Here is a 112,567-nt window from a genome sequence, read left to right on the forward strand (position 1 = left end):
ACTTTACTTGTTCACATTTAGTAGCTTGTCCTCTCTGAAGTAAACACTAACATCATACAGGGCACTTGGTAATGAAAGACAACACCTGTCATCTCTTTGGGCTTTACACAATGGAGCCAAGTACAACAGAGTCGGGGAGAGAGATTTTCACCATAAAAGGTGTGAGTTTTCCAAGTGCCATGTAGGGAATATAACTGTGCTTCTCCCATTCACATGAAGAGAGCTTGCCTCTACTTCAGCTTTCTGCATTCTTTCTTAAACCATATGCCTTTGGTGCATTGCAGGCCACCCATGTCCTATGCCAAGGAGACTCTCATAGCTCATTGCCCTTCTTCAGCTTCCTCCTGCTCAGAGCCAAATTTAAGGCTTTTAGGAAAATGGTCTTGTTGTTCAGAACATTGTAACGGGTCACTTCCACCAGCCTGTCAAAGTCATAGGGCTCATATGTGAAGTTCAGTGTGCGGTAAGGAGAGTCTTTTCGCTGAATGACAAAGTCACCAAATGATTTTTCATCTTCTGACTTACGTTCTACTCCTACAAGCAAAGAAAAATAAATCTTGAAAGTCATACTAGAACCCTTTTATTCAATCACCAATGAAGGTCACAGACCAACTAAGCAGATGTTAACTTTTGGTCACTCTCCAGGTCAGAAAACATAAGAGATTTCCACATATTCAGATCAAAATGTATTAATTTTTTAAGTTTGAGCCAAATTATCATCACTGCTGCATACTTACCACAACCTCCAAAAACAAAAATTAAAGACACAAAATGTGTTTTATTGGAACAGATAACAGCATGGCACACTAGAGGATTAAGCTACAATTATGAGGGGAAAAATAATAGACTGACTTCAACTGTAACAAAGTTAATTTGTCCTGGATGTGACTGCCCATATTTGGGGAAAAGGTATGTTTTTAACACTCTAATGTAGATAGGGCCATTTGAGCTTCAACACGTTAGCTGGTCGTGGTGATTCAGAAGAAGGTCCTCACACCTTCTATTGTAACTAAACTTGATTTTAAAATGAGCAATGGGGTGCTATGAAAAAAAAAAGATGTTTCATGTTCTCAGGATGAAAAACAGTTGGGAGTTCTTAAATTATAAGGCTTGAGGCAAAGCTAAATGACTGCATTTCAGACCTCTTTATAATGCCAATACAGTGACCATCAGGTCAGCAGAGAAAGGACAAACACCAGAAATATTAGTTTACATCTACATCACGCCGTTATATGTGGCAGTACTTGTTGGAAAGAAAGAGGCCGGTTCATAAAGGTGTAAGTGATTGTCTGTTTAGAGTCCCCCATACCAATAGCTTATGGGAGAACACCATTACTCCCTTCACCAAAAGGAAACACTTCTGTTGCTCTTTCTGTAAGAAAGTAACAGAGCCCAAAAGCTTACAGCAACTAAGGAAGGGAAAATTGATATTTTGTGCTGAGAGAGATGAGATGAGCAAGATGGTGTCTCTTTTTCATAACATTTTTTTATATTTTATTATTCACATCAGCCAAGTTGGTTTAATAAAAAAAATATTAACTCACCCACCTTGTTTCTCTGCTATCCTGAGATGAACACAGCTACAACTGCATACATTTTATGGTTAGGAAAGTTCAGTCAGTCCTGCATTCTGTCTAGCTAATCACACCTAAATACTTTAATCACAGGAATTTGATGCAATCTCCCCTACCTGGTGCCTTGTATTTCTGGAACGTGTCATTCACCAATGGGAAGTGAAGCACTATGGGAACCTTTGGGTTCTTATCATCCATAAACATATAACACTCTTTTGGTTTCTTCACATCTTCTTCACTCAAGATGATTTGTGGAAAGGGAATGTGCCGTTCGTCACAGTATTTCTGAGTCAACCGTAAAACCTGCAGTCGCAAAACAAGCGCCAAAAGTTAGGTCCTGTTTTACTTAGTGAAAACAAAAACTAGAGCCAATTTTCCTTCTAATTATATTTCTGGCACAGCTTCCAACTATTCAACATTCAGTAATGTCTGTTATGTTGCAAATATTTTTATTAATCAGAGGCAGCTTGCTCTAAATCACAAGTTTGGGAACTTTTCCACTGACTTCCTTTGTCACCCGAAGCAAGTCATTTAATCTCTCTGCCTCAGTTTCCTCTTCTGTAAAATGGGGATAAAAAACTTACCTCATGGGGCATTGTGAAAAATCAGTCAATACTAGAAAAGTGATATGAATGAGTAGACATCCTAAGTATTACAATATTTAATATGTTTTGTAGAAAAAATCTTTGCTAATATATTTCAAAAATTAATCAGCCACTATCATTTTAAATAGACAAACCTGTAGTTAACCTTGGAAGAATTGGACTCAGATTTCTCACTTCACTAAAAACAAGTAAAATGCTTCCATAATTAAAATTCAAAAATTACAAACAAGAAAAGTTAACACTATAACCTATGGGCAGGCTTTTTAGATAAGTAATACACTATGTTGCTAACACTTTTTTCTGACAACATAATAAGGAGATATTAGGGAACAACAAAGTTTATGTAATATTAGCACTTTATTGCTGAATATTATGGCTCTCAGTTTCTGTAGATTTATTTTGAACAATAACTAGACTTTATGGAGCAAAAATATTAAAATCAGTAGAAACAAGAATGCTTGGAAATAAATTATTTCTCTCAAAACACACAAATGAAAATTTAATCCTTTCAAAAATATACATTGATTTTGACTAGATGCACATGATATTTTGAGAACACATCTATGTATGCAGTCTAAATAGTGTATTCTTAGCACAAACAAATCACCACCATCTTCCTCTCCCCACCTAGCAATGCCTTCTACTCTGTGGAATAAGAATGCACAATTGTGTGCCACAAGTCTTACACAGCTAAAGGAGATTAACATTTAGATAAAACAATAGGCACCTATGTTCCTTGAGCAGAAAGACTGACATTCTGTGAAGTTCCACATATGAACTTCATGTTGTGACCTGAAGTTCACAGTGAATTGTATGATGTTAACAAACGAAGTCTTGAGTAGTTTAGATTTATTACAGTATGTCCTTCGATATGACACACTATTCAAACATAATCAAAACAAAAAGCAGTCAAGTAGGACTATTCAAACATCTTCGACTGATCCACGTTATGCAAATATTATATTTCCATGCTTTTGCCCCATCTGATGTTGCTCAGTTGTATCTCACCTCAAATGGAGAACCCCAAGAGTAGTCAAAAGATAGGATGACATCTACATCTCTCTCTGGCTGCAGCACCAGGGGAAAGGGAGAGTTGATACAAAAACCACCATCTACCAAGGACAGGCTGTCTTCCATGGGCGTCAGCTGGTTTGGAAAGGCATCCAGATGTGTACCTAACAGACAAACATGACACCAACCCCACAAACCATATTAGTTATGAAAAAGATGGGGGAACATTTGGACACTGGGAAATGAAGCAGCAACTGAAAGCTTAAGGAGAGGCTTCTAATACATGTTCTATCCTCCCATATCAGAACCAGGCCTGCACCCCAGATATTCAGGAAAAAGCAGAAAAAACAGATCTGTATCACTAGCTGATGACGATATTTCATCACCAACAAGTTTCCCAGTTGTATTGAACTCTGCTACTGTTGGAAATTGGCAGCACTCCACTAACTTCAGTCAAGCTGTTCAAATCTACACTGGCAAAGAATCTGGTCACAAATGCCAAAGTTATCAATGGTTTTAAAATATTAACAGAATATCCCAGTCTCATTTCTTTCAAAAAATTTACCTTTCCAGGCCAGGAAATTCCAGTTCTTGACATAATCCTTATGAAGGTACAAGCCTTTCATGAAGTTGAAGGTTCCCCAAGAGGTGATACGGGACTTGAAGAAATCATGGAAAATGTGTAGCACAGGTCCCTCTGGTATAATCTGACGAGTCTTCAATTGAGCTTTGTCTTGAGAACGGAATTGTTGGCCATCATCTATAACACAAGTCATGATATGTATGTAAAAACATGCTCATTCCAGTCGAGCATTTCAAGATAATAATCCTTCCATAAAGAAAAGTTCAATATTTCATCATAAAGCTGTTTTTTTCCTACATATGTGGACACCATAAAACTGCACTAGGCCGAGGTCCAAATTAGATGAATCTACGTTGAAGTTTCATCATTTCAGGCAGTCTTTCAAATCTCACCCATTAGTTATGTAATCATTCCAAAATGATACCAATGAAAACTGTCACTATATGCCATCAAAGATATGCTCTCTAATGGGGACAACAGTCATAAGAACATCAAAATGGTCATACTGGGTCAGATCAAAGGCCCATCTAACTCAATATCCCATCTTCCGACAATCACCAATGCCAAATGTTCCAGAGGGAATGAACAGAACAGGTTATCATCAAGTGATCCATTCCCTGTCATCCATTCTCATACATATATAATATACATTATACTCTAAATATGGAACATTCACTACAGCTTCAGAGCGACTGTGTAAATTATCCAACTCAGCCTTGTCTGCCCTTGGAAATTCCACATGACTTCTTAAAGTTTGAATTTATGTTTGTGTGGCCTAAAAAGAGATCTCTAGAAAACCCAGTTTTTAACTAAAACTATTTTACAAGGTACCGTATGCCCTTACCTATGACTTTGATTACATCTTTTAGAGATTCTAGAAAGCCCAGTTCTGAACCAACCATCTGCAGATAGATATCATCCAGACTTCCAGCAAAGGCACTGCCCCACATTCCTATAGGCAGAGGAAGAGATAATGAAGTTAGCAGTGAAACAGGATTTAACACCCTAGTACGCTTTTCAAGTTCAGTGCAGTCACTAAAGATTCTACAATTGGGTCACTGCCTGCCACTGAGTGAGCTGGGCCTGTTAGAAAACTTGAGCCCTGTGCCCAAGTATGTCTTTCCCAAATGATGGATTTGGGCTTTAACTGGTGAGCCCAAGTTAGGTGACCAGGCACAACTACTGGTAGCCCAAGGCTACGGCATTCTGTATGGGGAAGCCTTCTCTTTCAGAGACAGGGAAACTAAAAAACACCTAAAGATGTAGTTTCTACAGATGGATGTAGGCTAGGGTACTCTCAGAAGAGAGGTCTGGGAGATGCAGTGTTTATTTTGATGGAATATATTGGCCCAAAGAGATAGAGGTGTTAACATGACCCTGGAAGGAATCAACAATAAAAAGAGTTTTAAACAAGGTTTGGAGTTTGGTAAAGACAAAGACTACAGCCTGCTTTGCACCATGGAATATATATCATTAATAAGAGGTTAAAAGGCTGTATAAAGATATAGAAAAGAAGGTAAAGAAACAGTATTGACTAAGGCTTTTATTTTAACCATAACACTCATGCCCTTTTCCTTTAGCTTTAGAGAGATTTTTTTTTTAAGGCGAATTCTTAGACGGTCTTTTAAATGATACTTAAGATGGTAAAACCTTTTGGGAAAAAGATGATCTTAACAGATATGCTGGACCTGTTATTGCAGCTGTTGCTGAAATTCAAGCCTGTTTGCTAAAGGCAAACCAAGACAAACACCTACAAAAACAAAGAGAAAAGCATTGTAGAGATGCAAAATGCAAATTCTCTCTGATACTGCATCCATTTGCAACTGCATCATTGTTTAGGTCACAACTGCAATTTTTGTCAAAGGCTCACTAGAGCATTGCAAAATGTAGTCTTGGCCAGCCAAGCTGGACTGGCTTTAGGGAAAAAATGGGTAGGAAAAAGAAGGAGAAAGAAAAAGACAACAGATGTGGGTGAGGAGAAACTCCCCTATTTCAACGAGTATTTGGGATTCAGCCACAGCCAGTAGAGGTGTCAATTTCATTGGGGTCCCTGTCTCGTCCAGGTCAGATATAATCTCTCTCTGGATCAGGACAAGAAGGCCGAATAGTGCCATTGGGGATCCTGGGGCCCCTCAAGACAGTTGGAGTGGCAGCCATGATAGTGAACTCACCCCTCCTTCCTCTCCTCTCAGTTAGCAACTGCTCATGCTCAATTCCTCCACCTATCAAAGTCTTTTCTTTTAAGGACCCCAAAAGGAAGAGATGGATAAGATAGCCCATCCATTCAATTATTGTCCATGAATTAGGCCTGAGTCTAAGTGCAGTGGGGAGAACACTCTGAGTGCAGTGGGGAGGACACTACCTGTGAGCCAGAGGGACAGACCTAGCTACAGCAACCTGAAGATAGGAGCAGGAGTACTAGGGACCCATGGAAGCATAAAGGACTGTTCAGTGTTGAGAAAAAGGCTGAGAGAATCTACTTTTGAGTTAAAATATCATTTTCCATTAATAAGTCAGACCCTGAAAAGGGATGAGTATCTTCAAGAGCACTAGCTGTGTTTAACTAACCAAGGTGAAATAGGGGAGAAGGAATGAGGCAGGAGCAGGTTCTGATGCTTGATGAAGCAATTCCCAGTTACACTGGCCAACTCAAGAAAAAGGATAAGGTCACTTGGGCAAAACAATCCACGTGGAGAGTGACAGCAACTGTTCCAGATTCCGAATACTCATGTGCGCTTTCTAGAAGGGTATTTCCAAGTCACAAAAGCGCCTGAGTAAAGTGCCTGTGAGTCAGCTGATCTCAGAATGACCCTCTGTAACTAGCACACATCCAGCTAAAGCATGCTAAAGAACCTGACCTAAAACTCTGAGACAAAATCACCACCACAAGCAGCAATCTCAGGCAAACCATCAGCTTCAATTTAGTTTAGATATCACAGCTTGAATGCACTTCCATGCTAACAGGCAGTATTGTGCTTATATTTGTTTATTTACTTCAGAACACATGGAATGTCAGCACTGACATTGTGAATATTCTAGCACTGCAACATTTAGTATAATACATGCCTATCTTAAAGTAAGGTTAGAAAGACAGTATAGCCATCAAAATAGATTTTAAGGGCGATCCTTGCCTGGACTGTATTAAGAAGAATAGTGTACTTCAAACAGTCTACAGCTGTGGGACACATTCTTCAGAAAAGCTTCATTTGGGCCTTGAAGAAAGAGATGCTTTCCCCCTAACCTTTGGCTTTACTCTGAGCATCAGTCTACTGCAATTTACTTCCAGAGGAAGAATGGTTTCTGAATTGAAGGACAGAATTTTGAATTGTTAGGTTCCCGGAAACATGATTCCACACTTAACACTATGCAAGCCCCAAAAAAGTAGTCATGCCCAGGTATCATAAGCAGCAGCCTTTCTTTGATCCCAGCTTCAAGTTCAGAGGGAAGGCAAGGTTAGCCAATTTCTGTGCATCCAAGCAAAGACACTCTCCTAAACAGGGATCTCCGCTGAGAGGCAGCCTCAGACACTGACTGCCCAGAAAAAGAAGGTTCACAACACAGCTGGAGTAGTGCACTTTTTTCAAATAGATAGAGATGGTGTCCTTTGCAGTCACCCATTCCTACTAGCTTCTGCCTCTGATAACCAGCACTACCCTCAGAAGCAATGGAAAGCCAGTTAGCTGGATGCTGCAGTTAAAGGCTACGTGTACACTAGGCAGTTTTGTAGACAAAACTGGGGCTTTAGTCAAAAAACTTGGAGCACCCAGACACGAAATGTGTTTTGTCAATAAAGACTGTCGGCAAAAAAGCCATGTAGATGCTCCAGAGGGCCCTTTCATCAATAGAGTGGGTCAAAAGATCGATCTGCTTTTATGCTTAGCCATGATCTGTCGACAGAACTTTTGTTGGAACATCTCCTCCAACAGTAGCTTCTGTAGACAGATGCTTCTAGTGTGGACATAGCCAAAATAATCAGCAGTGAAACAATTAACGTTGATACTGAAATGGTAAATATTCGGTTTCATTGTCTTTAGAGGCAGCGTCCACCTCTCAGGGCTTTTATTTTATGTTGTCTGATTGCAATCTCAGGAAAACACTCTACCTGGTATCATTCAGATAGGATTTTGTAGTCTTTTTAAAAAGGTTTGGCATCTCTTAGCTTTCAAATTCTCCAGAAAAAGATGGAATAACATTTACAGGGCCTTTGATCCCTGAAATTCCAGAACAGAACTAGTTCTTTTCCATTTCCCCTTCTAAACCAGCAGAATTAGAACATACCCATCAGATAGCATATCCTGGGCTCTGGATGTTTCCGGACTAGATGTCCCATGAAGAACTCACTGTCAAAATCTTCTGTTCGGACGAAAGCTCCATACTTACAGAAACCAACCTCATAGGGAGTGAACTCACACCACTCTGAGGGTAAGACAGCAAATCAACACTTACCTCCAGAATACTCTTAAGTGAATTTTCCTATTCTTATACAAGGGCTAAAGAAAACTCTCTGCCTTTTCAAGCATCACCCACCTGCAATTCCTTCCCCAAGGAGTCTCATACCTGGTGTGATGGTCTTGTGGGAAGAGATGGCTGGTTCTTCCAGAAAGGTTCTGTAGGAGCTCCCTGTGCACTGAAGTTTGGGGACTAAGTATCAATCAGCCATTGCCCCTTGCAGAGTAGGGGCACAAACACAGAGGACCTATTGCTGTATCAGGGCTGCAGCAGCCACCAAAGAGCACCTCCACAGTTGTTCTATGGCCTGTGTGGGTTAATTCTTCAGCTAGTCCTCTAAATAGCCTGTGCATCAAGCTCACTTATTCAGGGTTAGCACACATTTGGGTATGGAGAGGAAGAGAAACAGGATTTAACACTTAGAATGGGGAGTGGCGACCTTCTCAGACGAGAACTCCTTAGTTACACCACACTTCAGGATGTCTCATATCACAATTAGAGCAATGAGAGCAACATGAGTGTCTAGATCAAGGGTCTGCAACCTGTGGCTCTGGAGCTGCGTGCATCTCTTTAAGGACTTCTTTGTGGCTCCAAAAGGTATAATTGCAAACCAAAAAATCCTTTCTGATTATTTTTGATCAACAGTGAATGTCTATAAGCCCAACAGGGAACAACTCATATCTAAATATCAAATGATATGTGATCTTGAAGCACTGGATAACTCCCCCTTCAATATGTGCAGTTCATTTTGCGAAACAATACTGTGTGCTTTGATTATGTTGCTAATAAAGTCTTCACTTTGAAAAGGAAGCTTGCAGTATCCCTGCTGTGAAGGGCAACATGCATTTTAAGAAAGAAAACTATAATTAAATGTGAAATAAAACTATTATAATTAAAATAGGTTCAGGAATGAAAATCTGGAAGATAGTGGCACTAACACACATGTAAAGTGTGAGGAAATAGAATATGTAAGAAGTTTGTGAACATCCTCCAGTAAACAAGTATCGTTTTACGTATAATTGTGCGCACTCTGTTCTTAAAATTGGGGTTACAAAAATGTATGGTTTGGCATTATTTATTAAGGACCATCTCATGGTCACATGCATTGCTGCTCTTGAATTACTGAGCTTCTTAACAAATTCAGAAAAAAAAAGGGCTCTTCTTGCTATTTTGGTTGCTAATCTCTGCTCTATATGCTTGTCACCGAATGGGCTCCCTCACCCTCGATTTCTCTTTGGAAGCAGCCCTCACAAACACACCTCAGTACACTTTATTGACAATGTCGTATGAAGCTGCATATTCCATCATCATATGAGACAGCTTCAAAGCACTGCCTGACACAGGAAAAGGCAGCAGGGTAGGGAGCGGTCTCACCTCCCTTACCTCTTCAGCTTTTCTGTCCCATCCTTCCAGCCTCTCTCTTCTGCCCCCCACCCCCATTTAACAGTTCACTGCTAGCAAGCTGAACCCCCTTGTTCACCAGTTAACCCCCAGTCCTAATTCATTATCTCCGCATTTGGCCCAAGACAGAACCCTTACAATGTGATGAGCCACCGCGAGCTTGCTCCCACTCTGTCACACTGTTCAAAGATGAAACATTAGGTGAAACTCCTCAGCAATGCCCCAATTTTTAGATTCATTTTTCCCAAGCAGCAATTTTTAAATATTTCTTTTTGGTGTCACTAAGATGTGAAACAACACACAGCTATTTAAAAGCAATAGTTCAGTGTTATGAAGCCATGCCACAACTAACAATGGCATCAGCCTAAAATTGTATTGAAGATGACCATATGGCAGAGATCAAACCATAAGTACATATTTATATTTCCATATCCTACCTATTTTGACAGCTATATGAGCCAGATACCAAAACCTCATTGCCATTTCATCACTAAAATCCTTCACTTTACTCATTATTAACATTAACAAATATACCTGGCTCTTCTTTCTCACCTTTCATCTGTAGATCTTGTTATGCCTGTTTTATAGCTGGGGAAACAGAAGCATGAAGGACCTGCACTAAGTCACCCAATAACCTAGTGGCAGAGATGGGACTAGAGCCCAGGCTTCCCAGTCAAGAGAGCCACTGGGCCATATTATTTCCCTAGTAAAACAATGAAATTTACAAGAGTACTCCTTCAAGGTAACTCAGAACAGTGCACTGGGTATTACTAGTGGCAGAAATATTGCTCTCTCTAGGTTCCCACATATCGACTGTTTGAACTCTTGCCAATTCTTTCTGAATAACTTCTCTACAACAAAGCATTTCCTAACTACCATCATCCTTTCTCTGGCCTTTACAAGTCCCATTATGCCAACTCATGTCAGTTCAGAATGCTGCTGCAAAGAGCATATCACTCCTCTCTTTGCATCTCCCAGGGCTGTTCTCATAAGTGATTCATCTCCACATTCGAGGCCATTCCTAGCATATCTCCCTGCTATTTGTCATCACTCATGCAGCATCAAGACCAATCAGCCAATACCAGCCTTCATAGCCTACTTGTTGCATTTTTAAGGGGCAACTTGGTACTTTCTCCCCATGCTGCCCCACTTCATTGGGAGGAGCACTCCATAAATATCCAGGAATATCCACAAAGCTACTTTATTGCAAATCCCTCCTTTAAGTGCCACATTGCTGTAATGCCTTCAAACAACTCGACAGCTTGTTAGGTTGCTGCTGCACTGAGGCTACTACCCATTTTTCTGACCAATATCAGCCTATTGTTTTCTTGCACTTTGTCTTTCCTTATCGACACATTATCTTATACTGAGGCCAGGTCTACACTAGACCGTAAAGTCAATTGTAGATACTCAATTCCAGCCACAGCAATTGCATAGCTTATCTATAGTAGACTTACCCGGCCCTCCTCACTGAGGAAGGTCAACAGTAGAAACTCTCATGCTCATCATCCAAGCTTCAGTGTATGGTGATAGGTGAAGCTGCAAAGGGGATTATTTGCAGATTTTCAAACAGACAACAAAATCTGGGATATTTATACCTGCAAATTCGTAACTTCCAAAATTGTGCTTCACACCAAGTCCTGCATAGATGGGATAGGGGTTCTGTGCCCTGCTCACTGCTTTCTGTTGGTCAGATAGCTTGGACAGATCTTCCTGTTACAAAAGGGAAAGAAAAAAAGCTGAAGATTTTTGGTGCTCTGCTGCAGCCATCTAACACGCTCACTCTCTCTCTCTCTCTCTCCCCGGTATCGTGGAGCTCGTTCTCTTCCAATCCTCAGCTATTACCATATCACAGACTCTGTATGCCTTTCTCCACAGTGTAGGGCTCACTGTAGTTTGCAACAATATTTATATGGCCTAGACAATTTAAATTTTACAGGCGTTCTTCATGAGGTTAGCTGGTATTTTAATCAGATTTCAATTTGTAATTTAAATTGTTTTTGAAAAACCATATTGTTAGACATATGTCACCATACTTTCTGACACTTTGCATTCCACATGGTGGTCAAATTACAGGCTTGCAAAGTCATCTCAAATACATAGCAAGCTCTTACCTAGCACTTTCATCTATAGAGCTCCAAATACTTTACATATCATTATCCCCCAAACCTCCCATGTTTGCTCCAAGACTCCCCTGACCCCCAGAAGAATTCTAAACAATCTAAACATACTCAACGGGAAACCATTTTTCAGAGACACAAAATGGATATATGTTAAGTTCTTAATCCGAAGGCAAAGAGAAATATACTTCAGAGTCTAAAATTCTTTACCTTCTGGAATAGAAAATACTCTACAATAAGGCCCCACAAGTCTGTAAAAGAGACTTTCCGCCCTTCATTTTTAATTGAACCCAGTTCATGGAAGTAATATTTCAGTTGGTTTGAAGAAAATGCCCCTTCTTTGCTGCCAGACACTTTATCCCGAGCATCACTGATTGCACCTTGGAGATCCTTAGAAGACCAGTCTGTGTCTTTATATAGTCTAGACATACACCTGAAAAATATTTACATCAAGATTATCAGTGCATGATATTAAACATCACCTTCCAGCTAAGTGTTGTTATGAGTAAACTGAGAACTGCAGAACTCTGACAACCTGGAAAATGGGGCTCCAAAAAAGCCAGCATAACTGTCTTCCTCCTCTCCCCAGCAGAGAATCTGGTTTTGCAAACTTCCCTACACAACTCTATAAGCTAGAGTTTTAGATGAACGTTTCACATTCATTTACATTAAATTATTGTCCTATAAATTTTCCATAAAGAGGGTGAATTCTGACAGCACAAATAGCAGTTAAGCCTTGAACTCACAAAACCTCAATAGGAGCCAGGCATCTACCACCCCTTGGTGCTTTTGAAAATCTCCCCTACAGTGTTTTTTTCTGTAATGCATTTAAATAGCTTGCACTAGACCCACTGTTGTAGATATTAAGAATTGTGATGAAAAGTCTCTTTTTAAACATTCAGGCTGTGGCCACACTTGGTCCAAACTTTGAAATGGCCATGCAGATGACTAATCATAGAATCATAGAAGAGTAGGACTGGAAGGGACCTCGAGAGGCCATCGAGTCCAGCCCCCTCATGGCAGGATCAAGCACTTTCTAGACCATCCCTGAAAGCCATCTATCTAACCTCTTCTTAAATATCTCCAGTGATGGAGATTCTACCACCTCCCTTGGCAATTCGTTCCAGTGTTTGATCACCCTGACAGTTAGGAACTTTTTCCTAATGTCCAACCTGAACCTCCCCTGCTGCAATTTAAGTCCATTGCCTCTTGTTCTAGCCTCAGAGGCAAGAAAAGAACAAGTTCTCTCCCTCTGCCTTATGACACCCTTTTAGATACCTGAAGACTGCTGTCATGTCCCCCCTCAATCTCCTCTTTTCCAAACTAAACAAGCCCAATTCTTTCAGCCTCTCTTCATAGGTCATGTTCTCTAGACCTTTGATCATTCTCGTTGCTCTCCTCTGGACCTTCTCCAATTTCTCCACATCCTTCCTGAACTGCAGTGCCCTGAACTGGACAATACTCCAGCTGAGGCCTACACAGCGCAGAGTAGAGCGGGAGAATGACTTCTCATGTCTTGTTCACAACACACCTGTTAATGCATCCCAGAATCATGTTTGCTTTTTTTGGCAACAGCATCACACTGTTGACTCATGTTTAGCTTGTGGTCCACTATAACCCCTAGATCCCTTTCTGCTGTACTCATTCCTAGGCAGTCCTTTCCCATTCTGTATGCGTGAGACTGATTGTTCCTTCCTAAGTGGAGCACTTTGCATTTGTCCTTATTAAACTTCATCCTGTTTGCCTCAGCCCATTTCTCCAGCTTATCCAGATCCTTTTGAATTATGACCTTATCTTCCAAAGAAGTTGCAACCCCTCCCAGCTTGGTATCATCTGCAAACTTAAAAAGTGTACTTTCTATGTCAATATCTAAATCGTTAATGAAGATATTGAACAGAACCGGTCCTAAAACAGACCCCTGTGGAACCCCACTAGTTATACTTTTCCAGCAGGATTGGAAACCATTAATAACTACTCTCTGGGTACGGTTATCCAGCCAATTGTTCACCCACCTTATAGTAGCCCCCATCTAAGTTGTATTTGCGTAGTTTATTGATAAGTATATTATGTGAGACTGTGTCAAATGCCTTACTGAAGTCTAGGTATACCACATCCACCGCTTCTCCTTTATCCACAAGGCTCGTTATTCTATCAAAGAAAGCTATTAGATTGGTTTGACATGATCTGTTTTTAACAAAACCATGCTGGCTGTTCCCTATCACCTTACCACCTTCCAAATGCTTACAGATTATTTCTTTAATTACCTACTCCATTATCTTTCCTGGCACAGAAGTTAAGCTGACTGGCCTGTAGTTTCCTGGGTTATTCTTGTTCCCCTTTTTATAAATGGGTACTATATTTGCCCTTTTCCAGTCTTCTGGAATCTCTCCCGTCTCCCACGATTTTCCAAAAATGATTGCTAAGGTCTCAGATACCTCTTCTATCAGCTCCTTGAGGATTCTAGGATGCATTTCATCAGGCCCTAGTGATTTGCAGACATCTAATTTTTCTAAGTAAATTTTAATTTGTTCTTTTCTTATTTCAACTTCTAAACCTACCCCTTTTTCACTAGCATTCTCTATGTCAGGCATTCTTTCAGATTTCTCAGTGAAGACCGAAACAAAGAAATCATTAAACATCTCTGCCATTTCCAAATTCCCTGTTAGTGTTTCTCTCTCCTCACTGACCAGTGGCCCTACCCTCTCCTTGGTCTTCCTCGTTACCAATGTATTTGTAAAAAGCCTTCTTATTTCCCTTTATGCTTGTAGCTAGTTTGAGCTCATTTTGTGCCTTAGCCTTTCTAATCTTGCTCCTGCATGCTCGTGTTGTTTGCCTATATTCGTCCTTTGTAATTTGTCCTAGTTTCCATTTCTTATATGATTCCTTTTTTTATTTTGAGATCATGCAAGATCTCCTGGTTAAGCCAAGGCAGTCTTTTGCCATGTTTTCTTTCAGCCGCTGCGCTTCAAAAGCACCACTTTCGAACACCCGTGGCTCGGCGCAGCTACACGGGGGTCCTTTTCGAAAGGACCCCGCACATTTTGAAATCCCCTTATTCCCCTCCGTTGTATTTCAGCACCTCATTAGTAATCTTCAAAATAGCCATTTGCATGGCCATTTCTAAGATTTGGGCTAGTGTAGGCGTAGCCTATGTGCATGAAATCAAGATTCTTCCTTAGAGTTACACATAACTATCCCGCTAGATGTTTCAGGGACCATCTCTGCATCTTACGTACCAAGTAGAACCTGAAAGTCCACACAGATACATTGTGCTGTCCAGAAGGCTGAGCTGCTGAAGCCCTGACAAGCTGCCATACAATGATGTTAGTGCTCTAATACCACCACCAGATCCCAAAACTGCTACTACGGGGACCTGCAAACAGATGAGAAACCAGGGAATGAAACAAAGTTAATTTTTGATCTGCTGTTTAATTTTATATAGAGTTATTCTTTGCTTATCTAAGGTAAAACCCCAAAAACACAAGAACAGTTATATGCCTGTTAATTTGTTAATTAAATTCAAGCATAAAGTTTAGCATGACTGAAATTTTAATGACATATATCATGTACTATAAACATCATAGAATTATCTACAGTCACCCTCTAGCTGAAAAGAGCTGTGATGTATATTATGTTCCCCAAATGCTAGTTATCTAATCACAATGCCTTGCAATAGTCCAGGAAATCCACACAGTTATAAGAAAAAAATTGTTTTTGTGACACTATTATCTAAGATTGCAAACAGAGATCATGACTATTGGACCAAGTACTGTAAACACGAACATTCCTTCTGCCCTTCCCTACAGTTGTAATGCCCTCAAACTTGGGGACAGGTTACAACATGAGCTTTGCTGAGTCCAAAGTTTTACTTTGTTTTAACATCTCAGAACTATCCTAAGGACACATGATGCAGTAGCTCAAGATCAGAGAATCCACAGTAGATCTGGAACCTCAAACCGCAGAAAGAACCCTACATATTTAAATGATTAGTAATCATAATAGCCCTGCAGCCATCTCTAAACGTTGTGCTTTATACCTCATCTTTCCCAGGGGCTTCTTTTAACTTAAGTGTCTTCATCAGTGCCTGAGAAACCATTTTCTTCCTCTTGTCCACAAATTTTCTCTCTTCTTCACAGAGGTCAAAACTAAGGCGCACGTCAAGATCCCAAGTGCTCGTTACACAAACAGGTGTTAAAAGAAAGGAGGAGTTTTCAATCCATTTACATTGAAAAAAGGTGTGTGGTAATTTGTTGTAAGCAAGCTTTCTAGGTTTACGGTCACATCACTCTATCAAACACAAAAACCTGGTGCCCATTATCCAGTTTAAGTATGGAATTTTTTAGTAAAAAGTGAACTTTATTTATCCTCAATTTTAGTTTCTAGTAAATTCAATCCTGCACAGTCCAAACACCAAGACTTAACAGTTCCATACCAATACAGTTAAAGTTATAATTGGTTTAAAGAAGCAGATAAACTGGAAAGGGGTTGGGATACCTTCAGCAGAGGGAAGATTCTCAAAGGCAAGTGGGAGGAGGATACAGTTTGAAAGGCTGGGTTCACTGAGAAGTACACAGAAGAGGGATGTCAGGGATAAGATGATAGAGTAAAAAAGGATTCAAGTCATTTTAACAAAAGAAAACACCTTACTATGGGTTTGTAGATGAGGGTTGGATCAGAAACTAACAATGGCTATGTAAAGAGGTAATTAGGTATAGAATATTATTTTAAAAAATCATGGAACTAACAAAACATCAATATATCAACTCTTTACCTTACCTGTTTTGCATCTGTGCACTAAACCTTTTCTTAATTTTTTTTTTTTATTTTATTTTAGATTATGAAGCTCCATGTGTCGGGCTGAGTCTCCCTTGGTCTGGGCAGTTCCCAACCCACTTTGGGCACTTTAATAGCAATACAAAACTTCTACTCTGTGTTTCGCATTTAGGTGCCCATTTCTAAGGCCTAATCTCTAGTAATTTTTAAAAAAATGTGTGGCTTTCAGGCCCTTACCTGATACCAGAGCAATAAAAATAATATCACAGTGAAAATTAAAATAGCATTTGGTTAGTAGGAGAATTAAATCCAACAAGATTTTATTTTTATATTCAAACCCATGAAAATCTAATAAGATGAATGTGCTTCAGGAGCAGTTAATGAAAGCGCTCAGATCTTTCCCTATGAGAGTTTACCTCATGAAGTGGATTTTATCCATGAATGCTTATGGCCTAATTTAAGGCGTAAGCTTAATAAACCCATTAGCCTCTAAGGGGCTACAGGAGTCCCTGTAATTTTAATTGAAGTGGAGTACTTCCTCACCATAGGCTCTGCAAGGACATAAGAGACTCTGACTCACCTCTCGTCAGCCTTCACACACACATCCAAATTTTGACCCTGTAAAAATATGATAAATTCTTGAATCAAAGGTAGTTTCACAAGGTGAACCTACTAACAGGGCACAAAAAACACCCTCACCATTATCATCAAATACAATACAAATAAGCACTTTCACCAGTAAAGGCAAATATGGAGCACACCTCATTTACTGTACAGGCCAAAATATCAGTGGGTTACCTCGCCTAGAGGAACGGTAATGTCTACTTCCTGTCCAACAGGGAGTGATTTAACTGGGACAATCCCCTGTCCCAGAAGCACACTCTGCTTTTCTTGGTCAAAGGTTATTTCGTCCTAATAACAAAAAAAAATAATCCAACAGTCACAGAAAAGTAGTTTTCATTAAAATAATTATTTTGCCAATGAAAATACAAAAGCAGAATGGTCACAGTGGAGTGGAGTTGTTCACATACCACAACACACAACAAAAACTCTACAGAAGAAAGTCTTAGGATATCACGTACTTTTGACCACCTTACGTATTCTGTCCCCACAGCCATCTTTGTTGGGATTATTTCCATCATTCTGTCTAAATAACTTCAAAAAAATCTAACCATTCCCTTTTCAAAATGAACCTGGCACAAAATGTTTCTCTCTCACCCAAATGAGCCAGTGATAGGTAATACAATTTGCTACATTCCGACCAAGTCTAAAGTCCAATATATTGTGACCTTTATTAAAGAACACTTCATTCTAGCCCTGGAATGCCTGTTGATATCAGATTCTACAGTCACAGCATTTAGTCTAGAAAAGCTATTTTAGTTCTTTTTAGGAGGTACATTTTTACAAAGCTAGTAAAGCAACTTTTGATTCCTTACAGAGTTTAAATTTATGAAATCTGAGACACCTTTTTTTTTTAAACACAAGAGAGAGATAAGAAAATCCAATAGAAAAATATTTGTCTTTAAAAATTGTAAAATCATTTCCCTGTATCATGTAGCACATGCACAACACAATGGCATAGCATAAAGATTTGATCTGCATTACATGGATAACTAAACTCATGCTGGTAAAGCCTTACAGCTACAGCAACAAAAGAGGCTTTTCCTTCCAAAAGCAACAAAAGAGGTTTTTCCTTCCAAAATTGGGCTTTTGTTGACAGTTTGTCAACAAAACTCAGCACATCCGCCAGCAGCATTATACATCTCCCTTTTCAGGTGTAATGTCTCTCTCGACAGTGTTCTGTCCAAAAAAAAAAAAAAAAAAAAAAAGCCATGTAGATGCTCTGGGGGCCTGTTGTCTAGACAGGGTTTCCGGTTCACTGAGCAGCCCCATTTGCAGGGTTTCTGGCTGGCTGTTCCATCAAGAGAGGGGGCCAAGCAGTCTGGGTGCTCTCTGTTGACAGAGCAAATTGCTCTTTTGGTCTGCTTTTACGTGGAGACACAATATGTAAATGGAACTTCTTCCAGGACATCCCCTCCAACAGTGACTTCTTGTGTAGGCATAGCTTTATCAAATACCACACTAATGTATGTGGGGGAGTGGGGTGTATGCTCACCCATCACCCACTACAAAGTTACAAGGACTTTATTAATGTTAGCAATTCAAGTTTTTAGAAGTTAAGCAATGACAGTATTCAGATGGTCCATGCAACTTCAAATCCCTCCCCTATTGCATGTGGCAATTTTTAATAACTACACAATCATATGCTTTTTTTTTCCATCGCACCTGTATCTCATTCAGTCCTTCTCTTTTCTTAACCCACTACAGGTCCAGTCTCACCAGACTCTGTTTTAGACTACTGCTTTCCCAGTTACTCCTCACACCAACTTTTGTCCTCACTGCCTTCAAATCAGATGGCCTCCTTTCTCCTCCACACTGATGGACTACCATCAGGGAAGGAGTCACTGAAAGCATAAGAGAGAAAGGCTTCCTTGCTCTCAGGTTCAAGCTCCATACGCAGACTGCAGGCATTACACACAGGGTAAGTACACTCTTGCCCATGTAGTCCTAGGCTGGAAGAAGCATGTTCAGTCACACAGCAACTCATCAGCACTACAGGCTGAACCTCTCTAGTCTGGCACAGTCAGGACCTGATCCATACTGGACCAGAGAATTTGCCAGACCATAGGAGGTCAATATTATCTAGCACAATACCAACACTTCCACCACTTACTGGACTCGCATTAGGTATTTAGGGATAAATTAGAGCTAAACAATAGCACAAAACACTGAGAACCAGGACTGGGGTGACTGTAAACAAACTTTATAGGACCACAGAAAACTTGGCCACACCCCTTATAAGTGGATATCCAACTAACTAAAATATTTCCAGACTAGGGTGACCACATTGCTCTGTGGCAAATACGAGACACTGGCCTCTGGGATGGGGGACTTCTGTCCCATATCAGGGCTTCTCAGCAATGGCAGCTGCTGCCCCATTGTGAAACACTGGTGATGGAGGGTGCCACAGCCTCCCGATGACAGGGGAGCAGAGAATAGGGGTTTCGCAGCCTTCCAGCAGGAGGGAACAAAGAATGTGGCGGTTGCCCTGTACAGGAGCTGCTTCCCCAAGGCAGAGATGCTGGGGAACAAGGCATTAGCTTCATTGAGGGGATCCCTGGAAGCAGGAGCTGCCTTCCCTATGTATGGGACACCAGGGAATGAGGCAGCCACCCTCTTGCAGAGCTCACTGGCAGTGAGGGTTGCCACAGTAGAATGCCAGAGAGTGGGGTAGCTGTCCCACGGAGAAGCTCCCCTGTACCAGGAGCTGCTGCCCCAAGGCACTGGGCAACAGGGCAGCTGCCTTGTGGAAGAGCTCTTTGGCAGTGGGGGCTGCAGCCCTGAGACACCAAGTCACCAAGGAACATGAGCCATGCAAAATACGGGACAATTTGACCACTTTCTTAAAGTCGAGATGCCTGTAAGACAGCTTAAATAAGGGACAACTGTCCAGGGAAAAACAGGACGGATAGCCACCTCATGCCAGATGATGGATGCTGCTGGACCAGAAAGGCTAGACTACAGAGGTTCAACCTGTAGTAGCTGTGAAAGGATCAAGAACATTCAATGAGGGAGGAATCCCTGGAGATTTTAACTTTTTAATATAAAATGAGTTTTGGAGCATATGTAAACTGTGATTATTCAAAAACTCACAACTTTGCAAAGTTTAAGTGGATTTTAAACAGGGATGGCAAAAAGCACATAGCGAGACAAAGACAACCCACTGCCACATTTAATGTCCTTTGTGAAAAATAGAGGAGCACTACAGTTGTTCAGAGAAAATGAATACCACATGCAAAAGAACATTTTCCCTTACCTTGTTCTCAGCAAGAGCTGAGCAGTTTTGTCTGAAATTTTCTAAAAGAATCCAGCTTAAGATGGATACCAAACATGGAAAATTTCAGACTGCAGACAAACTCTGACACAGTTATAAGCCATCAAAAAAAAAAAGAGGATCTTTTAACAGGAATTGCCAGGGAACCTGCATACTAGGGAGTACAACCATCCCCAGCTGTAATTTTCAGTACTCCATGAGCAGGAGCAACTGGTGAAAAAGAATGTTGGGAGAAGGGTTTCCTGGCCATGTGACCTCCCTCTAATCTCTGAAGAAATGCTTGGCCAGATGAACATAAGCATAAGTTAGTGCAAATTACTCCTCAGTCAAAATGTGAAAAGTTTTGCTTTGCGATGGATTTATTCCAAAAGTGGGCTATATGTAGAAGTTAAAATAGATGCTCACCTGTAAGACATTAATTGTTTGTTCCAGCTCCACCTGCAGCTCTGGACACATTTCTTTGTCTACATGAAAAACAAAAGGGGTCCTAAAATCTTGATCACTCTCCAGTCTGCAGGGAGCATACAACTGTTTCTCACAGGACCCCGGCACTGATAGCTTCACCTGACAGCTCCCTGAGAATAGGAATAGGAGGTTTTAGGTCACATCAGTCACTGAAATACACGCTGAAAACTAAGGAATGATATTACAAGTGACAGCCAGACCACAGACACTAAAACTAAATCCCCCTAGTTTTCTTTTAGGTGGCACTTTATAGAAAAATGCAGTATCATTTCATTTATAATATTTTAGTAACAGAGTAGTAAAAAAGCAACTCCTTTAAAGAAATTAGTAGACAACGTGTTTTACACAGCCACTGATGCAAACCTCCTTAGAATTGGATGCCAAGAAACAAAATTCAGGTGAGGATGCATACTCCTCCTCCCCCCCGCCCCTCAAGCGCATGGATGTGCTAAAGAGCAAGCTATACAGAATGACTCTTCTATGAAAGTCACAAGCAGCCCTACCCTTTTCACTCAGCTTCGACTTTTTATCTTTATGGACTACACCTTGGAGACGGAGGCAAGGATGAGCCTATTTGAAAAACAAATGACATCTCTGGTTATGAGGTTTCCTTCATCACCCTATTGAAGCATATTACAAAAGCACAAAGCAGCACAGAAAAGGGGCAGGGCAAGTAAGTGCCAGGTGCTTGGCTTTGATGTCATTTTCTCTACTGGAAAGTATAACCCCTATCATGGGTTGGTGCCCTAATTTCCAGAAATTCATATTAAATATTTTTATATCAGCAAATGCAAGAAGGGACACGTGTAAAGGTGAGGAAATGGGATGCACGGATTTTGGAAAGCCTCTCATTATGAAGTGCTCGTTCCCTGTTTAACCACTGAAAAGCTGCATTAAGTAACAGTTCTCTAATACATAACCAATTGACTCCTCTCACTCACCACCAGGACACCATTGGTGAGGACCTCAGTCGGGGGATCTGAGCTGTGAAGGTAAAGGATAAATAAGGATGAGTTTGGATTTTAATTTGCCATTGGTGCCTCATTTTGATGCCCATCACCTCCCTTTCCAAACTGAGTGGCAGCTCAGTGAATGGGTCCCTTCAGTGAACAATGGAAACATTTTCATTATTCCACCAAAAAAGGCCTCCTGGCTTTGAGTGTGCACGTGACAGCTGCACAAAGTCACCTCAGTATCCAGAAGGGAGACTGGTCTTAAACAGAAGTCGGCCAGACATAAAACAATTGTTCTGGATGAGCAGGTACACCAGCATTGTATAACAGACATTATAGCAGTAATCTTCCACTGCAGGCTAAGACTTGATCAACATGAACTTCATTACAGCAATAGCAGATAGATTCCAATACTATAATTCTTCTTATTTTGATACCAAGACCACAAGATCCCAAAGGAATATCACAGAACACTGTGCCAGTGCCCTAAAATTGAGGAGCCCATAGCCTTGAAGACATTTATAACTAAGCTCAGAAGTAGCGCAAAGAATTGTTACAGGTGGGAGACCATCACTGTGTTCTAAAACAATGTACAAACAATGCACATTTACACTAAGCAGTGTATTTAGAGAGTCAGACTCACCTTTTTTCTAAGTAGAACTCTACATCCAGCCCCTCCTGAGCCTTTAAAAAAATATCAGACACAGAAGGAGATCTCTGATCATTAGAAAGAATATGAAGCAGGACTGGGTTAACCCAGCAGCTGCCTATAAGACAGTCTTCACATTAGGATATATACTCTAGAGATTTGTGTTGCTTTCACTAAAAATGTGAAATTATATTCCCAAATGTAACCAAAAAAATTAGAAAGTTGGGGGGTTGAGGTTATATCTTTTATTGGACCAACCTCTGCAGGTGGAAGGGATGCACTTTTGAGCTACATAAACCACTTCTTCAGTTCCAAAGTTTGACTGTCACCAACAGAAGCTGGTCCAATAAAAGATATTACCTCTCACGCCTTTTTCAGAGAATAAGCTTTCATGTGCAAAGACCCACTTCATCACATGCCCACAAAAGCTTATGGTCCAAAAAATCTGTTAGTCTATAAGGTGCTACAGGAACTTCTCATTGTTTTTGTGTATACAGACTAATACAGCAACCCCTCTGATACCTCTCACACTCGTATTTCTGCTATCCTGGGATGACAACACCACTTCAAGAACAGGCATATGATTAAGCTAATCTGCAACCTTTGGGCAGAGTCACTTCTGCTTTCTTCTCTGGTGAGCCATTCTTGTTTTACACTAGCATTTTCAGCTAAAACAACTCAGAGTTTAACTGACCAGTGAGAGCGTTACAGTTCCCACTCTGAACTCAATCTGCAGAGGATGAGAGCTGTTTTATTTACACACACACACACACACACACTTAGGTCAAGCTGTAGAAATTTATGCTTTTAGCTCTGGAAGCTAGCAGTTCAAACCTCTGTGCATCAGTCAAAATGTTAACCATCAGAAAGGCGTGTAGGATTTTATTCTGGATCAACAGAATTACCAGGCAAGATTAAATGAAAAATATTACTTTCTCAGCACAAAATTGCTCAAATTAAAACCTCAGAGCCAAACACTCTGGTTCAGATACTCAGAAATATTAAATTCTTCCTTTTGCAAACAAATCCCATCTTAATTGTGGGGTATGTGACCATCTCGGTGTATTGGGGTGATGATGCAAGAGCAGAAAGTTTACTGTGATTTTTAGATTGCAAATTCCAGTTGAAGCAATGACAACTAGGCCTGGCCTACACTAGTAGGTTGGGTCAAATTTAGCTGACTTTTGCTGAGAAAATCAACCATCAGGCCACACTGAGGATCAATTCTGCCAATGTTAAGGGCTCCTAGGGTTGACTTTTCTACTCGTGCCTTTCACAAGGAGTAACACCAAAACTGACCTTGTTTGGTCAAGTTTAGGGTGGGGAAAATGGAGCATCCTGGAGTGAAAATTGAATGTTCTTGGCATCCTGCTGGTGTCCCACATTGCCCCAGTTTGACCACTCTGGCCACCACTTTCAACTCCACTGCTCTCCAAGTGTTTGTGAAATAGGGCATATATATCCTGTTTTTGCATTCTTGCTCCAGAATCTGATGAAGTGCATCTTACCCATGAAAGGTCAGTTCTTAATAAAATTGTTAGTATTTAAGGTGCTACAGGACTGTTCTTTTCTTGTTAAGCAACATCCTAATCTGGCTACCCCTCTGAAAGATTTTTTACAGTCACTTTTTCAAATATAACCAAATCGACATGCCAACAACTATATTAAAACGTTATTATTGAGATTTCTTCTAAAATAAACAACTCCAGTTCTCTTCATTAGAGGCAGGAGTTTGTATGTGAAAATAACTTTCTGTAGCAATGTTGGATTGAAAAACTGCTGTACTATGCTATATTCCATAACCAAGTAGTAAAGTGAACTTAAATGCTATTCAAAACACTTCTACTGAGAAGCTGGAAAAATTCAATTCTGAAGCAAACTTGCTCACCTTCCACCAGTTCCAAAAAACATGACTAGTCCCACTGGAATCAATTCATATGACTAAAGCTCCTTAACTGCTTAAGTGTTACCAACACCAAGGCTTTCCATTTTCAACCTTTGACTATTGCAGCCATAAACGCCTTACCAATAGTGGCATTTAAAAACATGCATAATTTAATCCATTATAAATTTTCATCTAAAGTTAAAATAACACAAATTGTAAAGCCTCAACCCCATCTAAATCAAATTACTGAAAACTGCAGTCCCTCCATGGCCTTGTCTACACTAGCCCCAAACTTCAAAATGGCCATGCAAATGGCCATTTCGAAGTTTACTAATGAAGCGCTGACATACATATTCAGCGCCTCATTAGCATGCGGGCAGCTGTGGCACTTCGAAATTGACGCGGCTCATTCAGACGGGCTCCTTTTCAAAAGGACCTCGCCTACTTCAAAGTCCCCTTATTCCTATCTGCTCATAGGAATAAGGGGACTTCGAAATTGACACGGCTCGCTGCCGCATGGCTCGTTCAGACGGGACTCCTTTTCAAAAGGACCCCGCCTACTTCGAAGTCCCCTTATTCCTATGAGCAGATAGGAATAAGGGGACTTTGAAGTAGCAGGGGTCCTTTTGAAAAGGAGTCCCATCCGAACGAGCCACGCGGCAGTGAGCCATGTCAATTTCGAAGTGCTGCGGCCACCCGCATGCTAATGAGGCGCTGAATATGTATGTCAGCTCTTCATTAGTAAACTTCGAAATGGCCATTTGCATGGCCATTTTGAAGTTTGGGGCTACTGTAGACATAGCCCATTAGTGTCATTTAGGCCATTGGCTTAAGATAGTCAAAAGGTTCTACTGGGAAAAGGCAGGAAAAAAAGACAACAGGCAGGAGCACAAAGGAGTGGGGAAGACAGAAGAGAGATTCAAAGCGGTACAGAACTGTAAAATGATTTCAATTAGAAGTTTTGCTTTCTTTGTAGCTCTGCATAACATTGCTTTCCCCAGCCTCTCAGACCCACCAACACAGACAAACTGTAAAAAGTCCAGAAAAGAGCAACAAATTATTATAGCTCTAGAGACCTGATCTATGAGGGACAGTTGAAAGAAATGGTCATCTTTAGTCTGGAAAAGACAACAGAGAGACCCTAATAGCTTTCAAGTGCCTAAAAGGAGGAGGGAGAAAAATTATTCTCCTCAACCTCAGAGTAGAACAAGAAGCAACGAGCTTAACTGCAGCAAGAGAGGTTTAGATTAGGCATTACCAAAAACTTTGTAACTGTCGCAGTGCTTATGCACAGGGATCAATTGCCTAGGGAGGTTGTAGAATCTCCATCATTGGAGATTTTTAGGATTAAAGTAGAAAAACACCTGTCAGGGATGGTCTAGATGCTGCTTGGCCCTGTCACAAGTGTAGGGTGTTGTACTTGATGACCTCTTGAGGTTGCTTCCAGTTCTATGATTCTTTGAGTCTGCTCAAATATGTCCAACTGTGTTACCCTCTAGAGTTGGTGGACCACAGAAGATGTAAAACCTCAAGAATAATGTGATTATGTTTATGATACTAGCAAAGAGGAGGAGGCCCTTTGTTTAATATGTAGTGTTCTAAATAATGACAGGTGTTCCCAAAATGGCTGAAAAGAGAAATCTCAGACGCCCTCAGCTCTGGTTTAAACAAAGACTGCGAATGGCTGGCTAAATACAGAAGCAGCTTCCCCTCCCTTGGTGTTCACACCTCCAGATCAACTGCTGGTAGTAAGCCTCACCCTTGCTGACTGAGCTAACCTTGTTATCCCCACCCTTGCTCTGGCTTATTTATACCTGGCCCTGCAGATTTCCAAGACCAGCATCTGATGAAGTGAGTCTGTGCTCACGGAAGCTCATGCTCAAAACTTTTCTGTTAGTCTATAAGGTGCCACAGGACCCTTCGTTGCTGTTAAGAGAAATCTTGTAACCCTAACAGTATTACCAAAAGCACTGCGCAATTTCTGCAATGTGGAGAGGTTTCTCTATGCGTCTGTCTCTGCATGGCTGCATTGAACAGGTTTGAAAAGGTACTTGGCAACAGACTGAATGGTACAAACCTCTGGGTTTAACTGGAAAGTGTTCTTCATAGTTTGGCCTGGCTTCATACCCTCAACATCAAAGACAATATCAGTAAGGTCCTCGTTTACATAAACGTCTTCATCAAAGAGAGTCAAATGTAGAACGTTCTAAAACAAAACACAACAAAACTGTTCAGTGAACAGGTTGGAGGAAGGTGGAAGTACACACAGTCTCTCTCTCTCTCTCTCTCTCCCCCGCACACCCCACGGCTGATAAAAAGGACCATATTCATGTTAACAAAAGCAGGTTGATGGATGAAAGTGATATGATTTACTTAGTACTACTATTGGTTTTAATCTCTATTGTTTATAAGACACCCGTTAAAGGTCTAAAATAGTAAGAGTCCTTTTGCGACAATTTCATCTTTCCCCATTTGTAGAATTCACCCTATTCCAAAGACCTCACGACACCAAGGAGGACATGAACTTGTTAGCTTGCAATTTGAATGATTTCTCTGGAAGAGATTTCCTGATTTTTTTTCCAGTTAAAAGGAACACACCAGCCATAATTTGTTTGGAATTTCCCCATTACTCAGTACTGGTTTACTTGAGGGAAGGAGAGCAGTTTCTGCCTTTTCAGTGTGATTAGGAAGCACCCAACAACTTCCTAACCACTGAGCAGAGACAAGCCATACCAAGATTATTGGAAAGGCGTGCTACTAACCAACCAGGCGAGAGAGAGCACAGTTGCCTAATAAATGGCCCATGTCATAGCTAATCTACAGACATACTCAGTCTTAGCCTCAGGAGTAGCAGCCTGAACTAAGTGTCCTTATGAATTAGAGAGAATATAAAGTTCTTTGTTGCATTATTGCTTTTGCTTTGGTAAATCTAACTCTTACCTGTTTGTAACTTTCAGGCAACTTGTTAGAATCATTTATCAACCCAACTCACATCCTCATCAAACAACCCTGGCACAGGTCAAGTTAGGCTGGGAATCAGTATCCATTAACTAAACTCTGCAGACAGTGGGATTTTTTTTTTCGGGTGCGGGAGTGGAGGTATTAAGAGATGCTATGATTTTTTAAAAAAAAATTAATGCCCTTATTTATCTTTCACTAATCTCAAAACAGAGCACTGGTACGAATGAAATGTTTTCAAATTCTGTCACTCATGCTACTCTACTGTCCAGCTGTGTCAATATGTGACAAATTTACTCTTTCCTCTCATCACTTAATTCTGTCTTCCTGTAATATTAAAGTTACTGTAGCCAGTAAAACAAACTCACAGTTAACAAGAATAACACAAACTGATTTAAATTTAGCTGATCCCAGCATTCTTGCCCAATCAGTGATGTTAGCAAAAATATATCCATAACAACACAATAGACCCAGGATGGGATAATGAATATTTCAGGAAAGTTCACCTACATTGTCAAGGAATTTCCTGAAACTTTATGAGGCCACTATCAGATTGCTTGATCATATTTAATGATGGTTACCAACATAGTTTCATGGTTTCCTTATATTCCCTGATGGGTCTATATCCATCTATTGTCTCTTGCTTTATGCTTTGACTGTAAGCTCTTTGGTGCAGGAACTCTGTTCTGTGGCTGCACAGTACCTATTACAAATGGGTCCTGCTCCTTCACTGGAGCTCCTAGACACTACAGCAATACACACAATCATCATCATGCTCTCTTCCTCCCAAACGAATCAGCCAGTACTAGTTTAAAAAAAAAAAGAAGAAGAAGAAGAAGAGAAGTCCTCTCATCTCAGCTGTGATTTTCAAGAGCAAGCACGAACATGAATCAGCTCTTTGGATGGCTAAGCAGGAACTTACAGAACATGTTTGGGTGTTGTGCGCAAACATCTCGTAGTGAGACATAGTACATGAAATGACTTTTTTGGAATAAAGATTCTTTGATGGTTTTTAAATTCAAGATTCTGGGGCTCCTGAAGCACCAGATAACCTGAGTGCTCAATATCAAAAGGCTCGCCCTCACCTTGACAGGTTCATGGATTCTGTACTGGAAGGTTTCGTTCCACTCTGGATTACTGGAGCTATCAATAACCCGAGTTCGATAAGTGATTGGAGATGCAGTTGGTAGCTGTAACTGCACATAGCAGTCTGCCTTGGACACTAGAAAAAAAAAGAGAACGGAAGAATGGTATTAGAACTACTCTGATCAGGTGTGTTTCATTGCTTTCTGTGTTCTATCATGTCATAGGATCATGCAGAACTTAACAGAAAAAAACAGCTAGCTAGGAATGTGCCCTCATTAAGAGAGACATTTTCAACAGCAGCAAACTGAATAGCTCTTCATAGCAATAGCTCCTTTTCCAGGTTTGTCCCAGTGCTAATCCCTTCTTCAAAGGGACGCTGCTGAAAAAGGAATAGTGCTCCAAAGAGATTTATCCTTCTGAAATTATTTTACTCCTATTTGGAGAGTGGACAAAAAGATATCACTCCACCTACCCATGAAAGCTCATTACCTAATGAATACAGTTGTTAGTCTCTAAGGTGTCACAGGACTCCTCCTTTATTTCATGATTCACTCACCATGCTTTCATGTGCAGTAAAGGCTCGATGCATACCATGAAGACAGCAGCATCTAAAGCAGAGGGGACAGGAGGCAAGTAGTGCAATACAGATATGGACCACACATCTGAGGCCTTTTGGTGACCAGTAAATAACTTCCATTTCTTCTTCAAGCACTTCTCCCTATGTGTATTCCACAACATGGGTGACTGGCCGGCAGTATTCATCCCGGAGGAGCATTAAAGAATGCCAGCTGCAAAGATGTTTGAAGTGCTTCAGCTTTTACTACTGCATATTCAGCACACTCCTGAAAGAGCATGCAATGTTTTATGACTGTGTGAATGGAGCTCCAGGAAGCTACCCTGTATGCATCCACTATTAGTGCTTCTTACAATGATGTTCAAGGGACAGCTGGTGCTTTGGTGGAATGTGTTCTTATCCCATCATGAGAAGGGACAGGTGCTAAGTGATAGTAAAGGATAACGCAGCCAGCAATCCATTTAAAGATGCTCTAACAGGATATAACTTGTCCTCATCACCAGTCTCCTATGGAATGATATAACTTAGGTGCTTTTCAATTAGATTTGTCCCTCCGCATGTAGAATGCCCAGACATGTCTGACATCAAGAGAATTAAGTCTCCTCTAAGATAATCTGTTTAACGTGGAATTCAGAAATAAGTAGGAATTTTGGATGGAGCAACAGGGAGACTTTTTGTGTATGAAAAATAGCATGTGATGGATGTGCCATGCAGGCTCCCATCTCACTCACCCTTCTGGCTGAGGTAAGAACAACTAAAAATGAAACATTTATGGATAGGTGGGGCATGAAGCATGCTGCCAAGGATTCAAATGACAGCCTTGGGACTGCTGAAAAGATGAGATGAAGGTCCCATTGGGATGCAGGTTTGATGACAGGCAGAAAAGTTCTAACTAAGCCTTTCATAAATCTCATTACTGAAGGGTGAGTAAAGACAAAACAACTCTTTACTAGAAGGCGGCAAGACTGACCCCTACAAAATAGACCTGAGGTGAGCTAATGAAAAGATCTGAACTCTTTAAATAACAGAGGGTAAACCAAATGACTGGGATTTCTCAGAACTTGGGAAGACTGTTATGCTGAGTTCAGGCAAAAATGCAGCTCCATTTAGCTATTTAGGAGGTCTTAGCTGAGTCTTCCCTACTTACAGCAGTGAAGGGTCCTGTGGCACCTTATAGACTAACAGAAAAGTTTTGAGCATGAGCTTTCGTGAGCACAGACTCACTTCATCAGATGCTCCTGATGAAGTGAGTCTGTGCTCACGAAAGCTCATGCTCAAAACTTTTCTTTTAGTCTATAAGGTGCCACAGGACCCTTTGTAGCTGTTACAGATCCAGACTAACACGGCTACCCCTCCGATACTCTTTCCTACTTGAAATAGGAATATCTTCAATGAATGCCAAATGAAAAAACACGAGTTCTGATAACCGTTCGAACACTAGGCCATGAGGTGGAGTGGTGTTATGCATTTAATTCACCACTACAGCGCTTTCTGATGACCAACCTGGAAATTAGCTTTTCAGCGTCAGAGCACTCTCTACTGTCCGGTGTCCTTCTTGCTGTTACCTGCTCCTTTTTTCCACCCCTTCAGGCTCCACATCCCTCCCAGACCTTGGTGCCCCTATCCTGAGGTGCTGCCATCCTGGAGGTGCTCCTATGGCTGATGTCCTCCTCTCCCAGGGAATCCCATTACTTCTAGGCCCAGTGTCCATCATTCTACATCTAGGCCCTTCCCTCAGGGGCAAAGGACATTCTAAACTGACCACTCAGTGTTGGCACGGGGGTGGACTTTTTGTCCTCCTACCCTGTTTGCCCCATGCAGCCCTATGGTTTCCTTAGTGGCAGGCCTCGGCTAAGGGATTTGCTAAGTCAGAGCTCTACAGCTTCTCTTGTCTTTACCCAGCACTGCTCTGCTCCAGGTACCAGTTCCTGTCAAACAATTATGTTCTTCTCTCTCCCCAAAAGGAATAAGACTGACCACTCATCCAGGCCAGTCCCCTTTTTATCCAGCCCAGCTGAGCTTTGATTGGCTGCCTCATGCCTCCTTTCCCATTGTCTCCCAGTCCAGCCTTTTTCCAGGTCTCTTTTCACACTTTATACCCAATGACAGTGTGACTCTTCCATTATATGTGGGTTTGGAGAGTGATGTCTCATTCTGCCTCCTCCTTGAAGAAGGAAGTCCAGAAATGAGCAGATCCTGAGAGAAGGATGAACTGTCATTCTCAGCAATAGTTCAGTTTGTCCATCCATGGCAATAGGAAAGCATGGCCTGTTAATGTGAATTTATAAAAGTTACTGTACATAGTTTATCTGTTTGGTTGTGCCATCTTATTGGTTCTAACAACAGAGCAACCTCCATTTTGAAACTGGTTTCTTCTTCCTTAGTCAGAGAGAGCAGAAAATTTTTGCTAGGAAATTTGAATCCATCGAGAGCTCTTGAAGAGGTCTGGGCTCTCTTTCTCTAGCCTGGCCACTGGGAGGGTGTGGTGAGTGCTGCTCCCCTGAGTGACAGGTTCAGTCAGAAAGCTGCCACTAACTTTAAGTGGCAGTTTATGGATTTGATTCGGTGTCATCTATGGGTATATCAGAGGGGTCCCTGCAATCACAGTATTTTTTATTAGATAGGTTTAACATCCATGCACAATGATGAAAAGGGGCAAGGGAGGGTATTTAGACAGGATTCTGCCTAACCACCTGCTACCATCCTGTCATTCCTGACCACCATCAAGACAGTGTGCAGTGAAACATCGAGTCCCTTCTCCTGTGTGTACGCTTGTCTGTTGTAAGTTTAACAGTTTCCAGACCTAGTTATTTTATTCTTTTCCAGTTGCTTTTTACCTTTCCTATATTATAGTTAATAAAGAATAGTTTGGTATCCCTGTGGTGGACTCTTCAACTGAATGCTCTGAATAGATGGGTGAAAGGGGAAACCTAGTAAAAGATCAAGTGGATCTTTTAGACTAGAGAGATTCTATTACAGACCCTGTGAGCCAATGTCCATGGAGTACTACAAGGGAAGCTTCCTGTGTATTTGGGACACAAAGAGACAAAGACTTCATTCCTTAGTATTCCCCACTGAATTATTCTCTCATTCAGGACACAGCTATGTATCTCCCCCTCACAGTCTGCAGAAAAGTGCTGTTCAGGTTGTCTGCTAAGAGTAATTAAGCCCTGGAAGGCAGGCCTGTCCTCACCTACAGACAGCCGGCCAACCTTAAACAAATCCTCACCAGCCACTACAAATCACAAACCAGTGGCTCTAGGCCTGAAACCAGCCCCTGCAACGGTCCTTGCTGCCAACTCTGCTCACATATCTACACTAGTGTCATCATCACAGGGCCTAACATCAACCGTACCATCAGGGGCTCCTTTACCTGCACTTCTACTAATATAATATATGCATCATGCGCCAGCAATGCCCCACTGCAATTTACATTGCCCAAACTGGACAGTCTCTTTATAAAAGAATAAATGGACATAAATCAGACATCAGGAATGGTAATGTACAGAAGCTTGTGGGTGAACACTTCAATCTCCTTGGACACTCAGTAGCAGATTTAAGAGTGGCAGTCCTGAACAAAGAAATTTCAAAAATCAAATGGAGAGAGAAATCTCTGAGCTGCCATTTATTTGCAAATGTGACTCCATTAGCCAAGGATTAAACAGAGACTGGGGGGTGGCTCGCAGCTTACAAAGGCAGCTTCTCTACCCTGGGTGTTAAGATATCCCCATTAGACTCTGACAGTGGCTCATACCCATCTGTCTGATCTGACTTGTTTTTTCCTCTTTTGATGCCTACTCTTGATAATGGGCCATTTCCACCTTGCTGAATAGACCCTGTCAGCTCTGGCCCTCCCTTTTTCTGGGACCCCACTCTTTAAATACCCCTCTGAAACCACCCCCACTCATGCATCTGATGAAGCAGGTCTTTGCCCACAAAAGCTTATGCTCCAAAATATCTGTTAGTCTATAAGGTGCCACAAGACTTCCACATAGAGAGAATGAATGAGCAGAAGAGAAGCCTGCATACCAACAGAGTCTGCCCTCAGCTCCAGTAGACTAATATGCAGTCTGACCATCTGTGGGGTCCACATACCTTGTTCGGTATGTCTGTTCAGGTGAGCAACTAACCCAGAAGGGATGCATCTATTATGATGGTGGTACTACAAGTGGGAATGATGAAAGGATGCCAACTCTCATTCCATCCAGGTTTGACCACCAAATAAGAAAGGGAATGGTTGCTCTTGAGTAGATGTGATCCCTATATAGTGCATAGACTGATGAGACCCAGGCCTCTGAGCAGCATAGATGAAGTCTGGCAAAAAGTGTCAAATGCAGGAGGCCATGGGACCTAAAAAAGAAAGGCACAGCTTAATGGTTGTCTTTGAGCCATAAGTAATCCATGTTATCAGACTAAATAAATGCAGTGTTTTCAAAGGGAGTTGGCTAAAGGAATGGAACATTGTCACCTGATTTTGTTTAGGTTTTTTTAAAACATTCAGAGGGTTAATACAATATTGAAGGTTGAAAAATAAAAAGGGACAGATTCACTTTGCACATGCCCTAGTTTTTACACTAGTGTGATCTTGTTTACTTCACTGGAGTTAGTCCTCATCTGCACCAGTGTAAGAGAAGAAAAAAAAGCAACATCTTTTGACCTACCAATTTTGTCATTTTCAATATACCAGAAGTGAGACATTTACTTCGTGTTAATAGTATACTTGAAATGAATATGGCTTTATTTTTCTACTGGCTCTCCTTATCAACCTCAGTGAAAAAATTAAGACTAAAAACCTATAAAGTTAATTTAGTGTTTGCAACAGAGGTCAGACAGGTACTGTGGAAAATGATGTCTTCTGTTCACAGAAATTAATATTAGTTTTGGTCAAGGACTTACACAGATCTGTGCCATGAATGTTTCTAGCTCTGAGAACTTTCACTGTGAGATTATAGTATGGGTACTTCTCAACCTGAAAAGACAATTGACCCAAATGTTAAACGGTGCCACAAACCACTTTAAGAAAACTGCAAATATCAAACAAAAATGGGCAACACCCAACACGTGAGTTGCTTATCCTGTGAAAACTAAGAATCACTTCAGACTGAGGAAGCAGAAGCTGATCAGATTAAGCAGAGCACAACTGGCCTACTCCTCTTTACCTACTCCAACAATCTGCCTTTAAACCTCAGAATTGCCTACTCCTCTTAAGAGTCATTCCCCTCCATTATACTGAGGTTAATGAAACATGAGAAAGTCCCTGCAAAGGGAGAGAGTGCATTTAATGTAGTCAGAATATTTCTCTATAATTTAAGATTGAAAACTTTATGCTGTCCCAGAGACATAGCTAGTAAAATGTTCTTTACATTATATCAATGATTACTGAGCTGCCATGCGCTCTCTTTTAGGAAAAAAACTGCAAAGCATTTATTTGCTAACAATAAATTATTGCACAGATTTACCTCAGAGATATAAAACAACAAATGAAGTAGCACACTTTTTTTTTTGTTACCACTTTTGTTTGACTTTACTGATTTAAAATGTATATATGCCTTATCTTTACTAGGGGAAAAAAAGGTGTGTTCTAATATTATGTTAACTGGAACATTAACACATGGTAGCAGCTCAAAATAGAATTTGACCATGTGTTAATTAGCATAAGTTAGCTAACAAAAGGTAAGACAATAACTTGATTACTCCTATGGGAACACCTAAAAATTTGAGAACCTGATCAAAACCCTTGACCAAAGCCAAAGTGCCTGCATTATTTGCTAGACCAGGGTCAGCAATAGTTCCGAGTCAGAATGCTGAAATTTGACCTTCTGACATCTTTGTACAGCTAGCTAAGGAAATAAATCCATATTTCAACAATTTAAAAAGAGAAGAACACATTTGTTGGAGCTATCTGGTCAAAAATCTTCTTTAACCATTGGATTAGGAAAGGGATATTCTTAAAAATGACTGTCAAATCATTGTGTTTGCAAATAATAATAAATGTGCTTTTGTGCCTCAGATGTCATTGTACATCCTTCTGCCTGGATATTCAGCTCCTTTAAGAGCATAAGAATGGCCATACTGGGTCAAACCAAAGGTCCATCCAGCCCAGTAACCTGTCTGCCAACAGTGGCCAATACCCGGTGCCCCAAAGGGAGCGGACCAAACAGCTATCACCCAAGGAATCTTTCTACTGCCATACACCTCCAGCTTTTGACAAATAGAGGCTAGGGACACCATTCTTACCCATCCTGGCTAATAGCCATTAATGGACCTAACCTCCATGAATTAACCTAGCTCTTTTTTAAATCCTGTTATAGTCCTGTCTTTCACAGCCCGCTCTGGCAAGGACTTCCACAGATTGACTGTGAGCTGTATTTAGAAGAACTTCCTTTTATTTATTTTAAACCTTCTGCCCATTAATTTCATTTGGTGTCCTCTAGTTTTGATATTATGAGAATAAGGAAATAACTTTTCCCTGTTTCACTTTCTCTACACCACTCACAATTTTATATACCTCTATCTTATCCCCCTTAGTCCCCTCTTTTCTAAGCTGAAAAGTCCTAGTCTCTTTAATCTCTCTTCATATGGGATCTATTCCAAAACCCTAATCATTTTAGTTGCCCTTTAATAAAACTTTTCTAATGCCAACATACCTTTTGTTGAGATGAGGAGATGTACGCAGTATTCAAGATGTGGGCGTACCGTGGTTTTATATTGGGGCAATCAGATATTACCCATCTTATTCTCTATCCTTCTTTAACAATTTGCTTTTTTGACTGCTGTTTGCTTTTTTTTTTTTTTTAAACTGTTGCTGCACACTGAATGGACATTTTCAGAGAACTGTGCATGACGACTCCATGATCTCTTTCCTGATGAGTTTTAGCTAAATTATCCCCCATCATATTGGATGTATAGTTGGGTTTTTTTTCTCTAATGTGCATTACTTTACATTTATCCACATTAAATTTCATTTGCCATTTTGTTGCCCATTCACTCAGTATTGGGAGATCCTTTTGAACTTCTTCACAGTCTGCTTTGGTCTTAACTATTTTGAGTAGTTTAGTATCATCTTCATACTTTGCCACCTCACAGTTTACCCCTTTCTCCAGATCATTTATGAATAAGTTGAATAGGATTGGTCCTAGGACTGATCCTTGGGGAACACCGCTAGTTAGCCTTTTCATTTCTCAAAATTTACTCTTTATTCCTACCCTCCGTTTCCTGCCTTTTAACCAGTTCTCAGTCCATGAAAGGATCTTTCCGCTTACCCCATGACAACTTAATTTACATAAGAGTCTTTGGTGAGCAACTTGTCAAAGGCTTTCTGGAAATCCAATTACAATATCTACCTACTGGATCCCCCTTATCCACATGTTTGTTGACTCCATTAAGAACTCTAATAGATTAGTGAGACAATTTCCCTTTACAGAAACCATTCTGACCTTTGCCAGCAATTATGTTCTTCTAATGTCTGACAATTTTATTCTTTACGATGGTTTCAACTAATTTGCCCTGTACCAAGGTTAGACTTACTGGTCTGTAATTACTGGGATTGTCTCTAGAGCCCTTTTTAAATATTTGTGTTACATTAGCTATCTTCCAGTCATTGGGTACAGAGGTGGATTTAAAGGATATTCTACAAACCACAGTTAACATTTCCACAATTTCACATTTAAGTGCTTTCAGACCTCTTCGGTGAATGCCATCTGGCCCTGGTGACTTGTTACTCTCAAGTTTATCAATCAGTTTGAAAACCTCCTCTAATGACACCTCAATCTTGGACAACACCTTGGATTTGTCACCTACAAAGGATGGCTCAGATTTGGGAATTTCCCTAATATCCTCAGTCATGAAGACTGAAGCAAAAATTCACTGAGTTTCTCCACAATGACTGTCATTTTTGAGTGCCCCTTTGAATCTCTAACGTTTAGAGGCCCCACTGGTTGTTTAGCAGGCTTCCTGCTTCTGTTGTATTTAAAAAACATTTTGGTATTGCTTTTTGAGTTTTTGACTAACTGTTCCTCAAACTCCTTTTTGGCTTTTCTGATCGCATTTCTACATTTAATTTGGCAGTGTTTATGCGCTTTTCTATTTTCCTCACTAGGATTTGACTTCCACTTTCTAAAACACGATTTTTCATCTCTCACAACTTCTTTTACACGGTTGTTAAGCTACAGTAGCTCTTTGTTGGGTCTTTTACTATTTTTTTTTTAATTTGGGGTCTACCTTTAAGATGGGCCTCTATTATGGTGTCTTTGAAAAGTTTCCATGCAGCTTGCAGGGATTTTACTTTAATAAGTGCACATTTTTCATTTCCATTTTACTAACCTCATTTTTGCATACTTCCCCTTTCTGAAATTAAATGCCACAATGTTGGACTACTGAGATGTTCTTCGCACCACAGGAATGCTAAATGTTGTTATATTATGGTCACAATTCCCAAGTGGTCCTGTTACAGTTACCTCTTGGACCAGATCCCACACTCCACTCAGAACTAAACCGAGAATTGCTTCTCCACTTATTGGTTCCTATACTAGTTGCTCCAAGAAGCAATCATTTAAGGTATCTCTGTATCTCATCCTGAGGTGACAGGTACCCAGTGAATATGGGGGTAATTGAAATCCCCTACTACTACTAAGTTTTTCATTTTCATTGTCTCCCTAATCTCCCTTAGCATTTCAGTCACTATCACTGTCCTGGTCAGGTGGTCAAGAGTATATCCCTACTTCTATATTCTTACCAGAGCATGACATTCTATCCACAGAGATTCTATGGAACCTTTTGATTCATTTAAGAGTTTTACTTCATTTGATTCTGCATTTTTCTTTCATTCACTTATAGTGCTACTCTCCCACCTGTACAACTTGTTCTGTCCCTCCAATATATTTTATACCCCGAGATGCTTGTGTCCCATTGACTGGCCTCATTCCACAAAGATTCTGCGATGCCTATTATATCAATATCCTCCTCTAACACAAGGCACTCTAGTTCACCCATCTTATTACTTACACTTCCAGCATTTGTGTAGAAGCACTTTACTAGCTTGTCACTAATTATTTGTTTACACTTTCCTGATTCTCTTAATGAGGTGGTTTTTCTTCTGATCCAGCCAATACTTCATCCTTTTTTACCCTCGCTTCCTGACTAAAGCCTAGAAAATTCCCATCAATATTCTCTCCTCTAAGAGGAGACTCTGTGCAATCCATGTGCTCCTCTGCACCAAAGAGCTTTCCTGAATTTCTTAGTTTTAAAACTGCTCTACAACCTTTTTAAGGATAAGTGCCAGCAGTGTGGTTCCCCTTTGGTTTAGGAGGAATCCATCCTTCCTGTGTAAGCTCTCCCTATCCCAGTAGTTTCCCCAATTCCTAATAAATCTAAACCCCCCTGCTCTCCACACAATCATCTCATCCACCCATTGAGACTCTGAATTTCTGCCTGCCTACCTGGCCTGGCACATGGAACTGGAAGCATTCTGAAAATGCTACTATAGAGTTTCTGGATTTCAGTTTCTTCCCTAGCAACCTAAATTTAGTGCCCAGGACATCTCTCCTACCCTTCCCTGTATCATTGGTAAGTACATGTACCACGACCACCAGCTCCTCCCCAGCACTACACATTAGTCTATCTAGTTACCTCGAGAGATGCACAACCTTTGCACCAGGCAGGCAAGTCTCCTGTGACAAACCCACAACTGTCCCTTTAGGGATCCTGCACTTCCAGGCAGCTCCTTGTGTGCCTCAGAGACCCAGAGAGGCCTTTTTTCTGCCCTGGAGCTTCCCAATGGCAAGGATTTCCCTTTACCGAGCCATTTTCATCACAGGCCAGTCTTGAGTGAGGGTGGAGTATGAACCCCTCCTGGGGAAGGGTAGGTGGACTCCAGCCCAGGGAACTTAGGAGAGAAGAGTGCTAACAAGGCTTTCATCCCTGCCCCACAGCAGCACCCCTTCCCTGTGCCTCTGCACCCACCACTTCCCTCCAGTACCTGGCGTTCATTGGCTTCACCCAGCCTGTCCTGCTCCATACTTCTCTCAGCCGTCCAGTCTCCTCCTCTCTGGGCACTCCTCTCTCCCTGCTGCCTGTGAAAACTTTTTATAGGGAGCCTGGGGGTGTTAACTGGGGGCAGGTGCTCGATTGCAAGCAGTGGCTGGCTGACTCCTAAAGAGCCCCAGCTGCCTATACAAGCTGCAGGTCTGCATTGTCTGGGGATTTAGGAGGGAAACAAAAAGGCATTCCCCCAGCTCCCATAATGTTTGGCCTCTATTAGACCTTTGCTGGCAGCCACTTCTGGTCTGCCACACACCATACAGTTTTCCCAGTCATCACAAACCCAGCTATCAACATTTCTCATGATCGAATCACCCATTACTAATATATGCCTTCTCCTACTGACTAAAATTCCCTCCCCCAGAGAGGCATCCTCCGTGTGAGAGGATACCACATCATCATCATCTGGAAGGAGGGTTTCCCTCTGCTTCCATTGACTGCTCTCCTTCCACAAGCCTTTCATCCTCCTTAACAGTGCAGGGACTGTGATTGGAGGTGGAACAAGTGTACAGTGTCCCAGAAAGCCACATTAACACACCTCCATCATCTTACTGCTGTCTACATTAAGGTTGAGGTCGTCTTGACAACATCGCTCTGGAGAGAGAATTTTTCACACCACTGAGCAATGTATCATGATCATTCTAAATTTTAGATCAAGACCAGGCCTCACTCTATATATTGAAGGGGTCAGAGTTTGGATCTGACCCTGCAAACATGCACTGGAAAGTGCACAACTTACTACTGTTGCATCGTCCATTGACGACAGCAGTACAACTTAAACCAATAATCACTAAGCTCAGGCCTGTAGTTTTACACATCTGCTCTAACAGTCTTAAGTTGCTTCATGCACTAGTCGCAAAATCATAGACCACAAGAAATGCTACAGGTTACATTACCTGTCTGTCAGGAAACCCAGTCTCCGTCTTTGTAAATATCACAGGAGCCAGAAGTGGCAGCAGTTGAGTTGACATCCGGCGGAGCAGCACAGCACGGAACATGAGGGACTGGGTCCAGGCACCTCCTAAGCCTGAGGTACATGTAACAGAGAAGGAACAGTGTTGAAAATCACTGGGCTACTCTGGGTTCACTGTCTGATTCAGATCTCTCCTTAAAACTACTGTTATTTTGAGACCCATTCCTTGAAAGCTCTCACACAGCACTGCTCCCTCCAGCCCAACTGTTTTCATGTTGTTTCAAACTCATTTTTAAAATTAACTCTCTGAGGCAGTGACTGGAGACATTTTGAAGAAGGAAGAGCACAGGAACTGCATTTGTATGTTCCTAAACGGCTAGTGCCCATTTCAAACTCTATCCCTGCAAATCTGGCTGAGTGTTTTGCTGCATTTTTTTTTCCTGCAGCATCGAAAAAATAGTTACACTCACCCCTCACTAAATGAGCACAATTGGTTCCCAAATTTCTGATCATAGGTGAAAACTTGTGAGGGACACTAAATTCCCATTAAAATACATGTAAAAGTCTCTGATTCATTCCACATGCTTGTAACTCAGCAAAGGAGTGGCAACTTGTAGCCATGCTTTTGAATGATAAGCGAACTTTGTATTGGGGAGGATTAAAGGCTGGTGCCAGTTTGGGACCATGAGTGGGAGGGAAGGTTAAAACCTGGTGGCGGGTTGGATCCATGGGTCAGGTAGGAGGTGGTTTAAGGCTGTGGTCAGTTGGGTCAATGGGGAGGGCAGGGGGGTCAGGATGCTGCACGTTTTGGGGCCACAGGGAGAGCTGGGGAGGGGGTCAGGCTGCAGCAGGTTGGGGCTGCAGGGTGGGTGGGGGGGTCAGACCGCTGCAGGTTGGGTCATGGGGAGTTCAGGCAAAGGTAGATTGAGGCCTTGGAGCAGCAGGGGGTTCAGGCTGCTGGTGGTTGGGTCCACGGGGAGGGAGGAAGGAAAGTTCAGGCTGAGGCAGGTTGGGACCACAGAGCCACCCGGGTGGAGCGGGGAAGGGAAGTTTCAGGCTGCTGTGGGTTGGGTCCGCAGAGCCAATGGGGTTTCAGGCTTAAGTGGATTTGGGCAGTGGGGAGTGAGGTAAGGCTCGTATTAGTGGGGAGAGTTCACTCATTTAGTGACCAAAGTGAGCATGAGTATCCCTCGTTTTAGTGGGTACTCGTAAGTAAAGTACTCATTTAACAAGGAATGAGGGTACTTCAAATGTCCACAAAGTTTTCTAGTTCAGGAGAGCACTGAATTAAGGAACCTCAGACATCCAGCCAGATGTAACAGGAGCTATATAACCCTGACCAATAGCAAATGACAGGGGCCAACTAATAATCTCTTCAAGTCACTCCTAACTATATTACCGTTATTACATCAGAAGAGTAATTCCTTAATACACTGGGCCATTCAATTTCATATTCTCCCTGAAAATGCATCAGGACAGGTTTTTGCTTCATTTTCAGTCACTTACTTCCACTCCACAACTCTTATTTTTTGACCCAATTTGCTCTTTCAAATCATTCAAAGTACAGACTTTGTAACAGCTGTGTGTGTCAGGGAAATGGCAGGCCACTAGTCTAGAAGATAGGGAACCTGGATTTTTTGTTCTTGTTCCTCCACACGCTTTGGGGGCATGAGGCAGGGCAAGTGAATTCTCCATCTGTAAAATGTAGGGTAGGGGTAGATGGAAATGGCAGACCAGGGGAGGTGGTGTGAGGGGCATCTCCAGGCAGGTAGGGACCAGAGCTGCAACGGACCAGCTGATTTAGGGGAGGTGCTCAGGTTCTCCCTGGGCAATGAAAAGGGAGGGTGGGTTGGTGGCTCTGTCTGAGGGAGAAGGCCCACTAATTGTGCTGTCCCAGGGCCCAGAACTCTGTTAGCCAGTCTGGGTGGCACCTCAGACGATCATAGTGGCTGAGTCTAGCTGGTCAACTGGATTCTGAAAGGCGTCACTGGATATTTTGGGGTATTGGTACCTGGGATTACTGTGCCTCTAACTGAAGCCAACGGAGACCAGTTGATAGATTCTAATGGGGCCTTCTGGAATTGCCACCACAGAGTAGTTTCAAATGGTCTGAGGTCAAAATGTGACATCAGGGGCTACATGCAGGAAAACCTGAAGTGCAAACGACAGTCAGCACATTCATCAACCTCTGGGAGCCCAGGAGTTCCATTATGACCATTCCAGCTGAACCTCCTTATTACATTAGACATTACGTGCAATTGGCCACACAGGCTCTTACAAAAATTTCTAACATAACAATTGGACATTTACGATTTTTCTTCCAAACTGAGTTCGTCCTGAGCTTTTCAGGTTGCACGTTAGAAAGGAAAACAGAAGTACATAGAATGGGCCTTATAGATTCTGGAATAAGGATACTTTTGAACGGAAGTCCCGAGATATGAAGAACCGTGATGCCTGCAGAGGCGCTATGCCCAAGTCTGACAGACGCGCCTCATGCCTCGAGCACTTGGGTGAATCCCACAGCATTTCTAAGTGCCCCCATTGCCAGGGTACACCAGCAAGGGCACGGAAGGAATGTGAAGCACAGTTAAAAGTGTTACTTTGGCAAAAAACCCTCTAATTTAGAGGGTCTGCCAAACAACGCATGCGTGCAGCAAAAGCCCTCAGATAGCATAGTTAAATTTCCCCACAGAGGTTCCAAGGCTGTGACAGCTTCACCAGCTCACTGTCTATCTTTGTTGTTGGGAGCCACACATTCTCCACGGCCACCCATGTCGGGTACCGTAGAGAGACGCAGGCCCTCCTCAGCAAGGAGATCTGAGGGAGAGACTAGGTGACCCACATCAAATGGGCATCCGAAACATTTACTCTTGAGAAGCAACATATGCCTCCAACAGCAACGAATTCCCCAGTGCCATCAGTATCTGGTGCCATGAGGAAACGCAGGTCCACCTCAGCCAGAAGAATTAGGCAGAGATCAAGCGAGCCATGTCAGCTGGTGCTATTGAGGCATCAGCTTTGGAAAAGCTACATCTGCCTCCACCCTCAGCTCCTACCAGCTCTGCCTCTGTGCCAGAACCACCACCACCATTTTTTCCCTTTCTTTTTACCTCAGAGGACCACTTCAAACCCTTCCCCTCCCCCACCCTGTTTTTCCTCAGGCCTCAGCTCCTGGTGCATATATTTTACAGCTCTTGCCTGCCAATTTGCGGAGGCTACAGCCTTTTTAGTCACCTGAAGGGGGAGCCATTGAGGACAAGGGGTGTTTTTAAGTGAATCCTATTTTGTCTTAGTGTATCACACACAACAACAGGTTTTTTTTTTTCCTCCTAAACACTCTTTCCCTCAAGACTGCCAACTGCACCTCAGACAAGCATTCCATCTCTGCTTGTGTTGCCTGGCAGGTGCAGAGCAGTTCACTGTCGCTTGGGCCACTGTCACCAGTGGTGATATAGGGCAGGACAGTGGCCACTGCCTCAGCTGCCTGCTCTGTCTTTTCCAAATGGAGGACAGCACATTCGGCAGCTAACAGGGAATCCCCTTCAAATAGATAAAGGGCGATCCCTGAAGTCTAAGGCAGCTCCGATCCCATGCTGGGACTCTGGAGACGCACATAATGGGGCAACATTTGCCACCTCCCCAAAGCGTCTAAGGGCCTGGCCAGCGTCTAAACATCCTGGAAAGCCCAGTCCTACACCAGCTGCCCACAGGGCTGTTACACCACTGCCTGCAACTCCAATGCCAAGCAGTGCTGTACACAAGTATTTTCATTTCATTTTCCAGCTGCTCTCACCTTCCTGTCTTTACCAAACTAGTCTTTTATGTGCCTTAAGGAGACTAATCACTGAGCAAATGGTGTGTGTTTGAGTGAGCTCTAATGTTTCATTATTTACACAGCACAGCAGTTATTTCACCCCCAGCTCCCCTCCCCTGTAGGGCTCCCCAGCCCACTCCTCCCTTCCCATGGTGGGTGTAGGATCCCAGCCTGACTTACCTCCAGAAAGACAGCCCCGACAGTGGCCTTGCCCACCCCTAATTGGTGTCCAAATGAAGGGTGGCTGTCCAGGGTGGCCAGCTTCCACAATGCGATCCCCACTTTTTTCACAGGTGGGAGCATGGGCTTCATGCAGGTGTCCTCATGCTGCAAGGCGTGGGTGAGCCAGTGGTACAGCTCCATGAATGTCTGTCTTGACATCCTAAAGCTCTGGAGCCACCTTTCATCATCCTGCTGGCCCATTGCCAGCCCCTTCCACATGTCCCCCCTGCTGGGGAACCTCCAGAGGTGCTAGAGGGGGACAGGGAACAGGGTGTTGCAAGTGCCCTATGGCAAGGGCCTACAGGACCCCAGTGGGAGGGGCCATGGGCTGCAGGGCTTCCAGCAGGGCCAGGATGACCATGATCAGCTGAGCCCTGGGGTCGGGGCAGATGCTGTCCTCAAGCAGCTACTGGGCTCCATAAACTGCAGCCTTTGCTCTGAGTACCGTGTCTGCAGTGCAGTCCGCAGCTCAGCAGCCCTGTGTGTGTGTGTGTGCGCGCAGAGTGGGTGTGTTTGGGAGGGGCCCTTTTTAAAGGGGTGGCTGGCTGCGAGCCCTGGAAGGGCCTGTCAGCCATGCGACCGCATGCATGGTGTTTTGAGTTTGTTCTTTCAAAAAGGCACATGTTGCTCTGTGGATACTCCCTTTCGAAAGGCCGGGAACCTCTTTCGAAAGAGTGGATTGGTATGATGATCCACTTTGTGTGCATGGATGTGTTCTTTTGAAATCCCTTCTTTCGATTCCAATTTGTGAAATTCAGACTTTCAGAAATTGCATGTAGTGTAGATACAGTCTATCTCCCAAGGAGACCTTCAGAGGACAGCACTAACAAGGGTGGAAAAATTACTCCTAAATTGTTCCTTCAGGGAAGGAGGAGTAAGCTGGGAACAGCCCATGGTTCTCAAGAGTTCAACAGCAGGCCCTGGGACCTTTGCACAGGACCTCACACAGTACTACCCTAATCAATTGCAGTACAGTGCCAAGAGATCCAAGGGGTCAGTTCTTACCTATACACTGCTGACCCACGGACCCTTGGGAAATTTACTTTCTGGTCCAACCTATACAGAATGTTTAAGTCTGCCCACCACTACTACGGTGAGACATTCATCAGCATTAAGACAGAAAGGAAGCTTTCCCTTCCTCAGCAGAACTCTTCTGAACTTCACATGATCACCTTGATAAACCCCTGGCATTATCAATGTCTGCTGGTATCTGCTATTTAATATTGTAACCGCAAGCAAGAGCTGTGCTACCACTGTATTCCTAATGCAAGCTGTATAGATATGGTTGACTCATGACTTCAGATGACCATCAAAGGCTTAGGACTGGTGACTATGGAGATCTTTGATAATAGAAATATTTGTGATATTTTTCACTTACTTAAAGTGGACTCCTCTGCCACATCATTCTAGCTCATCCTAATTATCCCTGGCAATAACCAACTGCAAATTGTGCCACACCTTGGGCTTGTCTACACTACCACCTTCCTTCGAAGGAAGAACGGTAAATAGGGTGTTGGGAGTTTACTAATGAAGCGCTGCCGTGCATAGGCAGCACTTCATTAAGCAAATTCCCCCTCGTTGCAACTTCAAAGTTTTAAACTTCCACGCACCTGCACCACGTCTAGCCGCGGCTCACTCTCACTCAGGAGTAAGGGGACTTGGAAGTTGCCCCGACACTTTGAAGTACCGGTGGGTGAGCGGCGGCTAGACGTGTGCTGGTACTTCAAAGTTTAAAACTTCGAAGCTGCCACGGGGGTGGAATTTGCTTAACGAAGTGCTGCCTATGCACGGCAGCGCTTCATTAGTAAACTCCCAACACCCTAATTACCACCCTTCCTTCGAAGGAAGGTGGTAGTGTAGATAAGCCCTTTGAGTGGGTTAGGTACCAGGATGAAAGCCAAGTGACACACCCACAGGCGATTAGGAAGTAGCATTATATCAGCACAACATTCCCTTTCATGTCTCCCTGGGATTATAAAATGTACCCTTGGGGGGAAAAATTTGAAACATTAAAAAAGTGTTAAATGTTTAAAATGTAATAGCTAAACAAAAATACAACTCTATTCCTCCTATAGTCATTACAAAATAAACACAAACTCCACACTGTTGATCATTTGTTCAGCATTTCATTTTCTCTTCTCTCTATTCACCTTAGTGCCTCTTGTCTGGTCACTGACACCACTGCTCTCCCAACAAATGTAATGAGGTGGGGCTCTTTCCCCTCCCCACCACAAGACCGCATCTGTATAACAGAAAAAACATTGCTCATATGTTACTGACAAAGGCATCATGGTGAGACTAGTTCTACTGCCACTGTGCACAAAACCCACTCTTCAAGAGAAGGTCAAGGAGTGGGCTGGAGGAAACAGGCTGATTGTGGTAGCTCAGCCTTAATATTCTAGAGGAGAACACAGGTGTTACTGGTCAGAGAATGCTCAGACATAGAAGGCATGGCTTAAAGCGAGGGAGAATATATTTACAGAATAACGCAGTGAACCAACAGCACCAAGAGATTCAATAGAATGAGCTCATTCTAGTTCTGCAAGAGAGGATTCTTTAATGTCGTTATTTCAAGAAGGTTTAAATTTGCTGGCGACACCTGTGTTCATCAACTGAAAGAAGAGGCGTGTATTGTGAGTGCTATCAGAGAGGAAGCACCAGTTATTGACCAGGTTTTAAAGTGATAAGAAGGTCATTAGGACACCCCAGCACCTGCTTTTGGAAAAAAAGAGAGAAATTAGTTCGTTTAACTTGGGGGAGATGGAGCCAGCAACAGGACATCCAGACACATGCTGTACAAATAAGATCATTCACGAAAACAAAGACGCTTCCTTGCATGTGCTGTGGCTACTTAGGGATTAAAAAGGTGATTTCAGGAGGAGTCCTAAACCAGAACGAAGATAGCAAGAAAATCTCAGAATTTACAGTAGGAATTGGTAAGATGTCAGGAACCTGTGTGATTACACCATGCCTGCTTTTGCACCTATACAGCGTGCCTTCTACTCAGCCTCTTTCTTTAACCCTCCAATATTGTTTACACTGGTAACCACCTACATTAAAAGCACAAGAACCAGTGTACCCGTCCCGTTGTGTGCTTCAGTGTTTGATTCACATTGAAGTTAGAAGTGACTCTTCAGGCCACACCAAGGGAGATAAAAGGCCAAGAGCTGTTTCCTATTCCCCCACTTTTCTTGTTGGTACTTGACAGCATTGGCCAAGGCTGGAACGTGAGAACCCTGACAGGATGCTGCTTATATATCAGCACAGCACTGTACCCTCCGCTGGTAGGAAGTGAATAAAAAAGCCATTCAGCTGTTCACTCAGCTAGCTTAAATAGAGGCAGAACAGTCTCCCCATATGTGAGACTGGATTTTAAATCCTGGGAGACTCCCCATCAAAACAGGCAACTGGACAGCTGGCAAATATGCACACACTGGGCTGGTGAACTCTGGGTCTAAAACAGCCGCTTTGTCTCAGTTCTCTGTGCTACTATTAATTTTCCATCCTTTGCTGTAAGATTCAACACCTCTGCTTCTCCAACATCTTTGGGGTGCAGTGCCTATTCTGCCTGCATATTGATGGCTGTTTCACCACTGTAGTCCTGTTGCAACTTGCATGTTGTTTTCATAGAAAGCACGAGGAGGAAGAATAAGGTTCATCTAACGCCATGCCAGAGTAATGTGCTTTGCCTATGGGTGTGTTACAGAAAAATCAGGTCAGAAAGATACACATGTGACTGTGAGTGCACACTCCACACCAGTGAGGCAAAAGGAAAAGCTTTTGATGTTAACCAAAAGATCTCCATATCCTCCAGCAACAAACAGAAGCATCAACAATTGGATGATTGGGATCATTCTCCTTTCTTAACAGGAGAGGCACAGCAGCAGAGGCAAAATTCCACTTCTGGTATATTATAGCAACACACTCTATTTGCACTTACAAAAGACAATTCTCTCCCACTTCCTATCTCTTCATATAAAAAGTCTGCCTTATGATCTATCACAGTGATGGGAAACATGGGCTACTGAATGGGTCCTCCATCTGAGTGAGCTGCAAGATAGTTGTAACTAGGACAGTTTCTCAGGATATGGCACAACTTGCATATGTAGAATTTGTGGGGTGTGCCAATTGAACTATAACAGCACTTTGATTGGATGCAAAAGGAGCACACAGTTCTCACAGCGTGTACAATCAGCACTCACCTCACTTCACATGCCCTTGCTTTCCATGTCTGTCACTTTAGTAATACCAGTAGGAAAAAAATGAGATGGACAGAAACCAAATGAATCTGGCAACCCTGCACATGGACATCAGTGAACAAAATGTATTGTGGACCACATGCAGCCCACAAGTTGTCAGCTGCTGATCTACAGTCTGTCCACTAAGCCTAACATTTCTGACTGCCACTGTAATATTAGAAGGGTTCTGGGACACAGCTGAGAGAATCTGTCCTAGGCAATTGGCTTAAAACCAGGCCACTTACAGCCCAGACTGGGGTCTCCTTCTCAGTAAGGCGAACCAAGCCAGCCAGCCACAAACGTACCTCTCCTAACCCCTCTGGCCAGCCAGAAGTAACACAAGCAAATCCCACAGATTCTCCAGCAGTTACAATGCCCAATTACCCCACCCCACTACCCCGCCTACTCAGGTGAGAGGTTTTGCAAACCTATTTCACCAAATCCACACGTTTTTCCTGTCCCTGCCACATTCCCAGGTTAATATATACTTATATCTTACCCAAAACAGCACACTGTGCCAATCCTTTAGAATCTAAAATCTAAATGTTTATTTAAAAAGAAAGAATAGGGTGAAAGAAAAATTGTTAAAGTGATTTAATTACATACATCAATTGAAGTCATTGATGCAGGTTACAGCCTATCCTAAAATCTGCTATCTTGAGCGTCTCTGAAAATACATGCTCCGAGGTACGGATCCCCAGGCTACACAGGCTTAGTTCACAGCACAGATAGGGTGACCATCTGTCCTATATTGGGCTGGACAGTCCCGTATTTGGGACACCAAAAAAGCATCGTGACTTATTTTTAAAAAGACACTCATTGTCCTGTATTTGGGCTGTCCCCTGACCACTGACCTTTTCTGCCAGTGCTGACAGCTGTAGTTTCCCCAGGACTCTGGGGCACAGCCAGCAGCTGCTGCTTTCCCAGGACTCCCAGGTAGTGCTGGGGGCTCCCAGCGAACACTGGCGGCTGCAGCTTCCCCAGTGTTCCAGGAGAGAGCCAGCAGCTGCTGCCTCCTTCCCAGCTCCCTGGGACTTGGTGGAGCTGCAAGGAGCCGCTTCTCCCCCCGATATCTCCACGTCCTGTATTTGGGACAGGGAGATATGGTCACCCTAAGCATAGATGTTGCAAACTGCTCCCGAGATGGAAGCTAAAAGCCGTGGTTTGAGGACTAAGGACAAAGATGGCCACAGCCTGGGTCACCTTTATAGACTTACCATGTGGAAGCAAAAACCCTTTCTTAGTCATGTAAGCAATGTAAATTTACATGCTTAGGTCACCTGCCCTTCCTCTGTTGGGGCCCTCTTCCATTGGCCGATTCCTCGAGGACACATCTCAGTCAAATTCATAAAATGTGGATTTGAAATCTGAGTCTCTGTTTAGCCAATCTTCCTGGCTAGAAGGGGACCATGCTGTCCATTGTGATCCTTAGTACTAAAAAATTTCTAATACAGATTTAGAGACAATACCTATAACGTTACAAACAAAAATGGTACAGATATACATGTAGCATGAACAGATTCAGTGCATCACTTCACTTGGACTTAGACACTTCACTTGGCCCACATGGCACAAGTTTTGGTACCAATTTAACACAGTGGTTACAGAAATGGTTTTCATATGTAATTTAAAAATCCAGTAGCATCACAGCCACAAAGAACCCTGATGGGTCACATGCAGCCCACAGGTTTTCAACCACTGGTCTACACTCCATCCACTAAGCCTACTATTTCTTCTACTCCTTAGACCTCTGTTTGGGGATCGTTCCCCACTTCCCCATCATAAATAGACCTTTAGGAGAATTTGAGGCAACTCCTTTTTTTCTGGTTCTGCACCACCAGACATACAGAACACTACAGTTTCACCATGAGTAAGTGGAACTCAGTGACAGAATAACAGAGTTTAAACTATTGGAAATTTTATAGTCTTATGCATAAATATCTATTATTTGTACTTCAGCTATCACATAGTAGGCATGTTTATATGATTCTATAAATGACCCCGGGCATTAAAATAGCTCAGGTTTCAAACTAACTTTTACTTGAAAAAAAAATTAAAACCAACGAATGAGTCTATTTATATTTAGCAATAGAAGTAAAATTAAAGCAGAAACAATCAAGCTGAATTTTGTAGAACAAGCAATCCTCATTTATGCAAGAAATAGTCCTCACAGACGATGTTGCCTTAAATGGCCATGAGACAAAATTGTGAGATTTTATAGATGAAGTGTGGCAGGCCTATGGGGGAGCCACACCTACTAATGGTTACTGGTAACCACCATAGGTATACTATTTTGAAGCAGATATATGACTTTTTTAAGTTGATGGGGGTATCTAAATATTTTCCTTTTCATTCAAATAAGACAAAGGAAGTAAATAACACACCATACATTCTGTATATTCAATTAAATCAAAGTTCACACAATATTTTCCTAGAATGAAGCAGGTCTCCCACCTGATTCTTGTAAGGTAGATTACAGAGAGAGAGAGTGTGAGAGAGAGAGAGAGAGAGAGAGAGAGAGAGAGAGAGAGAAGCAGTGAGACAGTATTGTATAGAACATGCTACACAGACAAATTGTACCACAACTTCTAGGTTCTTCAGACTAGCACCTCTTTATAATTCATCAGATACCATATACTTTATACTAGTTTAGGACAGAAAAAATATGATAAAACAGACTAAAGGTCATTCACTGCAATATGTACACTGTTTCTTCTTTTGCATTATTGTCTATTATAGAATGCCTTAATATTGAGTCTATAATTATATGTTAATGTGCTCAACAGAAAATTATCTCATCTGCAATTCATGTGCTCAGAGGGTGGTAGCTGTATTTTGTCTGATGAAAAGAGAAATAGTCTTATAACCTACATTGTTTTTATGTTTATGAATTAGGTACTCTTAAGATAGCATGCCAGTTCATTAGCTTAAATACTGTATTTAGCATCTTAAACCCACCATCTTAATTCTACAGAAGCAGTGATGCTCTCCCAGATGCATATTACTTGAATTCATTCTCCTGTCTCGGTGGTCCTGGGGGCGATACAGCTCATCTAGTAGAGTCTGCATGTGAAGTAGGAGTACTTACTGTGGAAAATGTCAACACAGATTGAACCTCTCTAGTCCAGCACACTCTCATCTGGTGACATCCATGGTCTGGCATGGTTTTTGTTAGCCAGCACTTTATCAGGCTAATTCTCCCCTGTGGCAACTTCGAAGTGTCAGCATGCAGTGTAGCTGCGGGCACTTTGAAGTGCCAGCGCTACTTCAAAGTGCCTTTACTCCTCAAAATTTTGAATCCCATTGATTCAAACACTGAAAAGGAACACAAGAACTCAATAAGAACTTACAGACATGCTCATAAAAATATTTTAATGCTAACATTAAAAGCTCTAGTCACACACTTCACCCAGAAACAAAGTCTAGATGATATATATAGTATTTGGAGATGCTATGAAGCATAGTTGTCAGCTACGATCATCATTTGCAGATAGCTTAGCTCTTTGGTGTGCTTGTGTGTACTCAGCACCCTAGCAACTAAATATCCTAAATACAAATCAATATCCTAAATACAAAGCTACATCTCATTTCCTTTTGACATTCTTGAGCGCTCTTCTTTTCATGGCCAAATTAAGGGCTTTTACAATAGCGTCCTTGTTGTTCAAAATATTGTAGCGGCTTAATTCTATCAGCCTATCAAATTCATCCGGTGCATATGTGAAGTTCATGGAACGGTAAGGAGAATTTTCCCCTTCAACAGAGAAGTTACCAAAGGATTTCTCATCTTCTGTCTCATGCTCTACTCCTGCGGACAGAAAAATCAGATTACTAACAATTTTCACCAATCCCCTTAGCAAGATGATCCCACATTTGTGCAGGAACAGAAGAAGGAACTATCACAATTGTATCAGGATTTATTATAAGCCTGCCCATAGGTTAGTGGTTGGCAGAAAAAGCATTCACTGGCTCCACCAACTCTACAGATGGCTCTTTTGTCTTGCCACTGGGTGCAGGCAAGGGTCCTGACAAGCTGAAATAGGAAGTTGTGTTTTAAGCAGTTTAACAGCATGGGATTTTCAAGTCCTATACTTGTTTCCTGTCTTACAGGCACCGTGAATAGTTTTAATTCATAACATGTTCAGCTGCAGTGGGGAACCCAGAGTCCTTTATACCCCATATTCTTCAGCATTGCATTCAAAACTTTGGATGCCAATGTTCTTACTACAGGTTGAACCTCTGTAACCCATAACACTCTCGTCCAGCAACATCCGTAATCCGGCATGATTTTAATTAGTTGGATGACCACTTCTCATGGATGTGGCCAAGTTTCATGTGGTCCCATGAAGTTTGTTTACAGCCACCAGTCTTGGCTCTCAGTGTTTTGTACTATTATTTAGCTATAATTTAAATATCTTCTAGGAGACCAGTAAGCAGTGGAAGTGTTGGTAATGTGCTAAACAATATTGACAATATTTGCTCTGGCAAATTCTCTCATCTGGCACTAGTCAGGTCCTGATGGTGTGGACAAGAGAGATTCAGCCTGTATTCATAAAACCAAACACCTCAGGGTCCATTGTCTTTATCCTAACACAAAATTTAAGATTGCACTCAGACTACAACTTTTTAGAAATGAGACCAAAGCTATGATAGCAGCCCCAACCTTGAGGAATCCATTATCTCAAGCGATGCAGTAAAGATGGCTTCTGGAACTGGTCTGACAGTACACCTAAACAAATATACTCCAACAAAAACTTTCTTGGAATATTTGAAAATATGAGAACAGTTTTAAACAGATGGCCTATTCCACCACTGACTGGCAAGCAGAATAAGGAACACGCAACCTTCATATTTATGCATTTAATATAAATATTTAATCACTTTAAATAACATGGTGGACAATGTTGGATCACATTTTTGGCTCCCAGTCACTCTTCTCATCGGTCAGGTTTACACTACAAATTTCCAAATGCATTACTGTAGCATGTCCTGTGAAGATACTCAAAGCCAACGGGAGAGAGCTCTCCCACCACTATAAGCTATGTAGGAGAGAGAAGCTTTCCTACTCTCATAGCACAGTCTGCATGGGCGTCTAACTGTGTCACACTGAGGGTCAGATAAGATCCCAAATTTTTGTAGGTAGTCTGTCGTGTCTGACAATGAGGTCTTGAGCTTGCACAGGCTTATTGGTTGTGAACTCACATGTGGCTGAGGAGTCCAAGCTTTGAACGGCATGGGCGTTCACAGAGGGGACAAGAGAAATGTCCTGGCTTTTTTGGTGCGGCTGCTGCTGTTGCTTTTTTTCTCTCACGAGCATCAATGAGGCATACACGTTGCTGCTCTTCAAAGCTGTCATATGCGTGTTGTCATACGCCAGCCTGTTCGGTCTTTTCCATGCTGCTCTAGCTGATCTGGTTTTAAACCAGCATGAGCAATGTTGGCCTTCACGCAGTCTTTATATCTCTTGCAAGGCCTACCTTGCTTCCTTTTGCCCTGGGAGAGTTCACCGTTGAGGAGTTGCTTAGGGATTCTTGACTCCTCCACTCATATGACGTGCCCTATCCAGCAAAGCTGGGCTTTCAGAATCATGGCTTCGATGCTCTTGGTTCCTACTCTGTCCAGGACTTCCAGGTTCATAACTCTGTCCTGCCATCAAATGTGCAGTATTGACCTCAGGCTGCGCATGTGGAAGTGCTCCAGCACTTTTATGTGTTTTCTGTACAAAGTCCAGGTTTCACATCCATACAGGAGACTGGTCAGGACTAGGGCCTTGTACACTTTCAGTTTAGTAGACTGTTGGATATTGTGCTGATTCAACACTCGTGCTCTCAGACGTCCTAGTACCCAGCTGGCCTGACAGATTCTGGCATTGATTTCTTTGTCAAGGGAGCCATCGCTGGCTATCACACTGCCAAGGTACTTGAACTCCTCTACTGTTTTTAACTCTGTTCCTTCAATAAAGATTGAAGCAGGGAGAGCAGCAGATCCTGGAGCAGGTTGAAACAGTACCTCGGTCTTTCCTAGGCTGATGGTCAAACCAAAGAAGCGAGTGGCATCAGCAAACTTGATGAGCTGGAGATCAGATTCCATGTGTGCCATAAGCGCAGAGTTGTCAGCAAAAAGGGCTTCAAAGATGAGCCTCTCAAGCATCTTGGTTTTAGCATTCAGACGATGAAGGTTGAAAAGTGACCCATCAAGTCTGTATTTTATGTAGACTCCACAGTCCAAGTCCCTAACTGCGTGGCTGAGGACACACGTGAAAAAGAGGTTGAACAACACTGGGGCCAGCACGCACCCTTGCTTCACACCATTGGATCTCTCAAATGGATCTGGGGACTAACCATTTGAAAGAACAAAGCCAGTCATGCCATTGTGGAACAGGTGTATGGGGTTAACGAATCTTGTCGGGCAGCCAAGTTTTGACAGGATAATCGACAGGGCTTCTCTGTTGATCATGTCAAATGCCTTGGTCAGATCTATAAAGATGCATACAGATACAAGTTCTGCTCTATGCACTTTTCCTGGACCTGATGAACAGCAAAGATCATGTCAATGGTGCTGCGACCTGGCGGAAAACCACACTGTGCCTCTGGTAGGTTCTCCTCTGAGATGCTGGTGATCAGACAGTTGAGGATGACTCGAGCCAAGATCTTCCCAGCAGTACAGAGAAGGGAGATGCCCCGGTTATTTCCACAGTCAGCTTTGTTGCCCTTGTTCTTGAAGAGCAAGATGATTGTGGCATCCTTAAAGTCTTTGGGCATGTCTTCTTCTCAGATGGTGATCAGGATGTTCTGAAACGCTTCAAGTGACACTGGTCCTGCCACTTTGAAAATTTCAGCAGAGATACCGTCCATTCCAAGGGCTTTGCCAGAGCTGATCTAGCCGATTGCCTTTTTGACCTCATCCATTGTAGGGGGCAGGTCAAGACTGTCTACTGTGGGTTTCTGAGGGATCTGGTCTAGGGCCATAGGGTCGACAATGGAGGGTCTGTTGAGAAGGTTGCTGAAGTGCTCTCTCCACCTACTGTTGATGCTGTTCTTCTCCCTCAGAAGGGTCGTGCCATCTGCAGACAGGAGAGGTGTAGTACTTGACTTTGAAGGTCCATATATAGCTTTGATATCACTGAAGAACATCTTGGAGTTCTTGGTGTCAGCGTAGTATTGGACTTCATTAGCTTTACTCTCCCACCACTCATCTTGCATTCTGCGAAGTGCCACTTGCACCTGGCTCTGAAGGTGTTTGAAACAATCACATTTGGAGATTGAGGACTGATCATTTTGCCATAGCAGAAATGCTTTCTGTTTTTCCTCTAAGATCTTCATGATGGCCTCGTCATTTTCATCAAACCAGTCTTGGTGAACTCTCTTTTTCAGTCCTAGTGTTGATTTGGCTGACTCCATCACAAGGGTTTTGAACTGGTCCCACTTTTGTGTTGGGTCTCCAGTCAGAGGTCCATGGGATGTCAGCACTTCGTCGAGGCAGGCTGCGAATTTCTCATGATGACCCATATCTTGCAGCTTCCCAATGTTGAAGGAGGGTCTGAAAACCCTGAGCTTCTTGCAGTGCAGCAGTGTGATGTGCAGCATCAGGACTGATCTGACAAGTCTATGATCAGTCCAGCACTCAGCTCCCCGCATGGCCCTGGTGATCTTAACATCTCAAATGTCCCACCTGCAACTGATGACATAGTCAATCAAGTGCCACTGTTTTGATCTTGGGTTCATCCACGTAGTCTTGTATTTATCAGCTCGCCTGAAGAGAGTGTTGATAATCGTCAGGTCGTTTTCTGCACTCAAGCTCAGCAGAAGGTGGCCAGTGGCATTCATGTTACCAACACCATGATGCGTCAGCACCCCTCTCCAGGTCCTACAGTCCTTGCCAACTCTGGTATCAAAATCACACAACAGCAGAACCTTGTCACTAGGAGGAGCTGCTTTCACAAGATTGTCAAGGTCCTCGTAGAAACTTTCTTTTGCTTCGTCGGTGCCAGTCAGCATGGGGGTGTAAGCGCTGATGACTGCAACATGGCGAGAAGTGTTAAGGGGGAAGCAGAGCTTGATCAGACACTCACTGGTAGGTCAGGAAGATGATGTAAAGTGATGTCTTGATGGCAAGCCCCACTCTGTTGATTCTGTCTTCATTTTTTGGTCTGCCTTTCCAGAAGTAGGTGTAACCTCCTTTTGGTTCACAGATGGATCCTTCCTCTGCCAGTCTGGTCTCACTCAGCATGGCTATGTCAATGTTATAACATGCCAGTTCTCTTGCTATAAGGGCCATTCTTCTCTCAGGCATCATAGTATTCTTCCTGTCCAAGAGGGTGAGAAAGTTCCATGCTGCAAATATCTTTCTTTTCACTGTTTTTTGACCGCTGTGAGGGTAAAACTGCCAGCTGCAGCATGCTGGCCATTTTGGTTGGGACGAGCAATCTTTGGGACACCTTTTCTAGTCCCCTCCCTCATTTTGAGGGTGAGCAGTGCTGTTCCTAAAATGGCCTGCTCAGTCGCCTGGGATGCTGCCGAACTCCTCTGTCATCCCGGGTCAGAGTCAAGTGACCAAAATTCACAGGTCACCTATGTTCAGGTTTGGAGCTACAACACCCAGTGGTCACCTCCACCTGTTGCTTCGCCCGTCCGCCATCGCTTCAGGACTTTGAGGTAGACAGAAGTGATGAGAACGTGCAAAGAACCTGTGCAGGAGAATGTTTAAAGTGGAAAAGCCATTGCATAAGGGCAGTTCCCCACACTCAACCTCAGAAGCCTGTTTCCAGTGGTACGAAAAGTAGTCATGGATGGGACTTCCTAGGCTGCAGTGGATAGCTATGCCAGCTTTGGTGCCTTGTCACGCCCTTTGCTCTCCACAGAGCACTGCAGAACTGCCTTCCTGGTCGTTGGATCTTGCTGTTGATCTCATCTGCCCAGTCCGCTGGGACTGACTTTGCATGCTGGGATAGGCAATTCCCTATCTCACTGAAGGTTTCAGACCTGCTGGCTACCCTCACCTGGTTTAAACTGCCTGTTGAAGCAGTTTATCAGGATGTGGCCGCTGCATGCTACAGCTTCTTGGAGCCACAGGTGACAGCTGGGTGCCAGGTGGGGACCAAAGGTGCACGAACCGTCCCCGAAGAGACACGACAAGTCCCCACACCAGAGGTGCTACCCCTCCCTGGACACCCCATACACCCCAAGATCCTAAATAAGGTGCAAAGTAATTTCCAGCTATGGGGCTGAAAATGCTCAGCACCACATACAATTCCACACTTCCTCACCTGGTGCCTTGTATTTCTGGAATGTGTTGTTGACCAGTGGAAAGTGAAGCACTATGGGAACTTTTAGATTCCGAGGGTCCATGAACATATAACACTCCTTGGGCTTCTGCTTATCTGTTTCACTCACAGCAATGTGTGGAAAGGGGATTTCCCGTTCTTCACAATACTTCTCAGCCTGATGCAGCACCTGAACTCAGAAGACAAAAGTAGGTTCTCTCTTTACTGGATGGGCTCTAAAAATCAGGTGGTGCCAAAGATTCAAAAGAGCTCAACTCCCATTTAGGCATTGAAATAAAGATGAGACTTTTAAAACACACAACTCTCTGAAGATATCATTCTGACTTTATGACCAGATTTACAGAAGCATTCAAGAACGTATGTCCACATAGTGTTTAATACAGTGTGGCTTCAGGCTTGGCATCTAGGCACTTCTTTAATACAATTGTTATCATCGACAGTAATGTATTCATGTGCTTTGGCTAGCCCTGTCTCTAACCACTAACATTTATGCCCCTCTCAAGACCTGGGACAGAACCTAGGATTCCAGTCACCAATTTTCTACTGCTGTCCAGCAAATTATTCCTGTAATTCAAAGTGAAAGTGCAGAATCAAACTCTGATGGTAAGCCATATAGCAGAGGAGTTTTTGATTGCAAGTGACAGAATTAACTTTTTCCATCTTTCTTTTTTAAACTAACAAGATGAGGAAGATAGCCCTCAAACATTTTATATATTAGTATATCTGGCATTTTGGTCAATACATTTTGACTGTTGGTGTCACAGACTGGCAGTCTGACAAATGAGAAATTTGCTTTTAAACCCACAATATCTTAAGCAGTATGCACATATCTTTGCCTAATTTCACTCCTTTTTATTTCTCACCTCAAATGGAGCTTCCCAAGAGTAGTTAAATGAAAGGATGACATCCACACCTCTCTCTGCCTGAAGCACCAGAGGAAAGGGAGAATTGATAGAAAATGCACCATCTACCAAGGACAGGCTCTCTTCCATTGGAGTTAGCTGGTTGGGAACGGCATCCAGATTTGGGCCTGAAAGACCCCAAAAATCATACTGGTCACAAAAGCACACAAAAAACACTTCAATCTAATGTCAGAGAAAAGGTGAAAATTATCTGAGACCCTAAGGAGAAATGCTTCAATACCCTGCAATTGCATTAACCATACACACACCAACACCCACCCTCCACCAAATCAAAGGAACAGAGAGGGAGCCATACTTGTCTATATACTATCAAAACAAAAAAGCAGTCAAGTAGCACTTTAAAGACTAGCAAAATAATTTATTAGGTGAGCTTTCCTGGGACAGACTCACATCTTCAGGCCACTTCCTTTCCAAATCAAAGGAAATTACTTTCACCCTGGTCACTCAGTAAAATGAGACAAGTCAAAAAAGACCTCCATCAGACCACCACAGAAAAGCTTACAAACAAACACGATAGCATCCAAGCCTCTTACATGCCTTAACTAATCAATCCTCAATATTTCCATTTAAGGTAGGGAAGAGAGATTAACTGACCTGCCCTCAGAATGTTAGTGGCAGAGCTCAGAACAGTCCTCAGATCTCTTGATTCCTGATTCAGTATCTGAAGCACAAGCCCATCCCTCCTTCTGGGACAGATAACTTTCATACAGGCCAACTTCCAATACAGTCAAAAGGGATTTGGCATGTTTTTGCTCTGATGTAGATAGGCCCATGTCTGCTGTCATAAAAACAAGTACAACCCTGTCCTTGCAGTTGCTTGTAAATGAAGACTGCATTTGGCTAACAGCATTTCCATTGGTAGCGTTGGTGAATTTACTCACAAAGCTCTGGTTTACACAAACCCCAGGGACTGCAGATATAATATTTTTAACTTGCTTTAAATGACAACTGCGTTTTAAGCAATCTTCTATACTGCCAATTGGAATAGTCTGCTCACAGCAGCATGTTGACCATTTACAAGCTTTACAGCGGTATGTACTTGCATAACACATACTTGCATTGTCACTGACTGCTCATCTCTCTCATCTTAAATATCCACAATGTCTCTGACACATACTCTGGTTTATTTCACATAGAATCTTGTGACCCACCTTTCCATGCCACAAACTCCTTGGCATTTGCATAGTCCTTGTGAAGATACAGTCCACGCATGAAGTTGGCACTTTCTTCAACTGAGAGGCGAATCTTAATTAAATCTTGAAATAAATGTCGGAAGGCTCCACCTGGCAGGACCATTCGCTGTTGTAACTGTAAGGGGTCCAGAGGTGGGTGTCCACGTGCTTCATCTGCAAAAAGAATCAAACAAACAGGAATTAAGATATCTTTATCCAATCTCAAATTTCATTATTCCCTGGCCACTTTATATTGATATTTTGCTCTGCAACAGCTGGTCTTTTAAAAACTGCCTCTGTCTTTTTCAGGATTCTAGTCACTATCACCTCAAGCAATATTTTTAAAATGAAGGGTATTATTAAAACCCTACCTCCTGGCCCACATAAAAGAAAGTTGAGAAAACAATTAAGATTCAGTTGTCCCCAGTCATATTATACTACAGTTAAAAAGTCTAGTATAGGTGAAATCCACCCATATTCCCACTTTTCATCTGGCTAAGGGGACATAGATAACTACTATTTAAACCCGAAATATCAATCACATTGCAAGTGCTTTTGTGAATAACCGAGATGTTGCCAGATCTTCTGACTCCATTATAGCTGTAGTGTAAATAAATCCAGAATCTGAAGCTGTTGTGAAGTTAAAGTTGTGTTACTGCCCATTTTCCCTTCTTCATTGTACTAGTCAGGAGAACTTGCGTTCTGCTGTACTACGAACTCTACCATTTTTTTTATATATCTCCTGTCAGCCTCACATTTGAGCTATGTTTACACTACAGTGATCTGTTGACAGAAGTTACTGTCAGAAGGGATCTTGTAGAGAAAACTTTTGTCAACAGAGAGCAGCTACACGTGAGAGCAGACCACTCCGTTGATCCACTCTGTCAGAGAATGACCAGACTGCCCAGCTGCTCTCTCAACAGAGTGGCCAGCCGGAAATACAGCAGACAGGGCTGCCTGGTGTTCCAGAAGTCCTGTCTGTCAGAGGTCCCCAGGATCATCCAGACAAACACTGTCAAAAAATTCTGTTGAGAAAGGCATTATCCCTCCTACGGGAATGGCAGAATGGTGGTGACAGAAGTGTCACATTGTCAATTTACTGTGGACAGAGTGCATTGGTAATGTGCACACCCCAGGAAATTTGTCAACAGAACCCCAGTTTTGTTGATAAAACTCTCTAGCGTAGACTTAGCCATCATGTTCCCATTATCTACACTAAATGGGCTCCCAATAGGCCATGCTGTTAAGGCATTCCTAAATTAACTTTGAATGGCTATGATTACACTAGCAAGTGTTTCTGACAAAAGCCCAGTTTTGTCAACAAAGCTGGCAGAACATCCACACTCAAAATGTGTTTTGTCTACAGTTTGTTGACAAAACTAAGCACTTTTGCTGGCAGCCCTCTGCCTCTCAGCCATGTGACAAAACACTGCTGTCAACAGATTCTGTTGACAAAAAAAAGCTGGATGGAAAGTCTGAGAGGGCCTTCCCTTGATACACAGGGCATCCGGAACAATGGGCATCCCTGTTTGTTGTGCTTTCAGGTGCCTGTTTTGTCGACAGAACACGTGGCAGTCTGGTGGCTCTGTCGACAGAGCAAAGTGCTCTTCCATTTGGCTTTTGTATGTGGCCACACTCTTTCAACAAAAGTATTGTCTGGAAATCTCTTCCAGCAGTGACTTTTGTCCACAGACACTGTAGTGTAACTGTAGTCCTTTATGTTATGAAAAGGGGTTACACATTCTTGAACAGAGGAGATATTTTCAAAGCCCTTGTATGTGGCTTACGAAAGCCCATTCTCTGTCTGTCCTTTACCTATAGCTTTGATGGCCTCTTTCAGAGTGTCTAGAAAGCCAGCTTTTGAAGAAATCACCTCATCCCAGATTTCATCTAGATTGGCAGCAAAGGCACTGGCCCATATTCCTGAAATGGGACACAAAAATTATCAGTTTAGGTCCCCTAGATGTATCATGCACCGAACAGCACAGCCAAACTCAATTTCAGCACATCAGAAACAACATCGGGGTTCCCATCATTATGGTATACATACCTCTGGAAACACGCAAGTCACCTCTGGGGGGTAAGCAAGAGAAATTGCAAAAAACTGGAATTTTTTTTCTTTATTTATTATATTTGCATAATTGGTTACGCAGACAAACCTTTAAAAGCCTGAGAATGAATTCTGTAAAATGAGGTAGTTAATTTACTTTAAGATGTACCAAGGAGAGCGCAGATATATAGAGATGCTGATGTAGAGAACCTTCACACCGATCACAACATAGGTCAGTTGGCCAACAACAGTCCTGTCTGAGTTCACAACTTAGTCACGAGGCTTTTTTGAGTTTAATGTCCTACTATAGCAGTGTGAAACAGTGAAATATGGACAGATAGCTAAACACAGCTAGTGTTAAAAAGAACACACAACACATGAGTAATGCAGAAAAGGAGCATGTTGGCAGCTGTTAGATTTAGAAGAGAAATACAAAAAGAACCATTTGGGAGAACTTGAGAGGCATTTTATGCAGGACAAAACTGGGATTGGGCAGACTATCTATAGTTAAATTCTTGTCCAGTTAAGAACCCAAGACACAGATGCCTCCCAGTTTCCTGGTGCAACTTCTTATGCACCTGAACAGCTATTGATAGAAGTCACTGAAAATTAAACATCTGATTCTTCTTAATCCTTTTGTCAATGTCTGCCAGGTTGTGGTGGCTATAAAGCTTCATAGAGTGTTCCTAGCAACACCGGATCTTACCCTGAAGAAAGCAAATTCTGGGCTCTAGACGTTTCCTAAGTAGCAGCCCATTGAAGAATTCACTGCCAAAGTCTTCTATGCGGATAAAGGCTCCATACTTGTGGATACCAAACTCATAGGGTGTGAACTCACACCACTCTAGGAACAGGTAAACCAAGATCATTAGCTCACAAATACACTTGAATAAACATTTTCAGCCCCTGCTCACTCCCTTGAGACTGACTTAGAGAGGACAAATGAGTTTCTTAAACTCATACCAGCGGTACCTATGCTGGTAAAAGTTAACCTGCTAGATAACACAACATTACTGCCTAAATGCCACAAGGTGAGACTCTCCCACATACATCTTACTCATGGCATGGGAGCAACATGATTGACAGGAGGTTTAACTTAACAGAGATTCACGGGATTTCACTATTAAATTTTTCCCAAGAACAACAAATTTTCATGATGACAGAAAAGGGTGAAGAATTACTTTAAAGAAGTACTATTGGGCCACTGACAGGAATAATTAAGGAATGGGGTTTTTAAATCAGCCACATAAAATTTCCATCTATCACATCAGCATTCAAAAGTGTGTCGAGACCAAAACCAAGTATACATCAAATAAAATTGTGCACATGCCCTCAGAGGCACAGAGTCAAAAGCAAACTATGTCATCATTACAAGCAGAATTGCTAAGACCGATTCAAGAGAAGATGTGCTACTGAACACATCACTACAAATTTTAAAGGCATGGAAAGTTGGGTATACGTAATTGATGAAATCCTGGCCTCACTGGTGTCAGGTGATAAGCCTCCCATAGAGAGTTTAATGGGGACACAATTTCACCCAGTAAATTCAACATAGCAAGCATATGAAGGAGAATGTATGTTACTGCTCACCATTATTACTATTCTGCAACAAGATTTGAGACAAGCACAAAAATAATTAAAATTGATAGGGGAAAATGCCGTTTACAGATTTGAGAGGGGGGAAAAAAAACACTTCACTTGATACCTGTAAATTCCTGTCTACTAACATTGGGCTTCACATTGACAGCTGCGTAGATGGGGAAGGGGTTCTGTCCCCACCTGACCGCTGACTGCTGGTCAGACAACTTCGAAGGATCCTGCTGGATAGGGCAGGAAAAATTCATATTATTGTGGTGCTCGGTTTTGCCTTTAAAAAGATGTCTCCTCTCACTCTTGTAATACCATGTGACCAAGAGAACCAGATCACACCGCATGAATAATGAACAATTCAGAAAATGTTCTCAAGCAAATTCTCTTGAGGGCTTTTTTAAAACCACATGGAATAATTTGTCAATCTCATCTTTCGGTAATCCACAATCCAGAAATTGAAATAATATGAGAAAAAAACATCTCCTCACAGGGTTTAGTCCTCATAAATGGTTCCTTCGGGCTTCAGGAGAGACAACAAAAAACAAAAGCAATTACAAAGTACTAAATATACATACCTACTGAGGAAAATATTGTGGGCCACAAATTTTGAGTTCTAATCCTCCATGTCCCTTATACAGAATGCAGCCTTAGACAGGTAACATGACCTTTCTATTTCAGAGCTAGGCCATCCGCATAAGCATAATTCTTATCTGTCTCAGAGGTCTTACAGAGAGAATTTAGCTAATGGTTGTTAAGTGCTTTGAAAACAGAAAATGCCATGTATTTGTGATCATAGGATAATTACTATTACGTTAGTATGAAATACGTTTTTGATTATCATAGGATAATCATAAGGGGCTTTAATCACCATTAGGTATTACTGAACGTTTTCATTTCTCCTATAAAACTGTTTATCTTCACGAGAAGTCTAAGAAGCATCCCAGAAGTCTAAAGAGATAAGTTGCCTCAGGGTTGAAATAGATTTATTAAACTCCTATTCTGAAAACAAACTATTCACAATCCAAGACTCTCCTTACCTTCTGATGTAAGAAATACTCTATGATAAGGCCCCACAAATCTGTGAGTGTGACCTTCCATCCTTCTTTCTCCAACATCATCAGCTGCTGAAAATAGTACATCAATCGTTCCACAGAAAACGCCCCCACTTTGCTGCTGGTCACAAGTTTCCGAACAATGCTTATTTCATCCTGTAGGTCTTTCTGGGACCAGTGAGGGTCTTTGTAGAGTTTAGACAAACACCTAGTAAAACGTTCAGCAAGTTTTTTAGTTAACAAATTATTATAGAAGATAACAAGTGTCTGCAGAAGCAGAAAGATAGCTGCCCTCCCCCTTTGTGATCTGAACAGAACTAAACCTAACATTGCTGGTTTTATTTAGCATCTTTAAAGGACTGTCTAGAACACCTAGGATCTGACAATGAATTTACTGTCCTATGAAAGTTTTTTGGGTTTTGTTTTTTTTTTGGTTTTTGTTTTTGGTTTTTTTTAAATCACTGATCACAGTTTGGGCTTCAACACTGCATTCTCTTAAAGTTTTAATAACATACCTGTCTGAATGCCCTCAGACTTTCAGGAACAACATAAAGGCTACGTCTACACGTGCAGCCAACATCGAAATAGTCTATTTCGATGAATAACGTCTACACGTCCTCCAGGGCCGGCAACGTCGATGTTCAACTTCGACATTGCTCAGCCCAACATCGAAATAGGCGCAGCGAGGGAACGTCTACACGTCAAAGTAGCACACATCGAAATAGGGATGCCAGGCACAGCTGCAGACAGGGTCACAGGGCGGACTCAACAGCCAGCCGCTCCCTTAAAGGGCCCCTCCCAGACACAGTTGCACTAAACAACACAAGATACACAGAGCTGACAACTGGTTGCAGACCCTGTGCCTGCAGCATAGATCCCCAGCTGCCGCAGAAGCAGCCAGAAGCCCTGGGCTAAGGGCTGCTGCCCATGGTGACCATAGAGCCCCGCAGGGGCTGGAGAGAGAGCATCTCTCAACCCCCCAGCTGATGGCCGCCATGGAGGACCCGGCAATTTCGACGTTGCGGGACGCGGATCGTCTACACGGTCCCTACTTCGACGTTGAACGTCGAAGTAGGGCGCTATTCCTATCTCCTCATGAGGTTAGCGACTTCGACGTCTCACCGCCTAACGTCGAAGTTAACTTCGAAATAGCGCCCGACGCGTGTAGACGCGACGGGTGCTATTTCGAAGTTGGTGCCGCTACTTCGAAGTAGCGTGCACGTGTAGACGCAGCTAAATAGTCTCAAAGGAACAGTCATGTTAGCCTGTATCTTCACAAAACTAAAACAAAACAGGCCTGTAGCGCCTTAAAGTCTAACATTTTTATTTATTAGATAATGAGCCTTCATAGGTAAGAACCAATTCTTCAGATTACGGACAATTACGTCATGAGTTTCCATGAGTAAGAAATCTGTACAAGTGGGTCTTCTGGAAGTCAATTCTCCCACACTTGGCCTGTCAGAGCCCAGATTTCTTAGTCATCTGAGCATCCTGCAAAGATCATCTGATCTTCCTTAGCTAAAGCGGTTGAGAGGGCATGGACCAAGGAGAGTTTGTTTATTGGCAGTCCTCTGACTATATTTATCCTGTAATTTTTGATTTATTAGTGAGGTACCCAGAGCTTGAATGGGCAAGTATAGGTGAATTTTAGAAACCTGAAGGATACTTAAATAGCCAGCTGAATAACAGAGACTGGCAAAGTATATGACCTTAATGAATTATTCATATTGGTAAAATAAAATGTGTCAATAGAGTACCATTCCATAGGCAATGCTGACTTGGGTTTTCAGCAATGTTCCCTCTAATTTTTCTATCCATGTGCAAAATAAAATTTGTTATGTGCACTGAGGCGTGTATGGATGTGAAGCACCAGTAGAAACATACACTACTGAATGTGGGTGCTCTGCTAATCAGCTGGGTGGTGCAAGAATCTCTCCTGGGTCGCCAGCCCAATGCTCAGCTAAGATAGAAAGCTGTTTTTTCAGGTCAAAGGAGGGAGGAAAGGTTTCAGTTATATACCAGGTGGATCCTGAGATTCCACATATATACATCAGAATATCCAAGAGATGAAGTTGCTGGAGTCCTAACAGATTGCCATAGAAAGCAGTCATGGCTCTCATCCCACCTCCTGATGCCACTACTGCCACTATTGGGATCTAGAGAAATAGAAAAATGAAAGGCTATACAAACAAATGCATTTAAATATGCCACATTACTTACACACACAAGATCATTTGGCTTCAATTTTCATTTCATGATATTTGTCTTTATAAACAAAAATAAAATGAGTGATAGTGAGCTGGACAAGTATTCCTATGAAAGGACTGCTAGCATTAAAAATCTGAACCCATTGTGTCGAAATCTTCTGCTGATTTGCCCTGGGTAATTTTATCCTGGAGTATGATCACCCATTTAGTACAGGAAAAAAAAATGACTTCGCAGCTCAAAGAGCTTTCACCTGTTTTGTTTTTTCTGCATCTCATATGCTGAACTACCTTTTCAAAACCTGAATGTTTGCACTCTATTTTCCCATTCAGCTGAGGTTCCCTGACTATACAGTTAATACCCCATAAAGCTAATCACAAAGGACAGAGATCTCTAAAAAAGGAATTTCATACCTCATCTTTCTTGGGTTCCTCTGGCAAACCAAGTATCATCTTTAGGGCCCGAGAAGATATTTTCTTCCTCATGTCCAAAAATTCTCTCTCCCCTTTACAGAGCTCAAAACTGAGGCGCACATCAAGATCCTGAGGGCTACTCCCACAAGCAAGAGGAATATAAGAGTGAACACAGGGAGAAAAATGTTTATACAGTCAAAGGGCAAAATGTAAGCTCTTTAGATAAATGTAATACAGATCAGGGAACAGTTAGAAGCAAAGCATCAATAAAATAACAAAAGTTAGTTCTAATATTGTTAGTCATGGGAGCTTCAAAGGAAAGCCAAAACTTACATGGAGAGCTAGAAAAGGGCTCAGCTAAACTGCCTCTGGGAGAAAGGGTTTGGGGAAAAGTGGCAAAGAGCCAAGAGGTGCAAGCAAAAAAATTCAACCCTGAAAGTGAATCACAGCAGCATCGCCTTTGTTAGAAAACAGAGATAGAGAAAAGTAGTCTCTCTCTCCAGGGACAGAAGAGAAGAAATGAGCTCTTCCAGAACAGATCCCCTGAGCTCATCATAAAGTAAGACTAGAGAAGCTTAAGTAGTTGCATAAGGTTTATTCTGTTCATTGTTTGGTTGTGTGGAAATTATACCTGAGCTGGCTATTTTTTCCTTTTGTTCTCTCCTTAAACCAAAAATCTGACCCAAGCAAAAATCCCTGTGTTTTGCTTGAATTCATGGCTTTTTTTTGGAAACACCAACCCATTTATGATGCTTGCAAAGATAGTGGTGTTTTAAAAGTAAAAATACTTTCTCTCTGTTAACAAGTACTTCTTGTCATATAGGGAGTTAAAACTGTGTGTCTGGCTGCAGACACATTGCCAGAGAGCTCACAGCTCCCTGAGTGGGGTTTTGGTTTTTTTTTTTGGAGTAGGGGGAACAGTGTACTTGTTATTTCTTTGCAAGTCCTTGGGAAATGGAGTTTGGGGGGATTTTCCCTCAGAGAAAAAATTCCAAGTGATTTCTCTCCTGGAAAGGGGATTTTGTACACTTGGTGGTAGCCATTACTATTTGATTTCAGGGAAAACTGCAATCAAGAAACTTCTCTCTCTTGGAACGGCAGAGATAGAGTCTAGCAGTGTCTTATTTGGCTAGCCGGCCCCTACTAACTACACTCAAAGTACCAGGGTGGAAAATCAGCCATGACAAATATTGTTCCATTTGCAAAATTGTGCAATCATTTCACTGTTAGGTTTTATCTTTTCCCCTTCTCCAACCCTGCTTTGCATTTTGTCTTTTAACACCATAAGCTCTTTGAAGAAGGGCTCTGACTTCTTTGCCGAGTGCCCAGGCATCTCAATAGAGTATTAGAAGCATTAATATATATAAAAGAACGGCAACAAACTTCCTTTAAAAAATCAGATGTAATACCTGGTTAGAGGACATTCATAAACGTTCAGCAGGTTGGAAACATTTTACATGCGTATTAAATTGCATGATGTGTAGCTTATATCATCCTGAGACCATGTCTAAAATAGCTCAGGAGTATGTCCTGCTTTGGAAAAATATCTATCAATACTGAGACACACTGTCCTGTTCAGAACAGAGTGCTTAGCTTTCTTGCTCCTTCTCATATATGCATTAGTTTTGGGACAAGTCCATAAACTATCATTTGAAGCAACCTTTTCAGATTTGACTTGAGTAAGCAACTCTTCACTGCTCAGTCCCAAGTTTGTTAGAACTGCAGTTCTTTTTCTCAGCCCACAGATCATAGATGACTAACACCTGCAGGAGGAGGGGAGGGAGGAAGGACTACCCTAAGGGACAGGGAGGGGGCATGAGGGAACACCCCATTTAGCAATTAAAATTGTGGTGGTTGCCCCTCCCAAGTGCTACCATGACCTACGCCACAGATACAATGAGTTTCAAATACAAGGGAAACATAATAAAGTTCCAGTGAATGGATACAATGGAACAAAATGTCCTCTGAACTAGGTACCTTTTTTCACTTGAGGTAGTCAACTAAAATGAATGGTAAGTGTGACTGAAACAGGTAAAACAGCGACTAAGAGAGTTTATAGAAGAGAACAGTATTTTCTTATTCTTTTCAGAATTTCTGGGTATCTAACTTACCTCTCTTCAACCTTCACGCTAAGATCCACAGCTTGCTCCTGGAAAAGAAGGAAAAGTATTGAACCAAAGCATAGTTTTACAGATGGTATCACCCGGGAAGCATGAAGAATTCCCACCGCTTACCATAAAAATCTCTCAAAAATAGGTCATATTATGCTTTCGCCATATAAAACAAAATTTATACTTTGGTCTGATTGGCCTTTATTATAGATTAAGAAAGCAAGAACAGCTAGCAATAACGGCACCTTAAAGGAAGCACAACAGTGTATGGTGAGGCTTCCTGGAATATGTGGAACACTATGATATTGTCCATATCAATATTATAAAATTGCAAGGAATCTGACCGGATATGCCATGTGAGGTATCCTCAAAAATGTTATAATTTGCTAAGTACACAAATCTTGTTTATAAGTTTGTATCACCTTTGCATTGTGAATTATAGCCATGTCGGGTATATTTTCATTTCCAAACTTGTGCTTTGTTTCTGGCTGCTCCTTAATCTGAAGGTGCGTCTACACTAGAGTGCTACTTCAAAGTAGCAGGCGCAACTTTGAAATAGCACTCACCGCATCTACACGTGCCACGCGCTACTTCAAAGTTAAATCGACTTTAGGTGCGGAGACGTCAAACCCGCTATGAGAAGATGGGAATAGTGCCTATTTTGGCATCTAATATTGAATTAGGAAGTGTGTAGATGATCCGTTCCCACTACTTCGAAATAGCAGGGCCTGTCATGGTGGCAATCAGCTGTTAGGTGGAGATGTGATGTCCAGCCCCGCAGGACTCTATGATCTCTGCGTCCAGTGGCTCTTAAAGCCACATGGACCCAGAAACCCCATAGCAGAAAGCTGAGACCATGCAGGCAGTAGCCATGCCATGTGGTGCTCCTGCACGGCCCAGAGACAGGCCATGGCAGCCAGCAAGCCCCCAGGACCCCCCTCTGTGCCATTCTAGGTCTCCCAGACATCCAGCCAGTGAGGCAAGAAATAGGGCTCTTCCTGGACAGACTCCAAGCTTTGTCATCTGCTGGGGCTCTGAGGTGAGGAGGAGGTGCTCCACGTAACAGGGAGCAAATGGTGGAATGTGGAAGCATTCACCCAGCTGACCGGGGGCCTGACCCCCCGGGCTCACTCTGCCCACATTCCTGACCACATCTGGAGTAAAGTCAAGGAGCTGCGGCAGAACTCAGCCCAGGCACAGGACACAGCCATCTGGTCTGGGTCACCCCCCAGGACACCTCCTCCCCGCTGGCCGTCCTCAACACCGTGTCGGAGTTCGGACTGGAGGCCAGCCCCGCACCCACAATGCCAGAGCTGAGACTGTCCCACTCCACCATTGGAGTGGTCCAGCAAGGAGGGGGAGCTGGTGCTGGACATCCCCTTCTGCAGCTCCAGCCAGGCATCCTCCTGACGGGCCTCCCCTGACCATGGCAGTGGACTGTCAGGCATGTACCCCACAGGATACACACCCCCAGGGCATGGGGCGGGGGCACCACACGTGACCGAAGGCCTCCCAACTCCACAGCAGACCCCGGACACACCATGGCCCTGGGATGTTGCCACAGCTGCCAGTGCCCATCAGCACCCACACCCATGGACAGCGCAGCGCCCAGCCCCCCAGAAGGAGGGGGAAGGGGCCGACCGCACCAAGGGGCCACCCACAGGGCCACCACACACATTGACAGGGCATGGGGACAGGGAGCAGATGCCCACAGAGGAATAGGGGGCTTGGGCCATGGGGCAGGGCTCATTATTCACGACCTCCCTCTCTTTTCCCCCATTTCTGCAGCCGCACTGTCCAACGGCCAGGACAGCATGGCACCATCTGTGGTCCCAGACAGCTCACCTGGATCCCTGAACCACGACCACCCGGGGGTACCACCAGCACCAGTACAGGCCCGCTGCCACGGGGGCCGACAGCTGGCCAACCACATGGTCTCCCTCACATATATAGTTATCCCCCCACCATGTACATAGTTGTGATATTTGTTATTGTTTCAAAATCAGAGGCAAGCATTCTGATCAGTTAACAAGAATTCAGGTTTATTTTTCCCAAACCACCATGTTACGTGTACTTTTAGTGTGGCAGTGCGCAGGGGTCCACCAAGGATGGCCAGGGTGGCATTCACTGGGCCCCCTGACCAATCCACCATGGCCTGCAGGACCACCAAGTAGTAGCCCTTCCTGTAAATAGCATCCGGCATTGTGGCATGGGGTGTGGATGGGGATGAGAGTCCCATCGAGGGCCCCAAAGCAGTTCACGAACCCCATGGCGGTGAAGCCCACGATAGCTGCGACGAGGTCCCCAACTCAGATGGCCCTCTGAAGCAGCAGGGCATTGAGCGCACAGACCACATGCGGGGGAGGGACATGGGCACCCATGAGGGTGTGCAAGGTGCGCGATGCCCCCCCACCAGGCCCCCTACCTGGGCCCCACACCCCTCAGTGGGTGCATGCCGAGGTCTTCTTACCTCCATCAAATATCCCCCAATGTGGCCTGGCCTACACCAAACTGATGGCCCATGGAGTGGTAGCAGTCTGGAATGGCCAGCTTCCACATAGCAATTGTGACCTTCTTCTCCATGGTGAGGGCGCATCGCATCCGTGTGTCCTGGTGCCTCAGTGCAGGGGTGAGCCACTGGCAGACCTCCGTGAAGACCTGCTGCCACATGCGGTAGTTCCACAGCCACTGGTCATAGTCCCACTCCCCCATGAGCAGGTGCTCCCACCACTCAACGGAGCACCGGGCAGAGGGTGGGGAGCAGGAGGACCCAGTAGTCTGGGGCATCCCCTTCTGCCCATGGGGAGAGCTCCCCTGTCAGGAGCTGCTGGATGGCTGCCCAGCAGGAGACAGCTTGGAGGGCTTTCAGCTGTTGCTTCTGCAGCTAGGCATCCATATCTGTGGACACAGGGTCTGCAAGGCTAGTGTCACCAACACAGGACTTGTGCTGTGCAGTGTGAGTGCATTTGGGAGGGGCCCTTTAAAGGAGTGGCTTGCTGTTGCTCCAGAAGGGGTAGCCTCCCCTGTGACCCTGTCCGTGGGCTTTCCTAGCCCCTTATTTTGAAATGGGCCACTTGTGTGTGTGAATGCACAGCTTCTGCATCCAGCGCAGCCCCTTTCAACGTAGCGCATCACTACTTTGATGTTGAACATCGACAGCACCAGGTCCGGAGGGCGTGTAGACACGACGCGTCAAAGTTGCTTGTTTTCATGTTGCTATTTCAAAATAGGCTGCTTCAATGTAGGGCTCTAGTGTAGATGTAGCCTCAATGTTTTGTGCTGTTATTTACCTGAAATTTACCCCTAATAGTCTTCACATAGCCCAGTAAGCACTGGAAAGTGTTGGTAATGTGCTAGACAATATTGACCTCCCATGGTCAGGCAAATTCTTTCATCTGGCAACAGTCAGCTCTCGAGGGTTCTGGATGAGAGAGATTCAACCTGTATAGCTTAGAGGCACAAAGCTTAACTTAGTGCACTATTTCCACACCCCAGAAAAACATGTGCATTGAAAGAAAGACTATTACCTCTCCTATAGGAATGCTAATTTCAACGTTCTGTCCAAGAGGTAGTGTTCCAAGAGAGACTGATCCCTTCCCTAAACGTGCAGTGTGCATTTTCAGATCCTCGCTCCATCCCTCCTAGGAATTAAAACACTTGGTTTACATACAGAGAACAGTAACTATTTGTATTCATTTAGAGAAGCAACCCAGTAACAACATCTCTATTTTATCACTGTTCAGATTGAGGTATATATTTCAGGAAAAAGATGTGCCAGTATCACCTCCTTAAAACCTCACTAATTTTGATAAGTTAAAAATCACAGGCTGAAGTTACATAAAGAATTCTGACCTACCCAATTCGCACAAGTGAACCATTATGCGAACACATTCCCAAAGACTAGTAACTAAACAAGCTTGTCCTTTGAATCAGGATACATGGCAGTAGATGAAGGTCCAATCCTATTTCCATTGAAACTAATGGTCCTCTTTCCTTTGATTTTAATGGAAGCCTGACTATGCTCCTTTTATCCTTTAATAAGCCTAAGTTGCTCATTGGCAGGTTGAAACCATTAAATACACAGCACAGACTGCTGCCACTTGAGCTAACATAGGAAATGATAGCACCAATAGACTGTCACCCTCCCTGTGGCTCAGGACTAGAGGGGGGGAGACATTTTACCAGCGAGGGTTTCACAATATTTGCTGACAGCACAGGAATGGCAAGACTCAACCTCAGGAATCTACGTCAGGTTTTGGAGAGGAGTTTGCTGTAATAGGCATGAACTTTTCATCCTGTTTCACACCAAGGTTAACTCCTTCTATCCTGTCTCCTCTAACCTGTCCCAAGCTTGCTTGTCTCCCATTCCTGGCTCCTCACCCCATTCTGGTTTCCTCACCTAGCTAGTCCAAGTCTCCACACTTCAGGTTGCTCACTCTAGTACCAGGCTTACAATTTTATTTATTAGATAATGAGTTTTTGTGGGTAAGATGGGTAAGACCCACTTCTTCAGATCTGGAGCAAAATAAGAATACGGGGTTTATACAGTGAGGGGAGAGTCACCTATCATTAATAGGACACTGTGGAAGTAGTAAGTTTAGTGGGATGGCTGCCATTCCTGTGAAGGTCAAAGGTGGGGAAATTGCCTTTTAAAGCTTAAGATAATTGAGATCTCTGTTAAGCTGCGGGTAAAATGTATCACACTTGAAAGGAGTCCCAATTCAGATGTCTCCCTTTGTAATCTTGTGGCAAAATCCTTTTTTAAGAAGATGGCCACTTTAAGATCAATTATTGAATATCATGGGCAGTTAACAGGAAGTGTTGGGACAGCTTAATAAAAGTCAGAATGACTAGGCCCACCCTGTAATTATTTATTGTGCCTTCTCACATCCAACAATTAATATAAATACATGGATGGCAGCTAATGAGGGCAAGGGAAGGCACTGTCTACCCACACAGATGTTGGTGGCTCCGCTCATTATCCACCCCAGGAGATGCCCCTTCCAACCTGCTTGCAGCAGCCTGCTCTTGTACAGGCAGTGAGACTGGCAGATGGATTGGCCTGGACTGGGTCTTCCAGTGAAACCTGCACTTCCTGGCCCCCTGGTGCTCCAAAGCCAGGATGGCTGGGACCCATCTGGTGCTCTGGGGCTGGAACACTACAGCTGTGCAGCTGTCTGACATTCTGGAGCGGGAAAGCCTGTGATTGTGCAGCTGGGCCACAGTGCCTGTCAGCACAGCACTAGCCTTGGACAGGGGCCAGTCAGTGGCCACAGTGCCTGGGGTTGTAGGATGGGGGCCAGCGGCTACATTGGGGTTGGGTGGGCTCTGGTGGCCATAGAAGGGGCAGGACCTTAAGTAAAAAGGGCAGGGTTGGGGAGCTTGCTTCCCCAAGCCATACATTCATCCACCACCCATACACAAATAATTATTTTAACGTAACAGACTTATTTTCATAAACACATTTCAGAGTTATGTCAACTGTGCCTCTATTTAAACAGCTGGGGTAGCACATGAAATCATTACAGACAGAACATAAGTCAGGATCCAAGTGTCATTTTCAGGAGCCAAAGCCCTGACTTCTGAATGGATTTGCCCAGCTAGTGGATTAAGCTTCTAGACAATGCTGTTTCTCACCTCTAGGATGGCTGTCGTTTGCAGCAGCTCTGCATGCAGCTCTGGGCAGATTTCTCTGTCTACATAGAAGACAAATGGGATCTTCCTTCTCTCTTCTGAATCAGCACTGCAGAAAGTGGATGATGGATTCTCAAAGGCCCCTGGTACGGACACCTTGACCTGACAGTTCTCTGAATAAGGAAATGAGAGGTTCAGCCCACACAAGTGAGAGCATAAAGACAGAAGAGGAAATCCCTAATATATTAGATTGCAATCACCTCTCCTCAAGTGACTAATGCCTCAATCTCCCACACACCCCAGAACAAGTTTTACATTGATTCCTCAATGCCCTGACTGTAATGCTTCTCCACTGACCATCAGCAGGTGTCAAACCTGCATATGCACCTTAGTAATGTTCTCCAGTCTCCATAGAAGCATGGGTTTGAATCCCACCACCGCCACCATGTCATGGCTCCTTCCTTACTCTAGCAAGACAAATGCAGAAGTGGGGGCCAGCAAAAGTACCTCTAAAACCTTATCTACCAGGTTTTGGTATAAACTTCCCCCCCAAATTCCTAAAAGCCTTAGATTTGGGGGATAAAATTTGCTGCCACCACCCAAGTAATAATAAGGAAACCAGGGAGACACTACTTGGGAAATCTCAGCCCCAAAAGTAAAAACCAGGACACAAACATTAACCAATACCAGGTTAATAAAAAGAAAGAGAACTTTTATTATTACAACAATACTCGTGTTGCAAGCCTCATGACTAGATCGAAGAGTCAAAGTAAAACACATGGGAAGTCTCCATCATGGGCCTAGAATTTAGTTACAAGGAGAGAAAGAACATTTTTAAAAAGTGCACAGACATCAGATGCCACCATAAAATAAAGCCTAATGGACTTATCTAAACTTTGCCCTACTTACAGAAGATTGAAGGGCCTGTTCTTGGAGGGAGATATTCTGTGTCTGTCTCCCTCATGGCTGGAAAGAAGAAGGAACAGAGGACAGAAAAAGGGAGGAGCCAAAAAATTCAATTCTTACCTACTTTCCTATAGCCAACTCCACCTGGCTAAGGAGATTAACTCTTTTACTCCCAGGCTGCTGGCTAACCCTCATGATCACAACAGATGTGTTCCCTGGTTTCCAGTTGTAGGTTCTGGTCATCACCACCCAGTACAGACACAATGACAGCCTAGGTGTATTAGCTGTGCCCCCCAGGACTGCACATCTCAGTAAGCGTGAGGTGGGAATTTGGCAAGGAGGGAGTAGTGTTACTTCACAGAATATCTACAGAATTAACCTTGTTTGTCCCAGATATCCTTCTCACATGTTTCCTTTTGTATGAAAGCCAGGATTGGTCTTTTGCTAGCCAGATGAACAAAAGGTCAGCTAGAAATGTACCAGACAGACTTCCTAAAGGTCCTATTCAGTCCATATTCATGTTTCTTATAGAACTCCATACTAAGTGAAAGTGCATTTCCCCATTATTATCTTCTGCCTCTCAACTGTAGAAATGGATGGCTATGGTAAAGGAAGAACAGATCTATCACAGTTCAGAGCAACAGCACTTGTATTCACCCCTCTGGTCCCTTGAGTGCATCCTTGCTAGGCTCGCAGCTCCTAAACGGTCATCACTTAAGCAGAGAACACATTTCTCTCACTTCAGATCTGAATTTTTCCAGACTGCACAGTTTCCTGACTACACTGATTTCCCCAGAAAGCCAGGCACCACAAACAGGTTGGCATCTGCACTTAGCTTTCCCTTTGATGGATGTGAATAGCTACAGTTGTCCATTGTTGTTAATTATCCCAAAGCCCTTTCTAGGTCAGCACATTTGTTCTTAAAGTGAAAGCACTATGGAGAAAACACACTAAAAACAATAAAGGAACCTACATGCATGCCAATAAGCTTTACAGAAATCACCCATTAACTCAAGCAAGAGAGCGTTGTTAGTTGTTAGTCCTTTAAACTTCTGTAAAGAGGTTTTTCAGTGATGACAAGTTCATAACAGCCATGAATGGCTCAGTCTTTCCTTTCTACAGCTTTGGCTTTTGATCCTGACCACACTGAAAGTGGTCAACCAGACAAATGTCCTCAATACAGTATTACCTAACTTTTGCATTTAATAGAATGGTCTCCAAAGATACAAACTTTATTGAATAAGGTTCTTCCAGGCTATTGAAGGAAACTGCCATATCTCATTATCCATATCTGTCACAAGGCCTACCCTGTATTATCCATTTGGTCTTCTCGCTTTTATTGATGGAGCCTTGGACCCGCAGGCAGGGATGAGCCTATGTGAAAAGAATGGGCTGTGAGGACTTAACTCTGACTGGAAGATGTGTTCATTTCCTCACTGATGCTACTGCTAATCTCTACGATCCCAGATGAATCACCCAAGGACAAAACCAAGCTCCCTTCAGCACAGATTTGTTCCCACATCCCAGAAGAGCATTTCCCCTGAGCACCAATCTCCTTACTTTGCTCAAAATGACTATGGCTTCAGCACCTTCCTCCAACTTCTTATTCGTGGTTGCTTCTGACCTAAACCAGTGCCAAGTAAAACTGGCCTGGAGATATTGGCCCCTAAGCTTGTTTGTTTCTAAAGGGGGCAGGAAAGGGAGGACAGAGATGTGAACAGTCAGATGTACCACTACTGTCCTCCCTGGAAAGAATGTGTATCTCAGCACTGGGAGACATCTGATATAGTCCCTCTACCATATACACATTTGCCAGAAACAGTTTTTCAAAATCTGCCCCATTACAAACACTCTACAATGAAAACAATCACTCTTCTGCCATACACAATTGCAAGAAATGCTTGCAGGTGACAGTGTAACATATGGAGAAAGTGGGTCAGGTCACCTTTTAGTGGTAGGTCCACTAGAATATAACAGCCATTACTGCTACCAGCTAATGGAGTTATTCTTCAGCTCATGGGGATAAGGTTTCTTCTTTGGTACTTTAAGTCACAGGTATATACCCACCTGACACCATGTAGGGAAGTGACAAATGTCACTACAAGTGCAGACAAAGAGAGAGAGTTTGTTTTTGTTTCCCCAAGGGAGAAACAAGAAGGGAAGCGACAAAAGGGAAACGTGGAAAGCAGGGCACCCTCAACTGTGCACAACCATACCAAACAACAGTCCTCTATCATATAAGCAAAAGTACATCTTCCACTCACCACTAGAACTCCATTGGTGATGACCTCAGTGGGAGGATCTGTGCTGTGGAAATGAAGGGATAACACGAATGAGCTTTGGTTCCTTAGCTACAAAATACCATCACCTCACTCTTCTAACTCACAGCATTTGGGACCTAAACTGCGATAGACTTTTTATAACTTATAATAGGATACTGAAGCAAATGCTTCCTTTATGTCCAAAAAAAGTTTTCCACTGGCAAAGGAGAAATATGAGCTTCATTTTATACTGCTGCCTTGGATTCTCCCACCTTGTCACAAGACAGCCAGAACCCAGGGAGGAAGGATTTGAACAGAAGATCGGTCATCCAGACATACTGCAATGAGACACTGGAATACATACTGTGAAATACTCAGCTGGATTTAGCTGACCTAGGTACACCTAAGACACCAAGATTGTGACTTATTCAGAGCAGCACTTCAACAAATCCTTCAAGCTGAGGAAGCAGCAACCTCCTGGACACATATAAATGGCATTTCCCCATATAACGAGTGCACTGAAGTACTACTGTAGTTTGTAAAAGGGTTAATTCAACCTAGATTTACAGTTAGCAACACCTGGAAGAAACCTCACCTTTCCTCTAAGGAAAATTCCATATCCAATTCTTCTTTCCCCTCCTTCTCCTTCAAAGAGATCAAATACACAATGGGTGAACTGAACATTGCAGAGCACGTTTCATAGCTCCAGACCTTCCCCAATCGATTTTTCCCCTTCCACGATAACTTCTATCTAGAGAATCCTATACTTGAAAAATAAGTGTGTAGCATAAGAATATGCTACTAACCACCTGACCAGGATGCGGATGGAGGGAAGATACCAACAAAATCCTCTAAAGCAGCGTTTCACTTCAAAAAGGGGAACTACTGTACGCAAAAGTGAGGAAGCTTATTTAAATCAATATGGGAAGAAAGAATCACAAGAGTAACAAGCAGTTCTGTAGCACCTTGAAGACTAATAAATTTATTTATTAGGTAATGAGCTTTAGTGAGAAGTGAGTCTCACCCATGAAACATCATTACCCAATTAAAAAAATTTTTAGTTTTTAAGGTGCTACAGGACCGCTTGTTATTTGTGAAGCTACAAACTAATGTGGCTACCCCTCTGAGTCGCAAAAGGAAATGCTTGCAAGTTTCAGGCCAACTTTGAAGAAGCAACGTAACAGACATTCATATTAAATGTACACCCCCAAGTAAAAAGAACTGTCAGAGATTGAAAAAACGCCACCTTGGTTGAACTATAGAGTAAAGGAGATTGTTAAAACAGAAGGATACCCTTCAAAAACTGGAAGTCAAATCCTACTGAGCAAAACAGAAAAGAGCATCAACTCTGGGAAGTTGAATGTAAAAATATAATTAGGTAGGCAACTAGCATGGCACAGAGAAATTCAACAGCAAAACAAAAATACATCAGAAGCAGGAAGCATGACAAAAAATAATGGGGCCTCTGGATGAATAAGGTGCTAAAGGAACACTAACGGAAGACAAGATAGTTGCAAAAAGCTAAGCGGATCCTTTTGTCATTCTTCACTTCCTACAACATGACAGATTCCCACACCCACACCTGATACATTATTTTTAAGATGAAAAACTTGAAGAACTCTTCCAGATTGAAGTGTCAGTAAAGGAGCTTTTGGAACAAACTGATAAACAGTCCTAAGTCACCCAAGAGTTCTGAAGAAAATCTGATATAATACTGCAGAACTACTTACTGTGGAACGCAGCCTACTGCTCAAAACCAGCCTCTGATAGCTAAAGTAACACCAATTCTTATAAAGGCAACCCTGGTATTTACAGGTCTTTTAGCCTAACTTCAGTTTCAGGCCAATGGGTTGAAACTATAGTGAAGAATAGAATTATTAGAGACAGAGATGAACACAATATGTTTGGGAAGTGTCAACACAGCTTTTGTCAATGGAAATCATGCCTCACCAATCTATCACAATTTATTTAAAAAAGTGGACAAAGGTGATCCAGTGGACACAGTGTACTTGGGCTTTGAGAAAGCCTTTGACAAAGACCCTCACCAAATGCTCTTAGGCAAAGTAAGCATTCCACCCATGGATCAGTAACTGCTTAAAAGACAGGAAAGAAAAAGTAGAAATACATGGCCAGTTTTCATAATGGAAAAAGGTACATAGCCAGATCCTCCAAGGGCCTGTACAGGAACAACATATTCATTGATGATCTGGAAAAAGGGATAAATGCTTGTAGTAAGATGAAGGCCTAAACCCACAGGCCTGGTCTGAAGCCAGAGACCCAAGTGGACACCATGGCAGTAAATCCACCAAACTATAACACTGAGATGGAAAAGTTTGCAAATAACACAAAATAGGTCAAGATAGTTAAGTCCAAAGTTGGCTGCAAAGACTTAGATTTCACAAAATAGTGGAAATGACAGATGAAATTCAATGTTGATAAGAATAAAGTAATACACATTGCAAAGTAAAATCTCAACTATACATACAAATTTGTGGGGTCAACTCACTGTTACTGTTCAAGGCAAAGACTGAGCAGATTCACAGAACTAGCCACAATATACAGCAACAGGTAGAAAAAGCTAACAGAATACTAGGAGTCATTAAGAAAAGGGTAAGACAGACAAAATATCATTTCACTATATAAACGCATGGCGCGCCCACATCTTGAATGCTGCTTGCAGTTCTGGGTACTTCAACTCACAGAAAATATATTAGAATTGCAAAAAGTACAGAGGTGCACAACAACAATCATTAAGGATATGGAACACTTCCATATAGGGAAAAATTAGAAAGACACACTGTTAAGAGACAACTGAGGGCAGATATGATTGAGGTCTATAAATTCATGCAAGGTGAGAAGAAAATGAATGGAAAACTGCTATTTACCCCTTCACATAACACAAGAGCCAGGAGTCACCTAATGATATCCATTGGCGGCAAGTTTAGTGAAAAGAAAAGTACTTCTTCAGTCAGTGCTCAGGTGGCCTGTGGAACTTGTTGTGAAGGCCAAAAGCTTATGTATATTCAAGAAAGAATTAGATAAATTAATGGTGACTAAGTTCATCAATGACTATTAGCCAAGATGGCCTGGGATACAATCCCATGAGCTCTGGATGATTCTAAATCACTGACTGTCAAACTGGGACTAGAAGATGACGATGTTCCATTTACTCCCACTGAAGCATCTGGCACAGTCCACTATAGGAAAATAGGATACTGACTTAGATGGATCATTGGTTTGACCCACTATGGCCATTCTTCTGTAACTTTTTCAGAGGTATCTTTTACACTCAGGCTTCACTAGTATCTGAGATGATCTTCCGATACAAAGATAGGAAATCTCACATTTACTCTACATTTACAATCTCCTTTCAGTTTATCTGTTAAATTGCTTCTATTAGAACACCTTGATACCAACAGGGAGCAGGTGCAGCCCTGAGGCTAGCATAGAGCGCTAATGGTACGGAGGCGGGGTATCCCACCTCCCTAAATCCAAAATGTGGCACCTTTGCCACGAAGCTAAATCCAGCTGATCTGAAGAGATACATAGCTGAGATTACCTTCTGTCTATGCACATCATCTGGTGGGATGTATTCCCTCCTGATTCAGTTGTGTTACTGGAGAGCTAAATATACAGGGAAACGGTGGCTACAAATCCTAAATGGCAGTAAACTAGAGGTGACAGTAACATGTAAGTACTTCCCTACTAACAAAAAAGAAATGCTTGATCATAAGCTCCCAGTAAGTCCTTTGTCAGAGCAGTGGCATGATGGCACTCGGTCAGCTGAGATAGGGCTGTCTGTGACTTCTCTCTCCAGGGAGCAAAGGAGCTGGGTTATAAGACATTCCCACCTGCACTAGCTTTCTACCCTCTTGGAAGCCAGATAGAAGAGCCTCACCTGAGGATTTAGCACAAAAGTGTGTTTCAAAGTTTGCCCTGGGGTAATATTCCCCACATCAAAATGAATGGAGGCAGCGTGACTCTTCAGCAAAACGTCTTTGTCATAGAAGGTGAACTCCAGGATATTCTGCAATGGGAGAAGTGATAAATCTTATGTAAGAATCTTCTAATAAAATCTGTTGTTGCCTCAAGTGGAAAAAGATGCATTCTTTAGTTCATTTGTCATTTTTTCCTTTGTCTTCTATCATTTTACTTTCAAGCAACTAAAACATAGTATCATCAAATACTAGAACGGGAAGGGACCTCAAGAGGTCATCAAGTCCAGTCCCCTCCTCTCATTTCCCCTACTAAGTTTGTGTTGTGCATGTCCCTGTTAAATGCCAAACCTCTGCATGGATTCTACTTATTCTTGCAAATCCCTCAGACTGGAGAAAGGAGGACACCCAGGGTCACTATACATATAACATACTTGAGGAGGTGGGGTTATTGGTGGACACAACAGCAGGCATCTATACAATGCAAAGGAGTATCAGTAGGGACTGGAGCCGCCAAATACACAACTTATTCCCTCCAGTCACAGACTTGGGGTCTAAAAGGAGCGAAGGAACAGAGCAAGAGGAAGAGGCAGAACAAAGAGTAAAGGAGGGAAGGGAAGCAGACTGAAAAGAATGCAAGCACCTATCCTAGTTATGTGAAGATGGGAGCGCAAATATCACCAGCAAAGACCCCATTTAGCTCCACTCACTACAGTAAGGCTATGTCTACACCATGAGATAAATTTGAATTTGTTCAGATCGACTTTGTAACGCTGTGTTTTACCTATTCGAATTGGAGTATCCTCATCTCCCCACAGGCTCCGCACAAAGTCAACTTATTGCTGCCACACTCAACTGGCAAACATCAACTGCTGCAGCACTGCATTGTTTGAACCTATCCCACAGTTCCCTCATCCCCCCAGTATTCTGTGTATTTTCACTAGTGTAGGAAGGAAAAAAAAATGCCCCAGGGGTATGTGATGTCATCTTCCAACATTGCATTGCCCTCATTCCCCTCCAATGGAAAGCAAATGGCCATTTTCCCCAGGAGAAAGGAAGAAAGGAAAAGAAGGGTATCAAAGATCACCAAATTAACTGAAATCTCCTGCTTCTATATCTGAATTGCTTTTATGTAACTGAAGTATCAAAGATTTTACAAAAAGCAGCAGCTGTGAGAGACTTCTCAGCTGGCCCTCCAGCCACTGTCCCCGCCATCCTCCCTTGATTACATATGATCCCTGAAAACAACACAGGAACAATGCAGAGCTTGAAGAAAGAGTAGGATTGTAAAAATTTTGAAAAAAGATTTTGAGAGTCAAGGTTTTTGGCTCCTCAGGCCATTACACAGCTTCTGTGCCCTTGGATCACCCAGCAGTCTGGTTCTTCTCAATTGATCCTGCTCCCACTCTTCCCTGTATTAAGGGGGCCAATGCATGAAGAAGGAGGAGAGAAAAGTTATGGGAAAGATTTTAGGCTTCCAAAATGTGATGGGGCTGTGTAGCCAGTCAAATGTCTCCCCCGTTACAGACCAGTATGCCGCCCCTCTAAAGTGCCTCACAGGACACAGGGCACCAAACAGTAGTAAATAGCACAGTCTTTGATGCCTTTCTAGGAGGCCTAGATGTGCTGGCTCATCATGACCCTGAGGAACGGAAAACATAGATAAGAGGGCTAGCAGGCTAACCATTAACAAAGGGGCCTTGAAAAACTGCCTCCAGCTGGTACTGATAAGTGATGCACCCACACAGCCACCCCAGAAGAGAAATCCCCTCCCTAGCAAAAGAATGCCCTGTACTCCTAAATTACTTATCTCCCTCTCTTACAAGTGCAAATTAAGCAGAAACCACCCTTGTAAGAACTGGCGTCACAAAGACAGACCAGTACAATCTGGTATTACAGATAAGAAAGAATACGTGACCCAAGGGGTATAAAGATGGGCCCAGCAACACGCTGATTCTGAGCGCATTTTCACCAACTACCTACTCGTCGGGTCAGGTGATTGCCTCCTGAGGTCTGCAACTGGGGATGCCCAACCTCGTATTCGTCTTTCCGCGGAATTGAGTGACCGATCCTGGCTTGGCTACACTGGTATCGAGAGACGCAAGGAGGGTAAGATGTGCCCACATTAAGGTCTCCTTTCTTTAGTGTACACATTTAAGAATTAGAGCTCTATAAGTTGATGTCCTTGTATTTGATTGTAACGTAACCTGTTAACACCTGCACTCTGCTAGCATGTAAGAAGTAGACAATAGCCATTTGTAATCACACACTTGAGATTGTAGCTTAATAAACCTGTAAACAGTTAAGCATTGAACCTGACTGTTGCTTTTCCTTGTTACTGTGACACGGCCGGCACAATCAAAAGAACCTTATAGCTGTTTGGCTATAACAGCCTGGCCATTGGTGAGAGTGCTAAGAGGCTAACGTAGAGTCAGGCCGCCTCCACGGGGCAGACTCCTGGGGCACCCGTCAGTCAATCCTGGCTGCCCACTGCGAAGGGACAGTTCATCCTAGTAGTTACAGTCTTGGGTGTGGAGGCTCTTGGTACTACCATTGGGGCACCCAGCAGTCAATCTTGGCTGCACACTGCGAAGGGACTCCGTCCTAACAGTAAAAGACTCCGGCATTTAGGACCCTGGGGCATCCGTCAGCCTTGCCCAGGCTGCCCACTGCGAAGGAACTTCTCGTTCTAACAGTTAAAGACTCATATGGTAACAAGGACATAGTTGGTATCTCACTGCACATTACCCGGCCACCGGCTAACAGGCTGAAACGTCTTAATTTCTTAACTGAAATATCAAAGATTTTACAAAAAGTAGCCAGTGTCTGCAATGGGCTTACAGTGCAGCAAGGTGTCTGTCTTCTCAACTGGCCCTGCACCCACTGTTCTCTACGTTAAAGGAGGACAAAATTTGAAGAAAGCAGATAGAAAGGGTTAGGACAAAGATTTTTAGCTTCCCACTACAGTACACAGGGTTGTCCAACATGAGGAATGGGGCTCACCAAATTTCAACAAGCAGTGGTGCTCAGGTGGGGACCAGCACCAATTAGTTGTCAGGTTGCTGGACCCCATCATCTCATGGGTGGATCAGAGGATGATAGGCCAGTTGACTTGGTTCCCTAAAATACTTTTGTGCGGGGGGTGCAGGGACAGGCCATGCCTGCAAAGCCAGCTGAAATGGTTCCCACAGTGGCTGCAAGTCCCCGAAAATATTTTCCAGTGGGGGAAGGTGGGACCTGTGGCTGCAGAGACAGTTGAAATGGTCCCCTGGGTGGCAGCAAGCCCCCAAAAACCTTAGCCACAAGGGAGACTTGCCCCCAGCGGCAGCAAGCCCCCACAGATCTTAGCCACTAGGGGAGACTTGCCCGCAGCGGCAGCAAGGTCCCAATAATATTTTGTGGGGGTGGTGGGTACCAGTTGAAGCAGTCTCCCCATGCAGCAGAAAGACCCCAAAAATCTTAGCCACTGGGGGAGACTTTCCCTTGGTGGCAGCAAGCCCGAGAAAATCCTTCCCACCCTTGGAGCCCTCACCACAGGCAAGCCAGGACATGGTGCTGCCCGGCAGCATGTGACACACTGCACAGCAGGGACATCCTTTTATTGGATCAGTGGCTAGCCATGTGACATGGTAGGGCACGGAAAAGATGCTGACCGGATGGCACCTGTGGGTGAGGGGCCCCTGCACAAATGTAAACCACGGAAAAAACGGTTCTCGACTGCCCTTTCTTGCACAACCCTCAACAGCCTTGCTGCCATATGGTATGTAGGGGCAGGGATTGGCACCAGCAATGAAAGAAAAATTCCAAGTGCTCAGCTTGCAGATGTAGACACAGAACCATAAACTCCATGTTGGAGCCATTTTGAATGGGTAGATGCATTCACCGCGCTGATAGCAAAGAAGGAAAGGAGATTCTCAGCCTCTCATACAGGCATGACCCCACAACCACGGGCTTCCTGGTGCTGAATTCAAATTCACAGGCTTCCTGTCAACTAATTCTTGCGCACCTGGACAGCAGTGGAAATGGAAGCGGCCAGAGCAGAGCACTGTGGGGCATTGTGGAATACATATGGGATACTGCTAGAGGCTAATGAATTTCATTTTAAGACAGGGCACTTCCACACTGGCCTTCATTCAGATGAGGAAATTCGAGCTCAACGTTACACCCAACCATTTTCGAAGATGTTATGATAGCGATATTAGTGCTTCCTAAATCAAGCTAATAGTATTTACTGGAAAGAGATGTCTGCAAGTCACCAGGGCCTGATGAAATGCATCCTAGAATACTCAAGGAGCTGATAGAGGAGGTATCTGAGCCTTTATCTATCATCTTTGGATAATCAGGGGAGACAGGCGAGATTCCAGAAGACTGGGAAAGGGCAAATACAGTGCCCATCTATAAAAAGGGGAATAAGAATAACCCAGGAAACTACAAACCAGTCAGCTTAACTTCTGTGCCAAGAAGGATAATGGAGCAGGTAATTAAAGAAATCATCTGCAAGCACTTGGAAGGTGGTAAGGTGATAGGGAACAGCCAGCATGGATTTGTAAAGAACAAATCACATCAAACCAATCTGATAGCTTTTTTTGATAGGATAATGAGCCATGTGCATAGGGGAGAAGCAGTAGGTGTGGTATACCTAGACTTTAGGAAAGCATTTAATACGGTCTCACATGATATTCTTATAGAAAAACTAGGCAAATATAATTTAGATGAGGCTACTATAAGGTGGGTGCATAACTGGCTGGATAACCGTACTCAGAGTAGTTCTTAATGGTTCTCAATCCTGCTGGAAAAGTATAACAAGTGGGGTTCCGCAGGGGTCTGTGTTAAGACCGGTTCTGTTCAATATCTTCATTGATGATTTAGACATTGGCATAGAAAGTACGCTTATTAAGTTTGCAGATACCACCAAGCTGGGAGGGGTTGCAACTGCTTTGGAAGATAGGGTCATAATTCAAAATGATCTGGAGAAATTGGAGAAATGGTCTGAGGTAAACAGGATGAAGTTTAATAAGGACAAATTCAAAGTGCTCCACTTGGGAAGAAACAATCAGTTTCACACATACAGAATGGGGACAGACTGTCTAGGAATGACTACAGCAAAAAGGGATTTAGGGGTTATAGTGGACCACAAGCTAAATATGAGTCAACAGTGTGATGCTGTTGCAAAAAAAGCAAACATGATTCTGGGATGCATTAACAGGTGTGTTGTGAACAAGACACAAGAAGTCATTCTTCCACTCTGCTTTGCGCTGGTTAGGCCTCAGTTGGAGTATTGTGTCCAGTTCTGGGCACCGCAGTTCAAGAGAGATGTGGAGAAATTAGAGAGGGTCCAGAGACGAGGAGCGATGAGAATGATTCAATGTCTAGAGAATGTGACCTATGAAGAAAGGCTGAAAGAATTGGGCTTGTTTAGTTTGGAAGAGAGAAGATTGAGGGGAGACATTATAGCAGTTTTCAGGTATCTAAAAGGGTGTCATAAGGAAGAGGGAGAAAACTTGTTCTTCCTGGCCTCTGAGGCTAGAACAAGAGGCAATAGACTAACTGCAGGGAGGGAGGTTTCGGTTGGACATTAGCAAAAAGTTCCCAACTGTCAGGGTGGTCAAACAGTGGAATAAATTGCCAAGGGAGGTTGTGGAATCTCCATCGCTGGAGATATTTAAGAACAGGTTAGATAGATGTCTATCAGGGATGGTTTAGACAGTTACTTGGTCCTGCCATTGGGGCGGGGGCTGGACTCGATGGCCTGTCGAGGTCCCTTCCAGTCCTAGCATTCTATGACTCTATGTAATATTGAGCTTACTGCCATAAATTCGAATTCATCTCATAGTATAGACATTGCCTAAGTTGGGAGAAGAAATTCTAAGCTAAACAAGTGTTTAAACACTGAAGGATATTCCTGCTAACAACCAACAGTAATGTTATTGAGTAGCACACAACGAGAACATCAGCGAGTTAGTGTAGTATGTTAGACAAGAAGCAGTTAGCCAATGACACCAAAAACATCAGCTATATAAACCAGCAGACCCTGCAATTGAATATGAAAACTTTTTTAAGAGGTCTTTGGCCTCCACTGCTTTGCAAGTGGTTCTGAATGTCATGCAATTCAATAATCAAATAATATGCTGTGTCCTAAATAATTGATATTACTTAGAAAGACTCTGGGGCACATAAGTTTTCAACAGTTGGAAAGAAAGTCTGAAAAACAGGCTCCATTTCAGGCTTCCTGTGGAGCAGCTTCTGAAAGGAAAAACTAGTACCAGTATTACTGTGCTGAAGTTCCTTAGCTATCAGTAGGAAAATTACTTTTATTAAAATCTTTTAGCAGAAGGTTATGTTGTCAACAGAAACTGATTTAATGTACATCTCTATGACACCTGTCCTACAAACCAAGCCAGGAGCCAAAGCATTTTCCAAAGGCAGACCAGGTTAGAGCTCAGTCAGCCAATGCTCTGTTTCAGCCAATTGAGGAACCGCATTCCCACCCTGACCCCCTCTTTAAACACCTACATGTGGTTGCTGAATACCCCATCTCCAGTTACAGCTTATGATTATTCGGAGGCAGAGGTGTTTATGATTTGCACTTTGGACTAGAAATCTGACTTCTAACCCTGGCTTTGTTCCAGACCCTGTGGTGTTTGAGGTGATCTACAACACTTTTGTGCCTCGGCTTTTATATGTTTGCAACGGGTTGCTTACTTGACTATGTTAAAATTTTATGAGGATTAGTTTGTAGGGCATTTCTAGATGTATATAAACATATAATTCAACTTTGAGATGCAAAAAACAAAAAATATCTTCCCCTATTCTCATACCCCCTGCAAAACTTTTAAAAGCCACAGTGTCTGCCTTTCCCTGCACCACTATTTTTCCAGAGCCTTGAATTTTTTTTTAATTTCGTAAAAAAGGTTAGACTCAAATTTACCTCCTACATTGGTGTCATCACAAATACCTCTTCCCAGTGAAGAGCTTGATAAAGGCAGATCCTGAATCTCTAAATTTTATATCATGTCTTGTAATATATGTCTTGTAATAAAGATACGTTGGCTTTTGTTTTTGTTTGGTTTCTTGTTTTGAGGGTGGGGTTACTACTAAAGTCCCTTATAGTGCAGGAGGCATAGGGTTCTCTAGCCAGTTCCGGGGTCAAAGAAACCCATCTCACCTTCACAATACTGTGGACCCTGTAGCTAAATGTTTCATTCCACTCTGGATCACTGGAATTATGAACAACCTGTGTTCGAAATGTGACTGGAGATGCAGTTGGAAGATCCAGTGCTACATAGCAGTCTGCCTTGGACACTGGAAGAAAGGACACAAGATTGGCATAAGGGAAACCTTATCATCTCATACTTTGTTCACAACCCATCATGTCTCATTAGCCCCTTCCCCCCCCCACCCGCAGTTTTTAGTTCAGGCTCTTGAATATCAACAACCCATTCAAAATGTCTGTCATAAATATCTTCCTATGGAATTGATTCCACTTAATGTGCAAAAGAGCAGCCAATGCACCAAAAACTGAGGTTACCTACCTCTAACTGCAAGTTCTTTGAGATTTGTAGCTCTACCTGTATTTCACATAGGGACAGAAATTCTAACAAGCAGTGTCCACTGGCTGGCACATGGGCAGAAGCTCAGTTTATACCCCAGCCTGAGGGTATAAGAGGCAATGCAGGCCTGCCTCTCCACTACCACTTCATACAATGAAGACAGAAGCATCTAAAGCAGAGGGGACAGGAAGCAGGTAGTGCAATACAGATATGGACCACACATCTGAGATCTTTCAGTTACCAGCAGATAACTTCCATTTGTTCTTTAAGCAATTGTCCCTGTGTGTATTCCGCTACATGGGTGACTTGCCCGCAGTATTTATCCTGGAGGAGCATGCAGGACTGCCAACTGCAAAGATGTTTGAAGTGCTCCAGCTTTTACTATTGTATCTTCAGCGCACTCCTAAACCAACATGCAATGTTTTATGACTGTGTGAATGGAACTCCAGAAAGCTACTCTGTATGCATCCACTATTAGTGCTTCGTACAGTGGTGTTCTAGGGACAGCTGGTGCTTTTGTGGAATGTGTCCTTATTCCATCATGAGAAGGGACAGGTGCTAACAGAGTAAAGGACAATACAGCCAGCAATCCATTTAAAGATTCTCTAACAGGATATAACTTGTCCTCATCACCAGTCTCCTATGGGAAGGTACAGCTTAGGTGCTTTTCTAGTCTATTTGTCCCTCAGAACATAGAATGCCCAGACATGTCTGACATCAAGAGACTTTAGCCTCCTCCAAGGTAATTTGTTTGAGATGGAATTCAGAAATAACTAAGTAGGAATTTAGGATGGAGCAACAGGGAGACCTTGTGTGTGTGGAACAATCGCATGTGATGGATGTGCCATGCAGGCTCCCATCTTACTCACCCTTCTGGCTGAGGTAAGAACAACTAAAAATGAAACATTTATGGATAGGTGGGGCATGAAGCATGCTGCCAAGGATTCAAATGACAGCCTTGGGACTGCTGAAAAGATGATATGAAGGTCCCATTGGGATGCCATTTTGACGATTGGCAGAAAAGTTCTAACTAAGCCTTTCATAAATCTCATTAATGAAGGGTGAGTAAAGACAAAACAACTCTTTACTGGAAGAAGGCAAAGACTGACCCCTGCAAAATAGACCTGAGATGAGCTAATGAAAAGATATGAACTCTTTAAATAACAGACGGTAAACCAACTCACTTGGCTTTCTCAGAACTTGGGAAGACTGTTACGCTGAGTTCAAGCAGAAAAGCATCTCCATTTAGCTACTTAGGAGGTCTTAGTTGAGTCTTTCCTACTTGAAATAGGAATATCTTAAATGATTGTCAAGCAAAAATACACTTGTTCCGATAACCATCCAAACACCAGGCCATGAGGTGGAGTGGTGTTATGCATTTAACTCACCACTACAGCACTTTCTGATGACCAACCTGGGACTTAGCTCATCGGCATCAGAGCGCTCTCTACTGTCCCGTGTCCCTTCTGCTGTTACCTGCTCCTTGTTTCCACCCCTTCAGGCTCCACATCCCTCCCAGACCTTGGTGCCCCTATCCTGAGGTGCTGCCATCCTGGAGGTGCTCCTATGACTGATGTCCTCCTCTCCCAGGGAATCCCAGTGTCCATCATTCTACATCTAGGCCCTTCCCTCAGGGGCAAAGGACATTCTAAACTGGCCACTCAATGTTGGCAAGAGGGTGGACTTTTTGCCTTCCTACCTTGTTTGCCCCCCATGCAGCCCTATCATGTCGTCTTTGGCAGGCTTCTTTCTAGGGATTTGCTAAGTCAGAGCTCTACAGCATCTCTTGTCTTTTCCCAGGACTGCTCCGTCCCAGGTACCAGTTCCTGTCAGACAATTATGTCCTTCTCTCTCCCCAAAAAGAATGAGACTGACCAGTCATCCAGGCCAGTCCCCTTTTTATCCAGCCCAGCTGAGCTTTGATTGGCTGCCTCATGCCTCCTTTCCCACTGTCTCCCAGTCCCAGCCTTCTTCCAAGTCTCTTTTCACACCTTATACCCAATGACAGTGTGACTCTTCCATTATATGTGGGTTTGGAGAGTGATGTCTCATTCTGCCTCCTCCTTGAGGAAGGAGATCCAGGAAGGAGCAGATCCTGCAAGAAGGATGAACTGTCATTCTCAGCAATAGTTCAGTTTGTCCATCCATGACAATAGGAGAGCATGGCCTGTTAATGTGAATTTATAAAAGTTACATACTGTTTGGTTGTGCCATCTTATTGGTTCTAACAAGGCAAACTCCATTTTGAAAGGGGTTTCTTCTTCCTTAGAGAAAGAGGAAAATTTTTGCTAGGAAACTTGAATCCATAAATAGAGAGCACTCAAAGAGATCTGGACTCTCTTTCTCTAGCCTGGTTACTGGGAGGGTGCAGTGAGTGCTGCTCCCCAGAAGGCACCTGATTGCTCAAATAAGTCCCTAGTCTCTAGCACAGCCCTGGAAAAAATTCATCATGCCACTTTTTGTGCATATAACCTCATGCAGGGCCATAATGTCTCTGGATGGTCCCAGTTCCATAGGCGATGTGATCCTTTCTTCATGAAACAAGGCAAACAGATTAAAGGCACATGTTATAAGGATAACCTTTTTACTTTGATCCTCAGCAAGCCTGCTATGTTTTTCATATGTGGAACCTTTGCTTATAAGGCCTTACCACTTGGGTGGAAAGGCAGGTGAGCCATAGGCTATGTAACCCCAATAGCAGGATTAGACAGACATCTATTACAAACTTGGGCAGTTCATACACAGAGCAAAGCGTGATGCATCGAACTCATTAACAGACTGACTCACTGTTTTCCATTCTATCATGCATGCTCTATTACCAGGTTTAGGTATTAATGAACTAGAATGAGTCGTTCGTAACATCTCTAGGGTATTAGAGCAGAGTTTTAATGCCACTGCTGAGGCTATCCAGTCCCTCGGAAAGGGAATAGATTCTGTAGCGAAACTAGCCATTCAAAACCGACAAGCACTGAACTTGCTCCTAGCTCAGCATGGAGGAGTTTGTGCTATTGTTAACATGTCCTGCTGCTTCTATATTAAGAATTCAGGTATTATAGAACGAGATCTCTCAAAAATAAAATCAGCAATTAAGGTGTTGAAAAGGACCGGTGAGATCCAAACATGGGACCCATGGAATTGGCCCCTAGATATTGGAGGATGATTTGGAGGAATTTTGAAAACCTTACTGATATACCTAATGATCATTATTGTTGTATTTGTTATAGTCTATGTACTCATTAACTGCTGCCTTACCTGTACTAAGTGTACTATGAGACAATGTAATAAGAAAACCCAAAGATTTGCTCAGCACAGAACCAAAGAGGTATTGATGATGATAAAATTAGAAGACAAGGATGGGTTAAGCATCTTAGCAGAATAATACCTGAGAATGTCCAAGACAGAACTGGAGTGATACTCCAGAGGAGCATCAAAGGGGGGAACTGTGGAGGGGAAAAACTGCTTTAAGGGTTAAAAGTTTTCCACACTGTATTAGAGAGCCAGCTGCACTTCTATGAAGTCTCTACTGTGTTACCTAGAGACGGTTTAGGTTTATCTCGTATACTCCTCTGTCTGGGTTATCTTGTACTGACCTTGGGCATATCTAGTGCTAATAGAAACATCCCAGGGTAATTCTGCTGAGACTTTCATATGTTAAAAGAAAATTAACAATTGAGCTGTTTTTAAACAAACTGTATAAAAACCCTGGAAACCGCTTTTCAGGGCTTCCACTTCTCTGTAAGCTAGCAGCCTGCATGCATGCATAATAAAGTTTCCTTTTAGATCTCACTCTTGCCTAACTGCTTTGACCTCCAGCCTCGGACCTTTGGGGGACACTGTACCCCATGGGAATGGGGTTCCCCAACAGAGGAAAGTGCTGTTCAGGTTGTCCGTGAAAGAGTATTGAAGCTTTGGAAGGTAAGGGGCCTGGATAATGAAGCAGTGTCTGGCAAACCTGTCCAAACATCTAGACAAAGGAGAAAATATTTTGCTCAGTCCTAGTCATTTATGTAAAAGACACATGGTAGTATCACTCAGTATTACTTCCACATAGAGAGAATAAATGAGCAGATGAGAAGTCTGCATATCAACACAGTCTGTACTCAGCTCCAGTAGACTAATATGCAGTCTGGCCTTCTGTGGGGTCCAAATACCTTGTACAATATGTCTGTTCAGGTGAGCAACTAACCATAAGGGAAGCATCTATTATGATGGTGGTACTACAGGTGGGAATGATGAAAGGATGCCAACTCTCATTCCCTCCAGGTTTGACCACCAAATAAGAAAGGGAATGGTTGCTCGAGTAGATGTGATCCCTATATAGTGCATAGACTGATGAGACCCAGGCTTCCTAGCAGCATAGATGAAGTCTAGCAAAAAGTGTCAAATAAATGCATGAGACCATGGGACTTAGAAAAGAAAGGCACAACTTGATTCTTGTCTTTGTTCAGTTCCTTTAGCCAACTCCCTTTGAAAACATTGCATTTATATAGTCTGATAACATGGATGACTTATTGATCATTGTCACCTGATTTTGTTTAGGTTTTTTTTTAAAACACTCAGAGGGTTAATACAATATTGAAGGTTGAAAAATAAAAAAGGGACAGATTCACTTTGCACATGCCCTAGTTTTTAAACTAGTGTGACCCTGTTTACTACACTGGAGTTAGTCCTCATCTACACCAGTGTAAGAGAAGAAAAAAAAAGCATCATCTTTTGCCCTACCAATTTTGTCATTTTCAATGTACCAGAAGTGGGACATGTACTTCATGTTAATAGTATACCTTGAAATGAATATGACTATTTTTCGACTTGCTCTTCTCATCAACCTCAGTGAGAAAATAAAGATTAAAAACCTGTAAGTTAATTTAGTGTTTGCAACAGAGGTCAGACAGGTACTGTGGAAAATGATGTCTTCTGTTCACAGAAAATGATTATTAGTTTGTATAATTTTGGTCAAGGACTTACACAGATCTGTGCCATGAATGTTTCTAGCTCTGAGAACTTTCACCGTGAGGTTATAGTATGGGTACTTCTCAACCTGAAAAGACAATCAACCCAAATGTTAAATCGTGCCACAAGCCACCTTAAGAAAACTATAAATGTCAAATAAAAATGGGCAATGCCCAACACGTGAGTTGCTTATCCTGGGAAAACTAAGAATCACTTCAGACTGAGGAAGTAGAAATTGATCAGACTAAGCAGGGAACAACTGGCCTACTCCTCTTTACCTACTCCAACAACCTGCATTTAAACCTCAGAATTGCCTACTCCTCTTAAGAGTCATTTCTCTCCATTATACTGAGAACAATGAAACATGAGAAAGTCCCTGCAAAGGGACAGAATGCATTTAATGTAGTCAGAATCTCTCTCTGTAACTTAAGATTGAAAACTTTATGCTGTCCCAAAGACACAGCTAGTAAAATGTTATTTACATTATATCAACGATTACTGAGCTGCCATGCGCCCTTTTAGAAAAAAGAACTGCAAAACATTTATTTGCTAATAACAAATTATTGCACGGATTTATCTTAGAGATATAAAATAAGAAATGAAGTACCACACTTCTTTTTATTACCACTTTTGTTTGATTTTACTGATTTAAAATGTATAGATGCCTTATCTTTACTAGAGGAAAAAAGTTGTGTTCTAACCTCATGTTAACTGCAGCATTAGTAGGTGGTAGCAGGTCAAAATACAGTCATACCCCGAGATCTGCCCATTCAGGCTATGAGAATTCAGGTTTACGAGCAGCTTGATTAAGGACCACTACTTCGCCTTATGAGGCACTGATGAGTGCCTCAGCAGGACACGGACACCCTGCAGCTGGAGAAAGTTAGCCCACCCTGGCCCTGCCCCTGCCGCTCGCTCCTCCAGCAGCTAGGGGGCCGCCTTCGCCCACCCTGCACAGCTGTGCCTCGGGCAGCGGTTTCCCAGAGCCCCCAGCCCAGCCTTTACCTGGGGCTGGTCTGGTCTCCACCTCAGTGCTGCAGCAGCAGCGCGCCCTGGCCCTGCCGGTGGCTGCAGGATCCCAGGCGCTCCTGGAAGACGTGGCTGCTGGGCACACAGTCCATCCTGGCCCCGCCTCTGCTGCTCACTCCCCTGGCGGCTAGGGGGCCGCCACTGCCTGCGCTGCACAGCTGTGCCATGGATGCCACTCACCACGTGGCAGTGGTTTCCCAGAGTCCCCAGCCCAGCCTTTACCTGGGGCTGGTCTGGTGTCTTCCTTGGCGCTGCAGCAGCCAGCAGCTGCTCCCAGGCGCTCCTGGGAGATGTGGCTGCTGGGCTCACAGTCCATCCTGGTCCCACCCCTGCCGCTCGCTCCCCGGGCAACTAGGGGGCCACCGCCACCTGCTCTGCGCAGCTGTGCCCTCTGCCAGGTAAGTGTAAGCAGGTGTAAATTTTGGGGCTCAGGAACGCATAAAATTTTTTCCATTGAAATTTATGTTAATTACATTTTCTGCTTACAAGAATTCGCCCAAAGAGGAGTTTTTCAGGAATGAATTACCCTCATAAGGAGAGGGAAGACTGTAGAATTTGACCACATGTTAATTAGCATAAATTAGCTAACACAAGGTAAGAACGTAACCTGATTCCTCCTACAGGCACACCTACAAATTTGAGAACCTGATCAAAATCCTTGACCAAAGCCAAAGTGCGTGAATTATTTGCTAGACCAGGGGTCAGCAACAGTTCCAAGGCAGAATGCTGAAATTTGACCTTCTGACCTCTTTATACGGCTGGAGTGCCGGTGATACTTCTTAAAGTCACTAATACTCCTACTTACAACAGCTTCATTAAGATGCAGAGCTTTACCATTTGGACGCTGGGGAACTTTACATTTTAACAGGTCAAAACGGAGCATGGAGATGCCAAAAACAAATTCACTGTTAGGACACTCATGAGTTTTGAATGCTTGGCAGTGTCTGTTATATTTATATCACAGCAGTGCATATAGCCAAGGAAATAAATCCATCTTTCAACAATTTAAAAAGAGAAGAACACATTTATTGGTGCCATCTGGTCAAAAATCTTCAACCACTGGATCAGGAAAGGGATATTCTTAAAAAGGACTTTGTCAAATCATTGTGTTTGCAAATAATAATAAATGTGCTTTGGTCTCAGATGTTGTTCATCCTTCTGCCTGGATATTCAGCTCCTTTAAGAACATAAGAATGGCCATACTAGGTCAAACCAAAAGGTCCATCCAGCCCAGTAACCTGTCTGCCAACAGTGGCCAATACCAGGTGCCCCAAAAGGAGCGGACCAAACAGCTATCAACCAAGGAATCTTTCTACCACCATACATCTCCAGCTATTGACAAATAGAGGCTAGGGACACCATTCTTACCCATCCTGGCTAATAGCCATGAACGGACCTAACCTCCATGAATTTACCTAGCTCTTTTTTAAACCCTGTTAAAGTCCTACTCTTCACAGCCTGCTCTGGCAAGGACTTGCACAGATTGACTGTGAGCTGTATTTAGAAGAACTTCCTTTTATTTGTTTTAAACCTTCTACCCATTAATTTTATTTGGTGTCCTCTAGTTTTGATATTATGAGAATAAGGAAATAATTTTTCCTTGTTTCCCTTTCTCTATACCACTCAATTTTATACACCTCTATATTATCCCCGTTAGTCCCCTCTTTTCTAAGCTGAAGAGCCCTAGTCTCTTTAATTTGTCTTCATATGGCATCTGTTCCAAAATCCTAATCATTGTAATGGCCCTTTAATGAATCTTTTCTAATGCCAATATACCGTTTTTGAGATTAGGAGATGTATGCAGTATTAAAGATGTGGGCGTACTGTGGTTTTATATACGGGCAATAAGATACCCTCTGTCTTATTCTCTACCCATTTTCAATTATTTGCTTTTTTGACTGCTTCTGCACACTGGATGGATGTTTTCAGAGAACCATCCACGATGCCTCCAAGATCTCTTTCCTGATGTTTTGTAGCTAAATTAGTCCCCCTCATGTTGGATGAATAGTTGGGGTTATTGTTTCCCATGTGCATTACACTTTACATTTATCCACATTAAATTTCATTTGCCATTTTGTTGCCCCATCACTCAGTATTGGGGGATCCTTCTGAAGTTCTTCACAGTCTGCTTTGGTCTTAACCATCTTGAGCAGTTTAGTATCATCTTCATACTTTGCCACCTCACAGTTTACCCCTTTCTCCAGATCATTTATGAATAAGTTGAATAGGACTGGTCCTAGGACTGACCCTTGGGGAACACCGCTTGTTAGCCTTTTCCATTCTGAAAATTTACTACTTATTCCTACCCTCTGTTTCCTACCTTTTAACCAGCTCTCAATCCATGAAAGGATCTTCCCTCTTATCCCATGACAACTTAATTTACATAAGAGCCTTTCATGAGAAACCTCGTCAAAGGCTTTCTGGAAATCCAAGTATACTGTATCTATTGGATCCCTCTTATCCCAATGTTTGTTGACTCCATTAAGAACTCTAATACATTAGTGAGACAATCTCCCTACGCAGAAACCATGCTGACTTTCACCAACAATTATATTCTTCTAGTGTCTGACAATTTTATTCTTTACGATGGTTTCAACTAATTTGACCAGTAACAATGTTAGACTTACTTGTCTAACTACCAGGATTGCCTCTAGAGCCATTTTTAAATTTTGGCATTAAATTAGCTATCTTCCAGTCATTGATACAGAAGCAGATTTAAAGGATAGTCTACAAACCACAGCTAACAGTTCTGCAATTTCACATTTGAGTTTTCAGACCTCTTGGGTGAATGCCATCTGGTCCAGGTGACTTGCTACTCTTAAGTTTATCAATCAGTTCAAAAACCTCCTCTAATGGCACCTCAATCTTGAGCAATTCCTCAGATTTGTCACCTCCAAAGAACAGCTCAGATTTGGGAATCCCCCTAACATCCTAAGTCGTGAAGACCGAAGGAAAGAATTCATTGAGTTTCTCCGCAATGACTTTGTCATCTATGAGTGCCACTTTTGAATCTCAATCATTTAGAGGCCCCACTGGTTGTTTAGCAGGCTTCCTGCTTCTGATGTACTTAAACATTTTGGTATTGCTTTTTCAGCTTTCAGCTAGCTGTTCTTCAAACTTCTTTTGGGCTTTTCTTATCACATTTTTACATTTAATTTGGCAGTGTTTATGCTCCTTTCTATTTTCCTCACTTGGATTTGACTCCCACTTTTTAAAAGATGCCTTTTCATCTCTCACCACTTCATTTACATGGTTGTTAAGCCACAGTAGCTCTTTGTTGGTTTTTTACTATGTTTTTTTAATTTGGAGTATACTTTTAAATTGAGCCTATATTATAGTGTCTTTGAAAAATTTCCATGCAGTTTGCAAGGATTTTACTGAAGTCACTGTACATTTTTCATTTCCATTTAACTAACCTTCTCATTTTTGCATACTTCCCCTTTCTGAAATTAAATGCCACAATGTTGGACTACTGAGATGTTCTTCCCACCACAGGCATGTTAAATGTTGTTATATTATGGTCACAATTCCCAAGTGGTCCTGTTACAGTTACCTCTTGGACTAGATCCTACTCTCCAGTCAGAACTAAACCAAGAATTGCCTCTCCCCTTGTTGGTTCCTATACTAGCTGCTCCAAGAAGCAACCATTTAAGGTATCAAGGAGTTTTATCTCTGTATCTCATCCTGAGGCAACAGGTACCCAGTCAGTATGTGGATAATTGAAATCCCCTACTAGTACTGAGTTTTTTATTTTGATTGCCTCCCTAATCTCCCTTAGCATTTCATAGTCACTATCACTGTCATGGTCAGGTGGTCAAGAGTATATCCCTACTACTATATTCTTATTAGAGCATGAAATTTCCATCCATAGAGATTCTATGGAACTTTTTGATTCATTTAAGATTTTTACTTCATTTTATTCTGCATTTTCTTTCATATGTAGTGCTACTCCTCCACCTGCACAACCTACTCTGTCCTTCCAATATATTTTATACCCTGGGATTATTGTGTCCCATTGATTGGCCTCATTCCACCATGTTTCTGTGATGCCTATTATATTAATATCCCCCTCTAATATAAGGCACTCTAGTTCACCCGTCTTATTATTTACACTTCTAGCATTTGTCTAGAAGCACTTTAATAGCTCGTCACCAATTTGTCTACCCTTTCCTGATTCTTTAATGAAATTCACTTCTGATCCAGCCCATACTTGATCTTTTTTACCCTCTCCTCCTGACTAAAACCTAGAAAATTCCCATCAATAGACTGTCCTCTAGGAGAAGATTCTGTCCAATCCACATGCTCCTCTGCACCAAAGAGCTTTCCTCAATTTCTTAGTTTTAAAACTGCTCTACAAGCTTTTTAAGGATAAGTGCCAGCAGTCTGGTTCCACTTTGGTTTAGGAGGAGCCCACCCTTCCTGTATAGGCTCTCCCTATCTCAGCAGTTTCCCCAGTTACTAATAAACCTAACCCACTGCCCCTCTCCACACAATCATCTCATCCACACATTGAGACTCTGAATTTGTGTCCCAACGTGGCCCTGCACATGGAACTGGAAGCGTTTCTGAGAATGCTACTATAGAGGTCCTGGAGTTCAGTCTCTTTCCTAGGAACCTAAATTTAACACCTAGGACATCTGTCCTACTCTTCCCTATGTCATTGGTAACTACAGGTACCATGACCACCAGCTCCTCCCCAGCACTACACATTAGTCTATCTCATTGCCTCGAGGGATCCACAACCTTTGCACCAGGCAGGGAAGTCACCATACAGTTTTCCCAGTCATCACAAAGCAAGCTATCAGTATTTCCAATTATCGCACCACCCATTACTAATACCTGCCTTTTCCTACTGACTAGAGTTCCCTCCCCAAGAGAGGCATCCTCAATGTGAGAGGATACCACATCATCTGGAAAGATGGTTTCCCTCTGCTTCTGTTGACCGCTCTCCTTCCACGAGCCTTTCATCCTCCTTAACAGCGCAGGGGCTGTCTGACTGGAAATGGGACAAGTCTACAGTGTCCCAGAAAGCCACATCAACACACCTCTCTACTTCCCTTATCTCCTCCAGTTCAACCACCTTGGCCTCCGAAGCCCGCACTCTCTCTGAGGGCCAGGAGCTCCTTGAAGGGAATGCATACATAGGCCACCTGACAATGGGGCAGGTAATCATACATGCTACACTGGATGCAACGAACAAGATAGCCCCCACTCTGCTGCTGGACTTCCGCCTGCATTTTCTATGGATAATTAGATTTCATATATATAGGGTTATTTAAATGTAGTACTTAGGGGTACAGTTTAGTACTAAAGTTTTAGATAGTGTCAACAGGAACTAGCTCCCCAATTAACTCCCCTCTCAAAACTCCCACCTGCTTGCAATCACCCTATTCGTAAGCTCCCCTGGTCACTTTCTAGCAGGCTTTATAAGCTCTAGCCTTCCCAATTGGTAGCCCCGCCTTCTGGCTACAGCTGGACTGCTGAGCAGAGGGTTCTAGATTTCAAACCCTAACTGCCAGACTCAGCACAGAGTCTTGCAAACAAACAGGTGAGCACATGGATCTCCAAACACACAGACAGAGACAAGACCAGTACACAGTAACAAATAATCCCCAAACACAAACACACATGCTCCACACAGCCTGTTTCCCTCTGGTCCTCTGAATTGCTCCCTCTTCACCTAGAGAATGCCCCTCTCAAAATTTTCTCCTGTTTGCATTCATCCTCTTCGCAAGCATTGAAATTTGCCTCTGCCTAAGATCAGGATCATTGTAAGGATCTCTCTCTTTTACAGTTAAAGTGTAGCTCATGAACCCCCTCCTCCCCTCCCAATTCTCTGTCTATCACACCCAGGGTCAGGGAGGGTGAGGCTCAGGTCTTCAGCCCTCTGAGGGGCACCTGCTGGGTTTAGGGGCTTCAGCAAGGGTGGACCTGAAGCCCTGAGCATCTGCACATGCCTCCCACTGGGCTAAAGCCCCAAGACCTGCCTTTCTGCAGGACAGGGGACTCTTGCCCTAAAACCCCAACTGTACATGGTGACCGAGCCGCAGACCTGTGCTCTGGCAGGGGTCCTCAGCCCCACACTGGCTCTGCAGTGGAGGGCCCCAACCTCAACTCCAGAATGGGCCCAGGCCCCAACTCTGGCCTCCATTGCAGAGGCCCCCACCCCACAGTGGGGGGTTCTTGGCAGAGGCCCGGCTCCATGCTCCCACACTCTGGTGGGGACCAGCTCCAGTAATTCTTTCTTTGTTATGAAGACATGTAAATAAATCTCTTCCATTTTCCTGCCAGAGATTAGAAATATTCCACTCTGGGTATGTCTACGCCACAAGCTCTGTAGCAGCACAGCTTCAGCACAGCAGTTATTCCTCTGTAGTGCAGTTTGACAAAAATCAGGGGTTTTCCAATGCTGTACCAAATCCACCCTCTCAAGAGATGGTAGCTAAGTGGATGGAAGAATTCCTCCATCATCCTGCTGGTGTCTACATCAAGGTTTAGGTTGTCACTCAGGGGAAAGAAGTTTTCACACCACTGAGCAATGTATCATGATAATTCTAAATTTTAGATCAAGACCAGGCCTCACTCTATATACTGAAAGGGTCAGTTTGGATCTGACCCTGCACAGACACACTGGAAAGCACACGACTTACTACTGTTAAATCTTCCACTGACGACAGCAGTACCATTTAAACCAATAACCACTAAGCTCAGGCCTGTAGTTTTACACATATGCTCTAACTGTCTTAAGTTGCTGCATGCACTAGTTGCAAAATCATAGACCACAAGAAATGCTACAGGTTACATTACCTGGCTGTCAGGAAACCCAGTCTCCATCTTTGTAAATATCACAGGAGCCAGAAGTGGCAGCAGTTGAGTTGACATCCGGCGGAGCAGCACAGCACGGAACATGAGGGACTGGGTCCAGGCACCTCCTAAGCCTGAGGTACATGTAACAGAGAAGGAACAGTGTTGAAAATCACTGGGCTACTCTGGGTTCACTGTCTGATTCAGGTCTCTCCTCAAAATGATGTTATTTTAAGAGCCATTCCTTGCAAGCTCTCACACAGCACTGCTCCCTCCAGCCCAACTGTTTTCATGTTGTTTCAAACTCATCTTTAAAATTAACTCTCTGAGGCAGTGACTGGAGACATTTTGAAGAAGGAAGAGCACAGGAACTGCATCTTTATGTTCCTAAATGGCAAGTGCCCATTTCAAAATCTATCCCTGCAAATCTGGCGGAGTGTTTTGCTGCATTTTTTTTTTCCTGCAGCATCGAAAAAAGTTATACTCACCGCTCACTAAATGAGCACAATTGGTTCCCAAATTTCTGATCGTAGGTGAAAACTTGTATGAGGGACACTAAATTCCCATTAAAATACTTGGGAAAGTCATTCATTCCACATGCTTGTAAGTCAGCAAAGGAATGGCAGCTTCTGGCACTGCTTTTGAAAGATAAGTGAACATTGTGTTGGTGAGGGTTAAAGGCTGGGGCTAGTTTGTGGGCCATGAGTGGGAAGGAGGGTGGGTTAAAACCTGGTGGAGGGTTGGATCCATGGGGTAGGTGGGGGGCAGTTTAAGGATGGACCAGGAATAAGTATACTTCAAATGTCCAAAGAGTTCTCTACTCCAGGGGAGCACTGAATTAAGGAATCTCAGACATCCAGCCAGATGTAACAGGAGCCAGGATATCAGTGCTTGCCATATAACTCTGACCAATAGCAAATGATGGGGGCCAACTAATAATCTCTTCCAGCACTCCTAATTATCACCCTTATTACATCAAAACAAAAAGCAGTCAAGTAGCACTTTAAAGACTAGCAAAATAGTTTATTAGGTGAGCTTTCGTGGGACAGACGCACTTCTTCAGACCACAGCCAGACCAGAACAGACTCAGAAGATTAATTCCTTAATACACTGGGCCCTTCAATTTCACACTCTCCTTGCAAATACATCAGGATAGGTTTTTGCTTAGTTTTCAGTCCCTTACCTCTACTCCACCACTCTCGTATTTTGACTCAAGTTGCTCTTTCAAACCATTCGATGTACACAGACTTTGTAACAGCTATGCGTGTCAATGAAATGGCAGGCCACTAGTCTAGAAAATAGGGAACCTGGATTTTTGTTCTTGTTCCTCCACACACTTCGGGGGCAGGAGGCAGGGCAAGTCAATTCTCTCTCTGTAAAATGTAGGGTAGGGGTAGATGGAGGTGACAGATCAGGGGAGGTGGTGTGAGGGGCACCCCTCACAGTAATCCCAGGGGAAACCTTGGGATTACTGTGCCTCTAACTGAAGCCAACGGAGACCAGTTGATAGATTCTAATGGGGCCTTCTGGAATTGCCACCACAGAGTAGTTTCAAATGGTCTGAGGTCAAAATGTGACATCAGGGGTTACATGCAGGAAAACCTGAAGTGCAAATGACAGTCAGCACATTCATCAACCTCTGGGAGCCCAGGAGTTTCACTATGACCATTCCAGCTGAACCTCCTTATTACATTAGACATTAGGTGCAATTGGCCACACAGGCTCTTAGAAATATTTCTAACATTACAACTGGACATTTAGGATTTTAGTTCCAAACTGAGTTAGTCCTGAGCCTTCCATATGGCATGTTCGAGAGGAAAACAAAAGTACAAGGAACGGGCCTTAAAGATTCTGGAATAAAGATGCTTTTGAAGGGAAGTCCTGAGATAGGAAGTCGAGAGACCTAGATTCCGTTCCATTTGAGGACTCCCTGGGGGTGCTCCACATAGGTGTCGGCACATCCCTGCGCCGTGGATTGGAAGCTTTGCAGAGCAGTGGCCCCCACCCCCCTGTGCCGCACATGTATAGGAGCCAGCAGGTGACATCACCACGCCAAGGCGAGAGTATGCAGCACCAATCTCCTCAGTTCCTTTTCTACCATCCTTGTTTGTTTTTAAATCATTTTTACGTCAAAAAAAGGCAAAGCGACAGCTGCTGCAGAGCCATGCGAGCAACATTTTTTTTTTTTCCTTACAATTTTTTCTTAAAGAGACACCCTATTTTTTTCTTTTAATTTTTGAATCTGTAAAGAACTGCGATACTGTGATGCCTGCAGAGGTGCTATGCCTCGAGGGCTTGGGTGAATCACACAGAAGGAATGTGAAGCGCGGTTAAAAGCGTTACTTGGGCAAAACTCCCTCTCATTTAGGGACACGCCACACAAAGCACAGGTGCAGCAAAAGCCCCCAGAAAGGGTGGCTAAATTTCCTTGCAGAGGCTCCCAGGCTGTGACAGCTTCACTATCTATCTTAGCTGCTGGGAGCCTTGCGTTCTCCACTGCCACCTATGTCAGCTACTGTGGAGAGACGCAAGCCCTCCTCAGCAAGGAGATCTGAGGGAGAGACCAGGAGACCAATACCAATGGGTGCCTCTCAGACATTTGCTCCTGAGAATCAACGTATGCCTCCATATGCATCTCGATTGAGTTATAGACTCCATACAGATCTAACTTTGTGAAAATACAGACTGTGATATACACATCTCAGAGCTGGAAGTGACCTTAAGACTTCATCAAGTCCAGTCCCCTGCACTCACAGAAGGACCCATCAGCATCCCTGACATGCCCCTTCTCTGTAGCGAGATGCAGGTCCCCCTCGGCAAGAAAATCTGAGGGAGAGGCCAAGCGACCCACACCAACAGGCACCTCTGAGGCATTTAGTCTTGAGAAGCAACATATACCTCCATCAGCAACGAATTCCCCAGTGCCATCCGTATCTGGTGCTGTGAGGCAACGCAGGTCCACCTCAGCCAGCATAACTGAGGCAGAGATCAAGCGAGCCATGTCAGCTGGCGCTATTGAGGCATCAGATTTGGAAAAGTTACATATACCTCCACCCTCAGCTCCTACCAGTTCTGCCTCTGTGCCAGAACCACCCCCACCATTTTTTTCCTCTCTTTTTACCTCAGAGGACCACTTCAAACCCTTCCCCTCCCCGGCTCTTTCAGTTTTACCTCAGGCTTATAGCAGCTCCTGCTGCATATATTTTACAGCTCTTGCCTGCCAATTTTACCAGGCTACAACCTTTTTATTCACCTGAAAGGGGGGGGGGGCGTCATTGGGGACAAGGGGTGTGTTTAAGTGAACCCTATTTTATTTCAGTGTTTTACATGCTAAAGCAGGGTTCCACCCCCCCAAACACTGTTTTCCTCAAGACTGCCAACTGCACCTCAGACAAGCATTCCATCTCTGCTTGTGTTGCCCGGCAGGTGCAGAGCAGTTCACTGTCGCTTGGGCCACTGTCACCAGTGGTGATATAGGGCAGGACAGTGGCCACTGCCTCAGCTGCCTGCTCTGTCTCTTCCAAAGAGAGGACAGCACATTTGGCAACTAACAGGGAATCCCCTTCATATAGATAAAGGGCGATCCCTGAAGTCTAAGGCAGCTCCGATCCCATGCTGGGACTCCAGAGAAGCACATAATGAGGCAACATTTGCCACCTCCCCAAAGTGTCTAAGGGCCTGGCCAGGATGCTTAAACATCCTGGAAAGCCCAATCCTACACCAGCTGCCCACAGGGCTGTTACACCACTGCCTGCGACTCCAATGCCGAGCAGTGCTGCACACAAGTATTTTCATTTCATTTTACAACTGCTCTGGCCTGCCTGTCTTCACCAAACTAGTGTCTTATTTGCCTGAAGGGGGCTGGTGGGGGTGTGGGTCACTGAGAATATGGGGTGTTTTTGTGTGAGCTCTATTTTGTTTCAGTATTTACACAGCACAGCAGTTATTTCACCTCAGTGCTTTACCACGTGGCTATTTCTCAGCACCCCATTTACATTTGTCATACAGCAATGTCAGTTAAGAAGCTGCTGCTACTCCAGCTGTGGCCTCTACATCCTCTAAACCACCCAAGAGAGCGAATGCAGATGCCAGCAGGGAATTCCCCTCAGCCAGAAGGCGGCAATCCCATGATACCAAGCGGGCTCTGTTCCCCTGTGGGGCTCCGGACAAGAGCTTGCCAGGGCTTCTGGCTCCTACTGCTCCCCGAGATCCACAAGACCTCACTGTAAGACCCAAACAAGTGGGCAAGTCTCGGCCAAATGTCACTGAAAAGTCTAAAGCTGTGGCTTTGCTGGCACAAAACCCATGCTCTGCCACTGGCAAACCTAGTAGGTTGAACAGAGCCCATGCTTGAGCCCATCAGCGTATGCACTTATCCTACTGCATGACAAGGTAAATGTCTGCAGCTGCACTACTGCCTGCTGCCTCACTCACACTCTTACTTTTTGGGACCTGTTAAGGGCAATGACAGTATCTTCCACTTTGTTTTGATACTGAGGCCAATCCATCACTGGCCAGGCTGTATCTGTCAAATACGGCAGCCCCTGTACCCTCCTCATATAATGAGGAGGAAGTGGTATCTCTATCAAAGGTTGTCTTCCTCAGATGTCTCTCTCCTACCAATGAGACACACCAACTATGATCAATGATGCCTCAGTGGTTCCCTGGCCAGTGGCTACCATCTGGTATGTCCGTGCCTCTTGCCTGGCTGTACTGCGATACCTGGGCTTCTCAGAATATACCAGCAGCAACAATGTCAACCTGCTGCTCAGCCCTTTTCAAGGCACACTTCAAACTCATCTTTGGTTGTGTCTGAGGATCAAACTGAGTCAGACCAATTCCTCAATGGTGATGACTCCTCTGATTCATCACATACTCATTTGCATAGAAACAGAGAGGAAGCCATGCTTGTCTATATACTATCAAAACAAAAAGCAGTCAAGTAGCACTTTAAAGACTAGCAAAATAATTTATTAGGTGAGCTTTCGTGGGACAGACCCACTTCTTCAGACCATAGCCAGACCAGAACAGAGTCAACCTGGTCTGGCTATGGTCTGAAGAAGTGGGTCTGTCCCACGAAAGCTCACCTAATAAGTTATTTTACTAGTCTTTAAAGGCTACTTGACTGCTTTTTGTTTTGATACTCAATTGCAGCTCTCCTTCTCTGAGAACATGCTGATACCTGTAGAGGGAGGCAGTAGTGATGACTGCAAATTATTCCAATATCTCTTTAAAAGGATGGCTGACATCATACAGATTCCACTAACGTCATAGTCTGATACCCAACAAACTCACCAGCATACTCTGTGCTGTCAGTAAAATTGGCATTACCCTCGTGGATCTGGCTCAACACATGTGGCAAACGACTAGCCACCTTTTACCAGTGGGCAACAAGGCAGACAGAACACATATCGCCTTGCACAGTGCAGAGTTCCTCTTTACATACATCCCTGCTAATTCTCTCATGGTTGCTGCTGCCAAGCAGAGTAAAACAGATTTTAACTAAATTTGCTCCTCCTGATAAGGAGTGGAAGCAACTTGATAGCATGGATAGAAAGGCCTTTTCCTCTGCTTTCCTGAAGCTATACAGCATTGTTGGTGAAACATACACACACAGATTTGAACAAATGCCTACTTTTATTGAATACATTTCAGACAATAAAAGACAGCAAATTGTACCCAATACTAACGAGGGCTCATTCATAGTGAAGGCAGCCCTGCAGGCCTCCCTTGAGTCTGCTGACATCACTGTGTGCGGTTATGAAGAGAGCTTCATGGCTCTACCTTTCTGGTTTCCAAAAGGTGGATCAGGCAAAACTGGAAGACCCCATCCTTCGAAGGTCCAAAACTCTTGCAGAGTCCACAGACATTTCCTTGATCTCCCTGAAAAACTCCACAGCCACGCTTCACACGCTGGGCATTCAGATCTTTGTGTAAAATGGCAATAAAATAAGAATCACATCCCACTTATACCATACATATGGTGTCATTACATAATGCAGCTGCTGCTGTTCCAGCTGCAAGCTCTGCAACCGCTTCATCTAAGAATGTAGATGCTAACAGGGAATCCCACCCCCATCATCCAACAGAGGCTGATCCAAACCTGTTTTGCTCTCCATGAGGGTTCCAGAAAAGAGCTTGCCAGGGCTGCCATCACCCGACATGCCCCAGAGGCTGCAAGAACTGGCTTCAGTGTCCAAATGGTTGTACAAGCCTACGACTAAATGTGGCTCAGAAACCTAAAACCATTGCATTGCTAGCACAAACACCATGCCCTGCTACTGGCAAAATAGCCTGTTGGCATGTGCACCTATCTTGCCACATGGCAAGGTAAAGGGTTCCCAGCTACAATACCACAACTGGCTGATGACTCAACTTTCAGCACATGTATTTCCATGTGGCCATCCAGCCCATGTACAGGAAATACAGCAGATTTATGGTGGGTAGACAACACTTCCAGTATACTGTACTTCCCTTCAGCCTCTCCACTTCACTGAGGGTATTCTCCAAGGTACTGGCAGTAGTGGCGACTCATCTGCACAAACAGAAAGCATGCCTCTCCTCATATCAGGACAGCTGCCTGATAAGGAGACTCCCTGGAACACACACAAACAGCAGTCTGTAAACAAAGTAAAAAGAGCTAAGAAGAGTAAAATTGCACTAGATACACTTACCGTGCTACCCTTTGAACCACTAGCAACTACAGCACTTATCTATGAAGGTGGCTCTGATAGTGATAGTAGCAGTAACATCAGCAAGAAGGGTAGCAGAAATTGCAGCCCTCAAGGAGAACTCTTTCACCATTTTCACCAGAGACAAAGTGGTACTCAGGCCCCATCCAGAGTTTCTCCCAAAAGTTTTATTACTCATCCTTGATGCAAGGTGGACAGCTCCATTCTACCTTGAGAGAACTACAGCAAGCAGAAAATCAGACAGACTTAGTGGTGTGATTGAGGCCTCATGCAGGGACAGCTATTTTGGCACATTGCCTATCCAAGTGGATTGCAGGATACACACACACTGCATACCAACTCAGAGGCAAACAGCCATCACAGACACACCCGAGCTTTCTCCCCAAAGTCATATCTGATTTTCATATAAACTACTTATTTTCCTAAGCCTCACTCCTCTCCCACGGAGGCTGTATTGCATGTGCTCAATATAGACGTGCACTTGCTTTTTACCTAGATAAAACCAAACTAAATAGGAAATCTGACAAACTCTTCTGAGCATGGCTGGGCCCCATGCAGGAACAGCTGTTTCAGCACAAAGCCTACCCCAATGGATTGCAGACTGCATACCAACTTGAAGGCAACCAGCCACCACAGACTATTAGAGCCCACTCCACATGAGTGATGGGCTTTAACAGCTGCCTTCCTTAGTAAATGTCCCTCTTGTAGACATCTGTAGACTGGCCACCTGGTCCTGTCACACTATATATTTGCAAAGCATTAGGCGCTGAAAAAGGGCCAATACCTGCCACTGCCTTGGCAGATGCTGTTTTAGATCATTCCACTTAAAGACTTCAATACCCACCTCCAGCAAATGAGTACTGCTACGTGGAGCACCCCCAGGGAGCACTCAAACAAGGAGAAGTTACTCCCCTTGGTGCAGTCACGATTGTTCTCAGAGATGCGTCCCTATGCGTTCTCCATGACCCTCCCTTCATCCCCTCTACTTGAGTCTGTAAGAGCTTCAGGTAGAAAAGGAATAGAGGAGAGCTGTGCCACGTGCTCTCTCCTCAGTGTCAGGAGCATGATACTTGTGATGCAGCAGTGCCTAGAGGCACCAGTCAGAGGTCAGAGCTTCATTGTGCTACCTGCTGTACATATGTCATAAAAAGACAATCAAATCAAACATTCAAGCATTTGTTACAATAGAGGCAGTGCATGGAGGGTCAAATGCCCCCTCCGCAGATTGGCGTGTTGGGGGCAGGGTAGAGAGAGAGGCTCTGTTCTTCTTTCTCTGCACATCCCCATTAGCACATTCACTGCTCTTCCCAGTTGGGCAGGAAGTAAGATGGATCCATTTCTAGAGTCTGCCTGGGAGGCAGCAGTGGTTCCCTCCCTATCTGGGGCTAGTTGCCAGGGCAGGAGCTGAGCATGCTGCAGGGAGGAGGCTTCTGCTCACTCAGTCCCTGTTCTCAGCAGCCTGCAGCTACAGTAGCTGCTGGGGCAGGGGCCAAGCAAACCAGAAGTATGCCATGGGCAGGAGAGAGTCCCTGTCATCTCTGTATCCCATAAGATGCAATGGTAGTTAAACCATCAGTAAAATGAAAATTATATCTGTTTACTTCTTGTTTTGAGGAAAAGTGTAGTCACAATTATAACACTGAGTTTGTAATATTGACAATACTAGAGAGGGAGCAGGGCATTGGTTTTGTTCCCCATTGTTTCTGCTATAAGCAGATCTTATGTTAACTTTTGATCCTTTTACAGAAAACACTAAGTGTATTATTTCACCGCATACTGAGCTAGATGGACAATTGGTTTGACCCACTGTAACTGTTCTTCTGTAGCTTCTCATAGAGATATCTATATGCTGGGGCTTTACAGACCCCTGGGATGATCAGTCTGATACGAAGATATGAAACCTCTCATTTAAGATACATTTTTATTCCATGATTTTCTTCTCCTTCCACTTTCTCTGTTAAACTGTTCCTGTTAGAATACCTTGCTGCCAACATTGACAACCATCACTGAGGCTGGCTTAGAAACCTGTTAGTATGAATGGCGAGACTCAACCTCCCCAAGTCCAAATATGGCTCTTTACCACCAAGCTAACCACAACTCATCTGAGGAGATTCACAGCTGAGATTACGGTCCAGCTATGCATATTACCTGGTAGCCGCAGTTCTCTCCAGGTTCACTTGAGTTTCTGGAGACCTAAACATACAGAGAAGGTCTGTGGCTACATGTCCTAAATGGTAGCAAACTAGAGGTGACAGTAAAAAGCAAGTGCTTCCCTACTAAAAGAAATAAATGCTTTAACATAAGCTCCCAGAAAGTCTTTTGTCACAGCAGTGGCATGATGGCACTCAGTCAGCTGAGGCAGTGCTGTCTGTGATTTCTCTCTCCATATAGCAGGGGAGCTCCGATACAACATGATTGAGAGTATGAAGAGCAAACAAAATGTCAACTTTTATATCATCTGCTTTCCAAGACACGTGCAATGCAGCGCAGCGCAGCCTATAGCGCAGACCTTTCCAAAAAATAAAATTATACACTTTTCATCAAGAAGCGGTAAGGAACATGAAGACAATATGGACCTGAAATCTGAATCTTTAATCTAGTATTTTCACCAGACACTCAGTGTCAGATATCACCAATAATTTCTGAGCATGTGTGTCATTTTGTGAGCCCTATAAGCCAAACAGGGGAATTTAAACATGGGACAATAAGCTTTAAGAGCTAGTGCTTCAGAGGAATACTGGATAAAATGGAGAATGTAATTCAGCCTTATCACTGAAACATGATCCTCATTATCCTCTGCTTTGGAAAGGAATATTTAATAAATCAACACTTGCCACATATTTAATGTGGGAAGTAATCCTTGTACAACTACCAGGCTCTTCATGACATCAGTTACATGTTTCTACCTGAGCTAGTCTTCTATTCATAGGGAAGTAGAGCAGAAAAGTCTCACCTGTGGATTAAGCACAAATGTATGATTCAAAGTCTGCCCCGGGGTTAATGTTCCTCACATCAAAACAAAGGCCACATGACTCTTCAGCACAATGTCTTTGCCATTTGAAGGTGAACACCAGGACATCCTGCAAATGGAAAGGTGAGAAATCTCCTCTAAGCATCTTCTAATAATAAAATCTATCATAGCCTAAAGTGGAATCCAAGTCAGATTCCAAGTGTCATTTTCAGGAGCTGAGCCCTGACTTCAGAATGGATTTGCCCGGCTAGTGGATTAAGCTTCTAGACACGGCTGTTTCTCACCTCTGGGACAGATGTTTGCAGTAGCTTTAAGTGCAGCTTTGGGCAGATTTCTCTGTCCACATGGAAGAAAAATGGGATCTTCCTTCAATCCTCTTTATCAACACTTCAGAAAGTGGATGACAGATGCTCGAAGGCCTCTGGTACTGACAGACTGACCTGGCAAGTGTCTGCCTAAGGAGATGAGAGGCTCAGCTCACACAAGTGAGAGCATAAAGACAGAAGAGGAAATCCCTAATACACTAGTCTAGATTACAATCACCTCTACTCGAACAACTAACGTTTGAACAAGAATCCCTGTCCCAGATGCCAAAACTTCTCACATCCTCCAGAAAAAGTTTCACATGATTCCGTCAATGCCCTGCCTGAAATGCTTCGCCACTGACCATCTACAGGTGTCAAACCTACATATGCACCTTTGTAACATTAAAATGTGTTCCCCGTTTGCAGTTGTGGGTTCTGGTCACCTCCACACCATACAGATCCAATGATGGACTAGGTGTATTAGCTGTGCCCCCAGCACTGCAGATAGCATGAAGTGTGAGGCAGGAA

General features: G+C 43.3%; 2 protein-coding genes across 2 annotated transcripts; both read right to left on the minus strand.

Annotated features, from left to right (window-relative positions):
• Window positions 1-313: 313 nt before the first annotated feature.
• On the minus strand, window positions 314-40,017 carry LOC142015383 (cytosolic phospholipase A2 zeta-like). The gene is made up of 20 exons (XM_074998863.1): window positions 39,916-40,017; window positions 33,878-33,950; window positions 28,407-28,543; window positions 26,441-26,569; window positions 22,473-22,513; window positions 21,818-21,860; window positions 21,380-21,446; window positions 20,817-20,986; window positions 17,315-17,428; window positions 17,097-17,134; window positions 15,780-15,915; window positions 14,980-15,116; window positions 11,954-12,176; window positions 11,222-11,336; window positions 8,052-8,189; window positions 4,618-4,725; window positions 3,756-3,950; window positions 3,188-3,354; window positions 1,691-1,877; window positions 314-534 (listed from the first exon to the last, which is right to left on the minus strand). The coding sequence occupies exons 1-20, from the start codon at window positions 40,015-40,017 to the stop codon at window positions 314-316; spliced, it is 2,541 nt and encodes an 846-aa protein (XP_074854964.1).
• An 11,594-nt stretch (window positions 40,018-51,611) lies between these two features.
• Window positions 51,612-111,758, minus strand: LOC142015382 (cytosolic phospholipase A2 zeta-like). The gene is made up of 22 exons (XM_074998862.1): window positions 111,717-111,758; window positions 110,912-110,956; window positions 102,075-102,205; window positions 94,254-94,326; window positions 88,904-89,040; window positions 81,702-81,830; window positions 78,399-78,439; window positions 77,807-77,849; window positions 76,850-76,916; window positions 74,640-74,809; window positions 72,530-72,643; window positions 69,003-69,040; window positions 66,892-67,027; window positions 66,293-66,429; window positions 64,259-64,481; window positions 63,337-63,451; window positions 62,338-62,475; window positions 61,397-61,504; window positions 59,561-59,755; window positions 58,350-58,516; window positions 57,469-57,655; window positions 51,612-52,011 (listed from the first exon to the last, which is right to left on the minus strand). The coding sequence occupies exons 3-22, from the start codon at window positions 102,174-102,176 to the stop codon at window positions 51,791-51,793; spliced, it is 2,541 nt and encodes an 846-aa protein (XP_074854963.1). The 5' UTR covers window positions 102,177-102,205; window positions 110,912-110,956; window positions 111,717-111,758; the 3' UTR covers window positions 51,612-51,790.
• Window positions 111,759-112,567: the final 809 nt, after the last annotated feature.

Source organism: Carettochelys insculpta, chromosome 6 (assembly GCF_033958435.1).
Source record: "Carettochelys insculpta isolate YL-2023 chromosome 6, ASM3395843v1, whole genome shotgun sequence".
NCBI lineage: Eukaryota > Metazoa > Chordata > Testudines > Carettochelyidae > Carettochelys > Carettochelys insculpta.

Excerpts from the sequence above, each read along its gene's own strand:
- LOC142015383 (XM_074998863.1), bottom strand. The coding sequence starts at position 40,017 with ATGTTCCGTGCTGTGCTGCTCCGCCGGATGTCAACTCAACTGCTGCCA. Across the intron at positions 21,861-22,472 it reads GAGTTCTACTTAGAAAAAAG|CTCAGATCCCCCGACTGAGG; the intron begins GTGAGTCTGACT and ends TTACCTTCACAG. Across the intron at positions 11,337-11,953 it reads AGTATTTTCTATTCCAGAAG|GAAGATCTGTCCAAGCTATC; the intron begins GTAAAGAATTTT and ends CTTTTGTAACAG.
- LOC142015382 (XM_074998862.1), bottom strand. The coding sequence starts at position 102,176 with ATGTTCCGTGCTGTGCTGCTCCGCCGGATGTCAACTCAACTGCTGCCA. Across the intron at positions 81,831-88,903 it reads GGGTCCACAGTATTGTGAAG|AATATCCTGGAGTTCACCTT; the intron begins GTGAGATGGGTT and ends CTCCCATTGCAG. Across the intron at positions 76,917-77,806 it reads TCACCAATGGAGTTCTAGTG|GCTCATCCCTGCCTGCGGGT; the intron begins GTGAGTGGAAGA and ends CTTTTCACATAG.